Source organism: Adelges cooleyi, unplaced genomic scaffold, assembly GCF_023614345.1.
Source record: "Adelges cooleyi isolate 19-005CV unplaced genomic scaffold, UGA_ACOO_1.1 ACOO_flye_CR_arks_rails_tigmint_CR_PRNA_376, whole genome shotgun sequence".
In the NCBI taxonomy this organism is placed as follows: domain Eukaryota; kingdom Metazoa; phylum Arthropoda; class Insecta; order Hemiptera; family Adelgidae; genus Adelges; species Adelges cooleyi.
This window is the reverse complement of record NW_026096053.1, coordinates 14,411,058-14,553,162: the sequence shown is the minus strand read 5'-3', so window position 1 is coordinate 14,553,162 and position 142,105 is coordinate 14,411,058. Positions and strand designations below refer to the sequence as shown.

Sequence of the window (142,105 nt, the reverse complement as noted above, 5' to 3'; positions counted from 1 at the left end):
ACAAAACTATATTTTCATGAGTTTTTTTTTTTGGGGGGGGGGGGTTTCCGTGCTCTTTTGGCAATAACGCTCTGCAAATCAAAATGCGGTCGACTCGTAACGGCCAATATTGCCGGCTTTACCCGAAAGCTGTGGAAATTACCATTTAGAAAATCAATCGAGCGCGCGGTGTTCGCCCCCTTTGTACATATAGGCACATATTGTACGTATAATATTATTATGATTTGTCGGGAAAAACGCATGAAAAACCGCTCGTTCCGCATTGGCCTTTATCCGAAAACAAAAGCACTCAAATCAGTATTTGTGTGTATGTAAGTATGCTTTGCCGTTTTACACATTTGCATACACACGGCGTTAGTGTATAATATTATTTTCTGTGTGTGTGTGTGTGTGTTGTGTATGCCGAAGATGAATATCGTCTTACACGCTCCATTAGGAGATTTAAGTCTTAAGGGTTATGGGCGGTAGCGTGGGTGGGGTGGGGGGGGGGGAGAGAGGAGGACGGCAAAATGTTTAATATCAAAGAGAGGTTTTTCGTCTCAATCACAGGTTGTGCTGCTCGCGTTTCTTCTCTATTGTTTTGTATATTCTTTCCCAGCAACGCTAAGACGACCCCACACACCCCCATACACACTTGTATATTATAACTATATATATATATACATATACATATATACACAGGGTGATCCATCTGATGTGTGTAAGACGTTGGCTTTCTGGGAAAAATATGAATATTTTTGAAAATTCGCGTTTTCGTTATACTTGGGGTATAGGTACATGTATATTCGAATACTTAGAACAATACTTTTACCTTTATAAAACAAGTATGGACTTTGTTTTTCCAATTGGGATATCATATGTTTTTAATCCAATAAAAATACGTAGACAAACTATTAAAAAAAAGTAGCGTTTGAATTTATGATTTCCACCGGCCTGTTCGTTTGGCTATGACTTCATCAATAACATCCATAAAAAAAAAAGTTTATTGGTTTTCAAACTTTAGGTTTATCTTGTCGATAGCCCATCGTAACTAAAAACAAAAAATTGTTTTTTCATACCAGTTCAATATAATATTATGTTATTGGAAAGTAATTAAAACAGTATTTTCAACTTAACATCTGATTAAATTAAGTAAGTTTCATCAAAACATGATAAATATTAAAAATCTTTTTGTAATAAAGTCAATAAAACGTTAGTTAGGTTACCAAAGCGGTTACCTTGATTCCAACGTTCTCATTGGTCATCACGAAATGTGATAACTGATAAGTGATAAGTGATAATATTATAATCAAAATTCAATTATTAATGTATAATTCTATCTATTTGCATTTTAACGAGTCAATTAACTATTTAACAGCGTGTAACAAGGCAAACAAATGTCGACGAAACCCGATTTCCACTAATCCTAGACAAATGTTGGTGAAACCGGCCGAATATGTTACGTCTCATTCGAACAAACCAAGTCCATACCCGTTTTACATACGCGATACCGAGGTGAAAAGTATTGTTCTGAATATTTTTGAAAATTATGTACCTATGGATGGATGCGGATCGCCCTGCATATACTGACACGGGTGTATAATAACGTTACACGCACCCTGTACGCGGCAATAAGATCCGAACGCGGTACATGCGACACCAGTTCGTCAACAATATCTGTACGGTTTTTTCGCCGGTGGGTTGATGGAAGGAAAAATGAAAATGGAAAATAATATAAAGTAATAAGACGGCAGGCGTGTGTACCTATGCCACACAGAGCACAATGCAAACACAAAAGGGACGCGGACGGGCATAAAAATTCTTTCTTTCGTTTTTTCACTTTTTTTACTTTTTTTTTAACGAGGGGAAACGGCAATTGTTTTTTTGCCACCGACACGCGTAGAATTAACATAATATATCCAATATAAAACGTATGTTCGCCGTGCAACAAGCATGCTCTGTATACATTATACTTGTATGCATACACACTCGTGTCGTATATCCCGTCTTTTTGTATACACACGGCGGCGTGTGTCTGTATTTCATAAAACGCCTTTGCCAAAGAGCCAAAGCTACTCAAAGCTGCTATATACACTATTTAGGCCCTCCGACGACAAGATATAGTCAAAAGCACAAAGTATAATGTATATACACACCTATCTATATAATATATATATATATATATATTGACTCTGTGCGGGGGTTAAAAGATTAAATGTAACGTGTAATCCCATACGAGTAAGGCGTCGACACACGTCGGCCAAGTCAAATAAAGACAAACGATGAATAAAGTAATCTCATTAAGAACGCCAGTCTAGAGTCTCGCGACACTTGTACCTATTTTTTTTTTTTTTTATTCGGATTAGTTCTCATGGCGCTTTTTCCATTTATTGGCCGGCTTGATTGAAAATAATTTATCTAATTGCCGGTAAAAAAAAAAAAAATAATAATAATAACAATAAAAAAACCTATGATAAACCCACCGGCGGAGATCAGGCTTAATCTTCTCTACATCAATATTATATAACCTCGGAAAATTGGTTTGAATAAAATATGTAGTTTAGCTTCCCCGTGGGGATGTGGGATATTGGTAAGGCTACGAGTAGCTGATACAGTGGGGAGGAGGTCACGGGTCTATATGAATTGAGCCGTTCAAAAACAAAGTGGTGTAAGTCAATTTTTTGGAAATTTGTGATTAATGATGCATACATTGATATTGAAAAAATATAATGTGCGCAATATTATGTTAAAACCACAAATGCAAAACACATGACATGCACAGTTTTGTTTTTGAAGGGCTCAATTATTACAACTGAAAATTGATAAAATCACTTAATATATACAAATTTTAAGTTTTTGCGTTTTTCTCTATTTTGAAGGTGTGACATTGTGAAATGTTTGGCCCAATAAACTACCATTTACGATCTATAGAATTGCAACATGAACAAAATAAAATCACATCATCCAAGCTAGAATGTTAACAAATGAATTTAGAGCACAAGCATACATTTTCTATTTAAACATCAGCTGCTCAAAAAATAAATAAATAAATAGTATTTTATTAAAAAAACAATAGCGATTTTGCAACGTTAATCGTCCGGACATTTTTTTATTACCGTCAAAATCCGAATTGAAAAAAAAACATTCGTTTGTATATACATAATATATTATAATATGTAAGATGTAAACTTTCGGCCCAAATCCGTCACTACGGATTTGCATTATAAATAGGTTTTTTATTGGGAGTGTGGGTTGGTTTTTTTAAAGAAAATTAATTTCAAGAACGTTTTTCGCGAGTGGACTTGGTCACCGATTTATTTTTTCAAACTTATTTTTGCCAAACGACTAGGTAAATCCGAGGAAGTCTCTCATAACCGACACCACGGTACCTATGTATATTATTATTTTATTTATTGACAACCAAAAGGTTAAGAGTGTATAGATGTACATTTAAATAATATATAGATACGGATAACGAGACATAACATATAAATACAATGGCGTTAAAACAAATTGAATAAAAATGTACAACAACAAATTATTAACTTTCTACTGTTGAAAGTGATACAGAAAAGAAATTATAACCCGGCGAGGAAGCAAAATAAAGAGCTTTGGGCGGTATAGTAAAAAAGAGGGGTGCTTAATTTTGTAATGATAAGTAAGGAAGTTTAAATTTTACTAACACGAGTGACTCTGGATAGCCAATAAAACCGCCTGGATTCCAAAGAGAGCCGCTTGTCTATATTATTCAACTTACACGAAACATCCTTGATAACTCGAAATCTTCGCTTTACCTTACCTCTATACAGTCGGTCCACCGTGTACACGGTCCTATTCGAATACGGATTCCAGATTAAGGATCCAAACTCAAGTATAGAAGGGGGGGGGGGGGGAAGACTGCGCGTTTGTGGGACCGGGGTAAAAATAAAAGGAACCCCCCCCACCCTCGAACCCTGACAGGGCCAAGTGGGTTATTATACACTGTGTTATGATATCGGGTTGCTCGGTACACTTTCGGGGCGGAAAGCCGCCTCCGGCGGTAATGTGTCACGTTCCGATTTTAATTGAAAAATCTAGTAGCTTTTTTTTTTGGGGGGGGGTGGGGGGGTGAGGGTGGGTAAAACCACTCTCCTCCGCCACCGCCAGCCGTGCAGCACCGTGGCGCAGGGATTTATTTCCACCTGCGGGAGCTCTCGGTTCTTGGGATCCGTCGTCGCCGCCTTGGTCGACAAAGCTCTCTCGCACCCCGAAGGCATTACAGCCGGGACGATATTTTTTGCCTTCTCGATTTTTCGGGAAAGTACAATATATATGAAAAAAAAAAAAAGTATAATAATAATAAACAGCCACAGCCATATCCTGTCGTCGTCGTCGTCACAGTTGAAATGAAACAAATTAGGATAGTGCTCTCTCTCTCTCTCTATCTATCTTTCTCCTTCTAAGTCGCAGTGTAAAATTAAAAAACGTTTGTCCGCCAATTGGACGTGTCTGAAAATTAAAAAACTGCTGTGAAATGGTTTTTTTCTTCCAAAAGACGAGTAAAGTTTTCGAAGAAAAATTAGTACACGATTTCTTTTCATATTCCAACTATCAATTTGTTGTCCATGACCGTAGAAATAATGTAAAATATATGTCAATGGTTTTTTAGTCGTCTTGGAAAATGCAATTAAATTAAATATTTTACGTCGTTCACTCAACATTAATATGCTAAAAATATCTGGAAATGTGCTTAAGCATTCAAACTAAGAAAATAATCTGTGAATTGCAAAAATTATTCTACATGAAAATGTGTAAGAAACATATCATAATAATAATAATAATATTAATTCTTCCAGTTCATTTTTGAGTTCCAGAAATGTTACTGTGGTTCGAGGGTCAGTCGGTTACATTATATTGCACACAAATTAATAAATACAAATCAAACCATTATTTTTCGGCAAATCTATTGGATAATACAATTATTATATTTGGAAGTATATACATTTTTTTACCCTTAGAACATATTTTAAAGTGCTTAGTTTAAACTTGCCAATCGATGGTGTTAAAACCACTGGGTATTTTTTTCTAAATTTTTTCTAAGCATTTCCATTGTATTGTTATGTTGTTTAATGTAGAAATAATATTATTCTTGTTTATTAAAATTCCTAATTTTCTTTTTTTTAATAGGAAAAATGTCCTGGCTACTATACACTATTTTATAAAAATTATACACATGTGTAGGTATTAGGCAAGGTACATACATGCTTCACTCTTAAAGTAAACAAAGGTAATACATATTTTATTAGAGATATATCCGAATTTTACACAATTTGTTTGTGATGTTAAAATTCAAACCTTTTGTCCAACTAAAATTACGGTTACTACAGGGGACACGATAAATTTCTCGTTGGAATAACTAACCAAATAATTGGCTCAATTTATTATGTCCCTATGTTGACCTTAATTTTAGTTGGACCGACTATGTGTTTTTTTTATGTATGTTTTTTATGAACCGGACCTTTTTACCGTTTACGGATAAGCAAAACGTAGTCGGTTGAAACTGTTTTGATGGTTTATACATTTTCAAAACCACCATCCGCCGATGGGTCTGTGAAGACAATATGGGGTACATATATTTTTTTGACATGTTTAATATATGTATGTGTATACACCAAAACCGGTACGTTGTACGCATATTGTCATTATATTATATACATACACCCCGTTTAATTCGGGCGTACAGCGAAATGATTTGCAAACAGAAATATCCATTTTAAGTCTCGATAATAATAAATATTTTAACTGGGAATGACGTTTAATTTTCCGGCTCACTTGGCCCGTGTCCCATTTTCTCCTGTGCCTTCCCGCAGGTTGCATTCACCGCCCCTTGTCGCCGCCAATGTGTCTCTCTGTCGTGTCTCATCAAATTAACTCTCTTAAACAGAATATCTGACAATTCGCTGTTGCACGTTTTTTCCTATCTGTTGTTGTTGTACAAGATCATTTTAACATCTATGGGGGGGGGGGGGTAGGTTAGGTTAGTTATAAATGTAACACGCTGTTAAGCCCTCACACAAAAGCTGATTTTGAAAAACAGTATAGCTTCTTTTTTTTAACTTAATGTTTTACCAAAATGTAATTTTGCAACCGCGTATCGTTATATTGCATGAGAGGCAATTTTTATAATAAAATACATGTCCCATTTTGTAATATACCTTTTTTTATTTAATAATATCATCCAATTACAGCACCGAGTGTATCTATTTTTACACAGACAGTGTATTGGGGTTCGATATTCTGTAAAAAGCAACAAAACTACTTTATTATTTTCCAAATTACTTTTCTAAGACTTCTTCGTGCTCCCATTGAGATGTCTAGGACTAAGCGCATTTCCTTACATATATATGTAGGATACAATATATTGTATCCTTACAACAAAAAAAAAAGAAAAACGTTTTACTTTTTTACCAAAGTCATAAAACGTTTAAGTATAATCTTGTGATTCGGCTAAGAATCGGTATACGAGTTTTATTTGAACTTTATATTTTATTTTCTAATCGGCCATTCTATCTATAAGAAATTTAAAGTTCATTCCTTCACACTTGTAAATCAATCGAACGACAAAAATGAAAGTCAAAACAAATTTTGCAAGTTTCATCTGAAATGGTATTGTCAACTATCAAATATTGCATGACATCATCATAATAATATATATTATTATATAAAAACCCTTTTAAAGTTTACCTACCTAAAAATTGTAAATTGGTTCTCAATTGAAAATCGAATTGAACAAATTTCGTTCACGAATAATAGTTTTACCGTGCTTTCGGTTTTACCGGTCTAGTTACCTACTTAACAATTTTTCTAAAACTAATTTGCTTAATTTTATAACTAGTGTTCTTCTTATCGCGCTCGAACCGTTTGATTGCGACGAAATCAAATTTAAGACTTAACTGTTGCTGCGCTTTGGCCCACATTATTGCTGACTCGGCCGTGCTTGGCTAGGACTGAGGATGATTTTTTTTTTTTTAAATTAGGCAAATTATTGAAAATTCAACAAAAACAGACCACGTGGAACTGCCAGAAACGGCCAATATAATTGTACGTAGGTACATGGATATGTGTGTATACATGTTACAAGTATATTTATATATTTATTTGTTCCCGTCGCACCGGAGGGAGGTAATTGTAAGCGACATCCGTTTTATCTTTACCCGAACACGTGATTGTTTCTTTTCTTTATTCTTTGTGAATTTCATTTCATCCAAAACACAGTGTACATACATACATACATACATACATACACATAAACAGTAGGCGTCGCCAGAGTTTAGTCGCTCAGGAAATTGTTTCGCTTTGACGCCGGAAGGGACACCGAGGTGCGTTCCTCCCTAATGAAAATAAATGCTCCACTGCAGGAGTCTGCTGTGTGTGTGTGTAAGTATAAGTATATACACAGTGTCTGCGTAGCCAATAATTGGTGCGACAAACATTGTTGTTTTCACCCTAGGCAATAAAATAAAATACAATAAAAAAAAAGGCGAAGGCGAAGGCGCCCCCCCCCCCGCGAGGGCGTCAACGAGCGGCAATAATTACTTCATAACGATCCGGGCGACTTATATAATATCTTTATTACACCGTGGCAGTCTCGGGGCAGTCGCAGGGGCATCCCCGCTGCGATGGACGTACAATATGGTTATTATATCATATTATTTTTCATCCAATTAACGGCCGTAAGTGGCGTGGCGTGCGCGTCTTATATATGTACACGCCGTCGGTACAATTAAACGTATCGATATTAAACGGCGGGGCGACAACACACGGCGTTGCCAGTATTCTCGTAAACTGCACTACGCTGTTGAATTGGCAAAAGAAAAAAAAAAAAAAATTGATAATAAACCGGTGGGTAAATCCCGGGTCGTGTGTCTTCTATTCCGAGACGGATGCGGTGTCCTTTGGGGTTTCGGGGGCGACGTGGCGAAAGGCCGAAGAGTAATAATATATTCCGGTCGGGCAAATGAACGGTGGCGGAAAAAAAAAAGGTCAAAAAAGGTCAAAAAAAATATGGAAAACCCCATTGCCCAGGCGGATGTTCGGCGACGGCCAGTCGGTTCATTGTCGTTCAAGCTATTAGAAGTCATTTTGTCCCCGTCTATATACTGCCCGTGTCCGGCCACCCGTCCGCCCGCGACGGTCGTGGGGAAGCCCGACTTAGAATTTTGCAATCGAGTTCACCCCCCCCCCCCGGTCGTTCAACTGTGCACTTACGCCTGCCCTAACGGTTCCAACGACGGCCGTCTCGCACTGTAGGCCCCTAGTACTTGTATATTGAATTCGTAGGGGAGGTGCGAGGGGGTGGGAAATTCAAAAAATTACCGTCCCGTCACCGTTGACTTAGATAGACCTGGGTTTTAGAATTTTTTACAATTCTATTGTACACCTACACGGAAAATTGGCGTTTATTAACCACGCACCTGCTGTTCTCGAGTGTCGGTGCCCCGAAATTAATTGCTTGGCGTTCGCAAGTAAGTTTGACGGCTGCCGACGATATATAACAACAATAATAATAATAAAAGGAAAATGCACGGTTAAACAAACACAATATACGGCGCGAGTCACGAGGACAGGCACACGTCACAGCCGTTCTTGCAGTGTGTTACGGTGCACGGTTAACCTATACAGCGCATACACACTATATTGCCAGCAGCTTACATAATAACAATTCCGTTTCAATCAATACGCTGTGTTGTGTATATTATAAGGCCCTCCAAAACGGGGCATAGGCCGCGGAAAGTACTGTACAACTTCCTGTTTCATCGCCTAAAATCACACTGATCACGAGATTCACTATAAAAACGTATAGTCAATTATAAAACTAAAAAAATAGTATATATATATATCATGTGTCATGTGTCTGAGGTGCCTTTACTAAACAGCCCCCCTCTTGGGGTCATCACTCGTATATATTGTGTCTTAGAATTTACTTTTTGTTTTAGGCCAACCGATTGTAAATTGTACATGTATTGAAAAAAAAAATTGTAAAAAAAAACATGGCTCAGAAAAAAGATATGAAAATTTGAAAGGTTTTATACGCTTCATAAATTACAATACTCAACTTAAAGTTCAGAAGACGTTAAATTGATTTTCATAATTTATTAGATAAAACAAATAATAAAATGACTACCAGCTTATTATAGTTTTTAAAGTAAACGACATTTTTTTATTATTTAAGACTTAATACCATTGTACATGATACACCCAATGCTAAACTCAAAATAAACCATTTACAATGTTGAAAATATAGTTTTCTGTATCATTTATTTTTTAAGATGTTTGACTCTCTAATCTGACACTTTTTAATTACCTTTGATTAATGAAATTTAAATTGAAATGCAATAAAACTTAATACAGGACAAAGACCTGTTAGTAATTATTTCATTAAAAATATTACAAAAAATCAAAATAACAGCTTAGAAATTTTTTTATGTGTTAATTTTTTTCAGATTAAACATAATACAAATTAAATACATAATACAAGTTTGTTTGAAACTAGGAATTCAAGTTTAAGAAAACAAATGTTTTTATTTAAGTGTGATTTGTAGATATATTATGATGTATGATGTTAAAAAAAATCACTTGGAATTTCATTAAAACAAATATTTAGTTTCATAATTTAGTTGCAATTTCTGAACTCTTATCTAACTGATTCAAACTATTCTAAATTTTTAATCATACTTGCTGGTAACTTATAAAATACGTTTTAAACAAATATTTTACAATTAAACAGAATTTTTATAAAGTTTATTACAAAATATAAACAATCATGTTGTTGTCGGCCGACCGGAATAAAACCAAATCAATAGTTGTAACAAACATAATAAATATAATCAAATAACATCCTAAATACTCCCCGTCTTAAGTATTAAAAATGAATTAATAATTAACTACATTAACGTTTTAAAAAACGTAGAGTTTTGGAAAAATACTAAAAAAAAGTGTAAAACTTGTAAGTTAGTAGTTTTATTATGTTACAAAAATGTTTTCAACAAATTTGCAATATTAAAATTCTTAAAACAGTATCTCAAAAATGCGATAATTACTTTTTTTAGAAAATGAACGTCTTGGACGTTAAACGGATTATTAAAAAAAAAAGACAATTCACTTGAGAGATGACTCTATTGTAATGTGCGCCACTCTGAGTAGCTGTACGATTATGAACATAATAATAATTATGGTAAAACAATACTTCCTGTTTAAACAAAACCCCAACGCCACGTGTCCCCGCTTGCGGTCAACAAGTAGTAGACACATGCATGCACTTGTCTTTGATGTTTATTACAATACAGCTAAGATACACAATATGTGTTATACACAAACTTACCTCGTGGTCGGGTGTATAGGTGCAGCGTATAGGATTCCCACTCGTGTCTAACTTGTGGTCAATCATCAGTCATTTCCGGAACGGATGTCCGTTGTTGTTCTTGAGAAAAGACCAAAATTGCCAAAATATCACATCCATTACAATTGTTCCACACGCACACAATGCATATGGCATTAGGGTGGTCAAAAAGAAGTTTTTGTTTTTAAGCACCGACTCGAGTTGGGATAGGCCAGACACATTTACATACAAGAATATTCATGTCGCCATTTTTCCGTTGCACTTCCACTTTCACGCGATAAGAGATTAGAGATAAGAGAAAAGTGATAAGAAACGAGTGATAAGAGATAACGGATCCATGATCCGATGTTTTCGGCGGAGCGGAGAAAATAACTAATTTCTTATAATATTGTAAACTTACTTTTACACTATTGAGAACCATTAAAAGGAGGGTAAGAGCAAAACTTTGTTTGAAAAAAAGTGTTTTTTTTTTTTAGACCACCCTAATATACGCATATAACATACCCACGTGGTAGTGCGGCGAATGGGCGACAAATTTTGAAATGACAAATTTAAATAAATTGAAAATTTCACCTTCAGTCAAATCGTTTGGAGATTTATAAATGTTACTTGAGCGTTCAATAATAAAAAAAAAAACCCAATTTAAATTTAAACTTTATTCTGCGACATTGCGCGGTATTTTTTTTTTTAATTATCGACTTTCTAATGTCAAACGTGTCATTTAAGAATTGCCAACGTGAACTAGACCTAATCAACGACATTTATTTTCCTTTTCATGTTTTCTTGAGCGTTACCTTTTTTTCTCGCGCTTAGGCTAATCGATTTCCACGGTTTTGACGAGCCGTGTCCGTTTTCAAAAAAACCGTTTGAACATATTATTATATTAATTACATTCCAGAATAATTACTGTGACTGTATATACTTGAGAGTAAACAGCAATATCGTTGTCGACATTTTGTAATTAAAACACATTGCCTTTCCGTTTCTGCCAAAGAGCAAACGAAAATCACTCTCTACTGGTTTTCAGCAACAAACTTTTCAACTTTTTCCTCTCAGAATTTCCACTAATGTTGTAAAAGCCTGTGTGTTTGCACAGTAATCGCATATTGCCTGCTAACAGCTAACTCGCTGTATATATATATATATATATATATATACTATATAGTACACAACACACACATACAGTATATTGTATTATGAAGTCAGAGAGATGGAAAAATGTGCTTCTTTTTGCGCGCCGGTGGTGTGTGTCTAAAAAGAGTGAAAAGTTTAATTTGTTTTGGCAAAAACTGAGAGAAAAAAAAATTGCAGGCATTTCATCCGGACAGCGTTGTGTATTATGCGATGAATATCCTAGCCGTTTATTGTCTTGTATACAATTCCTTTGGAAACAATATAATATATATATATATTGTCTGTGTCTTGTCAAAAGACAAAACTCACAACGTGGCCCCCGTTGTGTGTCTTGGAAACGTTCTCCAGTCAAAATGTACCTTATGCTCTACATTTTTATTTATAACTACAACAAACGTCGATTGAAATTATCGCCCAAGTATATGACTCAGTATATCAAAAAAAAAAAAAACTTTAAGCAACTTATGGTTGTGTATTCGTCCAAAAACCATGTAAAACAGCAAACAACTGGGAGAGGGCTTTCTAGAAACAATAAAAAAAATCTTTATTACATAATTTTAAAGTAGTTTGGGCGGAACAACTTGAATATGCCATCAAAGTATACGAGTTTAGTCGATAAACATTTTTTTAAATTTTTTTTTAGAATGAAATGAAGAGTGAAAGTGTCAAACGTTCCAAGTGCCAAAGTATAAAAATTGTACTTTATAATTTGATTTGTATTATATTCATTACCAGGAAACCCTTTAACATATTTTTGAGTTTTAAATATGATTGTTTTTTTTTATAAATAACTATTCTTTACTTGAAAAATGTACAAAATCGTTTCCGGTAATGAATAATATACAAATCAAATTATAAAGTACAATTTTTATACTTTGGCACTTGGAACACGTTTGACACTTTCACTCTTCAAATATGGAACATGTGAGTTTTGAAACCAAACAAAATTGTTGACACTTTCAAACATCTTTACAATATTCAAAATTAAAACCACAACGGTTCTCTTAGAATCTAATTAGTATGAACATTATCAAATTATTACGGTTAAACATAGTTTAGTATCAAAGCTCACATGCTACACTGGATCAAAGCAGTGTTGCCAACTGATTTTCTCATTTTTTTTTTTTTGGTTCTAGTGAGTTTTGATTCTAACCCCTAATAAAGCCCCTGGAACTAAACAGTTGTAATATACATTTGCAGCACAAAATGCACAACTCTATTTAGACATTTAATTTTCACACTATAATACGATTTTTTTTAACACATTTGATCGCGTCCAAACGTACTGTTTTCGACCAATAGCAACATTTTGCTTCGGTGGAAAAAGTAAGTTTTGACAATCTTTGGCGCACATATCGTGATAAATTAAATTTCACATCCGATTCGCCGTCTAACAGAGATTTATGGTGTTTCTTATTACCTAGGTCGGTGTGTGTGTGTGTGTGTGTCTAATCATAATATTACACATCGCAGCCCATTTGCAATTTACCAAGAAACGCGCGCGTGCGGTAATCAGCTGTTTGTACAGCCCGTCAAGGAAGATTTAGCTATCATCATTCAAAATAATATATAAAAAATGTTTTAAAAAAAAATAAACTACCCTTATTGTGTATATACACCACAGCCACAACCCTTGGGTCGAATCGAGCACCACCACCACATCGGCGGCCGTCCGGAAAAGCTCTATTTCCCAGAAGACACGTTGTTTGCCGGATACAACGACTTCCGTTTTCTTATTGTGTTTTTTATTTTAATTATAATTTTTTTTAAATATTTAGTCCGCGTAATTAAAATCGTGTATACGTTTCAGTTACGTGACTTAGGACCGAATTTCGCGGTTTTTTTTTTATTATTTAAATACACACAATAGTTCAACAACAATATAACTGCCACTTTAGTAACCTAAATAACAAGCTATATATATATATATCCAACTGGAAGCAAGTATTTTTTTTTTTTCATATATTTAACATTACTGCAATACGATACACATTATCGCTCGGTCAGGTGGGTGGTAGTGTTATTATTTTTTTGTTTTTGTTTTTCACTTTGAGAGGGTGCATAAATGATCAGCAACCACCCCGAGAGTGTAAGAAAAAAAAAAACATTTGTAAGTCTTGCTCGTTTAGAACCTTTCCAGATTGAAAACAAAGCACCACACAGTGTTCCAAAATCAAAAACCTGACCAAAACTTAAAATTCTCAAATTTTACCCCCGAAAAATTTAACGGTTTTAATGGTCACAGCACCCGAATTTTTTCAAATTCACCCCTTATCTAAAAGGTTAAGGGTAGGGGTGTTTTGTATTTATGCAAATCGCGGTTAGGACATAAAACCATTCGTTAGCTTGTAAATAAATAGGTTGGGTATTATTTAAAACGTCAAATCATGGCCAAAATAATATTTCTGACTGATCGATAGTCAGTTTTGGATAATTCATTTTAAAGTTTCCAAAGTTTAGCAAATTTATCCAGCAAAGTTTAATACCTAACCTAACCAATTATAACACTAATAATACTAAACTCCACCACCAGTTTTCCCAAATCTAAATTTTTAAATATTAATAACTTCAAAAGTAATTATCCAAAACTGTTTATCGGCCGATCAAAATGCCAAACAAATTAGTTTTAAAACCAAACAGTCGATAAAACATTATATTCCTTATTATTTAAGTTTCAAAAGTTGACAGAGATATCTAGAAAACAGGTAAACATTTATTAAATTCAAAAAATATTGTAAGGTAATACCAACACAAATAAAAGATTTTCAAAAAGAAACACAACAAAATCGCACTTATTATGTTGAAAAATTGAGCGTCTTAACTTTAGAGGTGTTATAATATTATCAACCGGTTTCACCAACTATCATTAAATACACTCTTGACATAATGTTAGTTAACAAATCATTAAAATTTAACATCCGGTTGAATTAAGTAAGTTTCGTCGTAACAATATTATCATTTAATTTAAATTCTATTTGTTAAGTTGGCAAAATGTTGGTTGGCTTACCAAAGCGGTTACCTTGATTCCAACGTTCTCATTGGTTATCACGAAATGTGATAACTGATAATAAGTGATATAATGTTAAAATTTTATAATCAAATCTCTCAATTAGTAATCCAATTTTCACTAGCTAATTGTTAAATACAACTAACAATAAATTAAATCCTTAACAAATGTCGGTGAAGTCGGCTGACTGTGTTACATTTTTACACTTGCCAACCAACTGAACACACGGTTTTGGGATATAATTTTTTTTTTTTTTTTATAACTTTCAGACAAGCTCAGTGGGGAGGGGGGAAGATTTCTAGTACTTATATTTGCAGGACACTGTTTTTTTATGTCTTTTTGACATTCTTTTGGGAATCCTTATAATGATATAGTATTACTCCCCCCTTTGGCCAACGATTCCGGTCAGGTTAGCCAATTAGTCGGATGTGTCTCGTTTGAGGTTTTTATTTAGCTTCCACACCAAACCGAGGAGATGTGATATTGATTCTCATATTTTGATGTGTGTTTTTTTACTTTGTCTGTAAACCCTTACACAGATAACTTTTTTTAAAAAGTATACCGTTTTAATATTGTATCAAGCAGCAGCTACGTGCGTTTCCTTTTTAAATGCCAATAAATGCGGTAAGTTTTTTATTATATCATTATTTTGTTTCAGATATTGTCGTAATAATAATAATATTGTTTAGTATTCGTGTTGTGTATATATTTAACCGTACATCTATGTGTACACATAAACGTCTGAGGGTGGTAGGTAATACCTGTAATAAAGTTTATATTATAACCCCCCCCCCAGTAACGTCTCTGTTGTCGGTTTGACGATTATAATATAAAATATAATGTATAATAATAATACTACTACTACTACTGAATCGGCAAAAATAATAAAAAAAACACTAGTACCGGCGTTGTATATTTTATGTGTACAATATTATCCTTTGCACAATATCATATTGTATAATATACACACACACACACACCGTCACCAGATGAACACAACTGCAATAAACCAAGCTCAATTGTATTAATAAATTATAAAAGCTCACAAGTAAAGTATAGAAGTATTGGACTCGCTTCTGTTTTTATCTAATAAATACCCCCTCAAATAAAAGGTGAATATAAACATTTTCAATTTAGATTCAGCTACCTACTCGAAAATCATACAAAATCGGTATGTGCACAATACGAGAAATCGTACAAAACTTAAAAAACAACGCTCTGACTATCCATAAAAATGGGGTGAATTTTCAAATGAATAACAATTTTTGAAAATCAACCACCCCAACAGCGTTGAGTACGACCTTTTTTATATATATATATATATGTATATTTTTTTTTTTTTGGCAAAATACTGACCAGTAGAAATGTTTACAGCTAAATTTCAGTTTTTCACCACTGTGTGTGTCTCTTTAAATTAGTTGACTTTTAAATTGCAATTCTCTATGAAATGTTATTATCGAACCCGCCCCCTTCGACTAACATACCTCAAGTTTTATGATGTTTCTAATGAAATTGTAAGTTTCATATAAGTATTCTAACTCAAACGCCAAGTAAGTATTCTGTATTAACAAGTCAGTGTTGGGCGTAATCGATTACAAGTAACAATGTAATGTATTAATCATCGAATATATCATTACATTAATCGTTCGATAATTGCAATCTTGAAATGATTGAAAAAAAAAATTGTTCAACCGCCCTAGACTTTTTCTAAAATATATAAAAACATATTATTTAGTGTTCCGTCGAGATGATTTGACCTTAGTAATATCTCTTGGAGGAATTCGTTTTTTTTTTTTAACTCTGCTTTGTCTAAATACTTGGTTAGCCGACAAGTAGTTTTTTTATTTTTTTTTGGAAAAATCTAAAATCATTACTGTTCATTTTCGAATTTGTACACTTGTTATCACTTGAAAGACATTTCGAGTCAACAAGGAATATTTTTTTTTAGCGGGGGGGGGGGGATAGCTAAATTTTAATGAAGGGCCTAACTCCCCCCCCCCCTCTAGTTGCACCACCGAGCCCGAGGCGGTCAAAGAAATATGATCATTAATCATTTCGCGACGAAATAATTTAAATTCAAAATAAATACCACGTGAAGCTTTGTGTATACAAATTAACCGGTAATTAATATTGAAACATGATCGAAACCCAGGTTTTTTTTTTTTTACAAATATTGCCTATACAAAACTCCTTAAAAACCAACCGCGCGCAATCGCCTCGATGTGATTTTTTTTTTCTTTTTTCTATTCTCGTGTAAAACAGGGAGAGGAATATTCGTGAACTCTGTTTTTTTTTTTGCCATACTCTAAACCATTAACCGGATTAACCGGATTTAGATTTGCCCAACACCGTTACCAGTTAACTGGTAACACTACACAATGGGGTGTGTGTGCACACAGATAGGTAGGGTGGGGAATTTGTGGGCAACTATCGCATTGTGTAGGCGGTAGGCCTTTAAGACACGGTAAACCGCCTTGCAAAACGGATGTTTGAATTAATTTAAACGGTAGATGCACAACGCCGATGTCAATATTGGCACCGTCGCTGTGAAATCATTAAAATCAGACCGCACCGGTTAATATGTATACATATATATATATATTAATAATGACTCTAGCACGGCTTAGTGCTTACAAAGGTGTACAATACAATATGTATATTAAGTACAGACACAAAGGTGTGTTTGCCGGACGTCGCCCGAGGCCAAACGTATTCTCATCAAACGCTCTTGTTTTTTTTATTTTTTACTCTTTCAACGAGAATTAATTATAGTTTTAAAAAATTCGTCGTCGTCGTCGTCGTCGTTTTTTTCGAACACCGGTTAATATTATAATTAATATTGTTATTATTATGTAGCAGATAAGGGGGCGCGAAAAATGGTGTCAAATAAAAGCAGCAACAAGACGGCAGAAGTAAGTGTAAGCCCCTTCCCCTTCTTGTTCCGACATTGTGTTTTTAAAAAGACATTTTTTTTTTCTAAAACGTCTCGCCTAATTGCGTTTGCCCGTCGTTTAATTTTGCCTAAAAAAAAAAATGTAATTTATTTCTCGCACAACCCTGTCGTTTGATGATTTTGATTTTATTACATTACTTCACGAGAGGCCTCCGCCGTGTGATAAAAGTGTATCAGAGCTATCTCAACCGAGGCGCGTTGTATGGGCAATTTTTTTTTTTTTTTTACTAAAACTTACCAGCTGAACACTGGCGTGTAAGTGAATATCATACGCAAATAATGTTGACAATTAGTCAATAATCAAAGTAAGTAAGTAACGTCGCAACGCGATAGCGTGTTTTTTGTTTTTAATTAACAGTAATCACAAAATATATAATATATAGGTATCATCATTATTATTTATACACAAAATGATCTAATAGAAATATACACAACTCGTAATTTACAAACTAAAAACATATTATTATATGAAATAAAAAAAAAAAAAACAAAACAGCCCTCTAGAAAAGTTTTTTTATAATCTTGGCCGCGCGCACAAGAGGCGAACAACATAATATATTATTGTATATATATTTTTTTTTTTTTTTTTTTTGTAGCGTTTAACCATAAGTGTGTTGTAATCTTAGCTCTCCGATTAATTAAAAAAAAAAAACCGTTAACATGGGGGGGGGAGGGGAAAGGTTAAAAAAATGGGTTTTTCCACAATTTCAGTGGGGGTCGATTACCATAAATATTACTAGGCCGCCCCCGCCTCCGCCGCCGCCGCCGCCGTCGGATCCCCACCACCGCCGCCGCCGCCGTTGCCGGTCTGCTCGTTTGGTCCGTTCTCAGCGGCAACTTCTGCCGCGGCCGCGGCCGCCACCGCCGTTTGGTTGGCATTCGGCGAATCCGCGTTGCGGGACACCCGCCGTCTCCGCAGCAGTACCGTGCGCAGACGTCCCAGGTTGTTCAGTCCGGTCATGATGCTGCCGTTCATCATTGGCCTGAGCGTCAACTCCACCGGTGGGCCTCCGCCGCCGCCGCCGCCGCCGGTCTCGGGTCGCCTGGCGTCCGCGTGTCCGCCGGGCGGCGCTTGCGGATGGTGTGGATGCTGCCTGTGGATGAGCACGTGCTGCAGCTGGTGCTGCTGTAGCACGTACGGCAGCTCGTAGTGATGATAAAAGTAGATCATGGAATGCTGCGAACAGATACAAACAAGCGGAAAAGGTACAGCGCGCGAGTTACGTGTGGTGTGGGGTGTGGGGGGGGGAGCGCGGTACCCAGCCCTGACGGCAGTCTGTCGAGATTGCACCCCCCCCCTCTCCGTCCATAAGAACTACCTGTGCGTTTAAACGTCCGACTAGTCTGTCGTAATCCTAGCTTGGACCGACCTAATTATCCCGACTACCTGTCAGGCAGACCGGTGAACGTTATCGCAATAATCATCTACAGCCGTTAGGAGGGCGTCGCACCGGCCATTTACAGCGGTAAAAACATGTTTAAGCAGAGACTGAAAACGACTCGCTTGATTTTGGTTTTAGAGTAAAAGCACCCATTATAGAATTAAAAGAGAACAACATTTCAGAGGGCAAGACGGTTTGTTTTTAAAAAAAAAAAATCATTTTTCGAAAAGTTACAGTCGTTTGAAAACGTTAAAATAGTCGTTATTTCTAAACTACGTTGTACTTAGAATAATGAAAAAAACGCACCGTCTTGCCCCGCGGAATATTGTTTTCTTTTAATTCTATAATGGGTGCTGCTTTTACTCTAAAACCAAAATCAAGCGAGTCGTTTTCAGTCTGCTTAAACGTGTAGAGATGAAAAAAACATTTTTAAATAGCTTTCAAGGATGCCGTGATAGTCCAAAAAATAAATTAACTACCGAAATAGAGTCCTAGTTATTGAACTAATAACTTTACACATTACAGTCGAACCTTTAAATTGAGATTTTGTAAAAAATTGCCTATACTTTACTCCTTAAAAATGGACGGTGCGACGCCCTCTTAACGCATTATTCGAGTAAAAGTTATTCGAATGTAACTAAATTATTTAAATAGTTTGTTTTTTTTTTTGTTCGTACAAACATAACATACACTACATTTACAAAATATCTGGAATTTAAACAGAAACTCTTCCTGCAGTCAAGTCTCAACCGACTGCCCCCCCCCCCCCCCACCAGCTCCCAAGAACCCTCGAGCAATCCATTTGGCTTAGATTGAATATTGTGTAGGCTTTTAAAAACCAAAAGACAAAGACTTTATATGAATAAAGGAGGGGGTTAGCCGGTAAATAATTAACTGTTTTTCTAGACTAATTATTATTCTCAGAAAAGTTATGAACGTCACTTGGTTTTTTTTTTATCTCGACTCAAGCTTGGCTGCTTTTGCCTTTTTTTTTTTTTAACAAAATATAATTTTAATTAATCACATCTCGAGCAGCTCAAAATGATTTACACCGAACGAGGGATTTTTAATTTACTGTAAAAAAAAATAATAATAATAACAAATAGAATTAGCACAACGAATGAAATGAAAATTTTCAAAAGCCAGAAGGCGTTTGAATAAAGAGTTCACAGATTTGAGAATTTAAAAATAATAAATCCCCTTTTTAACAAGGCTTTGACGTGTACTTGTGTTAAATGTTTTCAACATAATTCCAACGCTAACATTAATATTTCCAACTTGTTGAATCGTTTTAGTGACTAACCCCCGTTTTATACTTTAAACGGGTACACCGACAAAATTCTGATCAACAACTACTCAGACTTTTAACTTGTTAGGTACATTTGGGTTTTTTTACATGTCTGTTGGCATTAGTGGTAAAATGCAAGCATAAAAACGTGTAGGCCTAAAAAGAAGGGCTGTGAAAAAGCTAAACATAAGAAAATCCTACTGCGGGTTACAATTTGTAAGTTATGGTGATTCGAAAACAAACTTTTGCGAAGAGAAAAAAAAACAAAGTATTAGATCAAACCCTTCTGGACTTGTACCACGACAACAACAAAATATACTGAAACATTAAATTGATGTAAGCGCTACTATTGAATACATTTAGACCCGGTATTAGGATTTACAGAAGAAAAAAAGAAAGATAAAAATGCTACTATTATTAAGTTTTGGAAAAGCAAATATTGATTAATTAAACAACCAGTCATAGTTTTGTGCGTTTTTTAATTTTTTGCAAACAAATTATTTGAATTTATTATTTAACATAATACTTTGAAGCTCTTTTTTTCTTAAATTTTGCCTATACAAAACCGGACCGCGTGCAATCCCACAAAGTAATTACATTTAAAAACATGATTTTGTAAAAATATAATATTTATATATATATTTTTAAAACTTCCTTTAGTCTAATATAAGATCTTTATTTTTTTTTTGAAATTAGTATCACCAATATTTGCCCCGAAAATAAAGGTTTTTTAAGTTATTTTTTAAAAAAAAAAATCTATTTTGACCCGTTTAAAATTTCTGAAATTTTTATCATAAATAGGTACAGAGAATTATTTTGATCTAATAACGGGAATAGGCCGAGATTTATTTCTATTTTTTTTTTTTAGTAATGAAAACTGTTTCTTCAAAATCTGAAAAAAAAAATGTGTATAATTTTATTCATAAGGCACATATTTTTTACTTTTTACTCCCAAAATATGCAAAAATCAAATTTTTATTCTTTTTTAATTAAAAAAAAAATGAAATAATACATTTTTTTCAGATTTTGAAAAAATATAAATAAATCTTGGCCCACTTGCGTTATTAGACCAAAATAATTGAATTAATTCTCTGTACATATTTATGATAAAAATTTCAGTCACAGATTATATGGTAAAAATTTCAAAACGGTTTTTTTAAATAATTTTAAAAACCTCTATTTTTTTTTAGCAAAAATTAATGGTAAAAATTTAAAAAAATTAACGTATTATATTAGACTAAAAGAAGTTTAAAAAAAAAAAAACATTTCAAAAGAATTTCAGGTCGGTCTCGGTCGGTTTGACTTTACACAGTTGGTTTGCCCCATATCATATAATATATACATTTAGATATATATATATTTTAAAAAAAAACAGTATATATTTGGAGAGAAAAGAATTGCGATTCGAATAAATCGTGAAACAGTCATCGGAATGCATTTCTAATCGAATAACAATATTAATAACAAGAATTTGCACAACTCTGACAGTGAATTAATTTCGATTTTACATACGACCAGAAAAGTCTGAACGATATTATAATATTGTTAAAAAACTTAATCCGCTTTTTTTTTTTTTTAAACGGTTTGTGCTCGCTTTTCTCGTTTATGGTAATGATTATGATAATGATGTTTTTTTTTTTTTTTTTTTTTTTTTTTATGGCGCTGTCGTCGCGATTATTGTTTACGTCCAATTGAACTCTGCTCAAACGTCACCCAAACGCTATGGGACAGAAAGGAGATGATAATATTATGTCCACACCGACGACGGGCATTATTATTATTATTATTATTATTATACGATGGAATAATAATATAAAAAAATCGTGCCGAAAAAAAGGGAAAAAAGACGGTTGTTGGCTGTGTGTATAGCCCAAATATAATAATATGCTTTTGGTGAAAATTTATACGGAAAATTCGTATCGACCACCCCTTTTGGAATTTCGCGCACAAGAAATTCGTTTTTTTTTTTGGTTATTATTATTTTATGAAAAAAATCTCCATGGACCGTTGGGTTTTATTATTTTACATTTTTTTTTTAGCAAACCGTTGTGTTTGTACTGACTTTATTTTTTTGGGGCATTCGAATTACACGGGGGGCCACGTCGTCGTAAAACAACAACGGTATTCGTATAATTTTCTAATTGCAAACTTTACTGACCGTGAAAGGTTCACCCCCCCCCCCCAGCGTGGGCTCAAAATCGTAACCTGGAAAACACGACTGACGCTTGTGTTAACCGTTTAAGTCGTTATTCGACGAAAAAAAAAAAATGGAAACGTCATGGCCCATTGCACAAAAGCGTATTATTAACAAATCGGAAAATATAGATCATTCGTCGGGTAAAGTAAACATAAATACTGGCTTGTGTGCGACAGCGAAGTGAATAGCAGGACTATTGAACCACCAGTGTGGCCACGCGAGAGAAAGAAAAAAAAGTCCAAATTGTTAAGCGGTTGGTACTACTGCTGTATATGATAAAAAAAAGTGTTTACCTAACCTAACCTTAAAATTGCTGATCACCGCGAATTATATTGAACGGTATTTTTTGCTCTTGCCAACTAGCCACAGACCTACTTTAGAGTGTAGTCCTACAGTTTGAGTCGCATTAAAAACGACTCCATTAAACCATTCCGTGCTTACAACAATATTGTGTACATCATTGCTGTGTCTTTTGGCACCTCTACGCCTCTTTGTGTGTGTATACATTGGCCCGGGCGCGCGCTTATTACATTTTCCAACTGCCCGGACATCATAGAAAACATGCTAAAAATAGCCTCAAGCAGGATAAATGCCAGAGGCTCTCATCACCCATTTAACACACCGCGCCAACGGGTCGAAATTGTTGGGATTTCAAATTTCGAGTACTTAGGGAGGTTTTTTTCGGATTTTACTAGCGGCACACGTTTGTGTGGTCTAATAAACGGCCGTTTTCCCACTATACAGGGTGATCCATCATCGGTTGTAAGACACTCGTTTTCACGGAAAATATAAACACTTTAAAAATGTTTTTTTTTTTTCCCCCATACTCGTAGCGGTATATATTTTTCAATACTTTGACAATACCTAGTTTTTTTGTCAAATGGCAACGTATGGTTTTTTAATTCCATAAATATCCACAACCGACGGGCGATGACCCGACACAAAGGAATGTTTTGAGATATTGTCAGGTTTTTTTAGTTTTCGTCTATCTATCTATCTATTCAGTATTGTTATTTAATGGTAAATTGTTGTGCTACTGTTGTAAAAACCGACCGAACATTATTGATCTTGAACTGAAACCTTTACAAAGTCATAGCAAACGAACACACAGACAGACGTTCAAATTCAAAAATTCAAACGTTCGTCTACCACGTATTTATGGAACAAAAATAAAAAAAACCCCTTATACTTATTTTTACATACTTGATTTTCTAAGTCGAGAAAACGAGTGTCTCGCATCACCCTGGATCACCCTGTAGATTAACATGGCGGCGATGGTAGGTAATGATAATGATAATAATGATAAGCGTGCGGAACACGCGGTCGTTACCTGAATGAAGAGCCACGAGCAGACCAGCGCCAAAACGCTGTACTGGCCGTTGAACCGGTAGTGATAGGCGTAGAACGAGAAGTGGTACAGATAGAAAAACCTGGAACGGTACAAAAAACAAAGCGGCGTTAGGTAGACAACGTTCGAGTGACAATATTACGCAAAAGTATATTGTTATAATATATATTATGTATATAAACGGGGGACGAGTATGGGTTGTTTTATTTTTGGCCGTCGCCGAGTTACACTTTTGCAAAACGACTGGCGCACGCCGTCGACAGTCGCGCCGTCAACTCCGAGCAGGAGGAAGTGGGAGGAGGCGGCGGGAAAGTGCCCAATTCCACACGCCGTACGTGTGCCGTTGTGCGTTCGCTCCCAACTCATTATTACGGTTCTTGGCGGGCGGCCAACGGAATCCCGTGGCGCGTCCGGCCGACCGTTTTTCCCACTGCCACTCTTGCAAAAACAGGGTGTCCGTACTGCTCCTTTTTTTTTCCATTGTTCTCTGTTCCCGCGTCAAACTGTGATGCACTTATGTTGTCGACTTACCCCGACTATTCTCGCTTGTCCCTGTCGCGACGCCCCCGCGGTACACAAACGCTGAAAAGTGCGGGGCCCCCCGCCGCCGGTGTTATTACCAGGGAGAGACCCAGACTTGCCTTTGGACATAATATAACAATAACACTATTACGAGACGACGACGGTGTACTACTCACTTTAGCCAATGCCTTTTCGTGATCGGACAGTGGCTGCATATGGTGTCGTATTGATCAGCCACCCACACGATTAGTATAATGTAAAACGCGGTGGTGGTGTCGTTGAAAAATTCCGACATTATCGCCTCCATGCCTGTAGACGAGAGAATTGCACAAAAATGATTATTCGCACGCACAAATTGGACGACGTGCCTCGGCCGACGACGGTGGCTAATCAATTTGCATAGAACATTTTGCTCATCTAGTATTTTCTATGAAAACCACCATGATCGGTGCGAGGCAGAGCTGGCCGTATTCATAACCGCGATTATGATTTAGAGTATAATCGTCGCGTGATTATGATTTCCCCCGTATTCATATTGATGGCTATGATTTTCGCCATATTCACGTTGATTTTGATTAAATATACACTTATGAACGTGCGTACGTTGATTGTGAATAAGGCGAAAATCATAACCATGATTATGAATACAGCGAATACTTGCCGTATTCGCTCATATTCATAATCATAATCAAAGTCCGAGGGCTTGTGATTACACTCATAATCATAATCACGACTGCGAAGAATACGCCCGGCTCTGGTGCGAGGGAGGTCTACGCGAATAGTTATTCCAATTGAAAGTGATAAAATCACTTTCAAATAAAAGCTTCGATGCGAATCTGTAGTTACTAATGGTAGGAATATAAATAACGATAGAAGCGTTGAAATGATAAAATGTACTAACAAATATATTTTTCAGTATTAGGGTGAATACGATTTGGACTGTATCGAAGCGTAGTCAATAATATAATGAAAATATTTTCAAATATCAGTTTCTAATGGTTCACTCGTACTAAGTAATCCGGAAATCGACTACAGTCATAGTGTAACTTTACCATTTATTTTATTTTTCCTTAACAAAAAATCAAAGTTTAACTACAGATTTCTTAGAGTACTATACGTCATGTTATAGACATGCCATATAAAAAGTCATGGCCAACGTCGTCCATTTTTTTTTTTTTTTTAATTTTTTTTTATTTAAATTCTTTCCTTGCTTCTTTCTGGTTCGAGCAAAGGGCCCTCGCGTATACTCGTCGAAACCATCGGACCGTCGTTACACGTCCGGCGTACATTGTGTTGACAAAGTTCTTAATTGTCAATGCATAACATTATTATTATTATTATTATTATTATTATTATACTTTTACGCCACACCAGAGCCACGCCGTCGGTCGGTCGCACCCCGTTGAACTCGGACGATGACGGGCACGACCACTGACAGGTTTTAATATTATCCGCCCTCGGCAACACAAAATGTGCCAAAAGATCAAATCAAACCCTCTCCTACCCCCAAACGTACTCTGTGTGATGTGATTGTGGTGGTGGTGTTGTATAATATATATATATATATATCTATACTCACCGACCAGAGCCAGGATGACGGTCAACAGAGGGGCGGCGGGGAAAGACAGCGAACCGTGAAAATCCAACAACTGCAGCAAATCCACTGGGAAAAAAAAAACAAAAAACAAAACGAATAAATTAATGTTTTTTTTTTTAAAAAGCCAAGAGGCCGGCCGCGATTCGGAGACAATATTGGACATTTACCGATAAACACAAATATTTGATGGTGCGAATACCTCAACAGCATCGATATCGAAACGGTCTGGAACAAAACATAAAAAAATCACCGTCAAAATTAGAGGCACGGGGAGAGGTGGTGGTGGTGGTGGTGGTGCCTCCACGGGGGGCTCGGGTACTACTAAAATCCTTAAAACCCGAAATGGGCGCTTTTCAAAATACCTACGTTTACGGAATCCCCCCCCCCACCCAACCCACCAACCCGGGTTTCTCGTCGTCGATTATTCATTCGCTCGCCCGGCCGTACCGATTAGTTAGAGGATAATTTAAGTTCTGGTTTGCAGCCCAACAATCGCAAACCGCAATGGCTAATTCTGCCGCTGGCATTAAGCGAGTATTAATCACACGGTGTTACCACGTCCGTCCACGTCCGTCCACCCGGCGAGTAGGTAACCGACCGGATTAACGTAAATATCGACATTCCAGTTGTACGTGGGAAGGACCAAAATATCGATTTCAGAGCGCCCCCCCCCCCCCAGAGGACACACGAATATTGTTATTTTTTTTTTTTAAGCCGGCCCGATTGAAATGTGAAACAACAACGGTGCGTGGGCCATCATGGGGGGGGGGGGTTGTTTATTGTTTCGCGTTTGTCGAGTCCGGCGCAAAATTATGGGTTTTTTTTTTGGGGGTTTTCCGTAACTGGTTTTTAAAAACCAAAAACACCCCCCCCCCGCCCCGCCCCTTTGGACTTCAAACACGGTTAACAACAAAACGTCCTACCGATTAATTGACCGGCGGCAAAAGATAAATTGGGCGTTTCGCGGCGGCGACAGTTGCTTTTTTTTTTTTTGGAAGAAAATGAACCGGGGCGACCGGCAAACTCTGGTAATTGGCAACAGGAGGAGAAAGAGAATATATTATATATTAAGGGCGGCCAGTTGTTCCCCAGGGGAAAAAAATATCGTATCTTATTTCGCGCACTCCTTTATTATATTGGTTTTCTTTAATCATTATGTCGCCGCTGCTGCCGGGGCAGGCAATATCGCATACACGACTTGGCGGTAATACGATCGTCACACGAACGACCGCCCCAACACCGTTGAAACATAATAATAATAATAATATAATATAATAAAACATAAAATAATATAATATACACGGGCGCCAAATACACACGGCAACAAAACTTAATTTACCGTCGCGAAAATCGTTTTACGCTACCAGCGGTGCATCGACAACACGCTACCGGAAAACAAATTATTATTATTTATTTTTATATTATTATTATTTGTTAATATTCATATTCGTCCCGGTGAAATTTCGGTCTCGACTTACAAACACGACCATTATGAAGAATGAAGCGATGTACGACGTCCGGGCCATCCAGATGCTGACGAACCTGTAGTGTTCACCGGAGATGACGTTCCTGTGAAAAAGAATTCGAAATAATAACAACAACATTTTTAAACACGCCAGTTGGCCCATTAGAGAGACCGCAGCAAACCTGAGATATCCTTTGTTTTGTTCGTTTTCGGCCAACGATTTCACGGAAGACATGAGGAGATCATCGTAGCCGAGCAAGTTTTCCAAAAAGAACTGTCCCAAAGGATCGCCGAAACACTTGTTCCGGCCCGGCTCCAGAGCGACCATCATCACCGGAATGCCCAACCGTCTTCTGGCGGCGGGTGACAAACGCAAAAAGCCATACTCCAAAGCATACTCGACGATATAGTTGTCCAAGTACATGTTATCAATATCGATTTCGAGGTCCGAACTACTGGTGGGCTGAATAAACTCGCTTTCGTTGAGTCCTGTTATCCCTCTAAGACTGCTGTTTGCGTACTATACACAACACAAAAGTATTACATTTTTAGTTTGCTCTTTCGAGTTTTCAATTAAACCTAAATGGTTAACACGGTTTAGACAAAATAGTCCAAATAAGCGTCAGACATACTCGATAGGTGTTAGACAGCGGGTACTCACTTTAGTTGAACGGAATTGTGCAGATTCGTTGACATCAGAAAAATTTGATTCGCTCATACCATTATCGGATCGACTCAATATACTACTGGTTATGTCTTCTTTGGCGACTATATTACATACAAAATTAATAAACAGATATTATTCGTTTTTGTTTAGTCACACGCTAATTTAACAGTAAATGAGACATCTTAAAAATGTAAACACCTATTACTAAAAATATATTTTTATTGCAATTTCTAAAATTTTAATTTCGGTATTAGCTAAAAACAATTATAATATATTCCATTGTGTTTTAAACGAGCACCGCTCAATCTTTTAATGATCAGTGAATTAACAAAACTTTATCTAAATATTTAAACTGTTATAACGAATATAATCACAATTTAGAAAAGAGACAAAAGTTTACAAAAGAAACAAATAGAACGACAAAAAATTATGAACGTCCTAATTGTTAAGTAAAAAATAATAAATACACATTTTTATTTGAATTTATTAAGTTAAATTATTGTTGTTTAAAATTGTCTTCTGAGTAGTACAAATCTAAACAAATCAAGTTATGACAAGATTAATATAAAGGTTAAAAGAATTTTTTTTATATTTTTACAGAAATCTTTACAGTACTGATTATTTTAATTTTATTAAGCCTCGTCTATAAGAAATTAAAGTCCCAGAACGGCATTGAATACAGAATGTATAAGTATAACAAGATTTTAGATAAAATCCCATTTTTACCATCCCATTTCGATATTTTACTTGGACCAATTAATATTATTAAATGATCTTAATGATTCACAATATAAACAGTACCTTTATCATCGTTTACGTGTTCTGTGTAAGAAATGTCACTTTTAAAATTGAAAAAATTATTTTTAGGTGTACTAGCTTCTCGATGTTTGTTCCCAGTATATTCTTCAGTCGATGGTTCAATTCCAACTTGTTCTTCGTTACTGAAAATGAAATGTATTATTAAAATTACAATCACTACATAAACGTAAGTAATACATTTGTATAGAAAAGATGCATATTATATAAGTAATAAGAAATAGTGTGCAAAAAAAATCATGCCAAATTCTACATTTGTTTATTATTTGATAAACATGTTTCACGAAATAAAAAACCTAATTGCTTATTGGGTATAAATTTTGTCTTTATTAAAATATCTTTAAGACGATACGCAAGTTTTATACTACAAATGTGTAAAATACCAAAACAGGAATAAATATTCGACAAGTCAATGAAATATATAACTAATCTTATCCATTCACATTTTTTTTAATTATGTCTACATTTACCAAAACTCATATTTAGCAACTATAAGCACAATCACTTTTTAAATAATATTACATTAATATATCTTTGGGAGGGGGGCCCTTAAATTTACATATAAATCAACTGAAAACACTGTTTCAATGCTAAATTGTAACAATTATTACTTTTAGTTATGTTTGTAAAAAATATATGAAAAAACTATAGAAAACTTTTTTTTGAAATATTTAAAATTTTTCTTTTGCCTATAGTATAGTTGTTTTAAAGTTTGTTTTTAAGTACAGCGAAAAGCGGGGTTCAACATCATAATCAACAAACATGTATAAATGTATATTTAAAAAAAAAACAAAATCTACTCACAATCGGTTTAAAGGTTAAGTGCATTATATAGTTCACTCCAATAGCTGATAAGTGATAACACACAAAGCCACAACGCTATATTTATTTTTATATACATATAAATAAATATAAAAATAAATTTATACCATACATGTATATGTATTTCTTTTATTATAGTAGTTTAACGGTATAGTTTATCAAGTCAAAATATCTTTGGAGCAGCTAAATTGGTTTACTTGAATTGCACATCATTAGCCCAAATTTAAAGGGGTCTTATTTTGAAACAGTCAACTCAATCGTCCTTTCTCAAAATCAGGAAAATAAAATTGGCAATAATAGTCAACGTTTTTACAAAATATTTCTGTCGAGTAACAAAACCTTGTACAAGGAAAAGGACATTTATTTTTTATTTGTTATATTCATAATACAATATAACTCCTACTAAATAAAATATAATCTCGTCAAATTGGAGGTTTAATAAAAACAAATTTAAGTTTAAACTAACAGAAATTTTCAATGTATAAATATTTTAGTATTTTCATCTGTAAAGCTAACGATTTCATAAAATTTTGTTCCATTAAGCAGAAGTTCAAACTACTTTTTTGTCACAGTTTGGAGTTGTTTCGAAAGAAAAGTTATTTTTTATAAAAGTAACTACATAAAAGTTTCACACATTTCTACGATTTGTATAATAACAGAATTTACGGAGAACTGACCTAAAGTGGCACTATATAGTCGAGTTATTATTTTTATCAGTATGTATGTTTAGTAAATTAAATGTTTAAGCTACCACCATTCTCCTATAAATGAATACATGCACAAAATAGTGTTTAATTACTTTTCATGGTTATTTATTTTGGTAAAGGGGTTCAAAAAAATTGAAGCATTTTCATCGTTTGTTTCTACTTGTCTGAGTCGATACTCTCGTTCATAAGATTTTTCTACCGAGAACAAATCTTCTAGAGTGCCGTCCTTTTCGGCTTGTGCACGCTGAAAGGGTCTGATGATCTCTACCCTCAATATTCCGTCTCTGGGCCAGACGTCTTTGACATTATCTAAACAATTAGACGGCATGCGCGAAAAATTCATGTGGACATAAACGAGAATGAAAAAAGACAGCACTGCCTGAAAACATATAAGTAATTAGTACGACAATTGGTGTTTTATCAAACACTAGGAAATAAATACTTTTAATAAAAACACAAATTCAATTAGTCTTCTAAAAGGTCTGGGAAATATCCTCGCGTAACCGAGGGTGGCTTTATAGAATAAAGCATAAAACAGGCGGTCTCGTACAGTAAACGCTTGGTTGTTATTGTTGTTGTTGTTGTTGTTGTTATTATTGTTGTTGGTTCCTCCGGTCGTCCGCAGAATCTCTGGGGGCAACGGAGGCAAAACAACCAATTCTTCATGATCAAGACCGTTTACAGGCATGGTAGTTTCTTCACTTCGTTAACAAAAGAAACGATATTAGGTACCGGCAGACGCTATACGTCATTTTACCACTGAAACAAACAAACAAAAATAATACAATAATAAAAACACGGGAAAATTGAACTCGATCGCAACGATTCGACAACGGTTTTCAAACGGTCTTTTTTTTTTTTTTTTAAACGTATCTACCTAATCGGGTGAGGTTTAACATGTCCGTCTAGGTGTCTACCGTCGTGTCAACATTTTAGCCCGTCGACAATATTACACTTATCAGTGGTTTTTTTTTTTTTTTTTTTTAGTTGATAATCTACAATTTTCGACACACCGCTTACCTGTAAGTCACCACAAGAGTCACGGCTCACGAGCGACGGATAAACATGCGAAAACGTCACCGTCTCTCTATCAAAAGAAAATGCACGTAAACTTTACACAAACGAACGGACCAACACCACTATACGGCGTTAAAAAAAACAATAAAATTGATAATCTACAACGGTAGCAGCGTCAAGGAAATGACCAAACAGGTTTTGCATGGGAAATCATTCCAATGCATACAATGGTCAGCTGTGTACACAGTATTATCATTTTCCAAACGGAATCACATTTTTCACTTGATTACAACACGTTTATTATATAGGTATATAGGTTCCTTTCGAGTTTCGCACCTTAACACTGCAATACAGCTGCCGATTGCTGTTAAGGAATACGCCAGTGTTGCCACTTGGCCGACACTAAAACCTCGTCGCCGACGCTACGCAATGTTATGGCAATGTCATATGGGTGATAATTTGAATATTATTACCATTTTAAGTATATTATTATTGTGCGTAATTAAATAATGGCGATCCGTTGAAAACAAACTAATTATTTTAACGACTTCTTTAATTTACACGATTTTTAGAACAAAAATCTTCAACGTTTTTATGATATTATAATACGATCATCATTCACGATGTCATCCGCTGACTTGACATTTTAAATAATAATTAACGGTAATACAAAAGAGTATTAAAACGATGTCTTTAAATTTACATAGATAGATATTCGACTGTTTTACATTTATCTCGGACACTATGCGGAACATGATATTAATTTGTGACGTTTTTTTAGACTACCCGTCTAATGCGCAGCAACTATACTTAAAATTTAAGGGTAGGTCAACAACACATAAAAACTAGGTTAAAGTCTACTTGAGATTTAAGTATAGATGGTGCAAATGGCCACGAATTGAGGTTGTTTGATTTTTTTTTAATTGTATTTTATTAAAAAAAAAAAAAAATGCGATTACTCGATTAGCATAAAAGTAAAATAGTAATCTGTTAACTATATGTCGCATAAGAATACATATATACGTATGTGTGTAAGAGAACATTATTTCAAAATATGTAAAACACTTACCTAGTGAATTATGAACAGAACTAGTCGGAAATGTACACAATATGTAAATTTATACACCTAGTATAGAATACATTAATCCTGTAGACGGTACTCGGTAGTAGTTAACACTAGTGTTAAGTTTTTTTATACATTTCTCAACAAAAAAAAAAAAAATCAGTATGAAATCGAAACCTTGTTATTGAACAATTCATTGGACTTTATATAGAGTAAACATTGAAAAAAACATTAGGTCGGTATAAGAACTAGGAACCTTGGCCTAGTCGATCACTGCAAAATTGTAGAAAATAAAATGTCCAACTGTGGATCTTCATAATATTGTTTTGATGCGCATTTCTAGGCGATGGAAAACGCATCAAATATGTCAATAACGACTTTGAACACTCAAATATCGGTTGATTTATTATGTTAGTGGTCAGCAGATTTCATGGTTTCTCGGTATAAAAATTGCAACTATAGACTCTTAACGTTGGTTCAAAAAAAATCAGACACTACTCTTCTTACATAATATTATTTTTTAATGAAGTTTTATTTTAAATCTAAACACACACAGAACGACATCTTGTTGAAATGTCGTTTAGTACGTCGAGGAAGACACTATTGTATGTGAAATATTAGAAAGTATTTTGTATGAATTGACTTAACCTAGATTTATGGTGTAAATACCTTTGTATGTGGACAAGGGGACACACTCGTTGCACAGCTACTATATTGTTAATGTGCTTGTTACTATTGACTTATACATATATCTATATTGTATTGTTATTATTGGTTTAACTAGTGTCTATAACACTAACTCTATTATTACTCGAAGTGTTAAACAAATAATTGATCAACACTTCCGTTGCATCTAGTTTAAGGTAAAGTGAAACCTAAGCGAGCAATACCTACATTACCGACTCAAAAGTCTTTACTCGTTCAGTTAAAATGAATACCTGTCAATCCTAGATAAAGTCCTTACTTTAAAAACAATTTTTAAGGGTTTGTTCAAAAGTTATCAAACTCAAAATCAGATTTTTTTTAGACCAATTTCTTTAAGATTTTCGACTCTTAATAGACCTATTATGGTTCTATTCCTGTTACTATATTGTACTTGTTTTATTTAACCAAATTAGTTATTAAAAAAAAAACAATACACAGATGATACTAATAATAAGAGAAGATAATACTGAGTTTTATAATAATTGATTCAACTGAAATCTGTATTTTCATCATATTGAGCTTAATAATTGCAAGTAAGGTTTTTTTTTTTTTTTTACTTTCAATTCATTAAAATCATTTTTATTTGGTGAATCAACTGCCTAAAACTTATTGAACACTATATAAATGAATCAAGCTCATCAGCGTAACATATATTTTAAAAAATATATGTCATGTCTACATTGAAAAGGCCCATGAAATTTGAAAATACAGCGATATAATATTCTAAATTACAAATGACATATTGCGCTACATAATTACAACATTTTTATTTGTATAGAGACAAAATACTTAAGACAAACAGTAACAGCGTTTTCTCATTAGCTCATTTATTTTCTGTACCAACTTTGAGCTAATGTCATTCTTTTAATTTTCTTTTGCAATTGTAATATTCCATACATCAAGGCCTCGGCAGTCGGAGGACAACCTAAAGAAACCAACGTCAAAGTTAAAATACAAACAAACAACATTATTGTTTGAATCAAAATGAAAAAATAATGACTATACAGCCGCGATATTCTTGGAAATACATTTTTATAAAGTATTGTGTAATAATGTGTGTGTAAATAACATAAATAGCAATTACCGGGTACATAAATATCAACTGGAATAATTCTATCACATCCTCTAACAACGGCATATGAATAATGATAGTAACCACCTCCATTAGCACAGCTGCCCATCGAAATTACCCATTTAGGATCGGGCATCTAAAACGAAATCAAATATAATTATTTTTAAGAATGTATTATGTAATTTTTTTTTTAATACTGACCTGATCGTACACTCTTCTTAAGGCCGGAGCCATTTTATTTGTTACTGTGCCGGCCACAATAATAAGATCAGTTTGCCGAGGAGAGGCACGAAACACTACACCATAACGATCCATATCGTATCGGGGAGCGGCGATGTGCATCATTTCAACAGCACAACACGCTAATCCAAATGTCAAGGGCCATAATGAATGCTGAAAATTGAACGACGCCGCCACAATAAATTACAAACGTCGTACAAAGATTATTAAAAAAAAAAAGATGGTTATATTACCTTACGACCCCAGTTCAATACGTCGTCCAAACGAGCAACGGCATACTCGGCCTTGTTACTTGTTTTTTGAAAAGGCGAGTATGGCCGATAAGGTACTTCTGTTAAACAATGACAACCATGGAAATTAGTATTATGTTTAACTAGAGTATTTGGCTAATCATACATTACCTTCTACGTTCGAGCTTTGAGATGCTGGTTGAACTTTTGAAGATTCGTTTCTCAAGCAAATCTGAGTAATTGCAGGATTTTTTAAAAGACTGCTTATGTTTTTGGACGCAGACATAATCTGACTGGGTCGGCCTACAACATTTCAAAGGACGTGTAATAGCTGTATTTAAATATATATATAAAGATAATGACAATTAAAATAAAGTCGTGATATTTTTGAAAATACTTTTTTACAAAGTAATACGTAAGATTATGTACGTCATACACATTTTTATAAATAACATAAATACCAACTATGGATAATTCTATCACATCCTCTAACAATGGATGTACTTTTTACACCGAAACTTTACTAAATCGGACTTATACTTTTCATCCGAATCGATTAGAGAAACTCAATAAAATACGTGACAGTTAAAGCCGATTTGGCACATTACACTACAACTTAACCATACAACACAACAGTCATACTTAATTAATGGCATTGTATTAAGTAAAACCGAAAGCGTATAATGTACCTGTCTAAGATTAACAAATGAATAGCAACGTCACTTTTTGAGTACAAATCACAAATTCAACAATATTTGTATTTTTACTTACCGATTATGCTCATGTTTGGTTTTTTTTAATACGGCACAATTTTACTTTAAGTATAAATATTTTAACAGAACGAACGAGTTTATTAAATTTAAATTGACTAGCATTAATATGCTACACACAATTTTCGACCTTAATCATAATCATAGGATACTCGTTATCTTTTATCAAATTCACAGATTTTTGTTGATAATAATCACCATAAACAGCTGCTGTCGTTGGCTGTTGCAACTTGCAAGTTATTCAAAGCCCAAAGGTGTGTCTCAACGGCGAAAAATTGAGTGTTGATTTGTCAACTCCACTCATACTGTTAATTATATCGTTTTGAATACTGTAAAATATAATTTAATCTACTTGCCAAATTTGCAACCCGTCCATTTGTCAAAAACCCTCGAGAAACGTAGGCATAAATGCGACTTGGTTTAATTAAGCCACTACTGATATTGATATAATATAATGTATATTGTATAGTACGTGAATTAAACCGAATTCTATCAATTATTATATTTTGATTAGACTTCATCGGTAAAAAAGTAGGTAAGGAATAACCCATTTGCCGTATAAGAATTTAAGTGTATCCGTAACACAACCTACTGTCTTCACACGACCCCAATTTACTCAATTAGGGTAAGGGTTCCATGTAGATAAATTTTGTCAAAAATTGAATTTGTATTAAACATTATACTATTTTTAATAGTGACGAATAAACAATAGCAGATTAAAACATATTGTTTAGATATTCATGGTATCTTGAAACAAAAAGTCTCCACAAAATAATGGTTACTGCTCAATATAGTAAAAACGTATAAATATTTATATCTAGACAATTAAAATGTCTAAAATAAAAAAAACAAAAAACATAAAAAAATGTGTACAGTCAACAAAAAAGTAAATCATTTTGGAAGTTAGTTAAAAAATTACGTTTCCTCACGATGTTATTGCAATAAAAATGACTCTTTTTTTTACTATTATCGCTCAATAAAGTATATTTCATGGCATAACTAGTGTTATTTAGTTTTATTTCTTACAACAAAATGTACATATACCTTACACAGTAACTTTTTTAATTTATACAATCCATATAATATACAATTATTTAAAATTTATTGTTTTGAAGTTAAAAAAAAAAAAAAATAGTTACTGATTAACAAGTTTAATTTAACACAAAAATGTAAAATATATTAGTTTAATGTTGTCGATGAAAAAAATATTATCTAAAAACGTTTATTATACAACTAAGTATATTGTTAATAATGTAATACTTACAATAGTTGTTCAATTATTATAGGGTAAAAATAGTTAAAAATAAATTCCTTTAAATTATACTTTAAGTAATATACACATGTTTACATACATATTTATTGTATTACACATTATTAGTCCACACACAACTGATATTTGTATAGTAAAAGAGACTAACTAATGAGATATAACATACAAGGCAGTGGAAACTGGAAAATAGCACACTGTGAATATCACTTGGCAGCGGCTGCTGTTTGATGAGCTTTGGGGTTTGATAATGTAAGATTGTTAAGTGGTCGAGATCCTGATACCATTGCAGATGGTGTGTTTGGTCTAGAAGAAGAAGCTGTAGGATCGTCTTGGGTATCAACCTGCAATTGAAAATAAAGGCCATATTAATTAAATACATAAGTATATAAGTTAGGAGTAGTGTACGATTAAAAATAGCCTTAGATATGTTTTGATTGAAGTGTTATATTTATTTTAAAAAAACTGAAGTAAATAATAATTATAATAATAACAAGTAGCGAAACATTATAAAACTAATAAACTCCAAAAGAATAGATTACTGTTATATCTATTAAAGATTGGTTTTAAAATATTTATTCGTACAAAACATACCCCAGTACAATATACTTAATTTTTATTAAATATATACAAAATTAGAACCTACTTACCACTTCTTCTTCGTCGCTTAGTTCAATAACAGAGTTGTGTTCATCATCATATTCTTGAAGAACTGTGTCTAAATTGTAACGTTTACGGTAGAGACTATAAAATGTCTTTAAATGATTTTGAGTTTTGGTTCCAATAGTTTCTGCAATGGCTTGGAAGTTTTTTCCATATTTTCGCATCCCTAAAAAAAAAAAAATACAAATACATTAAATATATCTATATATTAGTGGTAATTAAGAATACAATTTTACTATTAGTAGCAAGAAGAGTATATTATAGTAAAATTATTTTATAAGAATTAATGAGAACCTGAATTATACATTTACCATATATGTTTTGTTATTTTTAACCTTTCATGGGCTGTTAAGATCATTTTTTTTTTTATTATGGAAAAATAATAAAAGCATTGAAAAAAAATACATAATAACCATGATTGAAAATAAAAAACCGAACGTTTCAAAGAGTTCAAAGAAACACCATTTTCATGGGGAAATTTATCAATTTTTCCTATTGATAAAAGCGTTCAACCTACCAAAGGCTAATTTTGTTTTTAATCGAAAAAAAATTGGTTGGTATTTTTATACATAATAGATTAATTTACAGTGAAATTATTGATGGTTATTTTTATTTATAATTCTAAATCTGGCTTTCGATTTTCTCTAGCGTTTGTAGTCATTTTCAAAATTGCACACCAAGTCGTAAAAACTATCATTTTAAGATATTTTCAGTATCTACTGTACATTTCAATTATTTTTCTTTATTTGAAATAGTTTTAATCGATTTTTTTTTTTTTTTTACTAAATTCAGAAGAGACTAATGTAAAACTTTTTTTTGCAGAAAGTTTTTCTGCAAGTGTTTTGTAGAAAATAATTCACAATATTAAGAACCTAGAGTGTAATATTTATTTTGTAATTACTATGTATTGGCTATGCAATCGTTTTGGGGTACTTAAAAATGATATCTAAATTTATTTTATCAAAACAAAAATTATTAGGTTCTGACTTGATGATAACTTTTAACTTAAAGGGTCTTTTTAATAGTCCTAAGTTAACGTGCTAGAGAAAATGTGATGCCAGATTTGGTATCGGCAAAAAAAAAGTCCTACATTTTACTTATCCATTGGATTTTGTTTCAAAATATAACAGGCAAAATTTTGCTGTACAATTTAACTATGTACAAACTATTTATCTACATAATAATATATTAGCAATATCATACTTTTGATTTTGGAATAAATAAACCAAACATATACATTTTATAGGATTTTACACCGAATCCGAATTTAGCTTCAATTTTCTCAGTTCTTAAAAATTATAAGAGTTTTGTTTAGTTTAAAAAATGTGCACAACCCTAAAAAGGCTTTGCACAATATGGAAACATTAGTGTAGCAGACGTCACCCCCGTCAAAGTGGATCCTAGTGGGGGGAGCTTGGGTGGACAGCACGAGTAGTCTTGGAAGTTGCATGACACAAAATAAATTTTACAGTGTCGAAAACGATGTGTGAAGCACTGCAACACAACCTAACACACAGTGTGATAAAATTGTTTATAAAATAGAAATTTTACCTTGAACGGCCAGCATAATTTCGTCGTTTGTCCAGCGGGATGTAACACGACTAGGAGTTGGTTCGTTGCTCCTGTATTCATTAATATCTAGTTTTATTTTCTTTTCTATTTGTCCAATTACTTGTTTGTTAGATTGGATCTATTATGAAAAATATAAATTCGAAAAAAAAAAAAAAAAATTCATAAAACTATTTGCTTTAACACATACTTTGCATTTTAATGATACAACCTCATCATCCATAGCTGCTAAAATGGCATCTCCTTGACCGTTCGGTCCGGATGCAATAGCTTGAAGATCATCGTGATTGACGTACATGCCACGTGGTGGTAAACGTTTATTACGAGCAACGTTCAAGTGACGGTTATTCGGGCGTGGTGGACCTAAAGTTGGTCGTATACCTCCTCCAGTTCTCCTAAATTAAGTACAACATAAATGTTCAGACAAGTCATTTTTTCTTAGTAGTAATCAACAAACAAAGAGATAATTTAATTTTTATAATAATTTATCATCGTTATTTGATTTTTGAACTACATTGAAAAAAATGTTTTCAAGAAAAGGGGTTCATTGAATTAATTATAAAGGTATCATGGAATCATTGACATTGTCCACAAATTAACTAATACCAATGATGAGTTCTGTACTTTTAACAAAGTATTAAGAGAAGTTCGAAAAAGTAACATAATATTATTATAATACACAATTTATACAGTTTTCTTTAGAATTGGCAAAATGATGTAAGATCATAACACTGTTTAAAAAAAAGTTAGCAACTTTGTTTACATAAGAACCGCTCCTAAAATCTATTCTACAATAGTAATCAGACAAAAATTGCATTTTTCTGTAGTATTTAATATCAAAGTTGACTTTAAGACATTGGCGTAGACAATTAACACACACAAGAATCTACTTTTAGTTTTTATTATATACCTGAAATGAGTGTAACAAGTACCACACATGGAACCCTTTGGAGTTTGCTGTAACAATGTAACAAACACTCCGCAGACAGAACAGGATTGTTTTGAACAACCTTCTCCAGAATCCTTCTAAATAACAAAAAAACACATAGTTTTTAAATGTTAAAAACCATTTTTTTTTTTCTTTATAGCATTTAAACAAGCATGAATAGATAAATGAAAAGAATAGAAAAAAAATAAATAACACCATTTTACGAAATAATTAAATATCACAAGACCACCGACGTACAATGTCATACATAGTCAAGGACTAATAATAGGAAATTTTGTTTTCATTAATCTGATCAGGGAAGTTATTGCAAACCATTTATCTTAAAAAATGTACAGTTAAGTATGGCATACATAAATAATACATATACCTTTATTATGTAAATAAATAATTACATTTAGCAATCAAATGCAATTAATATTAATTTATTTTATTACTATAAACTATTTTATTAACAACAACGAGAAAACAAACGGATAAAAAAAAATCCTTTTTAATAATCATTTAGTATAACTAATTAATTTGTTTATACATATATTTTTTAAAAAAACCTTTAAATGTATCACATTTGACGTATTTTTATTTTTAAATATATACCTATTGTTGAAACGAAACTTACTAAACAATTTCATTTTAATATATAACAGGGCAGCACTACAAATGTCACGCCACCAGAAATTTGGTTAATTTTTGAATTTTTAACTCAATCATTTAATCTAAATTAGCACAGTCAACACACAATATGGACTAAGATAAAATTTTATCATAATGTGTTTTTAACTGTCTATACAAGTACAAGGTTTCTTTAAAAGTACATTAAAATTTGTTATAAATAGAGGTAAGTAAGCCAAGAATACTCTTGTCCCAGGAAAAACAATTTGTCCCGAGATGCCCTCTTAGTTTGAAAATACCGAAATAATTTAAATTATCTCTTTAAAGTTTTTCTTTTTCAATGAAATCCTATTGGATAAAAGTCTATATTTTACAATATCACTTACTTCTATTTACATAATGGTGTACTCAGTTCAATAGTAACATGATAAAATCTTAAAAGTTTTATGCCTCACCCTACAAATATATTGATAAAAATTCATGGTTTGATTGTTATGGCTTAATATACGAGGATAACAATAATACCTTATCATCTGGTTCAGAATCTGCTGAGCTCGATCCTTCTCTACTACCATTTTGATTTTCGTTAGAACGGACATTAGCTAATTTTCTCGCTTGCCGATCAATTACACTACTCTTCTTTCTTTTGTTTTTCCATAAGTAGTAATATTTGACTAATGATGCAATAGGTTTATCTGGTAACTGAAAACAAAAAAACAATGTCAAGTAAAAATCGCCTACAATATTAATTGAAGACTAAGAAAATTACCATTTGCTTGATTCGCAAAAAGTTTTTTCCAATACTATTGAATGCGGACTCGAATGTAACTTTATCTTCAGTTGACCATTCGTCCGGTAAAGGCGCAAAATTTGCAAGGTCACATAGAGCTTTTTCCATATCATGGTGATGCCAGAATAGCATACCTAATGCTTGTTCGCTGTTATAACCATACTTTTCTTTCGATAGTAAAATATATTCATTCACTATAATCAAACCCATAAGATGAGTAAAATAGCAATTTGAATAGAATTATTTTATAATTATTAGTGATAATTTATTACATTTGACATCGGAAATTTTCTCCGTTGGTGACCAAACCAATAATGCTTTTTTATTCAGGCGTTCGCGTCTTTGTGCTATGGTAAAAAGACAATGAATAAATAGTTAACAAGTGAACACGGCACAATGATGTATGTTGGAAAATACTATATTTACATGTCATAATTGACAATAACACTCACCTTGAGTAACTAGCAGCTTCGGAATAACGGCTTGAAAATCGCGTCCAACTCTGATTTTTTCAGCTGCAAACGTTTAAAATATTATGAAAAAAAAAAAACAAGTACACATATTCAACAAGGTGTTAACGAAAGTTGGCCTTTTTAGAAATTCGTTCGGTCGGTGTTAATTTGTTCGATCGTAAAATACGTGCTACTATCAATCCGGTTATGCGGCAAAAATATTGAAAATGGGCAAAGCGTAAATTTTCGTTTATCGTGATCTCGATTTTGAAATGTATGCGACTTATCGACGGAAACTTTAAGTCAACAATTACAGTCGAGCCTACCCAACTACTGATGTTGTAAAATACTATTATTTGAATAATTTTTTTTTTTTCCCAACGCCAAGATTGCTGAAAACGTATAGATTTTTTTGCGGTGAGAACGTTAGTTACCATTTTCTTGTATAAGTTCGTCGATGTCTGAAGGATCAGAGCTGTTGGACGGGGCAGGCCGTTTACAGTTTTTCAAATCTTCTAAATTATCGTTGGCCATATTTTCAGCTAGCGCATATTATACGAGCACCGAATAATATCGATTGGTAGATTTTCAACGAGGACAAAACGATCAGCGAATAATGTACGTAACGGTTAGTTACGCACAGCCAAATACAACGTTACAGTATAACTGCAGAGAAATTAAAAATTAAGAAGAAATAATACAAAATTTTGACTGGCGAACGAACGCATCATAAAAAAAAAATATGGGTTTCGGAAAAATGGCATCGTTTTTTATTCCATGAGAATATTTGAATTTTCCACTCGCATCACCGCGAGATATTGTTTATTCAACAGAAATAACAATTGAATTTCGCACTGATCGCGTTACGGAAGACGGATTTTACTGGGAACCGAAATAATGCACACATTCGTATTTTTTTTTCTATACTGTAGCTGTTAGAAAAACATATAGTTGAAATTTACAAATTGTTTTTAACAACTCATTGCTCTATTGGTATATTAATCAATGCAGGCACGGTAGGAGAACTACGTCATGGCCACACTGATTGTGTTCACGAAAAATATGGCGTCATCCGAGGGGTTATTAAACTTAGGTAAATTGGACGACTTGGACAAATTTGCATTTACCGGAATTTATTTAATTCAAACAAATCCGTACATTAATGGATGTCGAATTTACACAGAATTTTACATTGTTCGGCCGTGCTGTCGCATTAACACTGTACTCGAGATGGAAAAAAAAATTATCGAATTGGCGGGTATAATTTTTTTTGAAAATGGATAATACAGCTTAGCGTTGAACATCATTTTCGACGTTAGTTTTCCAAAAAAAATCATTACCAAATCATATTTTGAATTTTGGTCAGAACGCCGTTTGGTTTTTTACAATCGACTAATCGTCCGTTCTTATTTTCAATTGAAACTTACTTGGTATTTCATGACTAAAAGCGCCACCGACTAGAAATTATTGTGTTAAAATATATGTTCGACAGATTGCAGTTTAGTTTTAACCTACAGACAGTTTGGGCACTATACTATTGTTTAGAATTAGCCATGTGTTTGGTGTTTGAAAAAAAACCTACTACCTAGTTATTGTATGTGTTTATAAACAATGTTGTTGACAGTAAATATTTATGTTGCTGTTGATGAACATCAAGGTACAACGTGCGAAAATTATCTGGTCACTATAAACATTTTTATCTACTTAATTAAAAATTACGACCCAAGTCTAGAAAGTAAGTATGCTGCTGGTAAGCGATTTTAATTTACTAACACAAAAAATCCAGCACACAATATTAACTATTAACACGTACTTAAAACCATCATTATTGATCATCGTATCATAGAATTCCAATTTTAGTGACATTACATTGCGGTCTTATTTTACACGGTCTTCAAAAAGAATATTTCTCAATTAAAAAAAAATGGTAGTTCATCATTAAATGTACTACACAAAAATGAACAACTATAAAACAATCGGTAGATTCCATAAGGTATTAGAGATTCAAGATTACATTTGTATAACATCAAAATCACCATCTCGTAATTAACTTACCAAGTACTATTACATTTAATGCAAGACTTGATATTGAACAGAGAAGTTAAAAGCATTTTACTATTCAACTATTTAATACATTAAAAAAAAAAGTATCGTAGCTTCAATTAAGAAATTTGGGCGAAAGAGAACATAGCTATTTTAAATTAAAATAGCTATCGGTTTACTTTGTAATTTGTAGTAAAAAAAAAAAACTAAAAAAACCTCGGTAATAATGAGCCAAATTTATGTCACTAAAATAATTTAGAGGAACAAAAAGTAATTAATTTTAAGGAAATACTATCAAATGAAGAAAAAAAGTCATAATAAATGGTTTATTAGTTTTATTTATAAAAATCCATAAATTAAACAGATTCTTGGACTGGAGGTTCGTAACCTTCAGGCCTGTCAACCTGCACACCCGTTTCTTCATCAATAACCGTAGTCACACCTTCGTCAGAATGGAATTCCATCAATTTACCAATGTCCATACGTGGCTTCTTCAACACTTTCACCTGAAAAAACAATATTTAGCATCAGTGAGACATTCAAGATGACATGTAATAATTTGCTTTATCTCACCTTGCGAATGAAAACATCGTGTAAAGGATAGATACTTTGACATTTCTTTTCGATTTCTTTAGCGATAGAGTCGGGTCTGAGCTTGTTGACCACTTCTTTGAGGTCAGATTTAACTATTTCTTCAGTAATAGTTTCTACCATCTTCTTCCTAATTGCTCTTACCTATAAATAATTTTTTATTTTTAATATATAGCTAAGCACTTAAATTCAATAATATATTATATATAAAAGTAACTGAAACATTATAAGTTCAAATAAATATATTTGTTCAAGGAGGACGTAATAAATAACTAACTAAACTATATAAAATGAAAAAATAAGAATGAAACAAAAGTTTAAACTAAAATTGTTCGTATTCAATGAATTTTTTTTTTAACATTTATATACATTGACAATTTAAGATTTAATTTTGATGACAAAAACCAACACATCATCTTAGCTAAACAGTTTAAGTTTTATGCGTTCTACTTCTGGTATGGGATATCTATACATTATTGTGTCACAATAATATGATAGAATTATATTAAAACAAATGTAACTGTTAGATTAAAAGTGATACACACTATATTATATTTGTCAGTTAAGTATATCAAACTAGACACTGACATTTTAAAGATAAAAGTCGATACTTTATCTATTGCCCCACACAGATAAGTTATTTACATAGCAAATCATTGATTATAAAATAGTGAAATGTGTATACAGTTTTTAACACATTTACAGTAAAATATTTAAATATTGTTTAATTCTAACCTGAGTATGTTGAGCATAGCATGTCTTTCTAGTAGACAATTGGTCTTTAGATGTAAATCCAATGCAAAACACACGTAACAAATAGCCGTCGGTAGTTTTAACATCTACATTGGCTTCAATAAGAGTTTGCCATTTTTTAACCATCGATCGCAATTTATCAGTGGTAAGGTCCATGCCATGAAAATTGGTCAGAACATTTCTGCCCTTTACATCTTCGGCAATTAACTTGAATTTACGGAAACTCCTTTCAGCTCCATCGTCTTCTTGCAAGTCGGCTAACGAGACTTCAAATACACGATGTTTTAATCCTTCAGATGCAATTTCTAGAAAGAAAAAAAAAATGTAACTTTTTTATCTTGATTTGCGTTTAAAAAACTACGTATAATCTATTTGTATGAACTATAGCGTGCTATTTTCTTGCTATTAACATTTAAATTTGGTTAAACAAAAAAATGTATGATTATTTAACACGTTGACTTCCAACCTACGAAATAATTAATAGTTTAACGGTATTTTTTAGTATTGTGGCTGTCAACGTGTTAAGACAATTCTTACTTTTTAAATGACACCTTACGCCATTTCTCTTACCACAAATGTAAAATACTACGACCTTTCCCATACAATTTCTAGGCACGTCACATGAACACACTTGGGCATTCTTGCATATTGTTTAGATTACATATAATATACTTATTACACTCCCAAATAATTAGTGAATGTGTGTAATAAGGATAGAAGTTGGTTTTACAGGGTTATAGAAGCTTTAATTCGATACCACTAGTACCACTCTTGGATGAGGGTGTCAACACAAAACGGGACATTTAAATATTATAACTATGATAAAATGTATGATAATTTTTAAGTGATTAACCGAGTTCAAAATTAATATTATTCTAATGAGTCAAACATATTGAGGGAGTGAAACAAATTTACATACGTAATATCATTGCAAGTACAAACTCATGGAAAAATTTGAATGATGTAGCCAATAGCTTATGCAGCACTACACATTTTCTGCCGAGAATGTGTCCTTCTATCCTTTTGTTTTAATTACATGATAAACACACTACTTATTAGTTATATTCACTTACTCGTTCCCTGGGTACGATTGACAAGAGTTTTGCCTACATCCCGGTTGGTGAACATACACGGGGCTCGTACATTGTACCAGTCCTTACGGGTGAACGGATCAATGCTAATTAGGAAAAAGTAACAAGAACATTTATTTCGTAGTGAATTTGAGATATATTATTATTATAAAATTAAATTACGGTTACAAGAAGTACACTTACATCTTCTTCTTTAATCCTTTTTTGCCGCCTTTTGACAGCCCCTTGTTCTTGCCAACAGCCATAGCGATTTATTTAATAAAACGTTTGATCCGAAAGATTACTAGAATGCTTTCTGAAAATAAATTGGGACGATAGACGAGATTTCCAACGTGGTTTGAAAAGAGAAGAATTATCTCACGACGGCAATTGGATAACTTGCCGAGTAGAAAGAATGCGCAGGCGTGAACGTGTATTGTAGTGTTGATTGCTTCCAAATATTTTGAGGTTACATGGAGGAAAAAATGTACGTTTAACCTATAAAACTTTTAGCGCCAAAATTAAAATTTTTAAAACTAAGTTTTTGGTTATCGTTATTTTATTATTTATACAATAATTGTAATATTTCATTTAAAATTAAATATTATCACTTCTATATTTTTCTACTGGTGATGCGAATTATTCGAATAGTTTGGATTCGAATATTCGAATAATAATAATGATTATAGTTTAATAATTGTTTTGATGCCAACTTTTATAGCTTTTTCGGTACCTATATATTTTTTTAATGTTGTGTAAAGCTAAGAACATATATTAAATTTAAGATGATGATTTGGTTTGTTTTTGTGATTGTAAACACAATAACTTTTCCCTGTGACCTCCCCCGACTCAGTATGCTCCATCCCCACTCCCCCTTATACCCCGACCCTACTGTACTGGTTGGTTTTTATTGATAAAAGGTACGGTTGTATTTGTTTGTATGGTCTTTATGGTCCTACGTATATCGTAGATAATAAAGATTTTATTATAGTAAATATTATAATATAGTACCTATATATACAGGGTGATTCTTTTAACGTAGGCCATATCTCACTGGATTTAATTAATAATTGAATTTTTTCTTTCGTAGAGTTTTTATATAATGTGATCTCAATTTTCCACACATTTTTATGTTCCTACCCCCCTTCCAAATTAGTTTTTTGTTAGCAACTTATTAATTAAACACAGTGAGATATTTAGTGGCCGACATAAAAGAATCACCCTGTATATAAAACTATTTATTAATTAATACAAAATCAGGAAAAAGGCAAAACAAATGCAGCTATTTACATTTTCAGTTTCAAGTATTGGCTTTGCCATCGTTTCGGAACCCTTCCATTATTTTTTCTCATTTCAAGTTTCTACTAAATGTCCAAATTGTGCTTTCTAATCGACTTTTACATTGTTTTTTGCCGCTGTGGCGCGAAAATGAACGGATTGTAAAATTAGTAAATAGCGTAATAATTGTTTTCCCTCTATAACTTAAATCGATCGGTTTAAACGTCATTTTATCCGTTTATGGCTGAAGACGGTAAAACGGCTAAAATTATAATAGTAAGTACCGTAACAATAATAAATATAATTACGGTTTTATTTAAATAACGATTTATTTCCAAAATTAAAATACAAAAATCATTATTAGATATAGGCGTTTTATTGACACAACGCGACTTTTGTACGATATACACGTATTGCAAACAATTTTTTAAAAAAAATGTCATATCCAGTCGCGCCGCCCATTTTTAAGGAGTAAAGTATAGGAAATCTTTTACAAAATCTTAATTTAAAGGTTAAACTTTGATGTGTAATTATTAGTTCAATAATTAGAACTCTATTTTGGTAGTTAATTTACTTTTCGGACTATCACGGCATCCTTGAAAGCGATTTAAAAAACAATTTCTGTTGAGTTGTTTAATTTTTCTCAGACTTCATATATGTAGTTAAGGAAAGAAAGTCATGCATATCGACTGCCCCAACGAAAAGGGTCGTATCTCGCTTTTTGCAACTTTTTAGGATGAACCAAACAAACATTCAAATTTAAATTCTTATTCCGTTTTTAACATATCAGTTTGAAAATACCTTTCTTAATTAATTAATTATTCATTAACTGGTTGTAATATTATAGGGCCATGGTTGAGCATAGACAATGTTATTGTCTATATTAAGTATGTGAAAATGTTGGTTTCTTAGTTTTGAAAACCTACAGCCTTTGTAAAATTAATCCGCTTAATTTTCTGACTATCACACAGCATCCTTGACGGCGATTTGAACTCGGTCCAAATAATATATAGTTTTAGAGCAAAAACACCCATTGTAAAATAGAAAGATAACATTACATTTCGGAGACAATGTCGAATCCGATTTTGAGTATAATAACGTAAAAAAAAGTTACAGTTATTTGAAAAAATGTGATTTTAAATGCTAAATATTTAGTTTGTGAAAAAAAAAAGATAACGAATATGACATTGTCTCCGTAATCTCGTCATCTTTCCGCTTTGCTTACAAGTATTTTGAAGTACTATACCTTAACACTGCTCTTAGAATTACAATCTACAGTTCGTGTTCAATAGCCGACCGTGCAACACGTGTTCTTATCGCACTATACGTTTTATAGCTTTTCGATAACACAGAAAACACGTCGACATTCGGAAAGGTAATATGTTTTTATTAATATATCGCCCAACCGACTTACATTCAAGCAATGAATAGAAACACTACGGGCAATTCGCCCAAAAATCTCACACCTAATCGTTCAATTACATCGACATCAAGTATAAATCATCCCACACTTAAAACCAAAACAAATAAATCACCATACAAAGGCGCGTCGATTCTACAATCGACCAAAAACATAATGGTGCCACAGTGCCAGGTACCCCACTTTCACACACTTTGATATATGTATAAACGTAACCGTCTCTCCTGCGCTAGAGCTAGTGGAGGAGTTGCAACAATGATTAATCAAAACTTTCCGAGCATAGAACTTCCATTACACACCGACCTCGAAGCGATAGCAGTCACAGTTACGCTTCCCCACACAAAATTAACTGTATGCAACATATATATATACCCAACCAAAGAGATTTCTCTCTACCAGACATCGAAAAAATAATACAACAACTGCCCCACCCCTTCATCTTAGTTGGTGACTTCAACAGTCATAGCGAAACCTGGGGATCACCCAAAACAGACCACAGAGGGAAAATCATCGAAGAATTACTGACGCAGGATAACTTGATACTCCTCAATGACGGAGAACCAACCAGAATCAATCCCTCAAACGGACGCCCTTCCTCCATCGATCTTTCCATAGCTAACTTATCCCTCTCTCACAAATTGGAATGGTGTACCCTGCCATACACACACAACAGCAGCGACCATATACCGATACAAATTTCCATCAACCTTCCCCTTGACGACTGTCATCTGGTCTACTCACCTCGTTGGTCAATCAAGAAAGCCAATTGGAATCTCTTCACCTCCCTAATAGAAATAAAAACCTCCAGTCTCTCCTCCCCCTCACCAGAAAACACGGAAGCAGTAGTAAGGGAACCCACCGACATGATCACAGAAACAGCCAGGTTTCTGGAAAAATCCACATACTTCACCCCAGAACAAAACGGTTTCAGAAGCAATAGAAGCACCACTAAAAACCTCTTAAACATTAAAAACAATATCCAAACGGCCCTACAGAATAATAAAAAATTATGAATTATCAGTTTTGACATCGCCAAGGCATACGGCACAGCATGGAGGCCCAGAATCATTTACATGCTTAACCAAATATTGTCCAAAGGAAACATGTTAGAATTCATAAACAACTTCCTCTGCAACCGTACCTTTCAGGTGAAAACACCCCACTCTCTATCAGACTCCTTCACGCAGGAGAACGGTGTACCCCAAGGGTCCACTATTTCAGTAACGTTATTCCTAATCGCCATCAATGACATATCCGCAGGAGTCCGCCACCCTAACTCTCCTTTGCTATACGCAGACGACTTTACTATCACATGCCGTAGCTCCAGTAGTACCACTATACAACAACTTCTGCAAGACTCAACTAATGAACTCATATCATGGTCTAAAATGTCCGGCTTCCGTTTCGCTCCGAACAAAACAAGTCTTATACTAATCAACCAAAGAAAGAAAAAAGAAACCATTTCAGTAAACATTGGCTCCCACTCTATCATGAACAAAACCCAAGTAAAAATTCTCGGAGCGATTATAGACTCTTAAGCCTCATGGCTACCTTACATTCGACACCTCAAAAAATCTTGTATCCCTAGAATCAACATAATCAAAACACTCTCTCACACCTCATGGGGAGCTAATACTGGTACCCTACTTAAAATTCATAAGACTCTTATCCTTTCCAAAATTGACTACGGAGCCCCCCTTTTTTCAACATCATCCCACATAAAAATATTAGATCCAGTACACAACACCGGGATTCGTCTATCCATTGGCGCTTTCCGATCAAGCCCCATCAGCAGCATCCTCAGCATAGCGGGCATTCCCCCCTTGGACATGAGATGGTCAGAAGAAACATGCAAAATTGCTGCAAGAATGGCAAGAGCCCCCTCCGGCCTCCATCACTCGCCGAATCACACATTTGACCATGTATACAAAAAGTACGAACTAGAAAAAATAATAACAACTGAAATCAGCATATCCCCGCCTTGGCTCATCTCAATGAATATTAACCTGGACTTACACCAACTCCCCAAGAAATCCACCTGCCCTAATCACTTCAAAAACCTTCTCAAGGAAATTTTGTCCTCTACACCTCAGCATTCACTTATTTATACGGATGCCTCTGTCACAGAAAACCACGCTGGGATGGCTATTGTCCACGGAAACACACAAATCCAATGGACATTATCCAACAAATGCTCCATCTACACTGCAGAAGCCATGGCTATCCTCAAAGCAATTGAGTTTGCTATAAACACCATAGAAGTTAACCAGGCCATAATTCTTAGTGATTCCCTCTCTAGCCTCATCAGCATCCAGAACCAATGGAAACCCACCGACATCGCAAGAAAAATACAGAACACACATATCAGGGCCACTCTTGCTGGTAAACACATATCCTACATGTGGATGATACCAGGACACTGCAACATAAAAGGCAACGAGCGCGCTGACATGGCCGCGAAACCGGCCCACTCATCCAATGACTCCCTCTCAGCTCTGGACTTCTCATACCAAGACGTAAAAAGAATCATTACCAAAAACATACAGGACCAATGGGAAAACAAATGGGTTAGATTAGCATCAAAACTACACGAAATCAAACGAACCACCTTCCCTTGGCCTTTCCCTGAGAACACCACGAGAAAACAGGAGACTTCCATTACTCGCCTCAGGATCGGTCACACACACATTACACATCAACACCTCATGAAGAGAGAAGAACCCCCCGTATGCACCTGCTGTGGCACCCCCCTAACCGTCAAACACATCCTCGCTGAATGTCGGAGCTATGACCAGGACAGGAGAAACGCAGACCTGCCAGACCAGCTTTCCGAGTCATTGAACCCAGACCCACGCAACGTCAAAAGCATCATAGATTTCATACACAATTCCAAGCTTATCAACAAAATTTAAAAATATAACTGTTTCTTTCATAAAATTACTCATATATAATGCATAAGATTGTTATTTAATTATGTAAAATAATGACAGTCCAATGACCACAGCTGTCGCGGACTATATTTAATGAAAAAAAAAAAAATTACAATCTAATTCGAATTGTATTTTACAACTATTCGAATGTTTAAAAATGAAGTTTTCGAATCCAAATTACAACCATAGTTTCTACTATTAATGGTTATAATTTTTCAGTGTGTAATTACTGATATGTCAACTCATATAAACGTATTACAATTACATATAATGTACGTATTGCCATATTATTTAGATTTTAGCTTTGAAGCAGACACATTTTGGGTACTTGGTGTGACTTGGCCAAAAATCACCAAAAGAAAGAACTGTGTAAAGCCATTTGAATAATGTTAAATTAAAGCCTAATAAAAAATAATAATATATAAATTAATTATTTAATTTGAAAATTTCGAGTTTCATACTCAACACAGATCGTTATATTAGTTTGTATTATAAAATTTAATTTTGGTAAGTGATCTATAAATTTTAGTTTTAAGTTAACTGTTATCATATAATATCAAGAGTCAAGGTCCAAGGTTAATAGATAATAATTAATTTTGGTCTTGGCCAGCTATAAAACTGATTTTAAGTAACAAACTGTCAAAATAATAAATTAAGTAATGAAATACAAAAGTATCAAATACAAAGCTATAGTTACTGTAATAGTTAATTTTAGTTCTTAGCTAATTTTATTCGTTACCTTTTAGGTGTATACTGATTTCTAGTCTTGGCCCAAGTACGATGTCTTTAAATAACGAACAATTTATAAACCAATCTACTCCAATTAATTTACCATTACGAGGAAAATACAAAAAGTGAGTGTTCTTGATTCTTACCTACTTAAATCATTTTCAGAACATCTAACGCCAACTAGTACCTAATTTATTAAGTCGATGGGAAAATCTTAAAATGTATTTTGTAATATTCGTATTATAATAATCATAGGAGATCTTTTAATTTACTTTTAATTATGTATACGTATTGCTGCTATTAATGTGATAATATGTTTAAAATTGTTCACTACCTACATAACTAGGTAATTTATGTACTATACATTATCAGTTGACAAAACTTATAAAAAAAAATAAAATGTGCTCAATGCCTTCTACTAATACAATAAATGTAAATGTAATAAATTAATTTGTTTTATACCTATGTGTCTAAAATATTGTTTTAGGAGTTTTGGATATGTTTCAATGTGTGAAAGAATGCCAAAATTATTTACACAAATAATTAATTATTTAAAAATACAACCTTTGGAATCGGTGAGAAATTATTTTTATTGTAATATTATTTAACATATATATTATAGGTATAACCTAAATAGACTAATCTAAATATGAGATAAAAATCACAATAATTATAATTTACGTGGGTAATATCAGTTCACTGTTAAACTATAAGTCATGTCAAATTTTTTTATATCTCAAAACTTATTTTTAGAATGAGCAACAAGAAATGGAAAATGTTATAGAAGAAATTAAGTTATTGGTTGATGAAATTATTAGTAACAAACCTCTTCGAAAAATCAATGCAACATTTAAATTAGCACTTGTATGGAATCAAATTTTGGATGAAAAACTTGCAAGTGATTCCATAGTTTCATGGTTCGATTCAGAATGGCTGTTCACTGAAAACTATATGTATATACGAATAAAAGAAGCGTTTGCTAAAACGTAATTAAAAATAATTTTCTACCAACACTTTGTATTAATAGTATGTTGTGAAGAAATAATAACTTTTTTAATTTATATTTTATTAGATCGTCTTTGCAGAACTACGATCCATTTGAGTGCCTTAAGTCTAATGCTTATAATGAATCAGAATTGTCTATGATATCTTTAGCTGAATTTATTTTATTAAAGTTATCTAATAAAGAATTAGACACAGACGGAATTTATATACTTTTTAAACAAATACTTAAGGTTTGTATCCATTCAAAATTATTGATCTCCATTAGTATTATATATATATATTTCAATGTTAGCTGCTGTCATTTTTAACAAAAGGCTAGCTTACCTGTATATTATAAAACCAATGCTTAAATTAATACAATTTTGTCTGTATTTATTGTTTGGCCAAATTATTTATACGACATTAAAAACAGATATCTTTATGGGGAAACAGATGTGATCTTTCGCTTAGCGCTGGCAAATCAATGGCTGTATCTGAAGATCCATCAAAGGCTATTGTGTCGTTGGATAAATATTTATTAGCTGATCATTCCAATGACATTTGGAACTTAATGCAACAGATAAGTTGCCAAAAACCTAAGAAAATTGGTAACTTTTCATTCTATTTAACAAAATAGTAATTGTTATTATATTAACGTATTTTTAGACTTAGAACCCAATTTAAAATTTTAGAATTCTAATAGTACAATTTTTATAAGCATATTGTTAAATTGATTAACCTGTAAAACTATAACTTTAACGGTATTCTATTTATTAAAAAAATACAAATCGTTTAATTGTTATAGATTAAAGTATATACATTTAATATGTTTTTTATATTATGAAGTATAATAATTTTTCAGATATTATTATGGATAATTCAGCATATGAGCTCTTTACGGATTTGTGTTTAGCCGATTTTCTTTTGACATTTGAGTTGGCCGACGTTATAGTTTTCCACGGAAAATCCATTCCTTGGTATGTATCAGATGTCACTAAATTGGATTTTGAAGGAATATTGGACCATTTAGAAAATAAAAGTACACATAGTGCTCTTAAAAAACTTGGAAAAAAATGGAGTGAATATTACAAGAATGGTATTTATCAATGTTATTTTAAATTTAATACCGTTACTTTTTTACTGTCGCGTTAAATGTTCACAAATGACAATTTTTATAAAAGTAATTGCGTACAAATATTGTATAAAATTAAATAATATATATTATACATATATTTATGATTTTGTTACGTAGGAAAATTTATACTGAAGTGTGAAGACTTCTGGACATTGCCCTATCCATATTCTAAAATAGCCTTAAAAGATTATGATCTATATACAAATTTGGCTGATTCTCAGTTATTGATATTCAAAGGTGAAGTGTGCAAGATATTTTAAACTAATTTATTTTAACTGTGATGAACTTTTAAGAGTCGACTATATTATGATTTTGCTTACATTTACAGGCGATCTAAACTATCGAAAGCTGATTGGCGATATCAATTGGATACCAACGACCGATTTTAAACAAGCGTTATGTGGATTCTTGCCGACGGCGGTTGTTGCATTGCGAACATTAAAGTGCGACTGTATCAGTGGGCTTCCTTTGGACTATGAAACAAAAATCGAGCAGGTGGATGAAAATAATTGGCTAACTACTGGAAAATATGGTGTAATACAGTGTGCCAAATAGAATTATTTTGTGATATTGCGGTTAATTTTATTTACGTTTTGTTATTTCTATATATTTATTTTTTTTTTGGCTATATATTATAAAACAATGTAATGCATTTATTTTATTGTTAAAATATGTATTATATTATTATAGAATGTGATATATAATAATTTGAGAACAATAGTAAAAGTAGATGAGAAATATTGATAATAATTATTATAAACGACAAATTATTTATTATATCAGTTGGCTGATTAGTACTTGTGTGGACACCTACGATTATATCCTAATAGCTTACAATAACTTTACTTTGATTATTTTGGTACAATTTCATAAATTATCATATATTATTTATTAATACTGCTCCATTTACATAAATAGTTTTAGTGACTGAAATATAATTTTCTGTGTGCCACACTACAGCATTAAAGGTTGTAACAGTTTTGAATTGGTTTACTTTAATCGTGGTTAAAGCTGCAAGCACAAAATGACTTTTTCAAATGAAATAACTATGCGACACAAAAATGTCTATGCATGAACGGTTTAAATCGACATATTTTTTTGGACATTTACATATATCAGTGTCAAGACATTTCTGTACAAGTGAACAAGGCCGAAATCATTTGTTTTAAGTGGGAAATATCGACTGTTAGCTATCTCAATTTTGGAACATAATTGTTTTTTTCTGTTGGGACAAATTTTATTATGTTGATTTGAAAAATATTTTAACGGTCTGAAATCATTTCTTCCTTAAAAATATCGCTCATAGGTAATGTGAGTGCACTGTGCGGCTTAATAATAATATTAATATCGTGGTGGATTTATGTATATATAAATCCACTTTGATTAATATATTAATTAGTAATTATGTCTTGGAAATTGCCAGTTGGACATTTTTGAAAAGGTGTTTACTGATAAGACATTGATGAGATTGATAAGACAGGATTTGATAATAGTTATCAAAATATGACAAATCCGGGTTATGTTACTATTTATTAATTATTAAGTTTAAGTTAAACTGAGAACTTGAAAGTTTAAAACCTCTTATAAAAAAAAGGCTAAACTAGTACTACTATTATTCATCCAATTAAATTTATGTGAATTGACTCTAAAGTACAATGGAAAATACAAATGCACCGGCTGATAACATGGAATTTGATGGCACACAACTAGCTAGCGTAAGGATAACATTTAGAAAAGAAATCATTAAAATCTTTCTTTTCAGTTTCAAAAATAAATATCTTATACTTAAGTTTGATAACGTAACGTAAGCTAATTTTTTTTAACTGAATATGATAATTTTTACTCTACACCGGGTTATACTTTTTTTTTAACTTTGATTTATATTTTAATTTTGCAAGAATCTTCCGCTTACAATAATGGCTGAAAATAATTAACTCCAGCGATTATAATATTTAAAAGCATTATTGAGAAAAAGAGTTTGTGACTAGGTATTAGTAGTTAAGCAGTAAAGCAAAAAAGAAAAAATTACACCAAATTTTTTTGATTTTAACTCGTTAGACATTTTAAGTACGACTTAAAATAAAAATACATTAAAACTGGTTATCAACTAATGAAATTGTCTTAGTATATTGAAATAATATTAATAACTGTTACATTTTTTCATTTTTAGATAAAAGAAATATTCAAGTCTTACAACAAATTAACCGAGTTATGTTTCATGGATTGTGCCAATGATTTTACAGTAGGCGATCTCAAAAGTGATGAGGTAAGCTAAATATTGATACTACTTAAACTATCAAACAATATTAGTATAAATATTTTTGTGTAATCGTATAACAAATTTTATGTATTTTCTAGGAAAAATGTGCACAAAATTGTACAAATAAATTTCTTAAAGCTTCAGAAAGAATGACGCAACGGTTTCAAGAATACCAAATGGTTATGAATGAACATTTAATAACCGCTCAACAAAGTGCAAAATCCTAAAATGTTACCTTTATTGATAAATTCAGTCAACTAGTGTTTTTGATTTCATAGTTATTAATGTATGTTTTTAATTTGTTTAAATAAATTAAAATTAAATCCATTTAAAAATAAAATTGTGTAACGATCATATTTCACCTGACCGTTACTTCGCGTCCCAAACCTACTGACACAGCACCCCCGACTATAGGTAGGGGAACGGTCGCACACACAGGACAATGCACGTCGCGTATCATCTAATTAACCAGTTGACTTTACCATCACGGACCGCCAATATCCTCGACCTTGCGCTCTATATTTTTGCCGTTTTACTACAAGCCGCCCATCCGACTATCTTTTGTGTGCGTCCGTTTCAACTCCGCTTTGACCAACCATTTCATTGTCCAACCCAGGTCAGAGTGTATATATATATATATATATATATTGTATAATTTTGTATTTTATTTAGTAACCCTAATTTAGAATAAAACATCTTGTAGCCTGCAGCTGAGAGTTGGATTATTTAACAGTGTGACCGCCCGTTCTAGCTCCTCGGGCGATATATTAAGTTAATAAGGGAGACTTTAAGGCCAATTAGACGTAGACAGCGGCCTAGCCAACCGTTTTCCCGTGGGGATCCGTCTATTTTAGCCTTATCGACGGCCACTTTGCCTAGTCTAGCCAGCTAGACAAGTAGGTCCGTTACAACTTGGTGGAGGCGCCGATTGCCGTTAGTTTTATTTTTTACCCTGGGGGAGAACCCATTTTGCAAGGGAATAAGCTACGGCCACGACCCCATAAAACTGCACTGATTATTTAATTCACTCTCGGTTTGTGTTAAGGTGTTTTATTTTACGGTACAAATTGCTCTGGAATTTTAAAGTATATTTTATTCAACTTAAAATACGTTATTTTTTTTATTCAATTAAAAGTTAATTATGAATATCACTCCGCAATGCTTTTCCGGTCAATTGACCGAAGATATTAATGATTATCTAGAAACTTACGATAGGATATCGGCTGCGAACGACTGGAGTGAGGCGCAAAGGCTAATAAGGTTTCCACTATATTTAAGAGAACAAGCGAAAAAGTTGTATAAAAGAATAGAATTTAAAACGCAGATTTAAAATGGGCAGATTTGAAAAAGGAATTTTTAGAGTAGCCAACCGTTTTCCCGTGGGGATCCGTCTATTTTAGCCTTATCGACGGCCACTTTGCCTAGTCTAGCCAGCTAGACAAGTAGGTGCGTTACAATTGTTTACTAAAAATATGATTCACTAATTTAATTTGAAACTAGCAACTAATAAATTTTAAAAGGGTGGTTAAAAGCCCATACTAACCATACCTCAAATTTACATTTCTGTGAATAACATTATTAAATTATAGAGAAATAATATTTTAATTTTAGTATTTTTAAAAAATATAGAATTATGCGTATTGTATATGAAAATAAGTGATCTAAACAAAAAATAAGGATCTTATAAAACAATAGCATATCCTGGCTGGGTTTCTAGGTTAGGTTAGGTTAGTTGAGTGGCAAAAGAGCTTTAATGTCAGAAAAACATAATTTAAGAGTGGTTTTCTGTTTCTTTGTGTGCTGAAAGTGGGAAAATTTTTTAAAAAATCCTGGAGACCTAGAAATTAATTTTTCAAGGTCAAGTTTTTATTTTTTGCTGTAATTATTATTATATTATTTGCAGGGAAATTAAATATTTTAAAAAGAACGTAAATAAAAATTAGAATTTCTCAATATATATATTGTACAAAGTAAAATGTAGACATAGGCTATTGCGTTGAATTATTTAAATTTATGGTCGACAATGTACTAATGTCTAATCGAATACATTTTTCTAAACTTATGATGACTCATCAGTCATCACTGTTAACTGCAAGTCTAAATTCGATACTGTTTCTATTTTTCTCTTAATTTTCACTTACTATTGTATTCTTGTGGGTAAGATAAAACAAATTAAAAAACTAAAAAAATTCGCAAAAAATATATTGCAATATGTATTATTAAATTATTATTATTATTTGATAGGCAACAATTTCATAATTTAAAAATGATTATTTCATTTTATATGCAAAAACATAATTTATGCATATTGCATAAAAAAGTAGTGTTTATATGGTATAAAAAGTTCTGAAACGGATTCTGGTAAAGTGGTAAGGAACACATTCTTTCATAGGAGGACCCATAAAATACATGCAATTGTACATTATAAATCCGCGGTCTAGTTATAAGGGCTTATCCTAAAATGGTACCCAGGTATTTTTGTCCTTTGTTCTAAATAGGGATTATTGTTGAGTTTAATAGCCGGGGCCGGGCATATTTCGGGACAGTGGGATAAAGTAACACGGTCCGACTTATGTCAGTCGATTGACCTTCCAATTTTCTAAACCGCGACACGCTGAAACAGGCCTGTATAAATTATACAAAATTGTGGGTTTTTCCAATGCCGAAGCGATCGTGTGAGTCATCCGGTTGTGCTAAAAGCCAAAAGGTGTCTTGTGGAGTTGGAATTTTTCGAAAAACACATACAACGTAGCTGTTGACGGCCCATTTCCCAACGGCCGAGCAAAACGGCGGCTGTTCAAACACCACTACGCACCTCGTTGCGACGTTCGCCTAAAAATGCGTGGGTTGAAATAACAATGTTATGTAATCGCACGTGACCTACTTCCGTCTTTGTACGTACACCATCTCGAATCGAACACCACTCGTATAATAGCGTACGATCCGAGCACTACGGTACGGGTGGCCAGAACAAAGCAACTGCTAGCCTGAAATCGCATCAAATGGAACCCGTCGAAACCGCTTGAAATCGTTGAACCGCCGCAGTCCCTATCCGAAGGACTTCGCGACGGTTTACCCTCGAGACCGCGGGCGGCCTCGACGGCACTCGGGCAGTCACCAAAGATACCGCGTGCACGCCAAACCGAAACGAGGGCGTCGGTTTTTGAGCTGTAGTAAGCTTGGGTTCTGAAAGAGTGTTGCGATCGCGTCGCGGCCATGTTGACCGATTGTCGGGATGCGAGGGGATTCGGTTTGTCTGGAAAAATTCCCGAAAACATTACACGGGAGACCGGATCCGTCGGTGTTGCGCACGATTGCGCATGACGTACAAATCGCGCTCCTTTGTGCCATCCGTTGTTGACGATTTGTAAAAAAAAACAATCGTGCGCAAAACCGACGGATCGGTCTCGTTTAATGTTGTCGGGAATTTTGCCAAACAGACCGAATCTTTCGATTCCTGACAATTGGTCAACATAGCCGCGACATTCTTTTGCAAAATCGAAGCGTACTTACAGCTCAAAAACTGATGCGCTCGTTTCGGTTTGGCGTACACGCGGTGTCATTTCGGTCACATTCCCAGTGTCGTCGGGGCCGCCTGCGATCTTGATAGTAAACCGCCGCAATGTCCTTCGGATAGGGACTGCCGCGGTTCTTTGATTTCAAGCGGTTTCGCCGGGTTCCATTTGATGCGATTTCAGGCTAGCAGTTGCTTTATTCTGGCCACCCGTACCGTAGTGCTCGGATCGTACGTTATTATACGAGTGGTATTTAATTCGGGATCGTATTCGAAGCCGGAAGTAGCAGTACAAACGGTTGTAGAGTACGGGGTGTACTACAGCCGTTAACATTAAGCTCAGGCTCAACTGACCTCCCCGGGAACCAACCCAGACGTCTCTATAGGACACGACGCAGTGACTTGAGGCGCCAAGGTTTTTTTTTATACCCAAACTAGGCGCACCAAATGAGGAGGAGTGGTGATGTGTTGATAGTTTTAAAAAACTACAGGTTGTTACTTTACTTCTTGGATTACTCCAGCTGATTCGAGATTACAATTTAAAAGAATCGTATCCCAACATAGATGTTGTATTGCCAATGCCCGTTACTATGTAGCCACGCGTGAACGTAGCTTTAGCAAACATAGACTCATAATGAATTATTTAAGGTCCTGGTTATGGGCCAGGACAAACTATCAAAATGGGCTATTTTGTCTATAAAAAGTTAAGTTGCTGGAGATGTTGATTTTGAGGATGTTATTTGCGATTTTGCAGCATTCAAATCGAGAAAAATATAATTGTGATTCTGAAAAATGTTGTATGTTTTTGCACAATGCTCTTCCATTTAATACTATTCAATATTTTTAAGGGGGGGGCACATATATTCAGATTTTCCTCAGGCGCCAGAAGAGCTTGCTACGGTTCTGGTTGTAAGCAAATGTTTTACAATTGTATGTTTTTAATAAAAGCGACCAAGAAATAGATTTTAAAATAATCTTCCTATTTTTTTTTTATAATTTTGCTTACGCTCAAACGATGTATTTGTGCTTAATGAAAAAAAACCGTGCAACTGTCATTTTTAATAGGCAGGGCGACTAGCACGCGACAAAAAAAAAATATATATATATATACCTAATTCATATTGTAAAAAAATGATTTCATTAAGCTATTTAAACATTTTCGGTTATTGGCTTAGCCATCGTTTAGGAACCCTTCTATTATTTTTTCTCATTTCAAATTTCTACTAAATGTCCCAACTGTGCTTCCTAACCTAGAATTTTACATTGTTTTGCCCTTTTGGCGTGAAAATGGACGAATTGGAAATTTAGTAAGGTGTAATTTTATAGAGCTCTGGAAAATACTAAATTATAAGCTTTTGAATTGATTACTAATTCTTATGATAATCCTTCTGACCATGCAGCCTTTTCTATAACATGTTATAAACTTTTTATAACATTGTACATTTAAATATATAGATACGTACTTACGAAAACGAAAAAGAACAAAATAACTAAAGTAGATTAATAATCTTAACCTTAACTCATGATTCATGCACAATCATCTTTTTTCTTCTAAATAAAATAATACTTAACGACATGTCATGTAAAATTGAGCACCACATTACTTTAAATGTTAAGCAAGTAGGTAGTTAACAAACAAATTGAAGCAACCTGCATGAAACAAACTTTAGAGAGAATAGCAATTAAGTATTTTCAATTTGCAATGAAATTTAAGGCAAGTGGCACGGAACTCCATTAAATTTAATTTCCGATAAAAAGTCATACTATCACTTTCTGATCCGTTTGGTTAGAGAGACAGCATTATGAGAGAAAACTTAATGCATTAGCGTGAAAGCTTAGGTTTTAATATCTAAGTAGAAAGATGCGCCCCACGTTTTTCTAGTTCACCTGTCCTATTTGGTTATCAACACCCCCGGAGAGTGATTTTATACTTTTTAAGACGCATAAAAACGTTCTTTTTAGATTAATTTTTTAATCAAATTTTTGTTGATAAAAAGAAAAAGGAGGGATCATAATATTCTAATATAAAAACTGTTATAATAACAATTTATACATATGGATTTATAAGGTCTGAAATACGTTACGGATTTAGTCATATCGAAATACTGCATATAAATCTGTTAATCTGAGAATTCGAATTATAAAAATTTCTCCTTTAAAGTCAATTGAAGGTATGTAGTGGTGAATGTATTCAGTCTCAAACCTCTGGTCCCGATAGCAAAATTGTTTATAAAACTCGTCCGATTTCCGAAATATGTTTTTCGATTGCTGGAGACCATCTCATCACGTTTCGGTCGGTCCACGTGATGCTATTGTCGTAGGAGCTTTTGAAACGTCTTAGCAAGTCGAAGATGCTTGTTTTGTACACTGTATCCGCAGACAAATTGTAAAAAAAAAAACGATAACGCGTCAATCGTGCGCAAAACCGAAGGATCGGAGTCGTTTAATATTTTCAGGAACTTTTCTAAACACACTGAATCTTGAGCTTGCCGGCAAACGGACCACATGACCACGACGTGGTCGCAACACTCTTTTAAAATCGCAGCGTACTTACAGCTCAAAAATTGATGCGCTCGTTTTGTAGTTTGGTTTACACGTTTTCTTTGGTGACTATTGGACTGCCGACGAAGCCGCCTGCGGTGTTGGGTAAATTGTCAATGTCCGTGTTTATAATTTTTTTTTAAAAACGTCGGGGAGCTTTCAAAGTTTTTAAAAGGTCCGAAATTCCTCGGTCCCCCTTGTAGTTACGTTAATATTACAAAATCTACTGAATAATACACTTTAAACCCTTCTCGCAGTCTTTTTACGTTGATGGCATGTCTCTTGGGCGACGTTAGGCGAAACAAATTTGATTTTGTCCCTTCTCTCGCCTCATTGAAGTCTTTTTCCATATACCAATGCGCCTACCTTTTCTATTATTTTTTAAAGTTTACTGTGTAACATAAATTGTAAAAAAAATGCGTCGAGTGTAGTATGTTGTAACATAAAACCGTATAGCCAGGCGAACGGTGAGCGGTACCGGACAGTCTGGAATCACTGCGGATGTTTGTTACCTTTGGTTTTTGTTCTGATAACAAAAAGGACCAATCAAAACCTACAATGATAACGATACTGGCGAATGGGAGTGAACGTTTGAAATCTAATATCAACCGTCGTTTGACGTTTGATAACGGGTATTGTATTTATCAAGTCACAAGTCACAAGTGTGCACCGTGCACGGTGCACTTCGTTCTGGACGGTAGGTAGTAGTGTGCTTAGGTGATAGGACTTGGGACTTGAGTGTACTCGAATATTGCCGCCGAGTTAGGGACATTTTGTGTGCAGCACGGTGAAAAATAAATCATGTTGGAGCTGGACAGTAATTCTACACCGCCAAAATGGAAACGTCCGGAAGACGTGATGAGACTGCACCGGATGAAAATGAAAAAGCGCGCTTTGCAAAGTCGATTTTCAAAATCGATGGACGCTTCGTCGTCCGCCGTTGCGGCCAACTGCCAGACCGGCCAGCGGTCGCCTGCAAAAAACCCATTTAGGTAACGGACACAGCTCAGCTGACAAACGGTTCAAATACTTTACAGTACGGTGTGTAAAAACTATAATCACCTTTTTTTTTTTTGTTTTGTTTTCTGTGTCGTAAGGCGAAAGACGCCTGTCAAAAACAAACAGGCCGACACGCGAGCCGTGTTGAAACGATCGCGTATCGAGTGTGAAGACGACAACGCTTGTTCGTCGAATCTGTCGAAACTCTTACGCGAATGTGAGTCTGTGCCGTCCGTATCGAGCGGTTTGCAATGTCAACCTTTGGACGAGAGCGTCATATCTTTTGCAGATGTATTACGTCAAACAATTAAACCAGTAACTATCGTTGAACATGTAAGTGTATAAATATATGTATGTGATAATTTATTAACAGCAGTACACATCAGTTTGGCTAAACATTTAAGTATATACTAGAATTATACGCTAAACTATGCTTAAACTTGTCATGTCAAACTGGTGACAAAAGATATTATGTAATTGTTTGTTTCGATTAGACCAACTTTGAATGTATGATTAACACAAATAAAGTACAATATACAACATTACAATAGTTTCAATGTAAAAGTAAAAAAATGCTGACAAATAGTTTATTGTACTTGTGTAAGTCCATCCTTCTAGAAAAGCCCAATTATCAAAATAAATATAGTAATTTCGATTTTTACAAAACACAAATTCTTAAATAACAAAAAATAATTATCAAAATTGATCCAAATTTTTATCCGTGTATTGTTGAGGAAATAAAAATACAGTTTAGGACTTCATATCTGGAAGTTTCACATCTCGGGTGTTTTTCAAATAATTACAATAAATAAAACAATAAGTCCCAAATTATATAGTAACAGTATTAAATTACATACAGATTAAATTGTGGGTCTCTGTACAGTGCCTCGCTCGCACTTGCATTATAATGATTGTACATTTTGAATTGGAAAAAACCATAGAAAAATTAGAAGTGTTGTACTGATATTATTTTTATGTTAAGAATGTTGAAGAAATCACCGGAGAACCGAGTTTGCCGCTCGATTGGACATTGCGTACTAAAGTACGTTTTTTGTCACCAAATTCATTCCCGTGGAGTCAAAAAATCAAAACGTGCGAAGAAGCATCGGCAACAACTGGGTTGGTATATATATATATATATATATATATATTTACTACTATATATCTTATTAGATCAGTACTATATTATTATGTATTTATTCCTAAAGGTTTGTTAGATGTTTGGATACGGAGCACAGTGAAACTTCACTAGATACTAATCCAAATAGTCGTTTCCATCAGTGTTGTATGGCATGGCAACACCCTTCTTTACCTTGGGTAGATCTTATTCATCGAGGTCCTCGCACGGCGATTAGAGATTCGGCTAACAATGTTCCGTCAGTTAACGCCAATTCAGTGTTCAGAGAGTCCCTATTCACCCATTGGATAGATAGTTTTAGATCGTTATTTCAGGTAAAAAAATCGGCAAATAATTTTGGTGTCAAAATTAATCTCTTTTTTCTTTTTTTTTTTACTTCTTTAGCTTGTTCGAGCTAATCAATGTCCTTTCTTCTATGTGCTTGCCAACGCTTTTACCTGTACTTTTCGAGCCTCTACCATCGGCGGCTACGAAGAACTAAACGCTATGATATATCCGACCACTCAAGGTCTTCGAGATGTCTTGCGGCGAGAAGGTATTCCTTTAAGAAGAAGGTTTTCGTTAATATTTATAATAATACATATCTTTGATAAATTTCAACAGATATAGAGTTTACAATGCCGTTGTTGGAAGAAGATGAAAACGGTAGTGAACTCTATGCTGGAAAGACATCTGAAAACGCTAAATTCGGTGAAGACGAGGAACCCGAACGGTGGCTGGAAACAATGGGAGCCGAGCAGTCTGAAATAAAACGTTTACAGAGTTCCCAGGTACACACACCCACTTGGTGGTTGATTTGATTTTAATGGGAATCAAACCAGGGCTTTATTTTTGAAAAATTCAAATACTAAATCAAATTATATTTTTCATTATTAACAATTATCAAAATAATTAATTCAAGTTAATTTTTTTTTAATATAAGCCTATTTAAAAATAAATAATCAATATAATTTTCTATTTAAATACAAATGGAAATATTAATGTAATTAACAAACAATTTAGACCTGAAGTTGAAAATGTATTTAAATAATTTGATAATCATTTGTTCTTTCAATTCATTATATTATATTATTTGAGTTTTTATTTAAATACATCTTTACTTTTAATAACATCGATGCGCCCTAATACGAAGCATTATTTTATTATTTGTGTGTCGTATGTTTTCAGAATGAGCTCGTGTCTGGCCGTCAACGAAAAATTGACCAAACCAAAGAATCGTTAGTCTGCGTGACTGGAGTAGAAGCTCAAGCTTTGTTTAACTGGTTAATCAATTGCCGCTCGTCGGTTTCAAATACTGGACCTCACGCAGGAATCCCACCCACGCTTTTAGCTCCGGTCGCGTTTACCGGAGCCACCTTGACACCTCTTAAAGTATACACTTCAGATTATTGCGCAAAATTGAAAAAGATCATAATTTTTTACTCCGGTTTCAGGTTAGACAGAGCACCGTCAAAGTGGATGGTCAAAGTTACAATTCGATTGAAGTCAAAGGTCCAGTAATGCCGGACGCGGTTCATAATTTTTGCGACTTGTTGTCCAGTTCTTTAAAGAAATTTACAGCTACGTTTGCCAACTTGGACAGTACAAAGCCGTTTACATTAGCTTCGCAATCCAAGAAAGGTATATTTACCAATTGAAGTTATAGCATGTGTTAAATTTAAAAATTTGCAATCAATCTCTTCTGTCTAGTGGTTTTAACCTGTTCAATGTGCATTCCGATGTCTCGCCTGCTCCTACTTGAATTAATACAATTTTTTTTTCTTCATTTTAGAACCAGTCAAAAGTCAAAAATCCGAAGAAAATGCAATTCATCTATTTGGCCAACAAAATCTGAGCGATTGCGGCCTCAGAAAAACGGTCTTACAAACGTTTTGTTCGACAAACACTAAAGCTTTTGACAGTGTCAAATATACTAAAGAAGACGGTTATTTTATATCGTGATATTTTTTTTTTTTATATTTATACATTCGATGCAATGACGTTATTTTATGTACATTTTATAATATTTGTTAGTCAATCCACTTTTTTTTATGTATATATTTAAAATGTCGACCATATCTTATTTAGGGATCAAACTAAATGTAATATATTTATTTAAAATAAATTTAGAAATTAATAATTCAAATCATCAGTTGCGCTGTCACAACTGTGTACGTGTTACTTTGGTTTAACGGGTGTTAGTCTATTTATTTCTTTAAATAATACCGAAGTCACTTTAAAGTAAATGAAAGCCAGCCAGTGGTAACGGAGAGGTGACAAGTACTTAGGATAATGTAAACGGTAAAAACTATAAATTAAAAATAATTTTTTAGACAATACAAATAATTTATTACGAACCACTTGTCATTTATAACTTAGTTGCGATCAGTTTAAAAATACTAAGGTTAAAAAATTGGCATCGCATGTGCTTCTTTATTGTATCACTAGAAGTCGTTTCTGGTTTATAAACTATACATATACAAGATGCACTATGCGGTATTATAAATAACGATTTTACAGGAAAATTATATTGAATGTGGACCATTGACTAATAAGTAAATTAAAGTATGCAGGTTTTGTTTAATATCATTACACTTTCAATTAGTTGTATATAAAATTACAGTGAAATTTTAATAAATTCAATAAGTTTATTCTTCTTGTTCAGACAAACATTTTTGTCTTCTCATATAAGGAAACGGTTAAACAAAAAAATTACAAATAACAATAATAAATTATCCATTAGGTGTCCATAAAACATTATTGTTAGATTTATCACACCATTATTATATAAGAAAAAATAAATAAATAATAACATTCTAACACGAATTTCATCAAATTCATAGTACATCGTTTTTAATTACACATTATCAATGCTGAAAAAAAAACAAATTTTAAGCCGTAGTCGATACACCAGTCATATTAATTTGAATTAAATATAATTCAAATATTTAATTAAAATCAAATAATACACTTAATATTAAAACAACATTATACAAATATATTACCAAAACGCTGTTTATAAGAAACAATAATAATTATTTTATTAAATATTAGGATAAATATATACATATAGACAATCGGATTAAAACTGAATAATGATAAGTTATTTTATATTATTGAATGTTACCCAGTTAAAACCAGGAATGAACAAATAATGTAACTTACATAATATAATATTAATAGATTTCAATGGCAAACAGTATTATAATATATTTATGTAAAAATAGACCTTAAGAACATTGTTAATGGCGCTTTAAATTTAAACAATTGTATTAATTGTTACATAAATAGTTATTTTTTTGAACAATTTAATACAATTATTTCACTTTAGTGCCTAGCCGATTTATAGGAATACATAAATTATGAGCTTAGGTTTTAATTAATAAATTGAGATAAAAAAAAAAAAAAAGAAGCAAATGAACATATTACTACAACTACTTAATAGAAATAACATGAGTGTAATAAAATGATTATCTAATTTTAAAGATGATACTAGTACTTGGCTGAATCCATTAGTGTTGCGGGCGAAGTGGATGGTGGAGGCGGATTGGGTGATGGTATCTGTGAACCAGTTGGTATACCGCCACCGGTAATATTGGCAGCGAGTGGCACGATGGGCTTGATAAAGCGTTCATTACCCACACGGCCCAATGATAAGGTTCGGGATTGATTTATCTGCACAATAAAGATTGAAATTCAAATAAATGCATAAAGAAATACCTAATGGTTTTTTTAAAACTATAAAATTCTAATATATATTAATTTAAACAAAATCAACTATTAGCGCTATAATATAAACTTTAATTACATACCACTTGTGTAGTGGGACATAACGGTGAGGATGTTGCTCCAATGACGAGATTGGTGGACGGTACGGCTTGACCACAAGCATAGCAACGATTCATATTTGTATAGCCTAATACACCGATTTCGCCTCGAAACACACCTGGAAAATAAAGCAACAGTTTAATAAAATTAAAAACACACATAATTAGACTGTACTAGTTTTTTAAGAACAAACTTCAAAGCGTTTTGAATAAAATTTAATGCACTTAAAAGTAAATGCCTACAAAAGTACTATCAATGCATTACTAATTTATTTATGTATCACTTTTTATAATCTCTGCTCTAATGGTTTTATTATATATTTTTTTTTTAAACAAAAAACTACCTGCCCTCTACTTACACAACTCATGGGTGGACAAAACACTCATCGTCTACACCTCCACCACCGCACTTTCTTTTTTTCTGCTCCGGTGATGCAGTCACACTACCCGCTTCAGACGCATCTATCGTACAATAAAAAAGAAGTAACATATTGAACATACATACAGAACCTGATTGTACAAATAGCAGGCATTTACTTATTTAAACTAAAATGTATTTTAAGTATTACTACAAAAAATGTAATTCAATTATATCATTAATATCAGGGGTCCGGGTTTTTTCCATGTTTTACTCTAATCTCCAGTTAAGTTCCGGAGCAAACAAAATGTATTCATTCCTTCTGTACTTTGCTCCGAGGTAAATTAATTATTGTTTAAATAATTTAAGGAACAAATACAATTGATTTGTCTGGAACGAACACCAAATGGAGTCAAATAGGCATTTATTTCGGATCACTGATTAACATTAGTAATAATAAATACTTTTTTTTTTATTTAAATATAAATATTAGTTTGTCACACATAATATAATATATTATAAACCGTACCTGGAGTTCCGGCTGCAGATCCCGGACTAAGAGGTCTGGATTGACACGGAGAATGTGGATATGGAAGGGGGCTCGATGATGTCCGACATCGATTCGAAGCCATTTCGTTATACTGACGTTCTTCTTCCATTTCTAAACTACTTTCAGACTCGGATAAATGACGGCATAATGCGGTTCGTCTTTCTACTTCGAGTTGTAATTTCCGCTGTAAGCGTAAATTATCCTCACGTACTTGACGTTCTTCTTTAGCCATTTTTTCCATTTTTTTTGAATCTATAATCAATAATTAATTGACACATTAAATAAAACAATACAAGTACTAAAAATCAAAAAAACTTTATAAGTTTCTCATTATTTGTATTTACTAATAAAAAAAATAGAACGCTAACATACTTTCTTTTTTAGAAACATCAAGTTGGTGACGTAATCTGGTGACTTCGCCACGTAAATGTTGCAAATGCGCACTTATATTCGTGGCCATTTCACCTTTATTAGGTCCAACTTGATCTCTTGGTAATACTGGGTCGGAAATTGGTTGATCCAACTTTATTTGTAATTGTCTAAAACGTATCAAAAATTTGTTTATATTCAATGCACAATGTAAGTACAATATAATAAAAAATTGTATTGAAAAAAAAATTACCTTTTTTCGGCTTCAAGTTTATCCATACGTTTCCACAATTTATTTACCAAAGCTTCTTGCTCTTGTTCCAAAGTGTTTTCTAAATCTACTTTTTCTCTTCTTAATTGTTCCAACGTAGATTGTTTAGTGGTAGTTTCAGCTTCGAGTTTTTCAATTTTACGCATTAGGCGATTAACCAAACACTCTTGTTCTTGTTCGAGCGTTTGCTCTAATTTACATTTCTCTTGACGTAGCTGTTAAGTTAAAAAAAAATTAATACATTATAGATGGAATAAATTATATCTTGTTTATAAAAAAAAAAGCTAATAATAATTACCAACCTGAGTCAGTTTCCGGGAAAGATCATTTGTTAAACACTCCTCTTCTTGTTCATAATGATGAGCTAATGTTTCTTTTTCCTTTTTAAGGGCTTGTATTTTTTTCAGTAATGTATTACTAATGAATTCTTCTTCTTGTTCTGCACGTACTTGCTGAAGAAATAAAAATAACATTCTAAGTATACGTTATCATACCTCAATAGAATGTTTAACCCTGGTCTAAAAGGACCAATCTGTATTTTTTGAAACTTTTGGCAAATGACCATTAAAATATTTGTTTTCACGGAAGGTTTTGTAATCAAAATTACATAAACTTTTTCAATTTTTGCATCAGTAGTTGTTTACACAACATAAAAGAATGTTTTATTTTGTTTGTTTAAGTAGTGATTTAACTCGTTATTACAAAAAACTGACAATGGCTCTTTTGGGTACAAGTTGTATGAAGATAGTTGCGAGTTATATAATGGATTTTAAATATGCATACATGCACATCACACAATGATGAAAACTTTCATATAACAATGTAAGATAGTTAATTTAATGAAGAAATAGTTCCCACGTCCATTTTATGTTAATATGCAAATAAGTGAGAACATTTCACGTTTGAATAATGGTGAGGTAAGACAACAACTGAAAAGTATCAACAATTATTTAGGAATTCTAATTTTAGTATATGTACTGCCGAAGCAAGTACAAATCAATTGCAAGATAAGATAGTTATATTAATATTAACATAATTAATGGTTCAATAGATTTAATATAAAATACATGTAGTTGAATTTTATTTATAAAAGGTATATAAATGTTGGTAATTCCAGAAAGTCTTTACAAATAGCATTATTATTGAGTGGTTCGAGTTCTTATTAATTGATTTAATACAAAAATAATAATTAGGACTACTTTGTTAGCCATTTAAAAAACAAAGTAACTATTATAACCATACGCCCAACTTCAAATAGAATAGTTTAATCATTTCTATAAATGTTCTTCTGTTGGTTGCAATGAATAATTATAAAATATTTTAAATGCAAAATATAATCAATTATGTACATATCCATTAAGTTCTTAGAGGTATTGGTTGAAACTAGAGCTTACAAACATAACATAACAAATTGAACATAATAATTCAATAGTTCGGAAACACATTTTTTATGACTATACGTGCAATAAGAAGCTCTAGTTAAAACCTTCTCCCTTCACAAACTATGTCATTTGCCATTCTACAACCATCATGTATGATATGCATACTTATTCGTTAGTCAACTTACAATATAAACGGAAGTTTCTCTAAGTCGCTTGCATTCTTCATCCATGGCTTTCATTTTTAACTTGTACGTTTCCAATTCCACCTTTAGCACCCGGTTCTGCTGTTGTAGAGAATCGATTCGTTTCTGCATCTGTTCCCTAGTAATAGGCGACGGAGGCATCATTATAGGGCCTCCGTCGATGGACGATGAATCACTTTCGCTCGCACTGTCAGCCATCTCTGGTGTAAATTTACAAACCTACAAACCAACGAACATAGAGCACAAGTAAAATATATGGTACCCCATGGTAAGCTTGGAGTATTGATTGAATGGACAAGACGATAATTGTATGTCTAAACTAATTATTCATGATAATAATACATAGTCTAAGTATCAGTTCACGACTGTATTGTAATGTATAGTGTTCAGCGTACTCACGCCAAACACACTATGTCAACATACCGGAAGTGGCCGGATAGTCTGCAAAAGTAACCGCAAAGCGTGAACACGATCAAACTCAAAACAATATTAGTTTATCCACACATTACGGATGCAAAAAATTACACCACAACACATTCTGGCAAAATGCAAATAAATAATAAAATCTTCGAATGAAAAAAAAAAAAATAACAAGCAGTAAGGCGAACTTTCGACAGTATGATCAATTCCAATAATCCGTACGTAACCTCAAAATTAACTTAATGTTCCCCCAGTGTGGCTGCACTGTTCACCCAGGAGATGTCCAATTAAAAAAAAAAAAAAAATTCAACTGTAAATTGCTAATTCGGCAGGCTATAGGCACAACTATGCCTACATTTTAGAGGGTGATAAAGTTATGTAAATCTAAACTAAACGTAATTCTCATCATCAAACCATTAGACATAAAACACTTTATATATCGTTGAAAACAAAAATATTCTAAAATCAAAAATTTGAACACAGTATGTACATTATTAATATTATTATATGCGTACAAATCAAGGAATGGGTTTGAATTTTTCGGGAGTGCTAAAGTCCCCCTACCCCCTCTAATTGTGCCTTTGGAAAATAGTAATAATAACTATCTATTGTCTCCTTTAAATATTGGTTACTGATTATCGAAAAAAAGGTATTTTTGCTTATTTTCGACGATTCGACTTGAAATATTATTAAATGAGTCGAGAAAGACTACAACGAAAAATGTCCGATGTCGAATAATGATTTTTAATGTAACATAATAATACAACAACGTGTAATAAAATCAAAACAAAGGTTGCTTTGAAATGTAAAGTAAAGCACGTTTTGGGCAGTAGGTACACTTATATTTTATTCTGCTTTAAAGTTAAATGAACAAAATAGACAACATTTTATTATCGAGATAGGTAGGTAGGTAGGTATTAGATTTAAAAATGATTTCCTCTCTGAATTGTAAATAAAGACGTTTATGGAATTTAAAAAAAAACGAGCGAGGTTGATTACTTCTTGATGTAAATAGCATACATATCCTACAATATTTATAGACAGATCTAATTTAAAATATAGCACTTATCATATTAAGTGTTTTCTTATTTTTAGCTGGCACCACAGTTCACTAGGTGGGTCAAAATCATTTCCAATAATTTTGGAATTTTAAAAATCTGGATCTACGAGGGTGGTTTTGGCCCTCATTCGGTTGGGCCACCTTTCCAAAATCACCACTGTCGTTTAAACCTGTTGTATAAAAGATGTAGTCGATATTTTATTATAATATTGGATGTCAAAATGTTCAATATTAAATTTCAAGTGGTGAAAAAATGGTTGTCAATGAAATTGAAAGTGTGTGGTTTTAAAGGAGTTTTATATAGGAAATATTTAAGAAAAAAGTAGTTTCGGCCATATAGGTGAACATCTCCATAATTATTGATTTACACTAGAAAATTTAAAATTGTTTCTAAGATTACTGTCGGAGCCATAAAATATACCTATTAAAGAATTTGTTTTGCATTATGTATGTTTTTGAATATTTTCCTATTTTGTACTAAATAAATAATACATTCGGTTAATATTTGTTTATTAAGGTTCGTATCTTAAAAAACATTGTTCAGTGTTTATGTCTATCTCCCTCTAACAAAAAAAAAAAAAAAATGACAAACTTATAATGGGACCTGCTTAGCTTTATTTATCTTAAATTAAATTTACCTTGAGTTAAGTTCAAATTAATTATTACTTCTATACTAATAGTTACATATTAATCGAATCTATACTTATTAATAAGTAGATAAAGTTGGGATTAACGTGTACTAGTCAAATAAAAATTTGGGAGTGAAAGAAAAGGGATTTCAATAATCTACACATAAACTACCTTTTTAGTATAGAAACGCTTAATTTTTTATTATATAATAGCATAGATCATAAGAGTTGTTAAAAAGTAGATATCTATAATATAAACAATATAGACTTGTATATGACTTTCTATGAGGCCTGACATTCCATAATGAAATTAATGAAATTCGTTTACCCGGAACCCATTTTTTTCGCTAAATATTGTAGCATATCACGTCTCCATCTACGACATTCAGCTCAGACTTTCAAACAGGGTATATCGAGTCGAAAATAGATTTAAAAGTTTGCTATAGGTAACAGAATTTGTATCCAACTTTCTTGTCAACGTTTGCTCTTATTGGATGAAAGGTAATGATTAATCGGTAATGCGTAATCATTAAGATTTGCATTGCCCTATATGGGAAGTTGTGTGCAGAATTTTATTTCTTGACTTGTAAAAGTTATAAAACACGAACATTCATATTTTTTCAATATCTCTACGTATCCGGTTACTTGCCGCCCACAGTCTCGTGTCATACAACTTAATATTTATACCTTTTTAAAATATATATTATTTACTGACCACCGAAGACTTGTGTTGTTGTAGATATGTAAATATGATTACCCTACTCGGTTGTCCTTTAGACTTTTGTCTCTCTACGACCTTTCCCGGATTCTTCAAAGATTTAGACATTAGAAACTTTTTTTTTTTTTTAAATAAACACCATTAAGATTTTTTTCACACATTTGTATTCGCATAAGCGGTTCAATTTGATTAAATAATGATAAATATCTTATATAAGATATATACATATTAAGGTCGTTTTTTACACAGGTTACAACTATGATCATAAATGTATTGTTATTAAGTCCTAATAATTAACGATATTAAGTATTCCTGAAAATGATGTAAAAAAAAGAAAAATATTTTGATGTAAGTTGTCTTTTAACTTTAAAGCCTAAAATAGAATTAAATAATAATAAATACGTGATATTATCGTTATCGCCTGCTTAGGCTTATGGACACGCCAATGATTTTTTTTAGTTTTTTTTTAATTTTGTTGGTGTACCTTATTGGAAGACGTCAATAAGGAGGAATACATTACTTATACCAAATCAAGCACTAGAAAAATGTCTAGAATTAACAAACCAGACATAAAAAAATGTTTTTTCAATCATTTTATTTTGAATTTAAATAGTAAGAATTTTACTGAGCCGAGAAATTTAGGACAATTATTTCGTCTGTAGTTAATTCCGGACCCTTACAGCTGTACATAATTAAATTATTATTAATGTTTAAAATAAATTACTACATGTTTTGCTTGCCGGTTACTTCGTATTAGGGATTGTATACTCGTTTCCAAACCACCTATGAGGTAGAGTATTTGGCTCGTTTTTTTTAATGTGGTATCTCCATCTACGATGATGCTCAAATTGTATTTACTGTACAACCACCAGAAATGTGTGGTAGGGGCGTTTCAAGCAATTGTGGACTTAAGTACGCATAGATGTCGATCCGGGCATAACTTAAGACTAACTTATGACTAACTTAAGACTAACTTAATGACTAAAATATCCCGGTATCGACAGACTGGGCGGCCACGCAACAGACAATGGTGGACTTGCGCATCGAAGTCGATCCGGGCATAACTTAAGACTAACTTAATGACTAAAATATCCCGGTATCGACAGACTGGGCGGCCACGCAACAGACAATGGTGGACTTACGCATCGAAGTCGATCCGAGCATAACTTAAGACTAGCTTAATGACTAATAAGACTAACTTAATGACTAAAATATCCCGGTATCGACAGACTGGGCGGCCACGCAACAGACAATGGTGGACTTACGCATCGAAGTCGATCCGGGCATAACTTAAGACTAACTTAATGACTAACTTAATGACTAAAATATCCCGGTATCGACAGACTGGGCGGCCACGCAACAGACAATGGTGGACTTACGCATCGAAGTCGATCCGGGCATAACTTAAGACTAACTTAATGACTAACTTAATGACTAAATTAAGACTAACTTAATGACTAAAATATCCCGGTATCGACAGACTTTGCGTATAAGAGAGTACGAAGGAGGTTATCCAGTAGGATCACGGGATAGATATTGGTAATTTGATTTACAAAAAAATCTTGTTGGTGTACAAAATGTTGTGACTTGATTAACTGGACGCAAATTTTAAAGTAAGTAACTAATTTTTACTTAGCAGAAAATGTGAGAGGTTTATGAACAATAACGAGAACGACCACAACGCGAAAGTGAGAAGTTACAAACGAAAAAATTGTTAATGTAGTTTAGTTCAATTATCTGAAATGACACTAGTGCTAAAATGTGTAAATTTACTTAAATTAATAAATTATAATTGTGCGGTTGTCCAAAATAATTTATAAAGTCAGAATTGAGAATAAAATGGCATCATCGTACATAGACCTAATCCACACAGTACTTGACTAGTAGAGGGGAGGGGAGGGAAGTAACTCAATTGTTTAGATATTTTAGCGTAGGTAACTACTAGGTATCTTTATTTTACTTCCAAGTGAGACCAGAATATATTACTCAGAAATGTATTGATTTAGTTGAAAAAAAATATTTCCAATAATTACACTCCCTTTTTTAAATTCGTCTGAGGAATACATTACTTATACTAAATCAAGCACTAGAAAAAGTCTAGAATTAACAAACCAGACATAAAAAAAATGTTTTTTCAATTATTTTATTTTGAATTTAATATGTAAGAATTTTACTGAGCAGAGAAACTTAAGTACAATTATTTCGTCTGTAGTTAATTCCGGACCCTTACAGCTGTAAACAATTAAATTATTATTAATATTTAAAATAAATTACTACATGTTTTGCTTACGGGTTACTTCGTATTATTTATACTTATTGGGAAATTTATGATCGACCGCCACGTGTAAATAATTGCACTTGAATCTAAAAAAAAAATTTAACATAATAATAGTATTTAGTAATAATTGGATTTGGACTTTAGATTTGATATCTAAATTATTATATATTAAGAGATTTCTACACAGCATGCTGGGTTTTTGCATTACCTACTCTGAAGCCCAAATGTGAAATCGCCCTGTTAGACTCTCAAATGCTTAAATGAATTCACCAACTTTTTAAATTTCAAGTCTTCTTATAAAAGTTTTCTTTTTTTTTTTTGAAACAGTTATTATAAATAACAATGAGAGAGAAGAATATATTGCTGTATTATGTTACATAATATAATAACTGTATGTGTTCGAAATACCTACCATCAAGTCTCCAGGCGAAACCCCTTTTGAGTTATTGGTCGCTTTCGGATTTTTTTTTGAAATAGCTTGAAGTTACGTCCAAACTTATGGTAGAACATGACAGTAATGTTTAAGTCGTTCGAAAAAGTAATTGTTTTAACGTAAAATATATCTGCAGAACGCTTCGACACAATGCATATTGTTCGCTGATAATATTAAAATCTAAGTATTGACTTTTAATATACTATCAATATACAATTGCTACGTCTTGTTATTCAAACAACAAGCAGAAGTTAACATAGAAACGAATTGTTTTCAGCAGTTAAAAACTCACATAGAGACGTAGAGTCAGCAAAGGTTTGCAAATGTTGTGTTCAAGGAGATCCTATATAATAAAGGATCTCTTTGAACACAAAATTTGATTTACATTATTAATATTAATTTAGATTGAATTAATTGACAGAGTAATTGTGGTTGATAGAAGGGTGTGTATATAGTAGCTCGTCCAGTATGCACATGCGTTTTATTCAAACAATTATTTATTATAAAAATAATCTTGATCAAATGAAAGATGCAAAACTTAATTAATTAAATATTAATGAAAATGGTTTGGAAATATTTTTAAATAATATGATATGTCATTGTTACTTTTTTTGACATTGCACTGGTGCAGACGACGCAACGCCTTAATTAGTGAACAAAAATAAATTATGTTTTTAATCTTAAATCATATGTATATTATTTCTATAATTATTAGGATTTAGGAATGCGGTTTTACATTTTTTTTTTAATGCAATTTAAGAAGTATAGTTTAGAGGGACGGATAATTTTATTAAGGCTACGATATGATTAGAGATGCCTACTGAAAGATTTTGACGTACTTTCCAACTTCTTAAAGCATTAGCCTTAGACATGAGCCTTCCCTTCTCTCACATCACCACTCACCGGACCCTATTTTCAAACATGCATCAATGTATTATGTACTGTAAAAATAATATAAGGTTTTTTTTCAGATGTTGAGATAATAAGTAAATTGGACTCATTCGTATGGAATCCCAAATATTTTATATAACTTATAAGAATTAAATAAAAAAAGTATTTAACAATTAAATTGTTATGTCAAAAATGTTATCAGATTTCAGGACTTATACATAGGTCTGTATTATACTTATTAAAGGCGTAATATTAAACCTAACTAAAATTACCATGTTGTTTATAAATTATAATAATTGTAAATACTATCTTTATACAAAATATCAACACAAGAACATAAGAATTCAATTTTCATGTAAAATTCACATAGCAATAAATGCCTGTCTATCCAAGGCAACAATTTATTGTCAATACTCTTTTTGGTAGAAAATACAAAAAAAAATATCAATAGGATCTATATATTATAAGTAATAGCATTGATTTTAGAATATTATAGATGGCCCACCGAGACAAATTTTAGTTCTGTATACCCACACGGTACGGGCGTTAGTAAATTTGAAAACTTTCACTATTTTCTTTACGCATATTAATAATGTGGAAATATAATATATAGGATTAAAAAGGATAAGCAGTAGGTGTTGTTAGTATTTATTTTTATTAATTAATACATTTAAACAAAATTAGTTTTTTATTAATATTTTAGTCTTTAACATAATTAATAAACTTTATAAAAAAATAATTTTTTTACATGTATGGAATGTAAATTTAATTTGATTTAAAAATAGATGCATAGGTACATCATATTATGGATATGTATTATATGAACAATATTTTAACGATCAATGAAATTACAGCAAAAACTAAAGTAGCAACTATGAACCAGACAATTTGTGTGTCGTTATCATACGTTCCAGCAATTTTTTCATCCTTTTGTAAATCTTCAGTGTCTGACAATTCGTCGTAGCTAGTTTGTCGTCCTGAAATATAATACAAAAATATGGTAAACATTATTTACTCATATATAGCTCTTAGCACCTAACTAATATCAAATTGACAACAGTTATTATAATTTATTATAGTTATTACATTTACGCTAACAAAATAAAAAATCATAGTATAAAATTTTAAATAAAGTAATACATAAAAAAAAACATATCATTGATTAAGTGTAAATAATGTAATTTATATACATATACAAAGATAATATTTAATATGATATCAGCCTCGCCTTCTAAACATAATTTTAAAAAAGTAATTATTAAAAAAATAATAATAATAACCTTTTTCCAATAAATTATACAATTCCATTTTATTTTTTGGAAGATTCAATATATCTCCTGCATTGTCTAGAGTTTCTATGGGACATTCACCGGGAAACACATAATCGCTGAAAGGAAATCTACAACCATCGGTTTTAAGAATTAGTATACGCCGCGGAGTTTCATGAACAACGTTAGCAACATCATCTGAATAACAATACCAACAACACATTCAATAACTACTCAACAATTAAAACAAATACAGATATAATTGTATTTTTTAAAAAGAACCTTCTTCCTCAGATTCTTCTTCAACAAAGGAATCCAAATGCATTTTTAAACGTGTCGCAAAAGTACGGATAGTATCTTGACGTATAGCCTACAAAAAACACCATAACAATAATTTAAAAAAAATATATACACATATACATATTAAAGTTAAATATACTTTAACGGCTTGGTCAATAGTTCCACTGGTATGAAAAGGTACAGCCAAACTACAAAGGCCAGACATAAAAATCTTTCCTTTTCCTCTGACTATTTTAAGCGAAGCATTTTTACTTTCTTCGCCGGACTCGACCTACGAGTCGTAACATAATTTAACTTTAATTTAAAAATTTACTTAATAAAGTTGACATTGATAATATACTTCTCTAAATAGTTCTATATGAATGACATTTTTCAATACGTTATCCGTATTACTGCTAACTTTTACATTTTTTATAACTGTTTTTTTATCATATACTTGTCCGTTGAACGAATACACACACTTTTCCGTTATCGATTCAAGTTGATCCAATAAATTCTAAAAAAAAAAAAAATGCTTATTATATTATCGTTGTTATCAAACAAAATGTTCATAAGTTATATTCGTGTTACTGAAATCTAAAGTTATCATTTTTTCAATACACATAAATTTGTTTTTTTAATAACAATATAATGTAATATTAGTAATTTTACAACTATATAATTACTTCGCGTATAGAAGACAATACTTTTGGTCCACCAGACACATTTAGGGATTCTAATGTATCAAAGTTAAATGTTCCAACAAATGTTATCCATTCTTTTTCCATCGATTTAAATGATACGTCTATCGCCTTGTACGTTATTGATTTAGCATCATTCGGTATTTTAATATCTACAGTGTAGCAGCATGATCTATTGAAAAAAAAAAAATTTCATTTAAGTTATGAAAGTCAGTACCGTGTAAATGTAAAATACTAACTTATTGTTTACACTAGAATAGTTTAGCAATAAATACTTCCATGTTTCACTCTTGTCTTTAAACAATACATATTCATTTAAAATATTATCTAATTGAAAAAAATCAAGTGACACTGGTTTAATACCCGATAGATCTTTCGGTATAATAATAAAAAAACCTAACACATATGAGCCTCCAGGTAAAAAGTTAATTACCTGTAAACATATAAATAGTATATATTTTATATTTAATTAAAATACATAAAATAATTAATTTACGTCGACATAAATGCACTTTACTGGGCACCATTTTATTTGCAATTTATTTTTTCCATCTTGTAGTATTTTTTACGCTAATTATGAATTTTAATTAAAAAATTGGCGGGCTCCTCTAATTCAACAATTATGGCTATTTGAAAATTGCATACTTCCTCATGTATAACAATAAATGGGGGCTGGTGGTTGCTGCAGTATTATTAGTTAATTATTTATTTTTATTTTTGATTATTATATTATTATTATAATATTACAATATTTATAAAAAAATACTACAAGATGGTGAAAAAGGGTGCCCGGTAAAGTGCATTTGTTCCATTACATCTAATGTTCGGTCGAATATTTCAGAAGAAAATTGTGATAGTCCGTTCAAAGAAGTAGACTTCAAGGTGTCTGGTTTATGGCTAGGTCTTTTATTATCATCCCATGTAGTTATCGCCATCAAATGGACAACATGATAGTCGTCGTTTATGACCTAAATTTGACAACAAATATGATAATATATGAAAATTGTAAAAGATACACTGCTAGCATTATAACTTAAATTACCTGTCCAATAATTAATCCAGGAATATAGACATTATCTTCGACTAAATTTTTCAGATCACCTTCTAAATGTTTTTCAAAAAATACTTTCCCAGGCATTTTGCAGTATATTAGTATTTTTAATTAAAAATATTTAAATACACAGGCGCATGAGTTAAACGTGTAATGTAGTTAAAATTACGTATAATAAAACGTCATACAGCTTAGGCTATAAGTAACAATTAATACAAAGTTATTTTCAACATTAAAAATGTACTAATTTAAAGTACAGAATATTAACCAAATAAAAAGGAGTATTCAACTATAAAAAAAAGTGCAAGATATTTAAATCATTTAAACGATAGTACCAAATACTAGAATTTCATTCGAGCTGAATTTTACATTAGGTAGAAACTTTAAACTATACTTAAAATATTGTTTAAAAATGTAACACAACAAACCTTAGAATTTGTTTTAAGCTTACGTTTCTTGTTACTATTATCTCTTTTAGTCAGCTACGAAAATATAAACATTGATACCGAACTGATAACTGGTAAGTATCTCGATTTTCGACGTGGTCCAGTCAATAAACTGTGATTTATGATAAAAAAACACCCATAAGTGAAAACGCAATGTACTTTTACCTATCAATTGAGTATTATGTATATTATTTACCTATAGGCTATACACAATATATAACACCTACTCGTTAGCCAATGGTAAATGTATTAGGTAAACAAAATTAAAATAGCTCATACCATGCTAATTACTTCTATTGTTTACTGTTTAATATTATAGCAAGGCTTTGGAAGTACAATCTTTTTTAAGTTTTTGAATATTTTAAAAAAAAAACATTTTAATAAGTAACCAAAATAAGCCGGAACGTTTTTGTCACGTTTACAATACATACAATTATATATATTATATTTTATTATATATATTTATTATTTTATATTATATATATTATATATATTATTATGCTGTTAGCATTCAGTAATATTTGGGTCAAAACGCCAAATATGAACGAACGTTTGGACCGACCCATCCGATTTTTTTGAAAAAAAAGTTCTCAATTATTTTTGGACTATTTTGGCCATTGTCGTAAAAAGTATTTTTAGTTTTATTCTTGACACTTCTTTTTTTGTAATTTTTTATATTGTATCTTCGGCCGTCAAAAACATTGATAAAAAATCAGTTACTTGTGTAAAATAATCTCAGCTTTCTGAAAAAAATATTTATTTTTTCGGGGAACAGAATGTCATTAAAATTGAGTTTATACTCCAAGTAGTTGGTTTTTTCGTGTTGCCCAAAATTTGAGAACTTTTCTATTATTTTTTTCAGAAAGCTGCGGAAATTTTACATAAAAAGTGTAAATTTAAAATTGGGACCTCCATAAAAACACTTAGAAAAACCAAAAAAAAAAAAAAAAAATAGGTAAAAATACATAGAAAAGTCGAAAATAAAATGGGAAATTATCTTATTTTTACATATAAATATTTCAACTATTTTGAATACTGTAGTCGATTTTTTCCCGCTTCTAAATAGTTTTACCACTTTTTTTGTTTTTCTGACAGTTTTAATGGAGATCCCAATTTGAAATTTACACATTTTATGCAATGTTCTCTCAGCCTACTGATAAAAATTTTAAAATTCTCAAATTTTGGCCAATATGAATAAAACAACTTTTTAGATTATAAATTAAATTTTACTGACCATTGTTGAGCCATCATATTATTGTATAAATTTTATTAATAAAAAAAACATGTAATGACTGTTATCATGTACACAATGATTATTTGTATAACATTATTATTTAATGTTTTTTAGCCCTGGATGAAAGGGTTTTATTTGCATATTGGTTAAGGCTATAATAAAGCTATGTTATCCGTTAATCATTAATTAAAGCCAGGACCATACTTCCAGTTAGGTAAGATACATTTAACAATTCAAATACACACTCTTTATGGTGAATTTTTATAGAAAAAAAAATATTCACATAACAAACTAAAAAAAAAAAAAAATTATAAGATAAATTATTCATATATTCAAGTTGCAATTCTCTTTCTTGTATACCAAATAAAACAATACAAATTAATTTTTTTATGACTTTAATTAAAATGTTGACTTTGATAGTTGAAACGTAGGTACAATATTACATTGCGTGTAATAATAATTTCATAATAATTTCAATTGTAAATTTTCAGTTTATAAATAAATATATATTTATTTAATGAACACCTGGTGGCATAAAGTAAACGGTATGATATTTTGCCTTATGGTTCAAAATGACTAAATCATGGCCTGATTATAGCATAAAATGCATAAATACAGTTTAGCTCTCGAGCTATTTTTGTTCAGTAATATGCAACGTTTGATACTGAAAACTACAGTGTAGTTCGATTTTTCGGTGGGACTTATTTTTAAAGCTACTTACAAACAATTGTTTAAAATGCAATTACTTTGTGAAATTTTGACATTTTTCAAAAAAAAATTGTTATTTTAAAATGTGTTTTTGGCACTTAAAAAGACGACGAAAGAGAAATATCGTACTTTTAAAGTTATAAGCAAAACATTCATTTTCGGTGTTTTTTTTTTTTGGAAATCTAATAATTTTGTAAAATGTTGACGTGTACAAACATTAATATTTATTATTAAATCTATCTGTTGATTGAGTCGTACTTGGTGAAGTTGGAATACTTTTATCTTTTACGAATTTGAGTAATTTTTAAAAAATAGTTTCATACCTTACTAATTTTGTTTACTTTCTTGATATTATGAATAATTTTAAATAACGACCGAGTGTATGGGGGGGGGGGGGGGTAAGTGTATAATTACCAAAAACTATGGTAAAACGATTGGAGAACTCAGAATTGATCTATCAAGCTAATATGGCTAGCCTAGTTTTGAAGTTTATATTGACTAATGACTTAAGGGGATTGCATGCGGTCGGTTTTTTCAGTCAAAACACATAATTTTTAATCCATTGCACAGACCAAACCAGTAATCCGATAAGCAATCTAAAAACAGTTTTGAATTTGCCATGAAGTTTACTTGGGATCGGGCAGGGTACTTTTTTCAATTTTTAATTTTAACCCTTTCCAAATGTGATTTTAAAATTTGAAATTTTATATAATGTACAAACGAATTTTATACATAGTAGGAGTAAGTTATCAAAAAAGTACCATGACCGATCATAAGTAAACTTCATGACAAATTCAAATCTGTTTTCAGATTACTTATCGGATCACTGGTTCAGTCTGTGCGATGGAACAAAAAATGTATGTTATATTAACTAAAATGGTTTTTACTCACAGACAAAATAATTTAAATTAAAAATAATACCATGAAGCCTATTCAAATTAACCGGTAAATTAATTGACATGATCCAAATTTATTAAAACCACTTTGTTTTTAAACGAAATACTTTATACATTTATTCTAAAAAATCCAGTTATTAATTAATAGTTTTTAAAGAAATATCCTCCTACAAAACTTATATTTAATTATTATCAGCACTGCATAGTTAGCTAACCACTCCTGAAAACATACAACATTGTTCCAGGGTCCTTGGAACAAGGGTTAAAAAATAATGGTGTTTCTGGATCAAGTATTATAAGGTCTTTAGCAAAACTTAAAAACAATTGTCTGACATAAAAATTACCGCCAATAATTTGGTAAATTAACATTTCGGATTATCATATGTTTAAAACTTAAAAGTTCATTACAATAATGTTATTGAATAAAAGTAAAAAAAAAAAGAATTATTATGTTTGTGATGAGTGGTTATATTTTTCATGTACAATAATTTTTTTTCACTGTTTAAATTCCATAAACCAAATGGAATTTTAAATTATTAAAGAATGTCCCTAACTCCTATAACATTCTTAACTCTCGCTCTGTTCCTATCATCCAATCCATCCTCAAATTCATCCTTGATGCTGGGTTTCATATATAATTGTATGTAAAGCTATTTTAACATTGTGTAATTTTTGTATATAATATTTTATTTATTATTTATTTTTTTTTTTTCTCTCTATTATTAGTTTAGTTTGTATATACTATCTCTAATCTGTGTAATTGTTGAGCTGTTAAATTTATAATAAAGGCTATATAAAAAAAAAAAAAAAATTATTAAAGAATTGTACAATATTTTATAATTGAGTAGCGTAGCGTCAGAAAAGCCCACACAAAATTTAATTTTATTTTATGACAATAATAATTGTAGAACAATATCAAAACTAAACTGACTCAAACCTTGAAAAATGTGTCCATTAGATAGCAAAACTTTTGGAATTGGTCTATAAATATAATATATAAATGGGATTTTCTTGAAATAATGGATTTGTCGGTTGTTTTTCTAGCTTTATGCGCCTCAACTGTAAATTTTTTACAAGTACATTTGTATTATATATGTTTATATCTTTAGCAATATGGTTTAACCCATTATACAGAAAAAGAACTAAATATAGGGGTTTGCAATTTTTTTGCTGTTATTTTCTGAAACCAGCGTTATATTTTAATTTATACAATATTATTATTGTCGAATAGACGAAACCATGTTGGTTATCTATAAATGTCAAAAAGTTCCGCTGTATGCTAATATATGTATACCATATATAATATATTATTATCGCCTTAATAAAAATTCTTTTGTTTTACTTATCACAGCACTCGCGTCTTGTACCTTACATAGACATACTATTATAATAATATATTATCGTCGCAACTTAATCTGTGCACAGCACGCACAAAAATCACATTATAACACCATAAATTAAAACGATATAAAACCCATAAAGTCTATAGAGATCCAAATGTATGTCTGCGTTGTATACTAATATTCAATATTTCAATCTATATAAATACTTTATATCGTACTGTTATATTTTGTTGTAAAGCGATAATATTGTAACATTGGGCACATGGCGAATTAATTATATTATGTTAAGCGCAATTGTCGATTATAATGATGTTTAATATAACGATATAATTATAATTTTATCGAATTAGCTGTCGTCAACAAAGTCCATTTAATTATTTCCTACGATCTTTGTATGTACATATGTATATATATATATATATATTAATAAATAGCGCGTTAGATAATATAATATTTTGCGACTTAATAACGCACGTACCAATAACTATACGTGTACGTGTAAATAAAGATTATACGTTTTATGCATAGGTGTCTTATTTTTTTGTTCAAAAACTTTTTTCCTCCTAAAACGAATAACGGTATACGACTATACAGTGACTGCGCGTTGAATTTTTGCATCTTTAACCCCCGACCAAATACCGGTGATTTTTAGCGCTCATAATCGACGAGTTTTAAGAGAAGTTGAAAGTTCAAAGAGTGACTTGTGACGTTGTAAAATTCCTACGCTATAAGCGTGTATTGTAAGAATAATCGTAGGTAATTAAAAACTTTAAACTAGTCTATTTAGTCATCCCGTTGGTATTTTATATCATTTTTAATTGAAAAGCTGTATCCCCACTCTCAGAAATATTTTCGCAACAATAAGTTTATCCTGCGCGCGCACAACTGTGGCGGTGGTGCATGAAAATCAAGGTGCCGCAAGTTTTATAAGCCCGCGCTTGGTCGGCAGCGCGACGAGCCGTAATTATTATTATGGACCGCACTGGTCGCGAGGAAAACTATCGGTCGTCATAGACAGCCGCGGACTTGCTCTGCGTCGCGCCCCCACTGTGTTTTTTTATTGCGCGGCGGAGTCCGCCGTCCACGTCGCCCGCCCGCCCGCCGCTTTTTAACGACTACCGTGCCGCGACGACGTTCAAAAAAAACGTTTTCCCGCCCGAGTCTACGTTGTCATCGGTAGCGGCCAGTGCAGGTGGCAGCGACGCCGATTGATCTCGCACCCCTTCGGCCGAGGCGGCGTGTAAGGCGCGTTAAAACTTAAACGAAAACATTATTGTAAAATCCGTACACCGCGGCCGACTGCGCTTGTACGTAGTTTTAGGTCACGCGCGCGCTATCGCGTACGCCACCGCCGCGCGCATTGGCTGCACTGCGGCCGTCGACCTTGAACGTGGATTCCCGAACGTCGGCCACACTGGCGCCGCGCAAACGATAGTATCGCTTACAAAACAATGGGAAATCGTCGAAACTCATTATTTTCGCGAAAACCGTACTCGAAATTAGTGTGAACCGTCCCGAGCGAGAAATTCGACAAACGGCCACGATTTTCCGAAGGAGCCCGTCGGCAACACGAGTGCGAAACGGCCACCGCCAGTAACTATCGATTGTTGAGCACCCGGAACAATCGTTGACCCGACAGCCGATGACTGCCCCCGTTCCCCGTAGTTCCATCACGTCCCGTGAGTGCTTTATTTACATCGAGTTTTGTTGTCGAAAAATATAATTCCCGTCGCCGATTTCGTTGTCGTTTTGTTGTTTTTACCGTGCCGTACCGTCGCTAAACGTCGGCACATCGCACTGCCGTCGTCAATTCGTTTCCGAACGGGTCGCAAAAGTGCCGTCCGACCGCGCTTATCGGGTGCAAACATCATCACGTCAATCTCGGACAACACGGTGAGTACATTACACCACTACGCGGTTAAGCGACCGCGGCCGCGGCAGCCTACTTTTCGCCGTCTCGGCCGCGGCCGTGTTTATGTTGGGCCTCGCGCGCTTGCCCGTGCTCGTCCCTGTTGTCCGACCCGGATTTCCGGCGTTTTTCGACAATCTGCCCACCGATTTTCCCGTCCCCCGTTCCATTTTCACATTTATTCCGACCATTTATCACCGTCGCCAGCGGTTCCCCCAAATCGGTTATCATCGTCCCCAATGCTGTCCCTGTCCCCCCGAGGATTTTCGCAATTTTTTCCCGAGTCTAATCATTCCGCCCGATTTTCTACTTGCGGTGCAACTGGATTTTTCATTCATTTTCCGTATATTTTACCGAAATTGCACTATCACTCGAACCTGATAATATTTGTAAATTTGTTTAAAACTGCGTTTACCGCCTATCCGTTTGTGGAAATGACGTTTGATTCGTTTTACAATAACTTGCAGTTATGCCGCACACCACTTTTAGTCAAAGGATTACATTAAATATCGAACGTTTCAATATTTAACATACGAATATACAACGATACAAGTTGCTAGAACGTGCATTTTTAAGAGGCAATATTTCACTAACGATGGTTTCGTTACAATCCACTATTTAGTTTTGTGTTAACAATGTATTTATAAGTTGAACAGTTATAATATTAAAAAAACAACAATACGTTTATCCCGTTCTAGATCTAGTATATCAATCGTAGTTCGATCAATTTGTTTCATACTCATTGAACAGCTACTTTTTTAATCTGATATAATACCTCTTTATTTTTTTGTTTATTGTGCAAATTGTTGCTGCCTGTTTGTACATTTTGTTATGTACTCCTTACTTAAAATACTTTAAATTTATACATTTTTAGCTTTGATTTTTAAAAATAATATGTAACTAAATTGTATATACATCATAGTGTTCATTATGAAAGTATTTAAATTAAAAAAAACAAAAACATAAACAAAAAACTTCCCAAGTTGAATTACTAATATTTACTTAAATAATCAAATCCACTAAGTGTTATACAAATAATCAGCATGCCTCGGTAATGATTACCTGACCTTATCTCTTAACATTTTTGTCCAGTAACGCATAGCTTTTTCAGTATATATCCATTAGTAAGATTTGCGTGTTAAAAACACAATACCTAAAGAAACTAGTTATTTAAATCTATAGTTTATTAAATCTTAATGCATTTCAAAACTTAATAATAATTTGATAATCCAAGTGAACTCTAATTGAACAATTTTGGTACGTTTTCACTTTAAATTTGAAAGCAATATCAAACATCAATAAAAAAAATAAGCGTTTTATTTACTAGCTTACATGCACTGCTAAAACTAAATTTTTATAAGTCAAAATTATCTAAGTCATTTTTCACTCCTAAAAGCTCTCATAAAAATTGTATTATATTGAAAGTAATATCACACAAATAATCTAAAAAATAAGCTCACTTAAGCAAAATACAAAAATTGTCCATAGTTTGCGACTGCAATTTTTGGCTTCGAGACCCTTAAGGGAAATTCAATCCACTTTTTTAAACATAGTGTATGTGTTTGTTACAAATACATAGAAGCATTCAACATTAGTGTTATTGTATTCAGGATGATTATTTAACGCCTTAACTAATAAAATTTGTTTTTTTAGGTCTTTCTGCCTGGTTGACGTTAAGAAAGGATTTTGTATTATGGCCTGAATTACTATTCCCTGAACTAATTTCAATAACATTTTTGTAAGTATTAAAAAAAAATAATGAAGACTTCATTTTTTTAATATAATTGTCATGAAACTCTTGAGTTAACATATCTGAGTTAAAGTTATATCTAAAAACTCGTAGTGCAAAATATCGTTAGAATTTATTACAAAATCTGCTGTAGTTCAAATATTATTTCATTTCGTATTATTGTTTGAAAATTATTTCATTTTTAACAAACAAGGTACTATATGGGGTTGGGGATGTTGTGGCCAAAAATATTTTTGCTACTTAACTTTAACTACTTCAGTACATTTTTTTATTTTCTTGAAAGCCTAGGTATGTTCTTAATTTCAATGAAGTTCCTTAATGCAGTACAATTTTTTTTATAAATTTGGCAGTTAGGTATGCTTGTATGCGATAATATATTATATTATTGGTAGGTATAACGCTAAAATAACAATAGTTAATTTAATTGTTAACATTAAACCAATATTTGTTTTTATTTGTAATAATAACGTTGATATAACTTTTTCGATGCTTAAGGTTTAATTTAAAATACAACATTAGTAGTTAATTAATTTTGGAAAAATTAACAAAAAAAAATTTTTAATTCAATTAAGTATGGTTAAAATTAAAATACAATTTTGTTTTAAGTTTTGAAATAATTCAAAAATTATATAGTTGTTTATTTAATTAGGTTTGTTTTCTTTAATTTCAGGTTGAACTATCAGTCGATTATTAAAACACGCCATAAAACGCAAGGATCGAAGTGAAATTATTGAAACACAAATGACGTCTTCAAATTATATTTATCTAGAATGTGTAAAATGGCAAATTTTACAAACTGGTTACATTTAGTCACATACTGCTTAATTATGTGAATTTAGACTTTAACAGCAACCTGACAATTAATACTCACTTTGAGTTATAAATAAAATAGGACATATTATGTAAAGTAGTGTTAGGACTTCGTGCAATTTTTCTTATCATGTAATTATTTGTTACTAGTAATTTTTTTACTAGGTCTATCTTTGTATAAATACTACGAATCATCATGTCGGACCTACTGGTGGACAGCCCACCAAATAAAAGGCCCAAACTGGAAGACCCATTCCAAGGGTCTTCAGACTCATCTGGTGTCTATTCCAGCAACGAGATGTTTGATCTCGAAAATGATCTCCCCGACGAACTTATCAGCACGTCATCTTGGAATCAGCAGCCTGATATGAAACAGAACCTCCCACCCCAAATGCCGCTACAAAATGGAATGCTCATTCCACAAAATAATCCGCAACAGCAATTGCAACAACAACCTAATATTCAGCAACGCTTGGTCGTAAGTCAACAACAACTGGCACATCATTTTATGGGCAACAAACAACATCTTGTTGCGGGAGCTGGAATGACTATGAACAAACCATTAAATCCAAATATGCCATCCCCAAATGTGATGGTTGGAAAATCAGGAGAACCAATGGTAGTAAATATGGGAAATGCAAACCTCAACTCCAATCAACTACAGAACAGTATTAGTGGAATGTCGAACGTTAATATTATGATGGGCAACAACTTAGTAAATAATTCTATACACAATCCTCATCACGGTATTTCCCAACAACAACAAAACGGACCTATGATGGGAAGAAATATCGCTATGCATCATCCCCAACAAATCCGCAGCCAAGCTCCACATCAATTACACAACCTTCCAATGAACACTCAACAAAGATTACAAGCTCCTATAGGCGCAATGAGTCCTGTGAATAACTTCAATGCTTATAATCAGAACAACCAGCAGATTAATGTCGTTCAGCAACAACAACCAATTAATATTGTACGATCGCAAGTACCTCGGTTTAACGCCAATACAAATGGAATGCTAGTTGATAACCCTGTTCCTCCTCAACCCCAAGTGAATGTTCGTCTAGGCCAGCAAGTAAATATGCCCAACCAGAATGTGGTAGTGCCCCCTCAAGCAGGAGGTCCTGCCGATAGAAGCCAGGCTAATCCAGAAAAACGAAAAATGATTACTCAACAACTCGTGTTGTTATTACATGCACATCAGTGCCAGAGACGAGATAATCAAGCTAACGGCGAAGTGAGACAGTGTCGTTTACAACATTGCAATACTATGAAAGGTGTGCTTGCCCATATGACATCGTGTTTGGCAGGAAGGAATTGTAATGTAGCTCATTGTTCTTCGTCTAGACAAATAATATCGCATTGGAAACAATGTACCAGACCAGACTGCCCTATTTGTCAGCCATTAAAGGCGACGAACAATCGTAATGCGTTAAACAATAATACAACACAAAACGCTAGTGGAATGAACGACATGAACTGCTATAACAGTCAGGTTAGTAATCAAGTAAACCAAGTGCCTAGCGGGGTTGCAAATAACGTCGGCATTAGAACAGCTATGCAAGCTGGCCAAATGCCACATCCTCCTAATAACAACGTGATAGCTCCCAATCAGAATATCAGGGTGCTAACTCCACATTCTCAACCTCAATCAACAACTACTATGAGTACAGACCCAGGGACGAGTTCTGTAAATGACATGTTGCAGTCTGTATCCAATACGACTGTACAAGCGCCATCGAGCATTCAACAAGCTGTGACAAATATACCAAATTCGTTCATAATGACAACTAGTACAGACACAATGACAACTCAAATGAACAATCAAGCACAACCCAGTCAGTCAATGCCAGGAGGAAATCATATTGAAACCAAAGAATGGCACGAGTCAATTACTCCTGAATTGCGAAATCATTTGGTGCATAAATTAGTTCAAGCGATTTTTCCAACATATGATCCAAAAGCTATGTTGGATAAACGTATGAACAATTTAGTAGCTTATGCTAGGAAAGTGGAAGGTGACATGTATAATGTAGCTAACTCAAGGTCGGAGTACTACCACAGGCTAGCCCAAACATTTTACAAAATACAAAAAGAGTTGGAAGAAAAAATGCAGAAACGGAAAGAACAACAACAAATGCAACAACAACAAATGGGTACTCAGCAGTCAACGACTAATGTAAATGCGCCATGTTTTCCAACTGCTTCAGGTCAGGGATTGCCAACTCAACAACAACAACAAACACCACAACAACAACAGCCTTTACATCATTCGTCAATTCAACCCAATCAACAACCTAACTTGTCTCAGCAACAAGTAGGAGCTACGACTGGCTTAATGAAACAAATGGCAGATCGGGTTCATTTCGCTATAACATCGCCCGTACCGGGACCAAGCCCAAATACTAATTTACCACAAACAACTTTTGGTTTGACTCAACCGCCTGCCCAAAGTCCAATCAATACTAGTCAGTTCCCATCTAACTCACAAATGATGCCAAACATATCTCAAGCTTCTTTCGCTCAACCTCAGTTCCCCAACCAAACAATGACCCAAATGCCTCAACAACTACACTTGCAGCAACAGCCGCAAGTACAACAACAGCAGCAGCCCCAGCAACAGCCATCGCAGCAACAACAACACTTAAACAATCAATTGATACAACCTAATAGACTTAATCAGATGAACATGGATAAAATGGTGAACGGCCCTAGTTTGATGGCTGGTAACATGACACCAGTTCCGAGTGTATCGCCAATGTTGCCTAACAGTATGGGTAAAGGGTACCCCCGAAATGAGTCTTCGTCTTCAAATAGTCATTCGAGTCAGATGAATGCTATTGCTTCAGCCCTAGCACAAGATGATTCTCCCAAAGACGTTAAAGGTGAAGTTAAAGACGAATATGATGATAGTAATGATGGTAAAGGAGCTTATGGAAAAGGGAAAATGAATCAGGAATCAACATCAGTAACTGTAAAATCTGAAATCAAACAAGAGCACAGCGAAGATACCTCTAATACTGTAAAAATGGAAGTCAAAATCAAAGAAGAAGCAGCGAGTCCTAAACCCAACATCACAACAGAAATAAAACCATTTGAACCAACTACTACTGATAGTAAAACTGCCATAAAAAAATGTGTATTTAGACCAGACGAACTAAGACAAGCGTTGATGCCTACTCTGGAAAAACTGTACAAACAAGAACCAGAAGCTGAACCTTTCAAACAACCAGTCGATCCTCAAGCGCTTAATATACCCGATTACTTTATTATAATTAAAAAACCAATGGATTTATCAACCATTAGAGAAAAACTCAACACTGGACAGTATTCAGATCCTTGGAGTTATGTAGATGACGTTTGGTTAATGTTTGAGAACGCTTGGCATTATAATAAAAAATCTACAAAAGTCTATAAATCTAGTACAAAATTATCGGAAGTCTTTGAACAAGAAATATATCCAGTGATGCGTAGTCTAGGATATTGTTGTGGCCGTAAATATACATTTAATCCACAAGTTCTTTGTTGTTTCGGCAAGCAACTCTGTACAATCCCGAGAGACGCCAAATACTTCAGTTACGAGAACAGGTATATTTATTGCCAAAAATGTTTTAACGACATACCCGGCGATGCCGTGACGATGGGCGAAGACCCCACCCAAACTCAGCAAGTCATAAAGAAAGAACAATTTGCTGAAATGAAAAATGATCATCTAGAATTGGAACCTTTTATAATGTGTATTCACTGCGGAAGAAAACTCCATCAAATATGTGTGTTGCACAATGAAAACATCAACCCACAAGGTTATATGTGCGATAAATGTTTGGTGAAACGCAGCGAAAAACGAAAAGATAATAAATTCAATGCGAAAAAATTGGCTATTACTAAGTTGGGTACTTACATCGAAACGAGAGTTAACAATTTCTTGAAGAAAAAGGAAGCAGGCGCGGGTGAAGTTTCTATACGTGTTGTGTCTAGTTCGGACAAAATAGTCGAAGTCAAACCGGGTATGCGAAGTCGTTTTGTCGAAAGTGGAGATATGATTGGTGAATTCCCTTACAGAGCTAAAGCACTTTATGCGTTTGAAGAAATCGACGGGACTGATGTTTGTTTCTTTGGTATGCACGTTCAAGAATACGGGTCCGAAGCTCCTACGCCAAACACAAGAAGAGTGTACATTGCATACTTGGACTCGGTAAATTTTTTCAGACCCAAACAGTATAGAACGTACGTGTATCATGAAATATTACTTGGTTACCTTGATTATGTCAAACAACTTGGTTATACAATGGCACATATTTGGGCTTGCCCTCCATCCGAAGGAGACGACTATATATTTCATTGCCATCCACCTGAACAAAAAATACCCAAGCCAAAAAGATTACAAGAATGGTATAAGAAAATGTTGGACAAGGGTATTATTGAACGTATTATTCTCGATTATAAAGATATACTTAAACAAGCTATTGAAGATAAATTGAGTTCTGCTGCCGAATTACCGTACTTTGAAGGTGACTTTTGGCCAAATGCGTTGGAAGATAGTATCAAAGAGCTGGACCAAGAAGAAGAACAAAAGCGAAAGCTAGCTGAAGCCGAGGAGTCTGTTGAAATGTTTGTGAGCGATGAGGTCGAAATTGGACCAGACGGTAAAAAGAAGGGGCTACAAACGAAGAAAAAATCAAACAAATCCAAATCGAGTCAGAGAAAGAGCAGTTCGAAGAAAACTATGTTACCGCAAACGAGCAGTGATCTCTCTGCTAAAATTTTTGACAACATGGACAAACATAAAGAAGTGTTCTTTGTTATTCGGTTGCATAGCGTTCAGTCTGCAGCTGCATTAGGACCAATACAAGACCCTGATCCGTTAATTAGCTGTGATTTGATGGATGGTAGAGATGCATTTTTGACAATGGCTAGAGAAAAGCATTACGAGTTTTCGTCTCTCCGAAGAGCAAAGTTCTCGTCAATGGCCATGTTGTATGAACTTCATAACCAAGGGCAAGACAAATTTGTTTATACTTGTAACAGCTGTAAATCGCACGTCGAAACTAGGTATCACTGTACGGTTTGCGATGACTTTGACCTTTGTATCACTTGCTATGAAAAAGAGAAACATCCTCACAATATGGAGAAGCTGGGTCTTGACTTGGATGACGGTTCTTCGCCTGGAGACCAGAAACAAGCTGATCCTCAAGAAGCCAGGAAATTGTCTATCCGTCGTTGTATTCTGTCGCTTGTACACGCCTGCCAATGTAGGGACGCCAATTGTCGTCTAGCAAGTTGTCAACGTATGAAGAGAGTTGTACAGCACGTTAAATTGTGCAAGGTTAAATCCAATGGTAACTGTCCAATTTGTAAACAGTACATTGCTCTATGCTTCCATCATGCTAAATACTGTCAAGAAGCCAAATGTCCAGTTTTGTTCTGTCCCAACATGAAACACAAAATCAAACAACAGCAATTGCAGCAAAGACTACAACAAGCTCAGCTATTGCGAAGAAGAATGGCTATCATGAATACAGGTACTTTAGGCACAGAGAACACCAACACCGCCCCTGTCGTTGCCTCACCACACATGTCCAACCAACCCAAAATGATACCTCATAAGGGTCCGGGCATGCCTCCAGGAAAGCAAACGCCTCCTGCGAACGTTTTACAAGTCGTAAAACAAGTACAAGAAGAAGCTGCGCGCCAACATGATAATGTGGGATATGGAAAAGGAGTTCCTCAACCACAAATGCAACGTCCACATATGCAAATAGCGCCACAAGCTCCACAAGTCAATCAGTGGGTAAATGAACCGAATTACAGTCAACAAATGATGTTGCAACAACAACAACAGCAGCAGCAGCAACAGCAACAACAACAACAACAACAAAGACAGATGAACATACAACCTCAGCAACAACAAATGATACTCTCAACACTGACCAACAATCAGCAGAACCCAATGCTTCAACAACAACAACAACAGCAGCAAGTTATGGCTCCCAGACCTCAAGGTTACCAACAAAATCCCAATCAAGTAGCGAACCAGCAATCGCTGCAACAATTAATAAGCGCGCTGCGCACAGGCAACGACAGCCAGCCTGAACAACAGCAACGCCTGAGAGAGTTGCTGAGAAGTAATCCACAGTTGTTGGCTCAATTCATCAGGAACCAGAGGCAACGGGCTGCGATGTTCCAACAACAACAACAGCAACAACAAGGCGGCAACATTGCTCCTCCAATGTATCCTCAACAGATGCAGGGCCAACAACAACCTGGAGGACCGCAAGGACCTAACCAACCACAATCGAATATGCCAAACAGAATGCACTTATAAAACGTAGAGGGGAGTAAACAAAAATTTTAGAGCTTATTTAAAAAAAAAAAAGGTGTTGTTTCTATTATATGTGTACATTTATGAATGTAAATAATGGTAGCTTAAAGTACAAAATAATAATTTTGTATAATTATTTAATCGGCCGTGTTGACTTATGACTTGTGTACATTTGTTTTGCTATTTGTTGTTGTTATGTAGTTAGGAAAAAGATTTAAGGAGGCCCTCCTTAATGTTTAATTATAAGATGCGAACATTTATAATTTCCTACTTTAGTAAAATAATATTTGTTGATTTTTCCTTCTGTACAGGAATAATGATAATAATATTATAATTGTATAATATTTTATTTACAATTTTGTACTCCTAGACATTCTGTTATTACTATTATTACAATTATATAGAAATATTATTTTTAAGGGATATATAATTTATATTTAAAAAAAAAAATGGGGCAAATGATGACTAGTAAGTCTTATCCAACTTATTTATTATTCAATTTTTTTTATACATACATAATAATTTAATCCTTAACAGCTTTTCTATAAGTTAGCCTGGTATGGCTTCTTGTTTGTCCTTAGTCTTTAAATAATGTAACTTAAGGTTTTTTTATTATCATTATTATTATTATTATTATATTATATATTATTATTATTATTATATAAGTTATATAAATTTAAAGACACTGAAGGACAATTGAGTCCAATAGAAAATATATTTATATGTATATATATATATATATAAGTATATATAAAAATATATATATATGTATAAATACATGTATGAAACCATTCTGATTAGTCGGACAATGTACGTTTATTGGTTTATTAGAAAGGATATTGTAATAAATAATTTGTGTAAGAAAAAAGAAATAAATGTTATAAATAGATGCATAAAAGAAAAATCATATACATATATTATTATTGACTTTGTAAATAAATTGAAACCATAAAATAAGATAATTATACAAATTGATTTTAATGATGGTTTGTTAAAATTATTTTTATTTAATCACTTCGTATTGCGGCTTTTGCTGAACAACGATCTGTCTGCAACAAAAGAAGAATTTCACTGGAGAGTGAATTGAAACAGTATATTTTTTAACAATTTTACATGTACAGAAAAAAAAATGGATAATTCTGACAATTGAACAGTGTAATAATAGTGTATAATATTTCCATATTTGCCTATGGGTTGTTGTTCTTCGAAAGCCGCAATATTATAATCCCTGTGTTAATTTCCTTGGTTAAATTTCTTGTATATCCTATATAAGAATGACATATTTAAATTGACTGTACAAACGAGACTAAGGTTTAAAGTTGAAGCGTTTGGACCTGGTGTATTAAGCGTCATACCAATTACCATTGTTGGAAATAAAAAAACAACTTAATATTGATGACTGTCTGGAAGCCAAAAAATATGGTAGTATGTTGTTAAAAATGTGTTCATGGTTCGTGTTGCGTTAGTTGTGTTTTTAATAAAAAAACTCGTAGTACATAACTAATTAAACTGTGTTAACCATATACTTGAAATGGATAAAAAAAGATGGTTATAACTTAGAAGATACCAAAGCCCGCCCCACCTGAAAGGAATTAAATAATTCTTAAAATATCCTCTTGATTATTATCCTAAAAAAAACCTTTGCAACGTAAAAATAGTAAGTCGTTTTTCATTTAAAAATTGTTTTTTTATTGGTAATCATCTCAGAAAAATATCGCTATACACTCTACACGTGTATAATACATATTTTCAAATAAAGCTAACTTTTAAAATGAATATATCTACTAATATCAAATTTTCGTTGTGTCAATGCTAAAATTAAAACCAATTAAATCTCTATAAATAAACCGAATACAATGTTTTAAGATTGTTATTTTTCTGTCTCGATGCCAGAATAATAATAAATACAAATAAGAACATCTGGTAATATTACAGTATATTTCAATATTGTAGTAAAATAATCATTTAACTAATGACTATAGTCTATTATTTTTTACATCGACATGTATGATAAATTACAGATACAGTTTTAAGCAATTTTCAACTCTTAATAAAATAAAATAACAAAAAAAAAAATCAACAATTTGGTCGTTGCGAACGAGTGGATTTATATTGAACGATATTAAACACACACACACACACATATGTTTTTAATCGTAACATAGTTGATCTTGTTGAATTTGCCACATTTTCGCATACTGTGTAGGGTTGTTAACGAGTTGTTGATGTGTGCCACGTTCTTCTATTTTACCGTTGCGTAAAATCAATATCTCGTGCGAGTCCCTGATGGTGGACAGCTGATGAGCAATACACACGCTGGTCTTGTCCTTTGTGGCTCTCCGTAGCGCCTTCAATATGTTCTGTAAAGCGCAATGACAATGTTGAGTTACCACTGTTACAGTAATAAAACAATTTTCTATTAACCTGTTGTGTTATGGAGTCCAAAGACGACGTGGCTTCGTCGAATATCAATATGGGACTTCCTTTGAGAATAGCTCTAGCTATCGACACACGTTGCTTTTCACCGCCGGAAATCATGAGACCTCGTTCGCCGACCTGAGTCGAATACCCTTTTGGAAGTTTCAACACCGAGTCGTGTAGTTCCGCTAGTTTGGCCGCTTCGATAACATCGTTATCTGTTTTACTCAAGTTGCCGTAATGAAGATTGTACATGATCGTGTCATGGAACAGAACTGAATCCTATGAAATAATTACTGTAACGTTATTATTTCAATCGCATATTGTGGTGTCTGTTAAAAAAACTAACCTGAGGAACAACGGCCATGCATTTTCGCAAACTGTCAATATCAATGTCCTTTATGTTTTCGCCGCCGATAAATATTTCACCCGAAATCGGTTCGACAAATCGAAACATCAATCTAATTATAGTTGACTTGCTGCAAAACATTTTTTTGTCATTAACTAAACACTATAATTAAGAATTTAAAATTTCAACTGAATACAAATCGTTTGCTAACCCACTTCCGGATCCTCCAATTATAGCAACTTTCTTGCCGGGAGGTACGTTAAACGACACATTGTCCAAGATACGTTTGCCCTGTTGATATTCAAAACTAACGTTTCGGAATTCAATCGAAGCATTTTCTTGGGTCACGCTTAACGGCACTGCATTCACTTTGCTCTGATGGAAACAACAAAATATTAATTTTAACAGCATCATATAATATTTTGTTGTTGATCATGTGTGTAGTTACAAAAAAAAAAAACACTGACAAACCTTAATTGTTGGATCGCAAGCCATAAGTGCAAACATACTCTGCATATCGAGTAATGCTTGTCGTACTTCTCGATAAACGGATCCCAAAAATCCTAGAGGCATTGCCAATTGAAAAAGCAAACCGTTTACCATTGCTAAATCGCCAATGGTCATATTACCTGTTCAATAATAATTAATCAATAAAATTCTGTCTTCCAATAAACCCAATATGTAAAAAGACTGTATTGGATTCATTGCTGTCCGTAACAAATCAAAAAAAAAAAATAATAATGTTTTTATCACTCATAAAATTACAGAAATATTTAAACGAACACAATTATACCTTCGGCTATTTGTTTGGCAGCCAGTATCATTGCTGCACTCATTGTTACACTGAAGATAGCATTTTGACCAAAATTTAAAAGCGCTAAACTAGAACTGGTTTTCAGCGATGCTGCTTCGAATTTTTGCAGTACACGATCATACCTGTCGGCTTCGTACAACTCGTTATTGAAATACTGGAAAAAATTGTATATTATTAAATAATTACATTTATTTATATTATTACATTTTATAAATTGTGTTTGTGACAAGCTAGCTACACAGTTTATAACAAAATTAAGTTAACCTGTCCTAGTCTCAACTCATACAATAAATTCTTTTATTTTAGATTATGATGAAAAATTTAATGTATAAAAACCTTGTAAAATTTACCCTTAAGTGAAAGCGAAACCTCCTATTTATTAAGGAGTTAGGTATATGCAATTTTTTTTTTATAAAATTTCAGTTTAAAGGTTAAACTGTGATGCGTAATAACTAATAATTTACAAATTACATAATATTACACTAATCATTATTATTAGTTTAGTAATTAGGACTAATTTTTGGTTGTTAATTTATTTTTTGGGCTATCACACCGTCCTTGACGACCGTTAAAATGTTTCGTTTCATCTAAACACAGCTACGCTTATTTTCTATTATTACCTAAAATATAATAATCGTAGGACCTTTTTTTTTTTTTTACAAAATTTAATTAATGACAACTTTATCTAGGTTGTCTCGGTGGCTTTCTTTTTATATTTTATTAACCCAACATTCCCAATTTATATTTTAATTCCGACATTTTTTTTTTTTTTACTGTTTTAAGTGCTTGTATTTAAGGTAAAAATGTAAGTTTTCTAAAAAAATACCGACCAAAGTAGGTTCTCAACTAGGTTGTTGAAGTTCTCCTCTTTTTAAAAATGGGAACTTTTTTTTTCTATGACTCTTTTGCTTTGACCTACACACTTTGCCATAAAACAGGTTTTTACGATTATTTAAAAAGGGTAACTATGACATCCTCTTAACATACGGCTAAATATAATATAATTTTATAGCCGATATCTTGCTATGGGTTAAAATAAAAATTACAAAGTATTAATTATTTACAGAGAAATGCAAATTAATGACCATCGAATCATGGTTGAATATTATGATGCGTTTTCTATAATTGGGATGGCCTTTGATCAAATATTATTATTTCATGTTTTTCATTTATTAAATTTAACAGCCATTTTGTAAATAATTTATTTTTGAACATTTAGATATATATATATATTATACCTAGTAAGGATTGGATAAAATGATTTGATTAAGCTATTTACAGCACTTTCGGTTAGTGGCTTTGAGATCGTTTCGTCAACTGTTCCATTATTTTTTCTCAATTTAAATTTCTACTTTTACATTGAGGTAACAATAAAATAATAGTGGTTTTATTTAAATAACAATGTATTTTCAAAGTGTAAGTGAAAAAATCATTGTTATATTAACATAGAAAAAAAAATCAAGACACGATATAAGATATGAGTATAGTTATAGATTCTGCGTAGGTATATGTTTATAATGTCCTCATAATTTATTACTGGAGTTTTTTTGCAAATTATTTCAATGTAATTTTTGTAATTTATGGTTACCTAGGTAACTTTTAATCATTAACCAAAATTAAGAATTATTATTTGAAATCACTCAATTTAAAACCTTTTTTTTATTGAAATGCCAATCAAATGAATTGCAACATAAGTTTTATTACAATCACCGATTTTTGTTTGTTATGTGATCGTACCTTTTATTTTTAAATGGTAGACGATATTAAAATAAATTTTAATTATAAAATAATAATTGTTGATGATTATATTTGCTGTACAAATACTGCTAAAAGTGTTTAACGCGTTTTTGCTTTAAAACCAAATTTTAACCTATTTTCAAACAAGAACCAAATAACACATATGTTGTTTGTGATAAGTAATTTTCTTAAATATATATAATTAAAATAAAGTTTTTTATACTACTTTCAAAACTAGCCTCAGAATTAATGTAAAATGAATAAAATATGAAATAACAAAAATTTGAATTTTGAATCTCAGGCCAGATTTGGATTCGATAAAAAGAAACTGCTAAAATATATATATATTTTAGGTTTTGATTAAAATTAAATGTGTAATTTTTTTTAAATATTTAAAAATATTGTATAATGTATAAATAGTTTATACATGATTAATTAAATAGTACATCAGAATTTAATTTTGTTAAAAAAAAAAATGCCTAACCTAACTATAAATTCTACATTAATTTTAAGAACAGTTTTGGATTCAGATAAAAATAAAATAGTAAAAAAAAACTTAATTTGTAATATATTTTAGAAAACTATTGAGTGTTACTAACTTTCGATACCCTGATCAGTTTAGGAAGGATGGAAAAGTGACGAAACCTCCCCGCGGCAATATTGGATGTGCTACAAAGCTGGGGAACGCATTTTGTACCTAATTACTTTTTTTTTTTTTAAATACAAGCACTGGTTTTACGAGAGGTGTTTTAAAGGCACAGGTTAACATTTCTCATAAAACACTTGTTATTTACCTTTACTGTTTCGTAGTTAATAAGCGAGTCCATGGCTTTATTACCGGCCTCGTTTTCTGCTTGATTCATGTAGATACGAAACTTGGTCCGCCACTGAGTGATCAACAAGGTATACGTCGTATATACAAAGACACAGCCAAAGGATAGAGCAGCAAAATCTGGTCCACATTTAAACCCCTTAAGAGTATAAACTTAAATTATTTTTTACTTTACAGTGCGATAACATTAGCAATACTATTATAAGTATAAAACTTACAAGAATGGTGCTGACTAGAGCTAATTCAAACACTGTAGGTACTATGTTAAAAACCATAGCCGTAAGTACAAAGTTTATTCCTCGACTCCCTCGATCTATGACCTATAAATTAATGGTGTTTTCATTTAAATTATATTTCTCGTTAATATACACGAAAAGATTACCTTGGAGAGAGCGCCAGTTTGCTTGGATAAATGAAAACTAAGATCCAAATTGTGGAGATGTAAAAAAACGTTTCGGGCAATTTTCCTAATCGACTGTTGGGCAACACTTGCAAACACAGCGTTACGCAATTCATTCATACCGGCAGCAGCAGCTCTACATACTCCATCTTAAATGTTTTGAATATGAATTATTGTTAAATATGCAAACAAAAGTGTTAAATCAAACGTTTCGTAATAGATCTAGCAGAAGTAGTTTACTAGTGTATTTTTAAAAACTTACTCGTACTCACATGATATCAGCAGTGTTGTAACTACAGTTAAAACGGTTTCGGGTGCCGAATCCATTGTCAATAATGCTTCCCCCGCAGGACCCACTTTAACATTTAATTCATCCATTGCGTACTTAAGTAGGAACGGTACCGATACATTTAACACTTTAGCAGTAGCCAACAAACCCAAAGACAAAGTTACACGTTTTCGAATCGCTGAATCGTTCTAAAATTGAATCATTCTCTTACAATAGTTAAACTTAAACAACATTCTAAGGAGAACAACATTATAGAATCACATTTTACCTTAGGCCAAATATATTGCATCATACCGAGTATCATTTCTTTGCCAGTTATAGATTTTGCATCTATTACAGGCAAGCTTTCTTTAATATGTGAACCTCCAATATGGTACTTTGTCGTAGTCGGCGAAGTCGTTTTAGGTACATGTGCATTTTTTTGACGGTTGTTAAAAGCATTGTTGCAATTAACTAGACAAGTTGAAAAGGCCTAAACATATCAATACACACTTTTCAGTATAGTTTAAAAAAAATATATCCTTAATAAAGCAAAGTTTGTCTAATAATGTTTCAAAACATAATAATATAGGTTGTAAAAATAGCTTATGCTATTGTTTAAAAAAAAAAGCTGACACATTACATTTGTTTAGGGTAAAATATTGTCTTATTAATTAAAAGTCTCAGTGATTAGGCAACAACAACAATTTACTTTATATTATTAAATATCAACAACAACGATTTCAATTTGAATCATTTTTAAGTCTTAAAAAACTTAATTACAAAATATCAGTCAAAATGTTATAAAAAAAAAATATCCTACAATTATTTATAAAAAGAAAAAAGCTATTACATCTAACTTAGAGAGTGTAAACATTTTTCGAGTAGCCTCCGATTCTCCTTCACCAAATCCACAGCGATCGCATAACAAGCCAACTTTTTCATCTGCATGGTTTTTAAAGTTATTGACATATTCTTTTCCAATTGAATAGTCTCTTCTAATTTGGTTTCAATGACAGCAGCTCCTACTTTAGATACAGCTTCGATTTCGCTTTGATCAAATAAATTAGCAAACACTCGTTTTTTTAGTTCTTCGTCATTCATCCGATCCGAATAAATTAACGAAAACAATAATACTCGCGTTGACCAAGACAGACCTTCTGACGTACAGCTATGTCCTTTTAATAAACCAAACGTCCTCAGCTTTTCCATTTGATGTTTATTCAAACATTTACCAGTTTTGGAAATTATGTCTTCAGCTAATAAGCATAATGAATCTTGAGGATTAGACGGAACTATGAATCCGTATTCTAAAAACAACTTGGTATTAGAGTGAGGGCCATAGTTTATGAACACCTCTGAATGTTTGTTATACAACTTTTCAGTAACAATAGTATACGTTCCATTTTGACGATTTACTGTGGCTCGAACGCAAGCCATAGGAGAATGATTGAACATGTCTATATACGGCGTAAGAGCAAGATTATTTGTGTCAAACAATTTTATGTTATTTTTCAAGCTACAGTCGGGGCTTATGTAAACAGCTCTCGTGTTTACAATCGACCAAGCCCATTTGTACAGCTCAAAGGTATAAATATTTTTAAAAGTTTCTGTACAATGTGAGCACACAAATGATGACATTTCAATCACGATTTGATTGAATGTATTTAGCATTGTATTCTGATGGTCAACAATTTGCTCGGTTATATCTAGTGGTAAATGTTCAGTAGTACAGTAAGCAGCGTTGGTCATAGTTTTGGGTAAAGACTGAATGTAGTTGTACCAAAACGACTCGGACCCTTTGTGCCGTTCAAACATTAAATAAGTGGCCAACACTTGCTGCGTTTTGTATTTGGTGGTAAAATGTTTGCCGATTGGAGACACGGACACTGAATCGACAGTGATAACTAACGAGCCCGGGACGATGGCTAACGGTTGTCCCACGCCAATGTGTTGTGCAGCCATAATTCCACGTCCAGTATCGGCAAAACACGCTGGGGCCAATCGGCAAGTCGGTCTCCATCCGTGCGACTTCATCCAAGTGGTCAGCGCGACAAAGTCTAACTGGTAGCTGGTAACAGGATGACAGGATGAATACTTTCGGCGACGGCGACGGCGTGCTGTTCGGCCCATTGGTGCAGAGAGAATCGGTGGCAACCAGACTGAAGACTTTACTCAAAAGGCAAAACAACTCACCTTATAACGACCGTTCAAAAGAATAATGCCTCTGCACAATGGCGGTCGACTAATTACAATTGACATACTTCAAGAGCACAGTAGAAACGACAAAAAACAAAACTCAAACCTCACACTCGTCCACCATACATTGTTGTTTTTTTGGTTCAAAAGTGGCAAGTGGCAAGTGACTTTTTTCGTCTTTTATCAGTACCGAACTCTTAGACCATAGTTCATAATTATTATTATCACAAGTCATAACAATTATTGGTTGTTCTGCCTTTTGATACAGACAAGAAATTATTTTTGACATGTACAGTTAGCAATCTAGTTTATTATATATATCTATGGTTCCAATGAACATTTGTTCCAATCACCTTATTTTCCGCTAAACAGTTATGCCAACGGACGTTTTGTCCAAATTGTAATTGTTCCAATATACATTTGGCCCACGATCATTTTTTTCCAAATGAGTTTGCTCCACAATACATTTGTTCCAACAAACAAAAATTAAATTCATCCTATAATATTTTAGAACAAATGGTAAATGGAAAAAATGTTTATGGGATCAAAACATTTTTGGTTTAAAAAAAAAACGGCTTATCATTTTATAAATTCTTATCATTTTATATTTATATAATATAGGTGTTATAAGTATTGGATATTAATTATTAACATGAATATGTTACAACAATATTCTTAGCATAATAGATTATTACTAGCCATGCTAGTTACGTTAGGTGTCTATATGTAGATATTACTCACTTTAAATAATATGATATGAATGATGTCTATGATACATGCATTTATTTTCCAATATACCTACGAATTTCTTATTGTTATTAACTATAATAATGTTGAACGCATTGAACATTACATATTAATTCCTAGAATTAAATTTCTGAATGCTTAAATAAAGATCCGTGGTAACCAAATGTGGATCACTACCTTTTGTTCTACACATTTTTTCTTCCGCAAAACATTTGTTCCAAATAACAATTATTCCATGCATCTGATCTCCCAATAAACTCTTGTCCCATCGAAGAAAAAATTTGTGAAACAATTATTACCCACCCGTGTACCATAGATCATGGATCAGCTGTGATCCTAGTATCATCACCCGATTATCATATGATTTTTTGTACTCCAAGAAAATATTATTCTTTCTCCACGACTGATAATGTGATAAAGAAATAAAAGATAACGCAACACATCTAACAAGCTAAAGTTGTTAAGTTTTTAATGCAGACCGTTTAATAGTTATTAATTATTATGATTAGTTAAACACTGGACGTTATTGATAAATGTCAAATAATAATATTATACTGGTTTGGTTTCTGACAACAGCTAGAATTAATGTTCCTACTTTTTCTCAAATTTCTAGTATACGTTCATAGAGTGTGCAATATAAATTATATTAGTTGCAAAACAGTCAACTTACAAACATTTTAGTACTATTGAATCTCATCCAAAGGCTGTGTAATATGGATTCCATTATATTATTTTAAATATAAGCCATCATTACTGTATTTTGTACTGAAGTACATACTGAATTAGTGTTAAACTGAAAAACCCTATTAAAATGATTGTCCAAACAGTTGGATTTAAAGTGTTTTCTTCAATCTTGGTGTTAAGTAAGTTATATTTGAACATTTTACTTAATAACATTAACTAGATAAACCTAAGGGTATACCCTTTTTTATATTATTACCAGATAAATAACTCCCAAAGACAATTATATTTGATCAAAAAAAAAATCAATTTTTTTTTTATTATTTAGAGGTTATAAAATAAGTATAATAATGTAAATATTCATAATACCCAATACTATTTTATATATTGTTTTAGCAAGCATAACTTTGGTGCAGAATGTCTATTCATCAAGAGTATTAGAAATGAATGATCGGTAATAAAATTAATTTTTTGGTAATTTTTAGGTAATTTATATTTCATACTTTTTTTTAGGTTTTTAGAAGTCAAGGATGAAGGAAACTGGTTTATTATGGTAATTATAACTAGTATTTTTTTGCTCTTGACCATTTATTACTTGATTCTCTACACTAGAATATTTAATTTTCCGAAATGCTACAATTAATAAATATCATTCTGGTTTATTTGATTAATGGCTTTCATATCAGAAAATTTTTGGAAAAGCTACTGGGAAAGATCCTAGAATTTAATTTATGTTTTTCAAAAGTATTGTTGCTTAATTTATAAATAATTGTCTACTATTTAAGCTTAAAAATTATATTGTTTTACACAATAGGAAAAAATGCTCATTGATTGTATTTAAACCATGGTTAAATGCAAACTTTACATAAACTCACTAATTGACTCGTTACAGTTGTCTTTGTAATTAAATGGCTTGCTAAACAGCACACTTTACAAAAAAAATGTATCATACCTTTTAGAGTAGTTCTAGAGTTTTTTTCTACAAAGCACATTGGACTTTCAAAATGTAATTTTTGGACGCCATAATAGTACTAAATATAACTAATTAAAAAAAAATGATATCTTATTTCTAAATTCAAGAAGTCTTAATGTTACTAACAAAAAAAAAAATATGCATAACAAAACCAAAACATCCAACGAGGTGTCAATGGTTTTCCTCTAGCCGTGTTCTCTGATTAATTAGGTATAAATTGTTGTTAAAAAAATTATACCCTGAAGTTAATACAAATTAGTTGACTTTGTAATGAAAACATTTGTTTGTTTGAAATTAATTTCATCAGTTTAATTTTTACTTTTTTTTAATATTATGTTTCCTTTATAGTTTTATGCACCGTGGTGTGGCCATTGTAAGCGACTAGAACCTATATGGCTCCTCGTCGCTCAAGCTTTACACAACACTGACATCAGGGTCGGTCGTATAGATTGTACGAGGTACAAAGGAGTGGTATCGGAGTTTGGACTAAGAGCTTACCCTACAATACTCTTGTATGTAAAACTATTTTTTTTTTGTTAATTTTAAAAACTTATCATTTTTTTTTTTTATCATTTAAGTATTAAAGGGAACGAAGGAAGGTATAATTTTGATGGTGAACGATCAACAGAAGAATTGGTTCATTTTGCTAAACGTATGGTTAGACCACCAGTACAAGAAGTTACTGATAGTAGCGATATTGAAATGCTGAAACAATCACAGAAACACTTTTTCATGTTTATAGGTGATAGCAAAGGACACTTTTGGGTATTTAATATTTGTTTAAATTTATAAATGATTAATTTTTTCCATATAAATAATTTAAAACTAAATTTACTTTTTCAGGATCTCTATTACGACTTGGCAAAACAGTTCCAACCGCATTCGTATTTCTATATTACTTCTGAAAATAAGGGAAAACAGGTAATATATTTCAATATAATTACACAAAGTAAAACACATTTTATTAACGGCATAGTAATCTGTCGCTTACGTCATCTTCCTTACATATTATATTTGTGGAAAAATTAAACATCTTAAGGCTAAGAAATAATTTGTATGTTGAATCTTAAATATTGTCTAATAGTTATTTATGTTTTCGAAATTTTAATTTTAACATAATTATACATATTTTTAAGCACTTTTTATTCGGAGAGGCTCCTACAGTGGTCGTGTTTAAAGAAGACCAACATTATCCATTTAATGGTAATTCACTATTACATCTCTTATCTCTTTAATATATTTATACCCGGATACTATTTAACTATTATGATTATCTTTCAGCTAAAGAATGGGATATGGACGTCAACGCGAGTCTAACTCGTTGGGTTAATACCGAACGATTTAATACATTTGTTAAAGTAACTCGATCGAATATTCACCAAGTTTTTGAAACAAACAAGTATTTAGTTTTAGCCATTGTAGAAGAAAGCAAAAGACCAAGGGTGCCTTTAGACCACTCGCAGTTAGTAAATTATTTCTATTCATCTAACTATTATTTAATTGAAACCAAAAAGTTATTATTTTGTATTTTATTTGTACTTTGTAGATTTTTAAAAATGGTGGAATCAGTCATTGTCCAAAATAGAGATCGGTTTCATCGGTAATCCACTGCACATAATGATTGAATTGACTAGCGACTTGAATTTTAACTCTAATTATTATTCTATATTTTAGTGATTTTCAATTTGGCTGGATCGGTTCCCCGGAGTTTGCAAATGCAATTACGTTAAGTGAAGTTCCTGTTCCTTCTCTGATCATATTCAATTCTACAACAAGACATCATCATTTCCCCGACGAACAACCATATGAGTTAACGCCAGAATCGATCACCATATTTCTTGAAGCTGTCCGAAATCAATCAGTAAAGGTTAGTATTTTAGCTTCAATGCGTAGCTGAGAAGGTATTGTTTTTACAAAAATGTGTTTTTATATTATACATTTTTTTTTTGTTTCTGGACCCACAATATCTTTTAGACCGCTGAATAGATTTCTTTATTTAGCAAGTCTATAAATCAGAAATTGTTCTTAAAAGGTCCTTTATTGGGCCAAAAATTAAAAAATGTCACCCCTCCCCTTTCAAAGTCGAGAAAAACACCCAAAAAATGTTTATGGTATGTTCTTTAGACATAGTACTAACCATTAACGTTGAAAAACCAACAAAATATCAAAAACCCTTACTCTTAAAAGGAGTGGAAACTTTTTCTTTTAGGTGAAATTTTAGAACGAAAAAATATACCAATGGTAGATCTAGAATCAGGTTATAACATATACAATTTTCTCAAGAATCAGTACTTTTTTTTTTATTAAGGAAAAACCAAAAAATAAAATGGAAAAATTACAATTTGACCATTGTAAATTTCTAGATTGCTATGTGTGAGTGAATCATACAGTTAACATGTATTCAAAAATATTTATATGATATTATTAATCCTGATATATGGGTAACAAAGACAATACGTTTTTACAAATAGATAGTCAACCCTAATACTAAATATACATTTGTTAATACAATTATGTCATTACAATACTTTTATCAATATTTTTCATTACTGTTTCTTAATATGACTAAAATACATTTATACAAAAACAGACTACTATTCTAAAATGTCTACATTTTTAGACATATGGAGGAAGTGGATTTTTTATACAAGTGTATAGAATGTATTATGAAACCAAAACGTCGTTGGTGAATATTTGGACTGGAAATCCTGCAGTTGCCTGTGTTCTGTTTGGATTACCAATGATATTTTTGCTATTGATTATTTATTCAACGTGTTGCACGGACATTATGGATGCTAGCGAAGAGGATGAAGATGACGGTATGTAAAAATTCTATAATTGTTTGTCTGTAAATACATAAGTAAAAATAAAAATGTTAGGTACTTTTTTGATGCACATATATTCAGGATATGTAAAATTGCTACTTTACAACAAATTCTACCTTTGAATCTATTCCGCACAATATTTGTAATTCCATATTATTTATTACACAGCACCATTAGGGTCGCTAAAAAATACTAAAACAATAAATTCTACAAATGGGAGACGAATGAAAACTCCAAAATCTCACTAAACAACAAGATACTAATTCTGAAAACCGTCATAGCCGCATATAGGATTTATTTTTTGCATCCTTGGGCACTTATTAATGGCTTCATTAGATTATATTCTATTATTTATACTTTGATCACTTTTGAGAGAAAATTGTGGAATTTAGGAATTTAAGTTATCATTTTTGTTAGAGGCACCTTTGCTAGTCATACATATAAAATAGCATATATTACAGCTGGCTGATCTAACATTTACCCTAAGAGACATATAGCCATTTCTTCTCCCCCCCCCCCCCAACACACACAAATAAGATTGACAAACTGCAACTTACTTTTTATTTTCAGATGAAAATCACGAAAAGAAAGACTAAATGGGTTGATTAATCTTTCGAGCAATTATTTTTCTTCAAAATGAACTGAAAATATTGAGGATCTTGAAAAGGAAAATATACATATTAAAAACATGTTATGTATGTATAATATGTTAATTTTTCGACTTCAGAAGTATTTATCTGATATAAGTTCACAAAGTCGTCTTCAACGTGGTTGTGTAGTAATATTTAACAAAATATGTTACGTTAGAAGGATTATATTATACATTATTATAGTATAACATCATTGAAGTTATCGATACCTGAATTAAATCAAGTCATGTATAACTGTAGAAAATTGCTGTTTATTGTAGCATATGTTATTAGCCATTAAGTTTGTAATTGATGATTTCAATTCAAATTTTTAGTTATTAGATAAAATATTAGTACAATATTATTATAAATCGCTTTTTGATTAATGTGTGTGTCATAGTATGGTTATTTATTATATTGAGGGTCTTCAATGAAAAAAAAATGTATGATTTTAAATACAATTGGATTTAATATATATATTAAACTTTTGTTTTTATTTATTTGACTATTATTAATAGTCATTGACTATTTGTGTAACTTATGTTTAACAAATTGTGACCTGCAGTCTGCTATTTATGTAATGGTGCAAATAATAGAACCATTATATTATAGTTGTTAAAATACATACTCGATTTATTGCCTTAATAAATTATGTCATGTGCAACTCAGATAGGAGCCTAGAAAAACGAGTAAAATATTTATAATGAGGTCGACAAACATAATTTGTAAAACTAGTAGGTAAATTTAAACAATGATGTATGAGAACACTTTAAAATGTAAAAATCGTAATTTATCAAGCATAAAATATGTTTAATATAAAAAAAAAACCAAGTTATTATTATTATGGTATAGTCGTGAATCTTTCATCAAAGCCTATGAATGTAGATTTTAATGGAAAACCAAATAGAACTCGAAAATATCTATACGTTTTGTGATCAATAGCACAATGTTATCAAACATCAAATCATTGAATCCACATTCGAGTTAGGAACATAGTCGACTTCTCATATCACAAACTTAACTGAATAAACATAATTTTGCCCAAACACTACAGAATTATTGATCTATTAATGTCCAACTCTGCTCAGTGTTTCTTGGACAATAAAGTGTATTATATTATATTGGTTAAAAAAAAAAACAATTTTTCTTTTTATAAACTGACAAAATGTTGGGGGTTGGTAAAAATAAAATAAAAATAAAGGATGAAATAGTATACAATTTAAAATTCTAATAATTAACAATGTAAACATTTGATCGTGCACGAGCCATAAACGGTTGACGGATGCATATTATGCGTTATTTCATTTACAGTGCCCCGCGTTTAGTGTACGAGCCGTGTTTGTTATAGCATTTCCAATAAGGGCTGCAAAGCGGTGACGTCCCGTGCGGCCCTCTTGGCCAACAGCCTGTCCAGTTCTTTTTTGTGATAGTACAACACGAAATCTTTGGGCTGCACGCCTTTGAACACTTCCACCACGCTGGGCTTGAGATTGTAGAAAAACAAAGCCTGTCCCCGGTTGGAAAAGTCTTGCGACAGCATTTCGATCACCTTGGCCGCTGTGAAGTCGGCGCCGTACACGTGAGAACAATCTATGACCACGGGCATGTCCCGTTTTAGGCTGTGTTTGGTGACCAGGTTGCGCACGTAGTCGGCGGACGGAAACACCAGACACCGATCGGGTGTCAACATGAGATACTTGACACCCGCGCGGCTGTTGTGTATCTGTATGGATATTTTCGGTCTGGCTGCGTGGTAAAGTATGGACATCAGGTTGAGTCCAATACCGACTAGTACACCGATTTCCAACGGTAGGAGCAGGCAGGCGACGAAAGTGGACAAGCCGGGTATGAGGTCGCTTTTCTTCGACCGATAGATTGGCTTGACCACACGCACCTCGACCATGAACACCACGGCGGCTATGATGACCGCGGCCATTGAACTCTTCGGTATGTAATAAAAGTTTGGCGTTAGGAACTGTAGGGCCACTGCCACCAGTAGGGCGGTATAAAGGCCGCCTAAGGGGGTGCGCACGCCGCTGGCGTTGTTTACGGCGCTCCTGCTGAACGAGCCGCCGCCGGGGAAACTGTGCACGAACGCGTTGCCGATGTTGCACAAGCCGATGGCCAACAGCTCTTGCGTGGCGTCAACCGTCTTGCCGTTGGCGAACGCCTTGCAAATCGATATGCTCTCGAGCAGACCGATCAGCGGCAGCACGACGATTCCCGAGCCCATTGTCGACACCATTTCCACGAAACCTACCGTCCCATTGCCGTTCTGCACGGAAAACTTGGGCACGTCGAAGTCGGGCAGGCCCGCGGGTATGTCGCCAATGATCTTGTACGACGGAACAGTCGACTCGTCCAGCGAAATGATGTGCACGTAACTCAGTGCGGTGCAGCCGACCACAATAATCGAATTTCTGAACGATCCCACTAGCCACAAAATCCTGTTGACGAATTTGTGTTTACAAGTTTGCCGTTCCGGTTCGGCGGGTCCGATGCGCGTTTCCGCTACGATCCTCAACGCCAGCAACAGAGCGATACAACCGAACCCGATGGCCGCGTCAGCGGTGCTCGCGTTGTGTATGTCCTTGTAGAGCGACACGACCATTTCGAACAACGTAGTACCAGTGGCCTTGATGCCGACCAGATCTTTGATCTGAGACGTGATGATCAACAGCGCTACGGCGGACGTGAACCCCGACGACACGGGGCCCGACACGAAGTCGATGAGTATGCCCAGGCCGCAAGCGGCCATGGACAGCTGTATGACACCGGTCAGGAAACACAACAGTGTGGCATACACTGGGCCGTGTCCGTGCAGCGTGTTGTAAGTCATCAAGGCCACAATGGCCGTGGGGCCCATTGGGACGTCTTTGCAGCTTCCAAAGAAGGTGTAGACGAGCGCGCCCAAGAACGACCCGTAAAGACCGAACTGCGGCGGTAAACCGGCCAACCCGGCGTACGCCATCGACTGCGGTATGACGGTCAATCCGACCGTCACGCCGGACACCATGTCGCCCAGAGCGTCTTCCGCCGTGTACCGCGGCAGCCATTCCAGGATGGGCAGTCGCCGTCGAATGTTCTTCAGCGCCACAGTGCTACGCATTTTGTGCTTCAGCCACGGCCGGATCTCCTGTATCGTCTCAATGGTGCTCATCTTACGGTCGCCGTCGATCTCGTCCACCAATATGAAGTCATCGCTGCCCACCGTGCATTGGCCCACGGTGTCGTAGCTGTCTACCGACGTTTGTTTTGTAGTAGGCATTGTGGCAATGCGTTCACGATTTTACATTGCTCGATCCAGAATTAATTCAGTTACAACGTTCTACCTATAAGCACACAAACGTATAATACAATATTATGTTCGGTTTTCAGTTTTGCGATTAGTAGAAAATACCAACAGAAAGAGATACTCTGTCCAAGCCATTTGTCTTTAAATAATAATTAACACGTTTATATGAATCATAGTACAAGACAACAACCAAAATATTTACCTATTATTAACTTTTATAGTAATTGAATTAAAATCAAGAATAACAGTGACCAAGAACAGTAATCAAACAGTTAAATAGGCGTAGTTGTGATTACGCAAGTTTCTATATGTGAAGTAAATCGTTACACAAAGCTGTGTATGTATGTTTATTAATGGTTAACTATTGGCAGCGCTTCAGAAATTAGCCAGATGATAATCCACGGGCGAGTGCTTAATTATTAATAATTTATGATTAACGTTGAAAGTCATAAGTCGAGTAAGTCTAGAGAGATCTCAAAATTATAAACATTATGATAACATCAAGATAATTTTATTTTGGGTTAATATACTTTGTATTCTTGTGCTTCTCTAGGGAGGATAGAGGAGGTAAAATCCTCCCATTTTCCATGTATTTAAGGTTTTTGTTTTATTTTTTAGTAAATAATTATAGTTATTATTTATGTAGTCGTAACATTAATCGGAATCGCCCTCAGATAGTTTTTTAGGCAATTTTTTATGCAAGCCATTAATATTTGCTCAAAAACGCATTATATTTTTCTTCGAATCCTTTAGTCTTTCCGTTTGAGCGGGAAATTGTTATTTATTAAAAAATATACCCAATTATTGACATTTTCATTAAAATAGGTAAAATATAGCACACAATCGTAGAAGTGAAATTTCCCTAAAACTATACGACTTCAAAGATATTTCAAAAAAATGTATCTCATTAAGATTTCATACTCAAAAACTATTTTGCCAAAATTGTATTTACAAGAAAATATATTTGAAATCATAATAAAAAGGTATATTTTTAAATAAATTACAACTCTCGATCGAATGGACCATTAAGAAATTTAAATAAAAATATCAACAAATTAAAGTAATTTTTTATCATTTTTAAACCGAACTAAAACATGTAGAGTGTGGTGTTCCAGCACGAATAGTCAAATTTGTCAAAAAAATATTGCAAATAACTATTACACCCTTATTAAATTACATTTTTTTAATATATACTCCCCTTTTGGATGTTGTCCGGACTCTGGATACGCTATTGCGACAAATCCAAGGTTAATCATCGAATATAATTAATAGTGATGAATGATGTTATAAATCTACTTATATAGGTACATAATATTACAATAAATGTCTTTTAAATCCGCTATTGTCTTGTATTTTTAATTTAAAATCCAATTATATTATACTATAACGTAGATAGACATTGCGTTTATTATTAATTTTGCTCTAACAAAATTGAAAACATTAAATATTATACTAATTGCAGCATGACGTTGGTATAACGTATTTTAACAATAGAAACGTTAATCTATTTGTGAAATTATTATACGGTTCTTCTTTTAAAGTAACAATAAGACTTGACTATTTTTTTCAATCAACGGTGAATAATTAATTCACATCTTGCGTGTGAAATCTATGTAAATTTTTTTTTTTCATTTTTGTAACGAGAATAATTTTTTGGTCCCAGACTGACTTCGCTCATTTAACGTGGCGCGGTTTTTTTTTCAAAAAAAGGTTGTGTAAATGCCCCCGTTAGACTTCGAAGGTTAAAAATACAACAATAGAGCTAATCTGTTGGTCAAACAACTACTACAATATAATCAGAAAGATGATTTTCAAAATTAATGACGTTACCTTTAAAAAAAGAGCCTTTAACAATAGGAAAAATATTGGTTCTTTTAACGCCCTACACTAGTTTACACTTAATATTAGGTATTGCAATTTTCAAGTTTTTCTTTTTAAAAAAACATTTTTGTTTATGCTATATTACAATATTATAAAATTTATAAATATTTACCTTTTAAGTATTTTCCAAAGCCTTACAATCTTTTAAAATTTCAATTATTTCTTGCTTTGAATTTGACACTTTGAATTAAATTAAGAATTATATAATGAAAATGTCGACTGGTATAAAACCAGTTTTGAATAAATAGTTTTAAAGTTATTAAAGCTTATAATTTAGGATAGGGGGAAGGGCAGAGTGTGAAGTTATTTTCAACCACTATTTTTTAGCAAATTATTTTTTTATATAAAAAGTTAATGAAATATACACGTTACCGTTGAAGTTTTAAAAACGATAAGGCTCTGTAAAATACAATAAAAGATAAACATTTGATAAGTATAAAATATTAAACAAAATAAACAAATATAATATGTTAAACAATAATGTTTTTAAAAATAAAAACCAAAAATGTGTAATAATTGTTATGAGTTTACTAGTGTAGGCCGTTAAAATAATCATCCGATAATAAAACACAGGGGACAATAATCACAATATTATCGGATAGAAAATTCAAAACAATAGCTTAATTCAAAAATATTGTAAGAAATGAACGACGAGCGTTTAAACAATTTTCTTTTACATTTCTTTGTAGAATTTTTGTACGCCTTCTAGCAGTCGAAATGTAGGCTATTTTTTTATTTACGTTTTTGCAACGATAAAAAATCAAACACATAAACAGTAAACAACAACATATTGGCTAAAAGTGTAGGTATTTACAACAATATGCGAATGAAGCCATCGCATAAATATAGCGTGGGATTATATGCACACAAGGCATGCAATTTGGTAATTTAAAATTATGTGTATACGTACTATTTATATGCATCTTACTCACTTTAAGTTGAAAAAACGTTTCGCAAACACAAAAAACCGCACGGCACAATTTTCAGTGCAAACAAACATATGAACACTGTCATTACCGGACCTCGGCAATGGAAAATGGCAATGTTGTGTGCTGTTTGTTCATATGCTTAGCACTTAGTTATTCTGACTCCCCTCCACCGCCGGTAGGTAATAATCTAAAAAGTTCAACCCGGCTAGGCCACTGTCAACGGTCACAATATTGCAACCAAAACTCAAAAGGGATACATACCAATATTAGTATCTACTGGGGAAAAACATTTATCAGTTTAATCATTATTAGGTAAATGGGTAGATATTCGAATACGTGCAAAAAACTAAAATTTTAGTGAACTTATACAATTAATCACTTTTTTTAATTACTAATCAGGTATAGGCAATTGTTTTATTATCATCTACAACTATGAAACGGTTTTGTTAAAACGACCAAACTAAAAGCGCATTATTTATTACATACAATAGTAAAACGTGAATAAAAAATACATTATTTAAAATAATTATACATCTAATTATCTTGTTGCATATTGTTGCATCTTGTAACATACTTGTTTAAAAAAACTTTAATAATTTATTTAAAAATGTATTAGTGTACAAAATAAAAAATGATGTTTAGTTGCATCCATACAGGTATATATATATATATCTAAAAGACAAATGCAATTGCATTGATGAACAGTTAAAAATAGAATAATTATATCTGACCTTACTTTTTTTGCTCATTTAAAATGTCATGTGCCATGCGATCATGGATAAACACAAAATTAAAAAAACGCCATATCATTATAGAATACTTGCCAATATTTAGTCTTAACTTTTTGTTTATACTTACATAAATTAATGACCCCTTTCAACAGTTAGAATTCACATCAATGCCTGCAGTAATGTTATACTAACGTTTTGTTATCATTAAATCATTTAATAATAATATTATTATTGTGATTGGCTTTTAGTCAACAAATTGTCAACGATTATTTTCAGTGATGTTTTTTTATTGGCATCGAACAAAAGTAATTATTATAAACGCATTGGTTAAAGTACATAAATACTCGTATAATTTTGCTAAAATAAAAAAAAATGTGAATGGTTATCAAAATCAATAAAACAAATTAAAATAGTATGTTTCAATGTAGGTATATTATCAAATATATATTTCAATCAATCTGTATTTAAAAAATAAGATCATTTACTATGAGGAACTTCACAACTTTAGATTAAACTGTATTTTTAAACAATCAAAAATGTACTAAAAAAAAATCTTTTTTTTGTTTGTTTCAAACAAATATTTGTAGCTGCGTTTGAAAACATTTAAAACGTATACTAATAACCACCCCATACAATTTTTAATCAAGTTTGAATATGATTTTACATTCCTTGGAACTATCTGATTTTTATTATCTAAGTAAAAAACGGAGCAATTAGCAAATGCAAAATAATTTTCAAAAATAACCAACAATTTGTAAATTTGTATTCAACTGTGTAACTTATATAGCATAATAGCTTATCATAGTTTTGTGTAAATTAGCCAATTTTTAAGAGTAATGTGTAGGCAATATTACATGCGAGTAAAATATCAAGTAAACGATAATTGATAATTTAATTAGTGTTAATTCCATTTTTAGTATAACTGCATACCTGGGGTGAATTTACTCTCATAAGTGTGGATATTACATCTATTAGTGTCTCTACTCGATTTTACCTCTAAGAAAAAGTGTTAGTGTGACGATAACAAATTTGAACTAATTATTAGCTAGTAAGTATATAGGTAAGTTAATAAGTATGCGTTTATTTAATATATTAATAATAAGATAGCACCGATCAGTCTGAAATAAAATGTTTACTATAAATCGTTGTGAGCTTAATTCATTAGGTACCTATTCTATCAGATGCTTGACACCGTTCAACGTAGCGTATAATAATAGTATCACTGGGTATTTACTAAAAAGGACATTGACAAGTAAGGTTTTTTCATGTATGTACACAGTATGACCTCAAGTTAGATACTTAATAATTACAATTAGCTATGGACAGTTAATTGTTGCTTTACCGATTTTGATAAACCTTGGAAGTCTGCGACATTTAATATAGTTATTACAGATATTACTAGGTACAGTAAATGTAAAATTTCAACAATAGTAAATAATTGTGGATGGGCCAATGGATATATGTATATAACGAATACTGCATTTGCACTTTTCATAGTATATATTTATATATGTATATATTTATCTTGAAATTTAATTAAATTTGTAAACATTGTAATTTGAGGATGAATGCTTGCTTATCAAAATCGTACATTATAAACTTAATGACATTCATCATTCATATTAACGTGAGTGTGATGCTCGGTAAAGATACAGACACGCACATCGTTGGACAGGTTGGAATACATAGCCAGTTAACCTTGTTTTACACGACTCGCAATTAACTGATTGAGAGTACATCATTTTATAGTTATAGGTACGTACCTAAATCATTGTGAAGCTTAGAAAACAAAAGTTACTATAAGTAAACGTGTATACGCATTTATTACACTGTAAAAAGTAATAAATAAAGTGTATATTTTTATATTTTCTTGTGGAAAAACTGCTTATAATTTACAATTGTACTGTAAACAATTATATTGTTAGGTGACTGAAAGTAAAAAGCCTAAATATTGACAGTTTATGGTATTTTGTATAAAATATATTAAAATTAACTATTCAAGTGAAATATTTTATATTATGTTTTTACAAAATAAAAAATAAAAATATTGTTTTTGACGTTTTTAAATATTATTACATACATAAATAGTTTGTTGATATTGATTAGGTACATCGTAATTTGTGAAACAAAGTTTCGCTTTTTATTTGGAAGAAAAACCAATATGTTCCTAGTAATTGGAGTCTGGGGAGCTCAGTAGAAGTCTCCTACTAGACTCCTTAATAGGACCAAAAATATCGTCGGTCCTCGGATATAATATTATGTACTACCGGGGCCATAGCAAGAAAGGCACCTTTCGCCCATTCCCCGGGCGCAACATTTGAAGGGGCACACAAATTAAGAAATTAGAAAAATATAGAAAATCGTTATCTATTAACAAAAATCTAGCCTAGACTAAAAGACGGAACTAAAAGGAGCATTTTTACATTTTACCCCGGCGTAAATAATGGTTGCTACGGTCCTGCCTAATATATTATTATTCTGAGTCCTCCACGAAACCCATTCGAGATTCTTAAATAATCACTGAATAACTCAATTCTAGTTTTCGATTGATTTCAACATTATTTTTATAAAAGATTTAGACGATGTTTAATTATAATATCGGATATTATAAGATTCAATATTAAATTTCAAATTATTAAAAAATGGCTGTTAAGCGGGCGGTTTTTAAGGAGTTTTATATAGGCAACATTTACAAAAAGTGGTTTTTTAATCAATTTCAACCAGATTAATTTTTTTCAGGTTAATTTGTGTAAGCTTTAGGGTATTATATTTTTAAAACTTATACATTTTTTTCTATGAGTTAAAGCCATTTAGGTGGTACAAGAAATCAGTAAGATCTAAAAGCCTGATAAAATTATGATTACGCCTACTTATATAATAAAATGATCGGTTTTTAATTCTCTAAACATTATTTATCTCAAACGGCCTTTTTTCCAGTTTATTATGATAGTCGTTTTTTTAATTACTGTTTTATTTATTTATAAAAGGCAAGGAACTGTTTTGTCTAGATTTCCATGGAGTCGAGCATCATTTGGCAAATGAAGATCCGTGCACATTTATGACATTCATTGTCTTATATTTTCCAAAAAAAAACTACCAATTATTTATTCTACAATTCTGATACCAGTCCGGAATTTAAAGAAGACATTAAAATAACTAAATATTTTGAAGTGCATTTTAGAAAATCATTCAAATGTAAAACGGAATACTGACATTTTTTCAAAAAGGATGTTATTATTTTGTTCAAAAAAATAATCAGAGTTTTACAATGATTTGTTTAGTGTAAAAGGTAACACTGAAACTATACATTTTGTTTACATTAAATAAAAATAGTGATAATGGGCAAATGTCAGAATTCACGTTTTTGATAACAATTACATTTACTAAAATTTTAAATTAAAAAAATAAATGTTCTAATTTCCATCATTGTTTATAATTCTTTAATAATAAATCATAATACTCATAGCTGTTTTTTTTAGTTGAATAATAATAATTGTTAACAATAAACTATATCGATATAAAATATATCAACAATTTTTTTTCTTTATACTCCTTAGGTATTCTAGACAAACATAAATTTTAAGAATTTTCCTATTCCAGTAAAATAAATTAATTCTATAAAACTAATAACTATCACTTGCAATGGAAAATCCAGAAAATTCAACCTCAAAAGTGGGATCTTTAGAAGATGAAGCACGCAAACGAAAGGAGCGTTTAGCAAATCTAAAAAAAAACCTAACTAATAAAAATGAATCAAAAAATGCTGAAGAAATTGTGGATAAACCTTTACCAAGGTATAAAAACATTTTTATTAATTTAATGAATATTTTCAAAAACTTGTTTTCACTTCAGACCAAAGTTTAAGAGTTATATACCCGAGGATGAAGGCCTTAAGGAAACACTTATACCAACACCTCAACCGGGCGATATTGTTGCTGAAGTTGAAGACCAATTAAAGGCTGGAGAAACTGTATTTACTGTTCAAGAATTGGTAAAGACTACATTATTATAGAATAAAATAGAAAATGGAGGATACTCTCTACAATAAAATTGTTTCATATTTTTATTTATTTATTTATATAAATAACGCCAACAAGCTTTTGGTAATATAAAATATGAACAAAATAAAACTAACAACAATTGTCAATTATGAACAATAAAAAAATAAATGTAACAAATGCACTTTTCTTTTACTATACAACAGTAAAAAAATCACAAACATTTCTACCCTAATACTAAAAACAAAACAAGATAAAGGAACCAACCGCAGCTTCCTCTTCGAAGAAGAAAAATTAAAAATTAAATTTCTTTTTATAAAAAATATATAAATATTTTATTAATATGATTTAATTATTTTAGGATTTAAATACATTGGCACCAAGGAAACCAGACTGGGATCTGAAAAGAGATATTGAAAAACGAATGGCCAGACTTGAAAGACGAACTCATAAAGCAATTGCTGAATTAATACGTGAACGACTTAAAGGTGAACAAAATCTCGATTTAGCATCAGCTGTCAATGAAGGAGCTAGAGCAAATGCTACGCTCGATGTCGATGAAGAGTAACAATCGTTTATGCTCCAAAAATGTCTGTCTATTATATTTTTACTAAATTTTGACATGTAAATAAACTAAATAAATACTAATTGTAATGTATAATTTGTATTTTAATATTTCTAGTACCAAAATCCTTGGTTGATTTTTGATGATAATTTGATGATTTTGTATTGATGAATATTGTGTAAGACCTGTGTAAAGTATCAGTTTGTCCTTGTAATATTGGTGGTTAAAAACAGCTTATCTGCTGTTTCGTCGATACCCAGTAGATAGCTACATGGATACTTGAAAAAAATATATTAATAAAATATAATCAATAACACAAGTACTCATTCTTTTTATTTGTATTGGTTATGCAAATAAAAGTTTTATAAAATCTTAATATTATACTTATAGTTGGAAAATACTTTTTATAAAATGTATAGTATAAATTATGCTTAGCCTTTTGGGTCAGTGGATCCGAGCTTGTAGTGCATTTAAGTTATAAAATTTTAGTATGGATCCCACTGACATCTAACCTACCCCCTATGCATCACCTTTAAAATGTATTTATTTGTTTGACACTACTGATATAGACTGACATCTATAATAAATATGTTGGTCGGTTTGGTTTATAATATGATTTTATAAAAACATTATATTTGAGCTCCTGAAAAAGAAATAAGTCATACCCATACTAAATTGAAGGTTTGTAAAAAAATTTTGTTGACATAAAATATGTTTTGGCATATTATACATCTTGGCATAATACACCTTGGCTTGGAAAATATTTGAAAAGATTCACAAATCAACAATAGTACAATTTTAGAATAGGTAATTATAAGTTGTTTATCTATTTGTTCATTGGAGTTTTGCCATAATAACAATAACATTTCAATAGAAATATCACAGATAATGTTTAGTTGAGAACAACTTGACAAAGTGAAATTTCATTAAAAATTCCGATTATAATACATTTAACATATAATTTTTTTTTGTTCTTTACAAAATTTAAGGACTGATTTTTAGACTAAACATAATAGCAAGTATTATGTTAGCCTATCCAAATAGAAAATTGGGACATATTTTCCTAATAACTACAAGTGTGTAGGTAAAAGAAATAAAAATTATAATAGAAGATGAATTGTGGCTGTAGCTTTCTTTTCTGAAAATTTATTTTACAAGTCGTCTTTGAAAGTCTGTAACTACAATATTAAATAGAAGGCAAAATGTTATCTTCTTTATAAAGATAATAATCCCTCTAAATTACATTTTGATGTGATTATTTTCGTCGCTGCAGCCTAGTGCCTACATTTTTTAAACCATTAAAAAAATATCGAGAAGAAAATAGTTTTTTTTCTGTTTTCTACATAATATCAAACATAACCCGTTGAAAACATTAGAGTTTTCGATTAAAATATCTGATTTATCTAAAATAATTCTTTATTAATTCTTGAATAAAAAATATCGTGTACATAGTACACACATTGTGTTTATATATTATAATACATTAGTCTTGTACATAATATTATGTGTGTTGTTTTTATGAACCTGAATTGTGTCGAGTGTCGCAATCTTTACTATATCAGTTAAATAATTCTATTCGATATACGCAATTACTAGTTATAACATAATTGTTTAATCAATTATATTAATTAAAAGGTACTTATTATTCATACAAATCGGTTGTTTACCAATTAGGAAATGACTAGTTCCCAAACGCCTATTGTGTGTATCAGCCCAGGTCAATTGTTATTCATCACTTATCTGAGTTTTTTGCGTTTTAACTTAGTTATTAAAAACACATTGTGCTAATATGTTTATAACATGCAACTGCAAACATTTCATAATTGTTTTCTGGCGATTGATTCAATATTATAATCAACTACATATTACAGCGATTGATTTATTATCACGTATCATTAATCTTTACACATTCCAAAATCCAAATAAATTATAAAAAAATAAAATATATTACATTGGACAAATATACATTAAACAATGAAAAACTGTTTACCAGGCATTTAGTTAAATATTACATAGTATTGCTATAGTACGAATGACGAAACACTATCTATAAAAGTATATGTTGTAATTATGAAAATATAAATATTCAACTTTTAGCTTCATTAAAACTGAATTAATAAAAATATTTTACCCAACACGTAATACATCTACAAACGGCAGAATAAATAGAAATAAAAACACTCATAAACATATATAATAATAATTGTTTTATTTTTTATTTTCATAAACATAAGAAGCTTATTCTAAAAAATACAAATTAAGAAAAATTAGGAAAAAAAATGTATTCAATTTACACAATCTTGTTAAAAAAAAAAAAAAATTATATTTATATAATCAACTACGAAAATAACGAGGAAAAAAAAAACATTAAAATAAAAGTATAATGTAAATAAACTTTTAAAATATTGAATGATTTAAATGATTAAGTTTTTTCCATTATATTAATTTTAAGATCAACAAAGAGGGCAAAAGATGGCAGCGGGCAATGAGACTAATTTTTTTTTTTAAGTACTAAATTCTTGGAATTATTAAATTATCTTATATTAATATTTATGAGAGAAACTGAATTATATAAGAGCTTGAGGAGACATATGAACTAAGTTTCGACGTCATAAACCATATAGTGGTTGGAGTTGTCAATCGCAGCGTGTGGTACAATCTTGTTGAGACCTGGTGGTTGTAATGTAAATCCCAAAAACATAAAACCACGGACTAACACGTTACGTTCAGGATGGTTCTTCGCAAAGCAAACAATAATGTGTGATACGTTTAAATATTCTTCTGCGTATTCCAGCATTGCCAAAAATCCTTCCTTTGACCCAACTGGTCTTTGTGCGTCCGCTACCTATAAATAAAATGTATAATTATTATTTATGACTAATAATGCATTTATGAAACAAGTTTACAGTTTTACATTTTTCCTTAATTTAACACTTTATATGTACATACATTTAACCCTTATATGCAAAATTGTGGGAAAAAGCAATGCCATTTAGCGAGAACTAAGGGATAAAGCTACTTAAAATTTAGCTGAAAACTTTAGATGATGTTACAGAGTATAAAGTGAATTGAATGATTGTATTCGATAGTGTAGTGCTAACCATTTAATTAAAAATCTTGTTCTCAAATAACATTTCATCACAAACGTAATCCTATCATATTTTAGTTTACACTTTATGATGCAAAGCTAACTATTAATCACTTTATTAAAAATTTAGGAATAGTTTTTCTCTTAATCTATTTTTAATAGTCTAATAAAAAAATTTCTGTGCCTAAACAAAGTTTTTAGGTTTTATTATACGTAACACCAAAGATATTAGGAATAAGTTTTATTTAAAATTCTATATTATTCTCTAGTACATTTTGGTGCTTTATGACTTTTTTAAAAATAGTCAAATTGGTTCCAAATTTATAAGGAATATCCTTAAGATAAAGTACTATCAAGAAACGTTAACAAACCAATAATATATCATTAACCCTTCTCCCATTAAGGAAACTTTTTTTTTGAGCAATCTTTAAGACTCAAGATCTGAAAGTTATATTGAAGGTATAACTAGAGTAAGATTATAACACAAAAAAACAATATTATCATATGATATCATATATATAAAACTGAAGTAGACTTTTAATGTGTTTACTTAACTATCTAAACGCAACATTGCGCAATTATCAATATGCACACTATTTAAATAATAGAATGATTATTAATTATCTTTCTACTACGGAGTTCAAATGCACAATCATTGAATTTCTATATCATATTAATATTTTGAATTTATTACATATTTGGAACAGGTATATTTATATATGTTAATTCAAAATATTAATATGATTATTTTATTATATTATTTGAAAGTAGTTTAATTTATGTTTTCTTTTAAATGGCACAAAAATTTAAATATTTATGATAACAATGGAATTCTGCGATATCTATTTATAATTTATAATATACCTAAAATATTATTTTTATGATATATTAAAACCAAATGAAAATTTCCTTTATAAATATGTTTATAGGTGTATTAACTCAGTTGAAATTAATTACACATTATCAACATTATACGTAATTTAATTGGTATTTTATACACTATCTAAATAATTAATTTGGATTACATAACAGAAATGAATATTGTTTATTATTATGACCTTGATAGACTATATAAATGCATCACAAACACGTCATACAACCAATTCCATTTTTGAGAAAACAAACAATATATTATCATTATTATTATTGATGCTTTGGTGAATACTTAACTATAAAATTATGGAAAGAATTTATTATAAAATAATTATATTAATGATACATAATCGTTAATTAAAGACACGTGGTATGGAATGACTGTTTACAACTAACGCAGTCATACGACATTCGACAACACCATTAAGCTTCACGTTTAGTTACATAATATACATAAAATTTGCTGCCGATTACGATCCATATGTATTATCGTTCCTAAAGCATTTTTAGAAATTATACTTGCCTGTATGTAGAGTTTACCACCGGATAGTATGGTGTCCCATTGAATGTCCACTTCAGCCGTGATCTGCATTTTGAACGTAATCCTGACAATGTTATGCTTCTTGACGTCTTCCAATAGTTCATATTCATGCACTGGTTTTGATTCCAGTACAGAGAGCTCCGATAGAATTTGCTTGCCCATGCCGCTGCTGCCCTCTCTGTTGCGTTTGGCTAGTATTGCGGCATGGGGGACATCAGGACCACCACTGAGGCCCAGGACAAAGAGAGATAGAGTACTGCGATGGCTCGGCGTCCATAAAGGAGTTACCGTTACCGTCACACACGGATTGCCAGTCGCGCATTATCGACAACAAATTACTATTACCGTTTTTACTACTTGATATCATCTCCATGACAGCGCAGCGCCTTAAAAACCTCCACAGCGAAAAATTACAACGAAAATTTGGATGAAAACTGGTTGGATATCGCACTAGCGAAGCTTCAAGCACAGATGAAAACGATGGAGCGCAAACAATGGATTTATAGTGTAGTACGGTTCGTCTGGACAAATGGCAAAATACAAGACAGGTGCAATCGGATTTCACAATTTACACTGACGTCATTAGAGAGCAACAGTCAAAGAAGTTATCAAGGTTTTAATCAACTCTGTGATTACATCACCCGTAGTCCAAATGTCCCCTAATCAGTCGGTGGCCGTTTCCTCCATGACGCGCCTGCTTAAAAATTACTGTGCCTTCGCGTCGGCATACCTAATACCTTTTTACGACGTTATTTCCACCCTTCACGCCACACTTCACCGCACTCACCACGTCAATATTATTGAGAGCAAAAGGTCAACCAATCACCTGCTTTCGTGATAATCGAAAACATATGATTCGGCACGACTGGGATCGTCAGAACGACGGCGGTGATGGTGGTGAGGAATAGAGCGGTGGCCGCTGTTGGTGTTTCGAATTTATGCAACGGCAGAGTTGTTCAGCGGAGAAAAATAACAACATTGTATTTTGTATTTCATAATAGTACATTTCAGTTACAAGAAATTTCGATAGAAACCCCCGTTGGGACATATTTATGACATATTATATATATATATATTACAAGTTACCATAACATTTACAGGCTACGATTCCGAAACACAAACTACAAATAACAAAGGTCTCCAGTCTATATAATAATATCATTATGATAATGATAATATAGATCTATTTTGTTATGATTATGACCACAGAACACGGTATTTTGAGTTTGTTGATTACACGCAGCTGTTCGTAATGTCCTTAGCTACACGTGTAAGCACAATCATTGGTATTACAGGTTATCCGTTGCTTCTCCTATTATGAACATCCGGGCTTTTTGAACGGGTTCAAAAATCTGTTATTTTTACTTTTTACTAGGTACCTATTGAAGAAATTCAAAAATAAACAACCTTGATTAACTTACTCGTTGCTTTAATTTTAAGGTAATTCTATTAAAATGTATTTTTAAGATTTAAAAATGGATTTTTTTTTTTATTAATTACCTAATTAACCAACCTAATTTATAGCATTTGATTTAGAGAAATCTTGAAATGACCATGAACCTATAACCTTGACTAAATAATATGAGAGGTTTTTAAAAGTTTGAACTAGTAAAATATCATTAATTCTATACTGTTCCCACAGTATTTAATTTACTTATTAAAGTCACGAAAATAATAAACTTGTATAATATTTAGAATTATATTTTGTTTATAGAACATGGACAAAAAGTTATCTTGTAAAATTGGTCCATCCATTTTAAATTCTGACCTGTCCCAACTATATGATGAGTCGCAACGTTTATTGGATAGTGGAGCAGATTACTTACATTTAGATGTGATGGATGGAACTTTTGTGCCCAATTTAACGTTTGGACATCCAGTTGTAAAATGCTTAAGAAACAAATTGCCGAACACTATGCTCGAAACACATATGATGGTTCAGAATCCTATTCAAGTGAGCTATATAATATTTTAATAATATTTTAATATAGTTTGTCGCTATAACATCAAAATATTTATGTACATTTTTTTTTTTAATATTAAATTAATATCAATATACAATATTTTTTTTTTTTTTAAATAATTTTAGTGGATTGCTCCAATGGCTGATGCTAACGTCGATCAATATACATTCCATATTGAACCTTGTGACGATGTTTCTCTAGTTTGTCGTAAAATTAAAGAAGCTGGCATGAAAGTTGGATTAGCAATAAAACCTGGAACACCAGTTGCATCTGTTGAAGATTACATAGAATTAGCTGACATGGTTTTAATAATGACAGTCGAACCAGGATTTGGAGGTCAAAAATTCATGTGTGATATGATGTCAAAGGTTAAATGGTTAAGGGATAAATATCCTACATTAAATATTGAAGTAGACGGAGGCGTTGGACCGAGTACAATCGATTACTGTGCAAAGGTTGTTCAACTTTTACAATAGTCACTATAGTTTTTTACATTATGCAAAGTACAACAAACTAATACATCATAAAATTACCAATTTACTTCAATCCATTTTTCAAAAAAAAAAAAAATATAACAGTTTAATGCCCAACTACTAAATATATTTTTAAAATAATGTAAAAATATAATTTTCTTTAAAAAATATGTTTAATTCTTAATAACTTTAAAAGCTTTAGTATAGCAAACCCATATTCAGCGAATTTGTTTTGAAACCATCGTCTTATGATGACACGTTAAGCTTGATGATAATAATACATCTTAACATAATAAGAGACTAAGACTCGATTACACCAACAATATTAATTGCGGCTAAATTTTCTGACATAATCCAAACTTTTTAATTTTTAATTAAAAAAAAAATTTATCCCTAGTTTCTAGAAAGGTTTGGCAAACCTAACTAAATCTCCCTTTTAAGATTTTGGACTACTAACAATTAGCTCAAATGTAAATCTTTTGTATACCTATAAAATATTTAAAAAACATTTGAAAAATCAGTAATCCATATTTTTATTAATATTACTAATAACTAACTTTACTAGTGTATTTTTTATAATTAAATTAATTTTTTTTTTATTAGGCTGGAGCGAATATGATTGTGTCGGGCACAGCTGTTATTCAAGCAGATGACCCCCCTCAAGTAATTAAACTACTAAGAAATTCAGTTATAAAAGAAATAAACAATTACTCTAAATGTTAACAATTTAGAATTATTAAAGATGTATAATATATGGTTATTATTTACAACCTGAATGTATTTAGTTTTTATTGTAATTAGTTGAGGTGTTTGTAAATCTGATTTATTATTGACAATAAATCGTTTTTATATATAGTTATATTGTTTATAAGTCGTGTTAAATGTTAATTCAATATTATTGATCATAGATATTATCGTTTATTTTATTAAACTGCCGAGTGAACAATTTATTATTGGAGTTCATTAATATACAAACATTTAAAAATAAATAATTATTTAAGTATTTTATATTTTTTCTTTTTTATTGTAACTTTTTTAAAGGTTATTAAATAATTTTTATCCAATTTTCAAACCTTGTTTTATTTGAATGACAACCTGCAAATAAATGATTCTAATACTATTATAATTCCATTTAAATTAAATTTTATATTTCATATATTTCAACTGTAGTTATATCGTAAATACAAGTTGACTACCCAAAGTTATTATTATAGTAGTTCTTTAAAATATGTATACCTGTTTAATGTTCATTCATCAGCCCAATGTTTAACTAAAATATTAAGTAAATAAGGATACTCTATATGATATAGTCAGAATTATATTTCATATACATAATACATTGTAAATTTCCTCCTGTACCTTTTTAGACATAGAAAAATAATTAATTTTTATAAAGTGTTTGTACAACATAAGAAAAAAAAATAGCTTACAATATAATATAATAATAATTTTTTTCAAAATATATTCTACTGGCTCAATGTATAAAATGTTAGAACAATTATTATCAAAAATTTTAATTTATCATCAAAGTAATTATCGATCATTTACTACTGTATTTATCTATTAGTTAATTATAAGAATAATTTAAGTACTTACGTTTTGGAAACTTCTTGAGCAACTATAAAACTATTTTAGTTAATACTCAATGACATGTATCAATTTTAATTTAAACAAATATTAAATTCCAATATCAAAATGTTCTGGCACTTGATCATAGGTGGAGTCTCTAATAACCTGGCTAAACTTACTTATCCAGATAATAGATGATTTGAGTACTTACGGTCAGATAACTTTAGAGACCACACACACCTTAAGAAAATAAAATCTCATGACCCAGGAGTCAAACCATGACCGCTATAAGTGCTGCGTTTTTGGCCACTTGACCACAGACCACAGTATAAACCTGTCATTATTGACATATTGGTACTATACTTTTGAGAAAATATGAATATCTCGTTATTAGTATAATTAATTAAAAAGATTAGTTCTTGTTGCACACACATTTAGTTTTATTTGTAAAATATAATTTTTTTAACTGAATTATTTAAAATGAATATTTTTATACAAAATACAAAAAAACAATTATTTAAATATTTAACAGACTTTAAGCAAATATATGTACGTATTATAATTATTACAATTTAATAGGAATCTTTAAAAGGTATATAAAACAAACAAAATATAAATCAATTTTTTTTTGTCTTCAACATAGCGTCATGCAACTTGGTAACTTCATTCTCAATGACATTTTGGCATAATGTTCCTTCAACATCAAAGTAATGTGCTACTGACTTTGCAACTTCTCGTTCTATTACACCACCTCTTACCGGATTCTTCTGTACTAAATTTAAATGATAAACACCTGTATGTTTTTTAATATAACTGCTCGCTTCCCATACGTTATCTGGATTATAACCACTTTCGTCTCGTTCTAATGTCACCGCAAATATACCTTTTTCCTTGTATGTCGTGTACAATGTTATTATACCCATAGTCACAAAGTAAAGAGCAACACATACAGTAAGAACATACCGTGATTTTGGAAATGGATTAAAGTAGTCCCACACAAGAGCGTATCCAGCAACCAAAACTGCAAAAGTACATATCAATAATCGACAATCGATCAGCGAAAAATTTTCTACGTGATTGTACTTTGAAATCAGTACTTCTTTAACAGCATCGTCTAAAGTATTTTTTAAAGCAAGATAATCCCATTTGTTGATGGTAATTGGCTTGTTGTCTTCGTCATTTGTTTCTGTTTTACCCATTTTTTTCTTCTCGAAAATATACAAATTAATTCCAATACACCTTAATGATCGCTGATGTAGACGTTTAGCTTGCGAATGTTCAAATCAAATGAACACGTAATTCAAAACTTTTAACTTACTATCATAAACTGGCTGCTGGCAAACATTTGACTCGACAAACAGTACACATTTGTTATTTGCCGACTAAACAAACCAAAAATTTGGTGATTCACCAAAGTTTAAAATCATGATAACATTATCAATACAAATTGTACGCGTTATTCAGTGTGGCATCGAGTACAATATAAATATATATACAGACATGAAATTATTTGAATATGGAAAACTGGTGATAAAAATTTGGCCAAACCTTATGCTTTACTAAACCACAGACTATGCTATATTTCATATAGTCAGTGACTAAACTGAGTAGTGAGAACTCGAAAGCGCATGAGCACATGACCTAGAAACGTCATCTAGTGTCACCGATAGCGCAGTCACGTCGGCTCGCTGTAACTACATGCATGGCACCAGATCCGTCCTCCGTCTACTGTCTAGTAGTATAACTGTATAAGGTCTATGTCTTCCAGCTTTGAGCTTTTTTGTAACCGTGTGGCTTATTTTTCATTAATTGTCATCGCTCATCGGAATTTGAAAGAGAATATTGTAATTAAACTAAAGTTAAAACCACCCAACGATTAATGAACATCAATCATAAACAAACTCATTACAAATAAATAATTTATATAATAACTCTAAAGTTATTATTTTTTCCGTTACAATTTTATGAAAATCCCTTATACCCTTTTGATTCCCTACCACTTGATCGACGCTATATGAAATGTAATGTGTCGAAAAGCGTAAGCCATAGGGGCTATTTAGAGCAGTGTAATATGCAGGTTATTAAGGTACTTAATAGTTAATGAGGTGTTTACAGTTGCAAAATTAGGAAATAAATATACAAATATTCCACTGGTATTATAGTGTACATTATCTTGTTTGTATTCCATACAGCCAAAGTTGTGTAGAGAGAAAGTATTTTATGAGTGCTGAAGTGTTCATAAGTGGCGTATCAGGACTGTTATATTTCTAGTATCTCGAAAATATATTAGTAATATCATCTATACTACAATAATATCTATACTAAAATTTATCAATTAGGATTTTAACAACTTTTTACTTCTAAAATGTAACTATAATAGTCTAGAACCAAAAATTATAAATCGCCATTTCCTATCGCAATTTTTTGTAAAACTACAAAAAGTAAAAAAAAAAAAAATACGTACTAATACTTTGAGAATTATGTAATATATTTACGACTGTAGTTGCACGCTAATAAGTAATGTAAACAAATAATGTCACATTGAAATAAAAAGAATATGACCCAATTATATTCATTTTTTTAAAGAACACATCATTATTCAATCAAAACAATTAATATTATTAATATTTAATAGTGATTACTAAATGATGCACCATAAATCACAATCATAACGTTTAATGTTTATGCATATATTATAATATAATTTTACAAATATAAGAAAATTATCTGTAATTGCAACCACAGATTATAAGTACCTAAAACTTTAGTTATAAGTGTGTTGTGTTATGCAACTATTTACACACGTGTTGTGTTATCGTATAATATTTAATTGACCGTATTTATATCTTTTGACAATAGATAAGTAGGTATGTGTTGATGATTGAATGTTAGGTATGTTTATTTAATACTTACTTATTTTAATCATGCACATCTAAAAATCAATAAAATTTGATTCGTAACAGTGAAATAATGAAGAGTTAAGAAATTATATAAAATTTTTAAATTTCCTATCAATATTTGATGAATTTATTTATTACCATTTCTAATTAAAAATAATATTTATCTTAAGTTTATTTACCTTCTATAATAAGGTTTAACTAAAAACCCGTAGCACATATACTAAAATTAAAATTAGTATGTTCACCACAATCTTTAAAAGTATTTTAGAATGTGAAATTTCCCCTTATTAAATATATGCAGATTGTGGTATATATAGGCAGAACTATAATTTTTCTTTATGTTCTTTCAAGCGTTTGTCTAAATTTTAAACAAATTACAAAAATATCTAAATGCATCTAAAGCAGATTGATAAAGGATTTCGATACCGATTACCACTTAATTGAACACCTGGTTGTATTCAAATGCAATAGATTAGTCATTAGTAGTCTATAGAATATTTAAGTTTTAGACCTCAGGGCAAGTAGGTCGTTTAAAATATCTTGGCTGGACTTCGTTATAATCGTATTTCCCCCTCCAAGCTTCGGCAACTTGGATCATTATATATTAGTTGATTAGTGGATTTTGGAATTTGGGTGTTGGTTGGGTTTGTGTAGGTGTGGAACACGTGCGGTAATATTATTTTTATATAAATTATATAACTATATTTTTAGGTGACATAATAGTTAACAGCCTTCAATAAGCTCTTTATTTTAATTGCGCTTTAAAATATTTTAATAATGTATTAAGTTGACAGATTTAGCTGTATAAAACTCCAATCTAAATTCATCTATATTTTTAGGTTATATAAATATTTATTGTTATTGTTTTAAATTTCTTTCTTGTCGTATCATCATTTCGATAACATATAGACTAGAATCAACTAATGTTAGGTAATGTCTTAATTGTAGTTTACAAGTAAACATGTTTAGCATTTGTCGAGTTGGCCTATATATTTATAGTGATAATAGATATTATATCATAGTGTAGAAAAGTCTTTACGCGAGGTTCTCAAATGCCTTATTAAGTATAGACACATATACATAAAATATACTGAACCACACGCTTTTGTTTACTATATCCGTTCGACCATGTTAAATGCTGGTTATTTAATGTAATATTATTTATTATCATCTATACCTACAGGAACTAACCCCTATAAAGAACGCATCTGTGATCTATACCTATACACGAGAAGTAGGTTTAATGCATTTCTTTTTTGTTGATTTTTCTAATGAACTTATTTAAAATGTAAATAATAAATACCTATTACTAAAAAACAGTTGTTTTAAATAATAATATATTAATTTGATGTTTTTCGGATGTACCTATTCATCTTTGTCTTGTTTGTATGTTTTGGACTGTAATGTACCTACCCATTGCAGAGGCCATATTTAAAGCGAGACATGTCAGTAGGCATAAACAAAGACATGGGAACAACCGAAAATTATCAAGCTAATATTTTCACCCATAAAAGTCTTAAACACATTCATAAAAATATATTATTTATTATTAACAACACCATAGGTAACCTTTTTACGTTCGTATAAAATAACATAGCATCTTTAGAAATTATTTTGTTCTGTGTCCTAATGTTGTTATTATATGTTCAAGTGTATAGGTAACCTATTCTGTTTTAGTGAACATGTCTTCAAACTTATTAAAAAACCGACTAGCAATTGAATAGAAAAACCTAAACAAATCTATGTGTTCTAAGTTTTAAAAATACATACGTTTTAATTTTCAAAAGCAATGACTATTTATTAGGATACGATTTGTGTTTTATATATTTTTAAAATGATACTAATTTAAAGAAAAGCAGATAGCGTGTAGGTGCGAAAGGATCTATCATCTAGGTTCACCTAATTGTTTGTACAGTTCAGATTCAGTGCCAATATTTTTGGAGGCCTGGTTTTACTTTTGGTCTTTTACTTAGGTCTGTTGGCTATTGAAGATAAGTACGTGATTATAATATTGTAATATTGTGTGGCGTTCCACGTACATAGTAATATTGTTTTTATAAATCATAACCCACAATTGTATGAAAATTCCTTATCAAGATCATGAATGGACCAAAATGGTTTATCCATAAACCTAATGTGGTTTACAATTTGGCGCCAAGCTAGCCCCTAGTTCTTTGTTAAAATATAATCACGATAGGTATAAACTATACATCTACCGTTGTTGAAATATTTGATAAGAAGATTGGTTTTTATGATTATAAGTTACAACACATTTTTCCGTGCCTTAAATAATAAACAACGATACACGATATATTTTGTTAAAAGTATAATTATTATTATTAGTAAAAAACACTATTATATAATTTCAATTTTCAACCATAATGAATTATAGTTTCTTATCGAAAATAATACCTGTATCCCTTTAAGTTATACTATAATGTATCGGTACACATTTATGAAATTGCCTGATATACTATACAGCCAAGCCAATTAAAGATGTTAGTAAAATTGTCAATGATTTAAGTTTTTGAAAAAACTATTTTAATCATAGCATGGCATTTTAAACATTTCATATATTATGTTTAATATCTTAAAAGTTCCTTTGAAAAGTTGATTGTTTTCCTTATCAGTTATTGATATGAGTAACTATTCATGGTCGCGTAATAACTAATTAGTAATTACCCTATTGAATGAATTAATTACAGATTATTTAGCCTTTGGGCACAATATAAAATGTAATATATTATGATCTTTTATGATGAAACCAATAATAATATAATCGTTTCCAAATTAAAAAATTATGTTTGACACAACGTGTATGTAAACCGGTGTGAAATTCAGTTTTTCAGTTTTTGGAAGTTAAAATTTGTAGTCATTTTTATCAAATATAGGTACATATTATTGATCGTTTGTAAATGGTTTTATAATGGTATTAACGGGTCGATTTGTAAACTCATGAATGATAGGTATATTTTTTATAATCGAAAATGACATTCGTCGATCGCCAGTAACGTTGCAGAGATCCTGAGGGACGCTGTTGAAGTGTGTAAGAACTCGACGAGTTTTCCGGAAATGAAGAGAAGTCAATCGAAATTTGAGTCGCGGGGAATGAGTGGATGAGTCGTTTATGGTCCGGGGGGGGGGGAGGATTGGGGAAAACATTCTAGGGACCAGCGGTAATTGGTAAACATTTGCCTGTAAGTTAGTGCGCGTGTTGTAAGTTTGTTACTTGTAGGCAAAATTATGTAGCAGAGTACACAAAAAGAATAAAAATGCCCGCTGAAAAATTGGCAACACTGCCACGGCACTCGGGGGTACATCGGCGCCCCTCTACTGGTCCCGCTGGCCCATTGGGAACACGTTCCCTCTCATACAGTGTTGCGCGATCGCGTCCACGGTCCGATTCATTTGTACGACAACTCTAGCGCTGCGCTGTCCGGTGCTGGTACTCTGCGTGCCAATCAACAGCCTTGCGCCTCCACCCCTCGCCTGTCGTCCGCCACCGCCGCCGCTTCTAAGTTGGTGGTCGTTACTGACTATATACATTTTAGCGTTCGGGATAATAGCTACAATATTACTATGTGCATATTATAAACAAAGTTAAACTAACACATTGATTTCGACCCAGCAGACTTGCAGGTAATGTAATATTTTGATGTCAGGCTTAACATGACTACTGTGTTGTATTAGGCCTCGGTCGTCTTACCGGTTGCGACACAACCGAAAAACATCAATTTAGACGCCAATCTAGCGTCAAACTTTCGTCATTGTTTGGATTCGTGAGCGTCCAATCTCGAGAGTCCGTGCTTATGGGTTTTTAGCAGAACCATATTTATATTGGTCCCAAACAATTTCGATATGGTCCATTTGTGATCTCTACATTTCGGTTTTGAGCTCAGTTAGTAATAAAGATCCCTTTGTCTCACAACTTTGATTTATATCGTGAACTTTCGCAACTTAAAAAACATCTGGCTTGCCATTCTTATCATGTGTGCCTAAATTTTAGACTAATGTAAAATATTACCTATTTATATTTATGCTATTTTTTTATTCTGTTAATATTATTAATAAACCATTTTGAAGAGTCCCTGTAGACATTTTTGAAAATAAACAACATTCTGTTAACTATAAAAAAAAAATTGCTTAAAAATGTTTTAAGATAAAGTTTGATTGTTTTAATATGTTTAAAATGTACACACTAATAATTATTAGTTAATAATTAAACCTAAAGGAAAATGATAATTTACTAACAGTTTTATTTTGATTTAGTGTGTTTTTGTATTAATAAGAGGATTGTGCATTATTACTATTATCAAAAATTGATTGTCAAAAAGAATTACATTGAATATTCGTAAAATGGTTGCTACTCGACAACAGTGCAGTGGTAGCTCAGCTTCTGGTTCTACCAGTAAGGTGGCAGTTCTTTCAAAACCAGAGAAGAACGTCAACGTGGTTAGCGGTGCAATAACTTGTGCATCGTACAGTTCTAACCAATCTAGTCAAGTTAATTTACTAGATCTACCTTATGAAGTGCTAGAAAAAATATTATCTTACACTTCTTTTAAACAGATATCGCAACTCAGAGCGGTTTGTTTCATTATTATATATACATAGTTTAAAAAATTACTTGTCAAATTTAATATGTTTTTATATTACTTTTAGGTGTCTCGACAACTTAATATAATATGTAGTACTATACTGAACTCGACTTTCCAGCGTCTACAAAATCAAATGTTGCACAGGTTTCAAATAATCAAAGCAAAAATGCCTCGCCGTGAATCTGCAAGACGGCAACATCCTTTAGCGTGTGAATCCGATATTGTAGAAACCCTTCACATGAGGTTGATTCTGTTACGTATGGCATTCGGAAAGCACATAGAAAGAAAGCATTTGTGTTTTTTTGCCGGAGAAGTAATAAAGCTTAATATAACTAAAAAATGTTTAGTGTTCACCAACTTTTTTTTTTTTTTAAGATATTGGATGAAGTGTACAAAATTTTGCATTATATTAAAGTAACTAAAAGCTTAGCAAGGCCATATAAAGTGACCGATGAATTATTTGACTTGTCTACCATGGCCATGGAATATTTCAGGGAAAAAATTGAGCCAACTCTACCTGAAATTAGACATTTTGCAAACGATTACCATGAATTTCCATCACCTCTACTTAGTAATTATAACATTTATTATTTTTAAATTGTTTTAATTAATATTTTTTAATACAATTACAATTTTTATTAATTTATAGGTCCTTCAAATAGTAGAACTTTAACTAGCATGTGTTTAAGAAAACGAAGCTTAATGATCAGAGAAGGATCAGTTTCAAGTCTCGAAAGTAAACGAGCTTCATCTGAAAGCCCTCAATGTGGTTCCATGTTACGAAAAAATGTCTGTAAAATTAAGCAAGGAATGAAAACGTTAGTACCATAACATTACTATTAATTATTATTATGAAAAAAAATTAGCTTGTAAGTAAATATGTAGTTGTTCAACAATGAAAACGCATTTACATACCTAATTCATTTTCATATTAAAATAATGATTAAGAGGTAATTTTGTTATTAGTTTTTCTTGGTGAGTAGTTATTTTTTTAAAAACAAAATCAAACTTAATAGTTATTTGAACTGTTCAATGTTGTAATACTATTTAACTGCTATCATAACATGTGCTGCATGTTGTAAATATATCAATATTCTTGATGAGAAGTTAAATTAAATAAATTTACTGTCTTGTTAAATGTTTGTTTCTAAATATATAATTTTATTGTAACCCAATAGGTCACAAAGTTGTCACTTAGAAAGGGACTTTTTTGATCTAAGAAAACAATTACGCAAGTAAGTGAAAACATATTTTTTCATTATCTGTTACATAATAAAAAAATTAAATTTTAAATTTTAATTAGAACAACGACTCACGTTGGTAAATTACAACGAGAATTGAAACAATGCAAGTCGCAAATAGCAGATCAACACAAGACGTTGGTTGAATATTCAAATAGGATGGACGAATACGATAAGAAAAATGAAGAAACAAATAGAAAATTCAGTACATTATTACAAGTAAAGATATTTAAAACTATATTTAATACTAAGGCCCAACTTTACCAACGGTTTTAATTATGATTACCTGTTCACTGTCCGTTAAACCGTCTATAAAGGCTGTTTCGGGTTTAAACACTATTTAAGTAGAGCTAAAATATTTTTATGAGAATTTTTGGTTTTTGATTTTGGAATTATTTACATAAAAACGGCTCCTTGGGCAATTTATGTTATAATCACAATCAAAAGATAACATCAAATGTTTTGAAATTTTACAAACATTATTTTTTAATTAACAGGAACTTAATAAATGCAAAACTGAAATACAATATTTACAATCTGCGTCCTCTTCGTCAGCAATGTCCGTGTGTTTAACGTGCAACACTACTAGTGATATATCTTTACCAATGGGGCCACCTATTTTAAATTCGACTAGCAATACAATGCGCTCTAGGTTGCACAGCCTAGGTGACCAATCCTTCCAAGACACCATTGAGGAGCCTTTGGAGCAAGCAGAATTGTCGATTGCTGAAGAAGGCAAAAGTACTGACGAACAAGAGCCATCTACGAGTACTGGTGTAAAACGCAAAATGGAAATAGCTGTACCCAAAACAGCAAAACGTGTCAGGACCGTGGTTAAAAAAGTACGAATCAATAACAGCATTAGTTAAATATTAACTTAATATGATATTGAAAAAAAAAAAAATTAATCGAAACGAATCTACCTCGAACATTCATAGACGTAAAAAAAAATATTTATATCCAATTTTAAGTAAAACTAAAATAATTGTCATAACCACCCCCCAACATTGTATTTTAGTTATAACAATTTTCTATAAAACATTTTTAAAAAAATTACCTCGACTTCAGTTTCTTATAATTAAATCTATATTTTAAATATTGTTAATAGTTAATTTCAGCTAAATTTTTACTTAAATGTTCTCCAATTATTACTTAATAGAATTACGTTATGTGTTTGTGAAGGAAAGTTTCGATAAACGTTTTTCTATTATCACAATTTTTATTTAATTTAACAAAAAAAATAAAAAATTAGTTGTATTTTTCGCTTTAATAGTGTGCATTTTAAATTAAATTTTGAGACGTAACTTACATTTTGATTATTAGCAAATTTGTTTAAATATTTATGTTTTAACTTTCAATATTATGTCTAGTGTTATACTGATACTACTACAAGTACCTTACAAATTTTTATCTATTTAGTGATTATTCTATATTAATATAACTTAATTCTCATGAA

At 32.2% G+C, this 142,105-nt stretch overlaps 18 protein-coding genes across 38 annotated transcripts; 8 read left to right on the top strand and 10 right to left on the bottom strand.

Moving 5' to 3' along the window:
- Nucleotides 1–17,784: 17,784 nt before the first annotated feature.
- Nucleotides 17,785–31,536, bottom strand: LOC126840348 (membralin). Of its 2 annotated transcripts, none has more exons than XM_050576016.1 (12): nt 31,140–31,248; nt 30,705–31,021; nt 30,355–30,641; nt 28,719–28,858; nt 27,912–28,018; nt 27,433–27,770; nt 27,264–27,354; nt 25,953–26,010; nt 25,768–25,851; nt 24,365–24,497; nt 23,649–23,748; nt 17,785–18,628 (listed from the first exon to the last, which is right to left on the bottom strand). In XM_050576016.1, the coding sequence occupies exons 2-12, from the start codon at nt 30,948–30,950 to the stop codon at nt 18,188–18,190; spliced, it is 2,025 nt and encodes a 674-aa protein (XP_050431973.1). In that variant the 5' UTR covers nt 30,951–31,021; nt 31,140–31,248; the 3' UTR covers nt 17,785–18,187. The 2 variants fall into 2 exon arrangements, with proteins under 2 accessions (XP_050431973.1, XP_050431972.1); XM_050576015.1 differs by lacking the exon at nt 31,140–31,248 and adding an exon at nt 31,283–31,536 and having other exon boundaries at nt 17,786–18,628.
- Nucleotides 31,537–33,745: 2,209 nt separating this feature from the next.
- LOC126840440 (NADH-quinone oxidoreductase subunit B 2-like) lies at nt 33,746–35,509 on the bottom strand. Its single transcript, XM_050576177.1, has 6 exons — nt 35,361–35,509; nt 34,761–34,892; nt 34,593–34,690; nt 34,321–34,512; nt 34,132–34,255; nt 33,746–33,972 (listed from the first exon to the last, which is right to left on the bottom strand). Exons 1-6 carry the CDS (start codon nt 35,371–35,373, stop codon nt 33,875–33,877), a joined length of 657 nt encoding a protein of 218 aa, XP_050432134.1. The 5' UTR covers nt 35,374–35,509; the 3' UTR covers nt 33,746–33,874.
- Nucleotides 35,510–36,507: 998 nt separating this feature from the next.
- Nucleotides 36,508–42,561, bottom strand: LOC126840289 (REST corepressor-like). Of its 3 annotated transcripts, none has more exons than XM_050575931.1 (10): nt 42,093–42,558; nt 41,659–41,721; nt 41,479–41,553; nt 41,186–41,400; nt 40,942–41,118; nt 39,769–39,884; nt 39,049–39,253; nt 38,841–38,979; nt 37,277–37,455; nt 36,508–36,970 (listed from the first exon to the last, which is right to left on the bottom strand). In XM_050575931.1, exons 1-10 carry the CDS (start codon nt 42,190–42,192, stop codon nt 36,833–36,835), a joined length of 1,407 nt encoding a protein of 468 aa, XP_050431888.1. In that variant the 5' UTR covers nt 42,193–42,558; the 3' UTR covers nt 36,508–36,832. The 3 variants fall into 3 exon arrangements, with proteins under 3 accessions (XP_050431888.1, XP_050431889.1, XP_050431890.1); XM_050575932.1 differs by having other exon boundaries at nt 36,510–36,970; nt 39,070–39,253; nt 42,093–42,556; XM_050575933.1 differs by having other exon boundaries at nt 36,847–36,970; nt 37,273–37,455; nt 42,093–42,561.
- Nucleotides 42,562–44,019: 1,458 nt separating this feature from the next.
- Nucleotides 44,020–46,529, bottom strand: LOC126840269 (40S ribosomal protein S3a). Its single transcript, XM_050575903.1, has 5 exons — nt 46,320–46,529; nt 46,119–46,222; nt 45,028–45,350; nt 44,275–44,436; nt 44,020–44,207 (listed from the first exon to the last, which is right to left on the bottom strand). Exons 1-5 carry the CDS (start codon nt 46,379–46,381, stop codon nt 44,058–44,060), a joined length of 801 nt encoding a protein of 266 aa, XP_050431860.1. The 5' UTR covers nt 46,382–46,529; the 3' UTR covers nt 44,020–44,057.
- A 2,098-nt stretch (nt 46,530–48,627) lies between these two features.
- Nucleotides 48,628–55,341, top strand: LOC126840268 (damage-control phosphatase ARMT1-like). Of its 4 annotated transcripts, none has more exons than XM_050575898.1 (9): nt 48,628–48,768; nt 52,490–52,597; nt 52,960–53,047; nt 53,226–53,458; nt 53,545–53,707; nt 53,890–54,064; nt 54,319–54,552; nt 54,709–54,828; nt 54,920–55,341. In XM_050575898.1, exons 2-9 carry the CDS (start codon nt 52,524–52,526, stop codon nt 55,144–55,146), a joined length of 1,314 nt encoding a protein of 437 aa, XP_050431855.1. In that variant the 5' UTR covers nt 48,628–48,768; nt 52,490–52,523; the 3' UTR covers nt 55,147–55,341. The 4 variants fall into 4 exon arrangements, with proteins under 4 accessions (XP_050431855.1, XP_050431857.1, XP_050431856.1 ...); XM_050575900.1 differs by lacking the exon at nt 48,628–48,768 and adding an exon at nt 52,232–52,250; XM_050575899.1 differs by lacking the exon at nt 48,628–48,768 and adding an exon at nt 52,307–52,399.
- Nucleotides 55,342–56,083: 742 nt separating this feature from the next.
- On the top strand, nt 56,084–57,207 carry LOC126840633 (mitochondrial import inner membrane translocase subunit Tim9-like). The gene is made up of 3 exons (XM_050576504.1): nt 56,084–56,306; nt 56,762–56,857; nt 56,950–57,207. The coding sequence occupies exons 1-3, from the start codon at nt 56,247–56,249 to the stop codon at nt 57,076–57,078; spliced, it is 285 nt and encodes a 94-aa protein (XP_050432461.1). The 5' UTR covers nt 56,084–56,246; the 3' UTR covers nt 57,079–57,207.
- Nucleotides 57,208–63,532: 6,325 nt separating this feature from the next.
- Nucleotides 63,533–67,131, top strand: LOC126840557 (protein downstream neighbor of son homolog). Its single transcript, XM_050576389.1, has 9 exons — nt 63,533–63,898; nt 64,004–64,238; nt 64,888–65,024; nt 65,114–65,357; nt 65,428–65,578; nt 65,647–65,813; nt 66,211–66,414; nt 66,477–66,663; nt 66,815–67,131. Exons 1-9 carry the CDS (start codon nt 63,708–63,710, stop codon nt 66,982–66,984), a joined length of 1,686 nt encoding a protein of 561 aa, XP_050432346.1. The 5' UTR covers nt 63,533–63,707; the 3' UTR covers nt 66,985–67,131.
- A 1,074-nt stretch (nt 67,132–68,205) lies between these two features.
- On the bottom strand, nt 68,206–72,573 carry LOC126840558 (coiled-coil domain-containing protein 6). Of its 2 annotated transcripts, none has more exons than XM_050576390.1 (8): nt 72,406–72,572; nt 71,965–72,201; nt 70,700–70,849; nt 70,380–70,612; nt 70,130–70,296; nt 69,737–70,009; nt 68,835–68,968; nt 68,206–68,697 (listed from the first exon to the last, which is right to left on the bottom strand). In XM_050576390.1, exons 2-8 carry the CDS (start codon nt 72,178–72,180, stop codon nt 68,515–68,517), a joined length of 1,356 nt encoding a protein of 451 aa, XP_050432347.1. In that variant the 5' UTR covers nt 72,181–72,201; nt 72,406–72,572; the 3' UTR covers nt 68,206–68,514. The 2 variants fall into 2 exon arrangements, with proteins under 2 accessions (XP_050432347.1, XP_050432349.1); XM_050576392.1 differs by lacking the exon at nt 68,206–68,697 and adding an exon at nt 69,209–69,311 and having other exon boundaries at nt 68,845–68,968; nt 72,406–72,573.
- Nucleotides 72,574–79,080: 6,507 nt separating this feature from the next.
- Nucleotides 79,081–82,318, bottom strand: LOC126840524 (protein odr-4 homolog). 3 transcript variants are annotated; one of them, XM_050576337.1, is made up of 10 exons: nt 82,139–82,318; nt 81,702–81,906; nt 81,475–81,627; nt 80,899–81,092; nt 80,645–80,831; nt 80,320–80,475; nt 80,119–80,250; nt 79,962–80,049; nt 79,692–79,877; nt 79,081–79,388 (listed from the first exon to the last, which is right to left on the bottom strand). In XM_050576337.1, the coding sequence occupies exons 2-10, from the start codon at nt 81,795–81,797 to the stop codon at nt 79,228–79,230; spliced, it is 1,353 nt and encodes a 450-aa protein (XP_050432294.1). In that variant the 5' UTR covers nt 81,798–81,906; nt 82,139–82,318; the 3' UTR covers nt 79,081–79,227. The 3 variants fall into 3 exon arrangements, with proteins under 3 accessions (XP_050432294.1, XP_050432296.1, XP_050432295.1); XM_050576339.1 differs by having other exon boundaries at nt 82,162–82,318; XM_050576338.1 differs by lacking the exon at nt 82,139–82,318 and having other exon boundaries at nt 81,702–82,018.
- Nucleotides 82,319–87,735: 5,417 nt separating this feature from the next.
- LOC126840264 (histone acetyltransferase p300) lies at nt 87,736–97,688 on the top strand. Its single transcript, XM_050575894.1, has 3 exons — nt 87,736–88,230; nt 89,900–89,984; nt 90,667–97,688. Exon 3 carries the CDS (start codon nt 91,003–91,005, stop codon nt 97,132–97,134), a length of 6,132 nt encoding a protein of 2,043 aa, XP_050431851.1. The 5' UTR covers nt 87,736–88,230; nt 89,900–89,984; nt 90,667–91,002; the 3' UTR covers nt 97,135–97,688.
- Nucleotides 97,689–99,050: 1,362 nt separating this feature from the next.
- LOC126840733 (iron-sulfur clusters transporter ABCB7, mitochondrial) lies at nt 99,051–107,139 on the bottom strand. Of its 3 annotated transcripts, none has more exons than XM_050576658.1 (12): nt 106,890–107,139; nt 104,239–104,442; nt 103,954–104,158; nt 103,664–103,830; nt 103,500–103,601; nt 103,244–103,420; nt 100,692–100,866; nt 100,370–100,527; nt 100,110–100,273; nt 99,899–100,028; nt 99,556–99,831; nt 99,051–99,491 (listed from the first exon to the last, which is right to left on the bottom strand). In XM_050576658.1, the coding sequence occupies exons 2-12, from the start codon at nt 104,272–104,274 to the stop codon at nt 99,282–99,284; spliced, it is 1,800 nt and encodes a 599-aa protein (XP_050432615.1). In that variant the 5' UTR covers nt 104,275–104,442; nt 106,890–107,139; the 3' UTR covers nt 99,051–99,281. The 3 variants fall into 3 exon arrangements, with proteins under 3 accessions (XP_050432615.1, XP_050432613.1, XP_050432614.1); XM_050576656.1 differs by lacking the exon at nt 106,890–107,139 and adding an exon at nt 106,146–106,463; XM_050576657.1 differs by lacking the exon at nt 106,890–107,139 and adding an exon at nt 104,803–104,943.
- A 195-nt stretch (nt 107,140–107,334) lies between these two features.
- LOC126840349 (protein disulfide-isomerase TMX3) lies at nt 107,335–112,420 on the top strand. Its single transcript, XM_050576017.1, has 12 exons — nt 107,335–107,758; nt 107,973–108,030; nt 108,090–108,129; nt 108,898–109,061; nt 109,128–109,314; nt 109,393–109,470; nt 109,686–109,752; nt 109,831–110,011; nt 110,096–110,149; nt 110,224–110,416; nt 111,170–111,368; nt 111,945–112,420. The coding sequence occupies exons 1-12, from the start codon at nt 107,707–107,709 to the stop codon at nt 111,968–111,970; spliced, it is 1,299 nt and encodes a 432-aa protein (XP_050431974.1). The 5' UTR covers nt 107,335–107,706; the 3' UTR covers nt 111,971–112,420.
- A 442-nt stretch (nt 112,421–112,862) lies between these two features.
- Nucleotides 112,863–119,037, bottom strand: LOC126840436 (sodium-independent sulfate anion transporter-like). 7 transcript variants are annotated; one of them, XM_050576169.1, is made up of 2 exons: nt 118,967–119,037; nt 112,863–115,335 (listed from the first exon to the last, which is right to left on the bottom strand). In XM_050576169.1, exon 2 carries the CDS (start codon nt 115,269–115,271, stop codon nt 113,346–113,348), a length of 1,926 nt encoding a protein of 641 aa, XP_050432126.1. In that variant the 5' UTR covers nt 115,272–115,335; nt 118,967–119,037; the 3' UTR covers nt 112,863–113,345. The 7 variants fall into 7 exon arrangements, with proteins under 7 accessions (XP_050432126.1, XP_050432127.1, XP_050432122.1 ...); XM_050576170.1 differs by lacking the exon at nt 118,967–119,037 and adding an exon at nt 118,845–118,931; XM_050576165.1 differs by lacking the exon at nt 118,967–119,037 and adding an exon at nt 118,090–118,457.
- A 3,203-nt stretch (nt 119,038–122,240) lies between these two features.
- On the top strand, nt 122,241–123,498 carry LOC126840600 (coiled-coil domain-containing protein 12). The gene is made up of 3 exons (XM_050576458.1): nt 122,241–122,633; nt 122,692–122,830; nt 123,199–123,498. Exons 1-3 carry the CDS (start codon nt 122,482–122,484, stop codon nt 123,403–123,405), a joined length of 498 nt encoding a protein of 165 aa, XP_050432415.1. The 5' UTR covers nt 122,241–122,481; the 3' UTR covers nt 123,406–123,498.
- Nucleotides 123,499–125,594: 2,096 nt separating this feature from the next.
- On the bottom strand, nt 125,595–128,444 carry LOC126840713 (ornithine decarboxylase antizyme 1). Its single transcript, XM_050576626.1, is given in 3 exon segments — nt 125,595–126,243; nt 127,883–128,120; nt 128,122–128,444. Coding segments are annotated over 3 exon segments (639 nt in total). The 5' UTR covers nt 128,278–128,444; the 3' UTR covers nt 125,595–125,998.
- Nucleotides 128,445–128,799: 355 nt separating this feature from the next.
- LOC126840712 (ribulose-phosphate 3-epimerase) lies at nt 128,800–131,117 on the top strand. Of its 4 annotated transcripts, XM_050576623.1 has the most exons (5): nt 128,804–129,174; nt 129,280–129,344; nt 129,619–129,858; nt 129,994–130,323; nt 130,945–131,117. In XM_050576623.1, exons 3-5 carry the CDS (start codon nt 129,622–129,624, stop codon nt 131,062–131,064), a joined length of 687 nt encoding a protein of 228 aa, XP_050432580.1. In that variant the 5' UTR covers nt 128,804–129,174; nt 129,280–129,344; nt 129,619–129,621; the 3' UTR covers nt 131,065–131,117. The 4 variants fall into 4 exon arrangements, with proteins under 4 accessions (XP_050432578.1, XP_050432580.1, XP_050432581.1 ...); XM_050576621.1 differs by lacking the exon at nt 129,280–129,344 and having other exon boundaries at nt 128,800–129,174; XM_050576624.1 differs by lacking the exons at nt 128,804–129,174; nt 129,280–129,344 and adding an exon at nt 129,181–129,279.
- A 1,209-nt stretch (nt 131,118–132,326) lies between these two features.
- Nucleotides 132,327–133,343, bottom strand: LOC126840501 (signal peptidase complex subunit 2). Its single transcript, XM_050576288.1, has one exon. The coding sequence runs from the start codon at nt 133,107–133,109 to the stop codon at nt 132,528–132,530; it is 582 nt and encodes a 193-aa protein (XP_050432245.1). The 5' UTR covers nt 133,110–133,343; the 3' UTR covers nt 132,327–132,527.
- A 4,867-nt stretch (nt 133,344–138,210) lies between these two features.
- LOC126840312 (F-box only protein 28-like) lies at nt 138,211–141,586 on the top strand. Its single transcript, XM_050575968.1, has 8 exons — nt 138,211–138,449; nt 139,080–139,397; nt 139,473–139,721; nt 139,784–139,979; nt 140,058–140,226; nt 140,587–140,643; nt 140,712–140,868; nt 141,147–141,586. Exons 2-8 carry the CDS (start codon nt 139,167–139,169, stop codon nt 141,516–141,518), a joined length of 1,431 nt encoding a protein of 476 aa, XP_050431925.1. The 5' UTR covers nt 138,211–138,449; nt 139,080–139,166; the 3' UTR covers nt 141,519–141,586.
- The last annotated feature ends 519 nt before the right edge of the window (nt 141,587–142,105 follow it).

Excerpts from the sequence above, each read along its gene's own strand:
- LOC126840348 (XM_050576015.1), bottom strand. The coding sequence starts at position 30,950 with ATGCCTGTAAACGGTCTTGATCATGAAGAATTGGTTGTTTTGCCTCCG. Across the intron at positions 28,019-28,718 it reads ACACGTAAACGATGATAAAG|TCGCCAAAGAAGACATAACC; the intron begins GTACTGTTTATA and ends TATGTAATATAG. Across the intron at positions 24,498-25,767 it reads CGTCATCCTGGCTCTGGTCG|GCATGGAGGCGATAATGTCG; the intron begins GTGAGTATAGAT and ends TCTCGTCTACAG.
- LOC126840440 (XM_050576177.1), bottom strand. Across the intron at positions 34,691-34,760 it reads TCAAAGCTCGAACGTAGAAG|AAGTACCTTATCGGCCATAC; the intron begins GTAATGTATGAT and ends ATTGTTTAACAG. Across the intron at positions 34,513-34,592 it reads TATTGAACTGGGGTCGTAAG|CATTCATTATGGCCCTTGAC; the intron begins GTAATATAACCA and ends TTCAATTTTCAG.
- LOC126840289 (XM_050575931.1), bottom strand. The coding sequence starts at position 42,192 with ATGGCCAACGATAATTTAGAAGATTTGAAAAACTGTAAACGGCCTGCC. Across the intron at positions 41,722-42,092 it reads CGAACTTATACAAGAAAATG|CTGAAAAAATCAGAGTTGGA; the intron begins GTAACTAACGTT and ends AAACGTTTGCAG. Across the intron at positions 41,119-41,185 it reads TTTTGCGAATCAAGCAAATG|TTACCAGATAAACCTATTGC; the intron begins GTAATTTTCTTA and ends TTTTGTTTTCAG.
- LOC126840269 (XM_050575903.1), bottom strand. The coding sequence starts at position 46,381 with ATGGCTGTTGGCAAGAACAAGGGGCTGTCAAAAGGCGGCAAAAAAGGA. Across the intron at positions 46,223-46,319 it reads AAAGGATTAAAGAAGAAGAT|CATTGATCCGTTCACCCGTA; the intron begins GTAAGTGTACTT and ends TTTCCTAATTAG. Across the intron at positions 44,208-44,274 it reads ACGATGTTTTCATTCGCAAG|GTGAAAGTGTTGAAGAAGCC; the intron begins GTGAGATAAAGC and ends TTGTTTTTTCAG.
- LOC126840268 (XM_050575898.1), top strand. The coding sequence starts at position 52,524 with ATGTCTTTAAATAACGAACAATTTATAAACCAATCTACTCCAATTAAT. Across the intron at positions 53,048-53,225 it reads AAATACAACCTTTGGAATCG|AATGAGCAACAAGAAATGGA; the intron begins GTGAGAAATTAT and ends ACTTATTTTTAG. Across the intron at positions 53,708-53,889 it reads TTTTTAAACAAATACTTAAG|ATATCTTTATGGGGAAACAG; the intron begins GTTTGTATCCAT and ends CATTAAAAACAG.
- LOC126840633 (XM_050576504.1), top strand. The coding sequence starts at position 56,247 with ATGGAAAATACAAATGCACCGGCTGATAACATGGAATTTGATGGCACA. Across the intron at positions 56,307-56,761 it reads ATGGCACACAACTAGCTAGC|ATAAAAGAAATATTCAAGTC; the intron begins GTAAGGATAACA and ends TTTCATTTTTAG. Across the intron at positions 56,858-56,949 it reads GCGATCTCAAAAGTGATGAG|GAAAAATGTGCACAAAATTG; the intron begins GTAAGCTAAATA and ends TGTATTTTCTAG.
- LOC126840557 (XM_050576389.1), top strand. The coding sequence starts at position 63,708 with ATGTTGGAGCTGGACAGTAATTCTACACCGCCAAAATGGAAACGTCCG. Across the intron at positions 63,899-64,003 it reads CCTGCAAAAAACCCATTTAG|GCGAAAGACGCCTGTCAAAA; the intron begins GTAACGGACACA and ends CTGTGTCGTAAG. Across the intron at positions 65,814-66,210 it reads AACGTTTACAGAGTTCCCAG|AATGAGCTCGTGTCTGGCCG; the intron begins GTACACACACCC and ends GTATGTTTTCAG.
- LOC126840558 (XM_050576390.1), bottom strand. The coding sequence starts at position 72,180 with ATGGCTGACAGTGCGAGCGAAAGTGATTCATCGTCCATCGACGGAGGC. Across the intron at positions 70,850-71,964 it reads GAGAAACTTCCGTTTATATT|CAAGTACGTGCAGAACAAGA; the intron begins GTAAGTTGACTA and ends TTATTTCTTCAG. Across the intron at positions 68,969-69,736 it reads ATCTGCAGCCGGAACTCCAG|GTGTGTTTCGAGGCGAAATC; the intron begins GTACGGTTTATA and ends TTTATTTTCCAG.
- LOC126840524 (XM_050576337.1), bottom strand. The coding sequence starts at position 81,797 with ATGCCTGGGAAAGTATTTTTTGAAAAACATTTAGAAGGTGATCTGAAA. Across the intron at positions 80,832-80,898 it reads TATTCTAGTGTAAACAATAA|ATCATGCTGCTACACTGTAG; the intron begins GTTAGTATTTTA and ends TTTTTTCAATAG. Across the intron at positions 80,476-80,644 it reads TATTGTCTTCTATACGCGAA|AATTTATTGGATCAACTTGA; the intron begins GTAATTATATAG and ends TTTTTTTTTTAG.
- LOC126840264 (XM_050575894.1), top strand. The coding sequence starts at position 91,003 with ATGTCGGACCTACTGGTGGACAGCCCACCAAATAAAAGGCCCAAACTG.
- LOC126840733 (XM_050576656.1), bottom strand. The coding sequence starts at position 106,211 with ATGTCAATTGTAATTAGTCGACCGCCATTGTGCAGAGGCATTATTCTT. Across the intron at positions 103,831-103,953 it reads TACAACACTGCTGATATCAT|ATGGAGTATGTAGAGCTGCT; the intron begins GTGAGTACGAGT and ends AAAACATTTAAG. Across the intron at positions 103,602-103,663 it reads AAACTGGCGCTCTCTCCAAG|GTCATAGATCGAGGGAGTCG; the intron begins GTAATCTTTTCG and ends ATTAATTTATAG.
- LOC126840349 (XM_050576017.1), top strand. The coding sequence starts at position 107,707 with ATGATTGTCCAAACAGTTGGATTTAAAGTGTTTTCTTCAATCTTGGTG. Across the intron at positions 108,130-108,897 it reads AAGGAAACTGGTTTATTATG|TTTTATGCACCGTGGTGTGG; the intron begins GTAATTATAACT and ends TTTCCTTTATAG. Across the intron at positions 109,471-109,685 it reads CTGAAAATAAGGGAAAACAG|CACTTTTTATTCGGAGAGGC; the intron begins GTAATATATTTC and ends CATATTTTTAAG.
- LOC126840436 (XM_050576169.1), bottom strand. The coding sequence starts at position 115,271 with ATGCCTACTACAAAACAAACGTCGGTAGACAGCTACGACACCGTGGGC.
- LOC126840600 (XM_050576458.1), top strand. The coding sequence starts at position 122,482 with ATGGAAAATCCAGAAAATTCAACCTCAAAAGTGGGATCTTTAGAAGAT. Across the intron at positions 122,634-122,691 it reads GTGGATAAACCTTTACCAAG|ACCAAAGTTTAAGAGTTATA; the intron begins GTATAAAAACAT and ends TTTTCACTTCAG. Across the intron at positions 122,831-123,198 it reads TATTTACTGTTCAAGAATTG|GATTTAAATACATTGGCACC; the intron begins GTAAAGACTACA and ends TAATTATTTTAG.
- LOC126840712 (XM_050576621.1), top strand. Across the intron at positions 129,859-129,993 it reads TGGTTCAGAATCCTATTCAA|TGGATTGCTCCAATGGCTGA; the intron begins GTGAGCTATATA and ends AAATAATTTTAG. Across the intron at positions 130,324-130,944 it reads CAATCGATTACTGTGCAAAG|GCTGGAGCGAATATGATTGT; the intron begins GTTGTTCAACTT and ends TTTTTTTATTAG.
- LOC126840501 (XM_050576288.1), bottom strand. The coding sequence starts at position 133,109 with ATGGGTAAAACAGAAACAAATGACGAAGACAACAAGCCAATTACCATC.
- LOC126840312 (XM_050575968.1), top strand. The coding sequence starts at position 139,167 with ATGGTTGCTACTCGACAACAGTGCAGTGGTAGCTCAGCTTCTGGTTCT. Across the intron at positions 139,722-139,783 it reads TGTGTTTTTTTGCCGGAGAA|ATATTGGATGAAGTGTACAA; the intron begins GTAATAAAGCTT and ends TTTTTTTTTAAG. Across the intron at positions 140,869-141,146 it reads AATTCAGTACATTATTACAA|GAACTTAATAAATGCAAAAC; the intron begins GTAAAGATATTT and ends TTTAATTAACAG.